The sequence below is a fragment of the Neovison vison genome, chromosome 3 (assembly GCF_020171115.1).
Source record: "Neovison vison isolate M4711 chromosome 3, ASM_NN_V1, whole genome shotgun sequence".
Lineage (NCBI taxonomy): Eukaryota > Metazoa > Chordata > Mammalia > Carnivora > Mustelidae > Neogale > Neogale vison.
This window is the reverse complement of record NC_058093.1, coordinates 204,209,846-204,354,024: the sequence shown is the minus strand read 5'-3', so window position 1 is coordinate 204,354,024 and position 144,179 is coordinate 204,209,846.

The window sequence follows — 144,179 nt, the reverse complement described above, 5'->3', positions numbered from 1 at the left end:
CAGCACTCTTCCCTTCCCCGAGAAAGGTTCCAAACTATTGGGAGCCGCCAGGATGCTTAGAGAGGAAAAATCTCCCATGGACCCATGAGACGATACCTGCATTCCGAGGCCATCCGGGACACACAATCCAGATACAAGAGACTGTGCTACCGCCTTCGAGTCCCCTGATTTACAGTTCCAGACGAGCTGCCCTACAGACCTACTCATTGGGCCTGTGATCACCTCGCCATTAATCCTAACCCAAGTTTGTGTTTGCCAACTTCTCTCCCAAAACCATGGCTCACATGCTGTCCAGGATGGGGTCTCTGGAGCCACACCACAGGAAATTTCCTGCCAGCCCCAAGGAAACTGTGTCTGTCGCAGTTGCCCAAACCCTACAGATTAGGAGAAACCTGCAAGTCCCCTGAGCCCAATCCAATATTGGAGGCCGCTCAGGATGCAAATGCGCAGTCTGAAACACCCTGATCATCTCCATCCAGGCAGACACCCATGTCCATGTCCATGGTCCTGAGTCAGATGATTTAACCTGACATGCCCCTAGGACCTCACTGGAAGCCTAGGTTAGCTTTTCAGGCATTTCGCCTCAGAGGCCTATTCTGTAATACCAATATGATACAACATATGGTACCTGATCCCTACAATGTAATATCTCCTGTCCCCAGACGGAATCCGTGCTCTTTGACTTGTGTCAACCCTCATAGTATATGAATTCTGCACAGCCCCTTAGCCACCAGCACATTCTAAGATCTCCTTGGTAACAAACCAGCATTGTGACCCATCTTCATGAGATTCCATGTTACATCAAGTCCTTGGTATTTTGCCCCAGAGCTACCAGAATGAACCTACCATGTTCCTAAGCTGCAATGGTCCATGGAGGTGTGCTTTCCTGGCATCCATGTGGGAGTGCTCTTCTAACAAGTCTTTCCACATGTGGACCCTGGAGCAAACAAACCAGACTGTCACTGACTGGTAGAAGGGAACCTTCTGTTTGGAGCATCTCAGAAGCACCAGTGTGAGAAATCCTCCATGGCCTCTTGACACAACCCCTCCATCTGTCAATCATCATAGACACAAACTCCAGCATGAGAAAACATCTGACATCTGCCTTTATTTAGGTTCTGGATTTTCGTTTCCACCACTGCACACTGGAACTGCGTTTCGCTTGACACTGAATTTAACCATAGCTTGGGTTTAGAATTCCATCCTCAGCCTCATGCTCCTCAAGCCCTCTTGAGAGGGAATTCGGGAGCCATAAAGCAACATTCTGCATTCCCCATAGAAAGAAATAGGGCCTGGTGAATCTGCCCAGAAACTCCACATGGGGATCAATCTACTTGGTGCTCGAGGGAAGCTGTCCAGGGCAATAGTTCTGTGTCTGACAGAGCCTGAGCCAGGTCCTAGTTTCAGCAACCCAGAGATCTAAGCCCATATCCAGCATGTGAGATCGGCCAGGGCCCAAGTCCGTCACCTCTACCCATCCATGGTATTCAGGCATCTCTCCCCAGACCTTTGCTAGAATCTCTGCCAATGGGGGAACCTGAAGCACAATAGAGAACTCCTCCTTCCCCGTGGCAGGAATCCTGGCTGTTGATATGGGTGTCCAAACCTCAAAGTGGGAGCCAGCTGCAGGGCCAAGGAGACAACACCCACTCATGAGGGCTACCCTGAGCACAAGCTGCCATTGTGATCCTCAGCTTGAGCATGCCTTCAAACAAACACTCTCTGTTGCTTCTACAAGATCCCACATTGCAGGCCCTGGTACGCCCCGAGGACCAAATCCTAACACTTGGTGGGATTTTCCATGTGCCCATACCCAGAGCCATCACTGGAATCCCTCTTTTGGGGCACCCCTAAGATGGAAAACAGAACTCTTCACTTCCCTGAGAAAGCCACCAAACTTTTGGGAGCCCCCAGGATCCTTGAGAAGGAAAATCTCCCAAGGTCCCATGTGTCCACACCTGCATTCTGAGGCCATCGTGGATATACAATCCAGATACAAGAGACTGTTACTGCTTCCGAGTCACCTGATTTACAGTTCCTGACGTACTTCCCTCCAGGTCTATGCATTGGGACTGCGAACACCTCACCACTAACCCTATGCCGAGTTTGTGTTTGGCCATCTCTCTACCAAAACCATGCCTCACATGCCCTCCAGGATGGGGCCCCTAGAATACACCACAAGACTGTGCCTGCCATCCCCAAGGAAACTGTGCCTGTCACAGTTGCCCAAACCCTCCTGATTAGGAGAAATCTGCAAGGCTCCTGAGCCCACCCCAATAATGGAGGCCGCTCTGGATGCAAATGCGCAGTCTGAAACACCCTGATCACCTCCATCTAGGCAGACACCTAAGTCAATGGTCCTGCATCAGATAATTGAACCTATCGTGACCCTAGGACCTCATTGGAAGAGGGATTAGCTTTTCAGGCATCTGTCCTCAGAGGCCTGTGCTGGAATACCAACTTATGATACAACATATGGTCCCTGAGCACCACAACAGAAAATCTCTTGTCCGCAGAAGGAAGCTGTGCTCTTGGACCTGTGTCCAACTCTCAAGGTATATGAATTCTGCACAGACCCTTAGCCACCAGAACATTCTAAGATCTCCCTTGTAAAACACCTGCATTGTGACCCATCTTCATGAGGCTTCATATCAACTCAAGACCCTGGTACTTTGCCCCAGAGCCACCAGAACGAACATGCCATGTTTCTCAGCTGCAATGGTCAATGGAGATGTGCTTTCCAGGACTCCATATGGGAGTGCTCTGCTACACAAATCTTCCACATGAGAAACGGAGCAAAAAAAAACAGACTCCCCCTGTCTGGTAGAAAGAAACTTTGATGTTTGGAGCATCTCACAAGCCCCAGGGTGGGAAATCCTCCATGGCCTCTTGACGCCACCCCTCCGTTTGTCAGTCATCATAGACACAAATTCCAGCCTAAGCAAACATCTGGCATCCACCCATACTCAGGTGCTGATATTGGAATCAGCTGCTGCACACTGGAACTGCCTTTCACGTGGCACTGAATTTAACCCTAGCTTTGGTTTACAATTTCATCCTCATCCAACTGTTCTGCCATATCTCTTGATAGGGAATTCTGGAGGCAGAAGGCAACAAACATTCTTCCTTCTGCATAGAAAGAAGTACCTGGTTAGTCTGCCCAGAAACTGCGTATGAGGATCAATATACTCAGCCCAGGAGGGAACCCCTATTTATAGTTTTCCCTGGCCACTAGTTTTGTTTCTGACATAGCCTGAGTCCCGACTTCGTGTCAGCCACCCAGAGGATGGGGCCCATATTGACCAGGTAAGACCGGACATGGACCAGGGCCATCATTACTACCCATCCTTGGTATTCAGACATCTGTCCCCTAGACCTTAGCTGGAATCCCTAACAATGGGGGAACCTGAAGCACAATACAGAACCCTCCTTCCCCATGGCAGGAATCCTGGATTTCAGATGGGTGTCCAATCCTCAGAATGGGAACCGGCTGCATGGCCAAGTAGACAATGCCCACTCCTGATGGCCTCCTGGACAGAAGCAGGCATTGTGACCCACAGCTTGAGTATGCTTTCAAACAAATGCTCTCAGTTGCACCTCCAGAATTATGCATTGCAGTCCTGGTATGGCCCTAGGCCCAAATCCTAACCCTTGGTGGGATTTTCCAAGCGCTTCAACCCAGAACCCATCTATGGAATCCCTGTTTTGGGGCACGCCTAAGCTGGAAAACAGTACTCATGCCTTCCCCGAGAAATCCACCAAACTATTGGGAACGGCCAGTATCCTTGAGAGTTAAAATCTCCCATAGACCCATGAGACCACACCTGCATTAAAGGCAATCTTGGAAATTAAATCAAGATACAATAGCCTGTGCTACTGGCTTCAAGTCACCTGATTTACAGTTCCAGGCTTGCTACACTCCAGGTCTATGGATTGGGACTACGATCACCTCACCACTAACCCTAACCTGAGTTTGTGTTTGCAGATTTCTCTCTCAAAACCATGGCACACATGCCCTCCAGGATTGGGTCTCTGGAGTCACACCACAGGACTGTGCCTGCAATCCCCAAGGGAACTTCCCGTCACAGTTGTCCAAACCTTCCAGATAAGGAGAAACCTGTAAGGACCTGTAAGGACCTGTAAGGACCCTGAGCCCACCCTAGTATTAGATACCACACTGGACACAAATGCGGAGTCTGAAGCACCCTGATCACCTGAATCCAGTCAGACACCAGAGTCAATGGTCTTGAGTCTGAAGATTGAACCTGACATTCCCCTAGGACTTCATTTGAACCCTAGATAGGTTTTCAGGTATCTGTCCTCAGAGGCCTGCTCTGGAATACCAACCTATGATACAACATATGGTCGTTGAGCCTCACAACAGAACATCCTCTGTCACCAGACGGAATCTGGGCTCTTGGACCTGTGTCAAATCCTCAGGCACTATAAATCCTGCACTGCCTCTTAACCACCAGCACTTTCTAAGATCTCCCTGGTAACAGACCAACATTTTGACCCATCTTCATGAGGTTCCATGTCAAATTCAGTCCTTGGTTCTTCACCTCAGTGCCACCAGAATGAACCTGCCATGTTCCTCTGCTGCAATGGTCAATGGAGGTGTGCTTTCCAGGCATCAGTGCGGGAGAGCTATGCTATCCAAACTTTCCACATGGAGAACCCTAGAGCAAACAGACCAGACCGCCCATATCCGGTAGAAGGAAACCTTGTTGTTTGGAGCATCTCACAAGCCCCAGCCTGGGAAATCCTCCATGGCCTCTTGATGCCACCCCTCCATTTGTTGGTCATCATAGACACAAATTCCAGCATGAGCAAATATCTGACACCCGCCCTTACTCAAGTGCTGGATATTCGATTCAACCGCTGCACACTGGAAGTGCCTTTAACTTGACATTTAATTTAACCATAGCTTGGGTTTATAATTCCATCCTCAGCTTCCTGGTCCACAAGCCCTATTGATAGAAAATTCTGGAGCCACAACGCAGCATTCTGCCTTCCCAAGAAGGCAGAAAGGGCCTGGTGAGTCTGTCCAGAAACTCCACATGATGATCAATCTGCTCAGTGCTCAAGGGAACCCCGATTTATAGGCTGCCCTGGGCACTAGTTCTGTGTCTGACAGAGCCTGAGCAAAGACCTTGTATCTTTGTGAGATTGGTGCCCATATCAAGCATGTGAGACCGGCCATGGCCCAGGTCCGTCACTTTTACCCGTCCTTGGTATTCAGGCATCTGTCCCTAGACGTTTGCTGTAATACCTTCCAATGGGGGAACCTGAAACACAATAGAGAACTCTTTCCACATGGCAGGAATCCTGGCTATTGGCATGGGTGTCCAACCTCAAAGTGGGTGCTGGCAGCATGTCCAAGGAGATTACGCCCACACCTGAGGGACGCCCTGGGCACAAGCAGGCAATGTGAACCTCAGCCTGAGCATGCTTTCAAACAAGCCCTCTCAGTTGACCCAAAAGTATCCCGCATTGCAGGCCAGGTATTCCCCTTGGCCCAAATCCTAACACTTAGTGGGATTATCCAGGGTCCCAGACCCAGACCCAGCCTCTGGAATTTCCTATTTTAAAAAGGGAATCTCCAGATGGAAAACAGCACTCTTCCCTTCCACAATAAAGCAACCAAACTATTGGGAGCCACCAAGTTACTTAGAGAGGAAAAACCTTCATGGACCCATTAGACCACACTTGCATTCTGTGGCCATCCTGGACACATGCAGATACAAAAGCCTGTGCTACACACCTAAGGACTATGCCTGCCTTCCTCAAGGAAACTGTGCCCATCACTGTTGCCCAAAATCTCTAGATTAGGAGAAACCTGCAAGGCCCCTGAGCCCACCTCAATATTGGAGGCCACTCTGGACTCAAATTCGCAGTCTGAAAAACCCTTATCACCTCCATCCAGGCAGACACCCAAGTCAATGATCCTGAGTCAGAAGATTGAACCTGACATGCCCCGAGGACTTCAGGGAATGCTAGATTAGGTTTTCAGGTATCTGTGCTCAGAGACCTATTCTGGAATACCAACTTAGGATACAACATGTGGTCCCTGAGCCACAGAACAGAACATCTCCTGGACCCAGAAGGAAGCCGTGCTTATGGACCTGTGTCAAACCCTCAGGGTAGATGAGTCCTACATGGCCCCTTAGCAACCAGCACATTCTATGATCTCCCTGGTAACAAACCAACATTGTGACCCATCTTCATGAGACTCCATGTCAACTCAAGGCCTTCTTACTTCGCCCCAGAGCCACCAGAACGAACCTGCCATGTTACTCAGCTGCAATGGTCAATGGAGTGTGCTTTCTAGACATCCATGCAGGAGTGATCTGCTAGACAAACTTTCCACATGGAGACACCTGAGCAAACAAACCAGACTCCTCCTGTCCGGTAGAAAGAAACTTTGATGTTTGGAGCATCTCAGAAGCCCCAGGGTGGGAAATCCTCCATGGCCTCTTCACGCCACCCCTCCATTTGTCGGTCATCATAGACACAAATTCCAGCCTGAACAAACATCTGACATCCGCCCATACTCAGGTGCTGATATTGGAATCGGCCACTGCACACTGAAACTGCCTTTCAATTGGCATTGAATGTAACCCTAGCTTCGGATTACAAATCCATCCTCACCTTGCTGGTCTGCAAGCCCTCTTGATAGGGAATTCTGGAGCCACAACGCAGCATTCTACCTTCCCCATAGAAAGAAGAAGGACCTGTTGAGTCTGCCCAGAAACTGCACATGAGGATCGATCCACTCGGCCCATGAAGGAATCCTGATTTATAGTTTGCCCTGGCCACTAATGCTGTGGCTGACAAAGCCTGAGCCCTGAACTCGTGTCAGCCACCCACGGGTGAAGCCCATATCCAGAATGTGAGACCAGCGATGGTCCATGTCCATCTACTCTACCCAACCATAGTATTCAGGTATCTGACCCCTAGACCTTCGCAGGAATCCCTACCAATGGGGGAACCTGAAGCACAATAGAGAACTCCACCTTCCCCTTGACAGGAATCCTGGCTTTGGATTGGGTGTCCAACCCTCAGAATGGGATCCGGCTGCATGGACAATGAAACCACACCCACTCCTGAGGGCTGTCTGGGCATAAACAGGCATTGTGGCCCTCAACTTGAGCATGCTTTCAAACAAAAGCTTTCAGTTGCACCTCCAGGACATGCATTGCAGGTCTTGTACGCCCCTAGGCCCAAATCCTAACCCTTGGTGGGATTTTCCATGCGTCCAGACCCAAGCCTGTATCTGGAATCCCTGTCCTTGGGCACCCCTAAGATGGAAAACAACACTTTCCCTTTCCCTGAGAAAGCCATCAAACTACTGGGAACCGACAGGATCCTTGAGAGGAAAAATCTACCATGGACCCATGAGACCACATCCAAGGCCATCCTGGAAATTCAATCCAGATACATTAGCCAGTGCTACCGCCTTCAAGTCACCTGATTTACAGTTCCTGACTTGCTGTCCTCCGGGTCTATGCATTGGGCCTGCGATCACCCAGCCACTAACCCTAACCCGAATTTGTGTTTGCAGACTTCTCTCCCAAAACCATGGCTCACATGCCCTCCAGTATGGGGTCTCTGGAGCCAAACCAAAGGACTGTGCCTGCCATCCACAAGGAAACTGTGCCCGTCACATTTGCCAAAACCCTCCAGATAAGGAGAAAACTGCAAGGACCTTGAGCCCACCATAATATTGGATGCCACTCTGGACGCAAAAGCGCAGTCTGAAATACCCTGATTACCTCCATTCAGGCAGACAGTATAGTCCATGGTCCTGAGTAAGAAGATTGAACCTGACATGCCCCTAGGACTTCATTGGAACCCTAGATTTGGTTTTCAGGCATCTCTCATCAGAGGCCTCTTCTGGAATACCAACTTATGATACAACATATGGTCCCTGTGCCACAAAACAGAACATCTCCTGTCCGCAGACGGAATCCGGGCTCTTGGACCTGTGTCACATCCTAAGGGCAGATGAATCTTGCATGGCCGCTTAGCCACCAGCACATTCTTAGATCTCCCTGGTAACAAACCAGCACTGTGACCTGTCTTCATGAGATTCTGTGTCCAATCCAGCCCTTGGTACTTCACCTCAGAGCCACCAGAATGAACCTGCCATTTTCCTCAGCAGCAATGGTCAATGGAGGTGTGCTTTCCAGGCATCCATGTGGGAGAGCTATGATACCCGTTCTTTCCACATGTGGGACCCTGGAGCAAACAAACCAGACCTCCCCTTTCCAGGAAAAGGAAACCTTGCTGTTTGGAGCATCTCACAAGCCCCAGCCTGGGAAATTCTCCATGGCCTCTTGATGCCGCCACTCCATTTGTGGGTCATCATAGACACAAACTCCAGCATGAGGAAATATCTGACATCCACCCTCACTCAGGTGCTGAATATTTGATTAAACTGCTACACACTGGAAGTGCCTTTTGCTTGATACAGAATGTAACCATAGCTTGGGTTTACAATTCCATCCTCAGCCTCCTGGTCCACAAGCTCTCTCTCTTTTTTTTTTTAAGATTTTATTTATTTATTTGTCAGAGACAGAGGGAGAGAAAGCGAGCGAGCACAGGCAGACAAAGGCAGGCAGAGGCAGAGGGAGAAGCAGGCTCCCTGCCCAGCAAGGAGCCCGATGTTGGACTCGATCCCAGGACCCTGGGATCATGACATGAGCCAAAGGCAGCTGCTTAACCAACTGAGCCACCCAGGCGTCGCTGCAAGCTCTCTTGATAGGGAATTCTGGAGCCACAACGCAGCATTCTGCCTTCCCCATAGAAACAAGAAGGGCCTTGTGAGTCTGCCCAGAAACCGTACATGAGGATCAATCTGCTTGGCATTCGAGGGAACCCCAATTTATATGCTTCCGTGGGCACTAATGCTGTGTCTGCCAGATCCTGAGCCAAGACCTAGTGTCAGCCACCCAGAGATTGGTGCCCATATCCATGATTTGAGACTGGCCATGGCCCATGTCCATCAGCTCTACCCATCCTTGGTATTCAGGCATCTGTCCCCAGACCTTTGCTGGAATCCCTGCTAATGGGGGAACCTGAAGAATTATAGAGAACTCCTCTTTCCCCATGGCAGGATTCTGACTGTTGGGATGGGTGTCCAACCCTCAAAGTGGGAGCCAGCTACATGGCCAAGGAGACCACGCCCACTCCTGGGGGTCACCCTGGGCACAAGCAGGCATTGTGACCCTCATCCTGAGCATGATTTCAAACAAGCCCTCTCATTTGCACCTCCAGGATCCTGCATGCAAGCCTGGTAATCCACTAGGCCCAAATCCTAACACTTGGTGGGATTTTCCAGAGGACCATACCCAGAGATCATCTCTGGAGTCCCTATTTTGGGGCACCCCTATCATGGAAAAGAGCACTCTTCCCTTCCCCGAGAAAGATACCAACTATTGGGAGCCACCAGGATCCTTAGAGTGGAAAAATCTCCCATGGACGCATGAGGCCACACCTGCATTCCGAGGCCATCCTGGACACACAATCCAGAGAGTAAAGCCTGTGCTACCAGCTTTGAGTCACCTGATTAACATTTCTGACGAGCTGCCCTCCCTGTCTATGCATTGGACCTGCGATCACATTGCCACTAACCCTAACCCGAGTTTGTGTTTGCAGACTTCCCTCCCAAAAGCATGGCTCACATGCCCTCCTGGCTGTGGTATCTGGAGCCACACCACGGGAGTGTACCTATCTTCCCCAAGGAAACTGTGCCTGTCACTATTGCACAAACCCTCTGGATTAGGAGAAACCTGCGAGGCCCCTGAGCCCACCCCAATATTGGAGGACGCTGTGGACACAAATGCACAGTCAGTAACACGCTGATCACCTGAATCCAGGCAGACACCTAAGTCAAAGGTCATGAGTCAGAACATTGAACCTGGCATGCCCCTATGACCTCATTGTAACCCTAGATTAGGTTTTCAGGCATCTGTCCTCAGAGACCTGTTCTGGAATACCAACTTATGATACAACATATGGTCCTTGAGCCCACAACAGAACATCTCCTTTCCCCATTTGGAAGCCGTGCTCTTGGACCTGTGTAAAACCCACAGGTTAGATGAACCCTAATTGTCCCATAGCCACCAGCAGATTCTAAGATCTCACTGGTAACAAGCCAGCATTGTGAGCCATCTTCATGAGATTCCATGTCAACTCAAGGCCTTGGTACTTTGCTGTAGAGCCTCCAGAACGAACCTGCCATGTTCCTCAGCTGCAATGTTCAATTGGAGATGTGCTTTGCAGGCATCCATGTGGGAGTGCTCTGCTACCCAAACTTTTCACATGGGGAACCCTCGAGCAAACAAACCTGACTGCCCTGTCAGGTAGAAGGAAACCTTGCTGTTTGGAGCAACTCTCAAGTCCAAGTGTGGGAAATCCTCCATGGCCTCTTGTCACCTCCCCTCCGTTTGTCGGTCATCATATACACAAACTCAGGCATGAGCAAACATCTGACGTCTGCCCTTACTCTGGTGCTGGATATTCGAATCAGCCACTGCACACTGGAAATGCCATTTGCTTGTCACTGAATTTATCCATAGCTTGGGTTTACAATTCCATCCTCACACTACTCTTCCGCATGCCCTCATGAAAGGGAATTCTGGAGCCACAACACAGCATTCTGCCTTCCCCATAGAAAGAAGAAGGGCCTGTCAGACACAGCACTAGGGGTCAGGGGTGTTATAATTCGGGGCTGCTTCGAGGGCCGAGTAGATTGATCCTCATGTGGAGTTTCCCATAACCCTAATTACAATTCCAGACGATCTGCGATCACCTTGCCACTCACCCTAATCCGAATTTGTGTCTGCAGACTTCTCTACCAAAACCATGGCACACATGCCCTCCAGGATAGGGTTTCTGAATCCACACCACAGGACTGTCCCTGCCATCCCCAAGGAAACTATTCCCATCACAGTAGCCCAAAAATTCTAGATTAGGAGAAACCTGCAAGGCCCCTGATCCTACCCAAATATTGGTGGCTGCTCTGAACACAAATGTAGTGTCTGAAACACCCTGATCACCTACATCCAGGCAGACAGCCAAATCAATGGTCCTGAGTCAGAATAGTGAACCTAACGTCATTGGAACCCTAGATTCGGTTTTCAGACATCTGTCCTCAGAGGCCTGTTCTGGAATGCAAACTTATGATACAACATGTGGTCCCTGGTTCACACAACAGAACATCACCTGTCCCCAGAAGAAATGGTGCCCTTCCATCTGTGCAAAGCCCAGGTTAGTAGAGTCCTGCACAGCACCTTTGCCACCATCACAACCCCAGGGTAGTAGAATTCCGCAAAGCACCTTAGCCACCAGCACATTCTAAGATCTCCCTGGTAAGAAACCAGCATTGTGGCCCATCTTCAAGAGATTCCATGTCAACACAAGGCCTTGGTACTTCGTCCCAGAGCCACCAGAACGAACCTGTCTTGTTCCTCAGCTGCAATGGTCAATGGAGGTGTGCTTTCCAGGCATCCATACCGGAGAGCTCTACTTCACAAACTGTCCACATGGGGGAACCTAGAGCAAACAAACCAGAATTCACCTGCCCAGTAGAAGGAAACCTTACTGTTTTGAACAGCTCACAGGCCTCAGCGTGTGACCTCCTCCATGGCCTTTTCACACCCCTCCAGTGGTCGGTCATCATACAAACAAACACAAGTGTGAGCAAATATCTGACATCCACCCTTATCCTGGTGTTGGATATCTTGAATAAACCGCTGCACATAGGAACTGCCTTCCGCTTGGCACTGAATTAAACCGTAGCTTGTGTTTACAACTCCATTCTCACCCGACTGGTCCTCAAGCCCTCTTGATAGGTTAATCGGGGGCCACAACACAGCATTCTGCCTTCCCCATCGAATGAGGAAGTGCCTGGTGAGTGTGCCCAGAAACCCCACATGAGGTTCAATCTGCTCGGCCCTCGAGTCAACCCTTATTTATATGTTGCCATGGCCACTAGTGCTGTGACTGACAGAGCCTGAGCCCCGACTGAGTTTCAGCCACCAGAGAGCAGGCCCCATATCTAGCATTTCGGATGCTCATGGCCCAAGTACGTCATCTCTACCCGTCCTTGTTATTCAGGCACCTCTGTCCAGACCTTGGCTGGAAACCCTGCCCATGGGGCAACCTGAAGCACAATAGAGAACTCCTCTTTCCCCATGGCAATAAACCTGGCTGTTGGAATGGGTGTTCAACCCCCAAAGGGGGAGCCAGTTACAAGACCAATGAGACCACGCCAATTCCTGAGGGCCGCCCTGGGCACAAACAGGCATTGTGACAATCACCCTAAGCATGATTTCAAACAATCCCTCTCAGTTGCACCACCAAATCCCGCATTGCAGTCGTGGTACCCCTCTAGACACAAATCCTAAAAATTGGTGGGATTTTCCAGGTACCTAGAACCAGAGCCCGTATCTGGAATCCCCGTTTTGGGGCACACCTAAGATGGAAAACAGCACACTTCCCTTCCTCGAAAAAGCCACCAAACTATGGGGAGCCATCAGGAGCCATAGAGAGGAAAAGTCTCCCATGGACCTATGAGAACACACCTGCATTTCGAGGGCATCTTGGAAACACAATCCAGAGAGAAAATCCTGTGCTACCGCCATCAGTCACCTTAATTGCAGTTCTAGAAGAGCTGCACTCCAGGTCTATGCATTGGGCCTGCAATCACCTCGCCATTCACCTTAATCCGAATTTGTGTTTGCAGACTTCTCTACCAAAACCATAGCACATATGCCCTCCAGGATGGGGTCTCTGGATGCACACCACAGAACTGTCCCTGCCATACCCAAGGAAACTGTGCCCGTCACAGTTGCCCAAACCTTCTAGATTAGGAGAAACCTGCAAGGCCCCTGAGCCTACCCCAATATTGGCGGCCGCTCTGAACGAAAATGCGCAGTCTGAAATATCCTGATCCTCTACATCCAGTCAGACAGGCAAATTAATGGTCCTGAGTCAGAATAGTGAAACTATCATGCTCCTAGGACGTCCTTGGAAACCTAGATTCAGTTTTCAGACATCTGTCTTCAGAGACCTATTCTGGAATGGGAACTTATGATACAACGTGTGGTCCCTGGGCCTCACTACAGAACATCTCCTGTCCCCAGAAGGAATCCTTGCCCTTACATCTGTGACAAATCCCACAGTAGTAGAATCCTGCACAGCATCTTAGCCACCAGCACATTCTAAGGTCTCCCTGGTAAGAAACCAGCATTGTGACCCATTTGCAAGAGATTCCATGTCAACTCAAGGACTTCGTACTTCTCTCCAGAGACAGCAGAATGAACCTGCCATGTCCCTCAGCTGCAATGGTCAATGGAGTGGAGCATTCCAGGCATCCAAGCAGTACAGCTCTGCTATCCAAACTTTCCGCATGGGGGGCCCTGGAGCAAATAATCCAGACTCCATATGTCCAGTAGAACGAAACCTTGCTGTTCGGAGCAGATTATAAGCCTCAACGTGAAAACCCCTCCATGGCCTCTTGACACCACCCCTCCATTTGTCAGTCATCATAGACACAAACTCCAGTGTGAGCAAATATCTGACATCTGCCCTTACTCAGGGGATGGATATCTCAAATCAGCTGCTGCACACTGGAACTGCCTTCCGCTTGGCACTGAATTGAACCATAGCTTGTGTTTACAGTTCCATCCTCACCTGACTGGTCCCCAAGCCCTCTTGATAGGGAATTCTGGATCCACAACGCAGCATTCTGCCTTCCCTATAGAAAGAATTGCCTGGTGAGCCTGGCCATAAACCTCAAATGAGATTGCCATGGCCCAAGTACATAATCTCTACCCATCCTTGGTTTTTAGGCACCTGTCCCCAGACCTTTCCTGGAATCCCTGCGAATGGGGCAACCTGAAGCTTAATAGAGAACTCCACCTTCCTCATGGCAGGACATTTGGCTCTTGGGATTGGTGTCCATCCTTCAAAGGGGAGCCAGTTACAAGACCAGCGAGACCACACCCACTCCTGAGGGCCGCCCTGGGTGCAAAGAGGCATTGTGTCCTACAGCCTGAGCAAGCTTTCAAACAATCCATCTCAGTTGCACAACCATGATCCCACATTGCAGGCCTCCTACGTTCCTAGGCCCAAATCCTAACCCTTGGTGGGATGTCCCAGACAGCCAGAACCAGAGCCGAACTCTGGATCCCTGTTTTGGGGCATCCCTCAGATGGAAAACTGCAATCTTCCCTTCCCCGAAATAGCTGCCAAACTATGGAGAGGTGCCAGGAACCATAGAGAGGAAAAATCTCCCATGGAACCATGAGACCACACCTGCATCCCGAGACCAACCTGGACACACAATCTAGAGAGAAAAGTCTGTGGTACTTCCTTACAGTCACCCTAATTAACGAGCTGCCCTCCAGGTCTACGCATTGGGCCTGTGATCACATCGCCAAAAATTCGAAAACCCGAATTTGTATTTCCAGACTTCTTTCCCAAAACCATGGCTCAGATGCCCACCAGAATGGGATCTCTGGAGTTACACCACAGAACTCTGGCTACCATCCCCAAGGACACTGTGCATATCAGAGTTGCCCAAACCTTGCAGATTAGGAGAAATCTGTAAGGTCCCTGAGCCCACCAGAATATTGCTGGCCACTCTGGACGTAAATGAGCAGTCTGAAACACCCTGATCACCTACATCCAGGGAGATAGCCAAATCAATGAACGTGAGTTAGAAGATTGAACCTGAAATGCCCCTAGGACCTCAATGGAACCCCATTAGGTTTTCAGGCATCTGACCTCAGGGGCCTGTTCTGGAATACCAATTTATGACACATAATGTGGTCCCTGAGCCACAAGACAGAATATTTCCTGTCCTCAGAAGGATACCGTGCTCTTCGACCTGTGCCAAACTTTCAGGGTAGGAGAATCCTGCAGGGCACATTAGCAACCAGCATGTTCTAAGATCTCCTTGGTAACAAACCAGCATTGTGGCCCATGTGCAAGAGGTCCGTGTCAACTCAAGGCTTTGGTACTTCGCCCCAGAGCCACCAGAATGAACCTGCCATGTTCCTCAGCTGCAATGGTCAACAGAGTTGTGCTTTCCAGGCATCCATGCTGGAGAGCTCTGCTTCAGTAACTTTCCACATGGGGAAACCTAGAGCAAACAAACCAGAATTCACCTGCCCAGTAGAAGGAAACCTTACTGTTTGGAACAGCTCACAGACCTCAGCGTGTGAACTCCTCCATGGCCTTTTGACACCCCTCCATTGGTTGGTCATCATACAAACAAACACAAGTGTGAGCAAATATCTGACATCCACCCTTATTCCAGTGCTGGTTGTCTCCAATAAAGCGCTGCACATTGTAACTGCCTTCTGCTTGTCACTGAATTGAACCATAGCCTGTGTTTACAATTCCATCCTCACGGGACTGGTCCCCAGGCCCTCTTGATAGGGGATCAGGAGTCACAATGCAGCATTCTGCCTTTCCTATAGAAAGAAGTGCCTGGTGAGTCTGGCCAGAAACCCCACATGAGGATCAATCTGCTTGGCCCTCAAGGGAACCCCAATTTATAGGCTGCCCTGGCCATTATTGCTGTGTCCGACACAGCCTGATCCCCGACCTAGTGTCAGTCACCAGTGAGCGGGCTCCACATCTAGCATTTGGGATTGCTATGGCCCAAGTACGTCATCTCTACCTATCCTTTGTATTCAAGCACTTCTCTACAGACCTTTGCTGGCATCCCTGCCTATGGGTGAACCTGAAGCACAATAGAGAACTCCTCCTTCCCCATGGAAGGATACCTGGTTGTTGGGATGGGTGTCCAACCCCCAAAGTGGGAGCCAGCTACATGGCCAATGAGACCACGGCCACTCCTGAGGGCCGCCCTGTGCACAAACAGACATTGTGACCCTCAGCCTGAGCATGCTTTCAAAAAAGCCCTCTCAGTTGCACCAACATGATTCTGCATTGCAGGCCTGGTATGCCCTTAAGTCCAAACCCTAAGCCTTGGTGGGATTTTCCAGGGACCCAAATCCAGATCTCGTCTCAGGAATCCCTGTTTTGGCACACGACTAAGATGGAAAAACAGCACTTTTCCCTCCCCCAAAAAGGCCACCAAACTATGGAGAGCCACCAGGATCCTAAGTGAGGTAACGTCTCCCATAGACCCAAGAGATCACACCTGCATTCAGAGTCCATCCTGGACACACAATCCAGACAGAAAAGCCTGTGTTATCGCCTTCCAGTCTCCCTAATTACAGTTTCTGATGAGCTGCACTCCAGGTCTATGCATTGGGCCTGCGATCACCTTTCCACTAACCCTAACCCACATTTGTGTTTGCAGACTTCTCTCCCAAAACCATCCTCATATGCCCTCCAGGATATGGTCTCTGGATCCACACCACAGGACTGTGCCTGCCATCCCCCAAAAAACTGTGCCCATCAATTCTGCCAAAACCTTCCAGTTTAGGAGAAACATGCAAGGCCCCTGGGCCCACCCCAATATTGTCAGCAGCACTGGAAGCAAATGCCAGTCTGAAACACCCTGATCACCTACATCCAAGCAGACAAGTTAATGTTCCTGGGTCAGAAGATTGAACCTGACATGACCCTAGGACCCCACTGGAACCCTAGATTAGGTTTTCAGGCATCTGTCCTCAGGGTCCTGTTCTGGAATACCAACTTAGGATACAACATGTGGTCCCTGAGCCACACAACAGAAAATATCCTGTCCCCGGAGGGACAAGGAAACCGTGCCCTTCGACCTGTGCCAAACCCTCAGGGTTGGAGAATCCTGCACAGCATCTTAGACAACAGCACAAACGCTAGTTTGTGCGTTGTTCCAAACCATGAGGTTTCCATCTGCAGGACAGTCGAGTCCTGTTGAATGCCTCCAGGATGTCCCATACAGAAGGACAGGAGAGCAGGGTTTGAAGGATGGACGCCTGAACAGCATACCTCGCATTCCCATTTGCTCTTTGCGACATGTTTGAACTACTGGCTCTGGGGCGAGGTAATCAGGGGGCTGAGTTGAAATGGACTCTCCTGAGTATGGGAGGTAATGTGGGTTTGTGTCCATGGAGACCTTGGAATGTGCTGGTGGCTCAGGGGCCTTGAAGAATTCGCCTAACCGAAGGGTTTGATACGGCTCCAATAAAAAAACCTCCCCATGTGGAGATGAGAGAGGTTCTGTTTGGTGCCTCAGAAAAGCCCCAGATGCTGGTCTCCAAACCAGTTCTCTGAGGAGAGACACCTGGAAACCAAAGCTAGGGTTCAGATTAGGGCCTAGGTGCCTGTCTGTTTCAATCTTCTGTCTCTGGGGACACTGTCTGAGTGTCTATGTGGAGATATTTACTCAGCTGGTGTCAGAGTGCCCCTCTTAGTCCAAGGCAGCCTACACTGTTGGCATGGCCTCGGGGATTTGGAGGTTTCTCCTAATCTGTACGGTTGTGGTCAATGGATTGGGCACAGTTTTCTTGGAGAGGAGAGGCACAGTCCTTCAGTATGTCTCCATAGACCCTAGCCTGAATGGTGTGTGGGTCCGGGCTGTGGGCAAAGAAGTCTGAAAACACAAACTCGGCTTAGGTGTGGGGCTGAGGGTATGGCAAGTCAGATCCACTGACCTTGAGGTGAGCTCTTCGGCTTTTGAAAGAAGGGTGAATGGGAGGCAGTCGGGCAAGCTTTTTTCTCTGGATATTGTGTCCCCCATAGCTGTGGAATATAGGGGTGGCCTCAGGGGCTATGGAAGAGTCTCCTTCTTTGAGGAGTTGGGCCAGCTCCAAAGATTTCAGGGTCATTTTGTGGGAAGGGTGGAGTCCTGTTGTCTGGCTCAGGTGTTCCTCTAGGAGAGGGACTCCAGATCACAGTCCTGGGTATGAGCGATGGGAAAACTCGAACTCAGGTGAGGATTGGGAGCATAGGTGCTTGCAAGCCCCATATGCGGGCTCTTGGTCCAGGCCCTGAGAGGCCTTACTTCGACATGGGGCTCATGCTGAGGGTCACAATGCGAGTTTGTGCCCATAGCGGCACTCAAGTTTGGGCTTGGCCTCAGGGACCATGAAGGTTTCTCCTACCCTGAAGGTGTGACTCCATGCCAACAGCAAGCTTTACAGCCATGGGGAAGGAAGAGTTCTGATTTGTGTTTCAGTTACCCACGTGTGCCGGGATTTGACATAATGTCGAGGTTCAAATGCTTGAAAACCCAGGTTGGGAAGAGATGACGGTATAAGGCCACGGCATGTCCGATGTGCTGAGTGTGCGGCCAGCTCTCTCCTTGTCTGTAGGGACGTCTGGCCTCAGGCTGTGTCAGACAGAGCATTAGTGCCAAGGGGAGCCTATCCAATTGTGGTGTAGTCGAGGCCTGAGCAGGTTGATCCTCATTTGGAGTTTCTGGAGAGCCCCATAGGGCAACGTTTTTCTTCTGGTGGGAAGGCAGAGGGCTGCATTGTGGTTCTGGAATTCCCAGTCTGGGAAGTCTGTTTGCCAGGAGTGTGAGGAAGGAAGTCTGAAAACACAAGCTATTATTAGGTTTGGGGGCTGAGGGCACAGCAAGCCCATTCTGCAGAGGCTGAATCGAGATCTCCCCAATCTGAGGTCAGGGTGAGTATGAGACATTGCCTCAGGCTGGAGTTTGTGACCATGAAGGCCCCATGCTGAAGGGTGTGGAGGCTTTATGAGGCCAGGGAGGTTTCCCTATGCTGAGAGTTGTGGCTGCTCCAAACCTCAAGGTTTCCTTCTGTATGACAGTCGAGTCCTATTGGATGGTTCCAGGACGCCCCATATGCAAAGACTCGAGAGCAGGGGTCTAAGCATGGATGCCTGGAAACACCACCTCACATTCCCACTGGCTGCTCGGGGCAAGGCAGGCTCAATCTGCAGGCTCTTGGGCAAACTACCCAGAGGGCTGAGTTGAAATGGACTCTCCTGAGGATGAGTCATAATGTGGATTGGTGGCCTGGAGAACTTGGAATGTAGCGGTGGCTCAGGGACTCTGCTGGATTCTCCAACCCGAAGGGTTTGACACAGCTCCAACAAGGAAGCTTCCCATGTGGAGTTGAGAAGTGTTCTCTTTGGGGCCTCAGGAAAGCCCCATATGGTGGTCGTCGAACCCAGGCCTCTGAAGAGTGACACCTGGAAACCAAAGCAAGAGTTCAGATTAGGGCCTAGGGGCCTGTCCATTTCAATCTCCTGTCTGCATGTCTGTGTGGAAGTAGTTGCTCAGATTGTGTCATGATGCCACTGTTTGTCCAGGGTGGCTTACAGTAGTGAGATGTCCAAGGGGGCCTTAAGGTTTCTCCTATTCTGTAGGGTTGTGGGCAATGGAATGGGCACAGTCTCCTAGGAGAGAGCAGGACAGTCCTGTGGTGTGGCTCCAGAGGCCCCAGCCTGGAGGCTCTGTGGGACAGGGCTGGGGGACAGACGTCCAAAAACACAAACTCGGATGAAGTCTGGGGCTGAGGTTATGGCAGGAGTGATCTACTGTCTGTGAGGGGAGCTCTTTGTGATTAGAAAGTAGGGCGAGTGAGAGGCGGTCATTCAGGTTTATGTCTCTGGATGTTGTATTCACAATGGTCATTTAATGTAGGGGTGGGCTCATGGGTCGTGGAAGAGTCTCCCTCTCTGGTGATTTGCCCAGCTCCCAAGAGTTTGGGGTCATTCTGTGGGAATTGAGGAGTCCTGTTTTCTACCACAGGTGTCCCCCCAATAGAGCGATTCTAGAGCAGAACACTGGGCACAGACAACTGGAATACCCGTCCTCTGGTTAGGCCTGGGGGCCTATGGGCATGGCAAGCTCCATATTTGGGCTCTTGGTCCAGCCACTGAGAGGAATTACTTGAATAGTGTACTCATGTTGTGGGTCACAATGCATGTATGGGCCCAAGGTGGCACTCAATAATGGGCAGGGCCTCACTGAGCATGCAAGATTCTCCTACACTGAACCTTGGACCTGCCAACCTAAGGTTTCTTGCCATGGGGAAGGAGAAGTTCTGATTTCTGCATCATGTTCACCTCTGGAAAGTGATTGGAGATAAGGTCTAGGTTCTGAAGCCTGAAAACCAAGGTTGGGAAGAGATGACGACCTAAGGCCATGGCAGTTCCGATGTGCTCAGTTTAGGGCCAGCTTTCTAGGTGTCGTTCAGGAGGTCTGCACTCAGGCTGTGCCAGACAGGGCATTTGTGCTCAGATAGGCTGCATATTTGGGGTACAGTCGAGTAGCATGCAGAAGATAATCATTTGGGATTTCTCGGTAGCCCCATAGGGCAAAGTTTTTCTTCTGGAGGGCAGGCAGAGTGCTGCATTCTGGCTCAGAAATTGCCAAATTGGAGGGCTTTTGGGGCAGGAGTGTGAGGACAGAAGTCTGAGAACACAAGTTTGGCTTTGGTTTTGGGGCGAGGACACAGCAGGTACACTCTGCAGAGCTGAATCGAGATTTCGTGCATCTGAAGTCAGGGCAAGGTTCAGACGTTGGCTCAGGTTGGAGTTTCTGTCCATGATGGCCCCCTCATGAAGGGGAGGTCATCACGAGGCCATGGGTATTTTCCCAAGATGGGAGTAGTGAGATGCTCCAAACCACAAGGATTTTCTGCTGGTCAATTGAAACCTGATGGATGACTTCAGGATATCCCATATGGAACGACTCCAGAGCAGGGTTCTAAGGATGGGTGCCTGGGCAGCCTGCCTCATATTCCAATTGTCTCCTAGTGACAGGACATGTTTCACTTGCTGTCTCTGGCGTAGCAACCAATGGGGCTGTGTTGAAATGGATTCTCCTGATGATGGGTCATAATGTGCTTTTGTATCCATGGACAACTTGGAATGGGGCAGTGGCACCGGGGCCCTGAAGGATTCTCCTAACCGGAGGTTTTGACACAGCTCCAACGAGCAAGTTTCCCATTGGAGACAAGATTTTTTTCATTGGTGTTTCAGTAGCCCCCCCCACCATATGCTGGTATTGGAATCCAGAACTCTGAGGAGAGATGCCTGGAAACCAAAGCAAAGGAACTGATTATGGCCTAGGATCCTGTCCAGTTTAATTTTCTTCTCTTGGGTCATCTGTCTACGGGTCTGAGTGGAGGTAGTTCCTCAGCTGGTGTCAGATCACCCTTGTTTGTCCAGGGCGGTTTACACTATTGGGAAGGCCTCTGTGACTTTGGAGGTTTCTCCTAATTTGCAAGTTTGTGGCCAATGAAATGGGCAGAATTCCTTTGAGGAGGGAAGGCACAGTCCTGAGGTGTGGTTCCAGGTGTCCAAGTGTGGATGATGTGTGGGTCAGAGCTGTGGGTACAGAAGTCTGAAAACAGAAACTGAGCTTAGGTTTCAGGATAGGTACAGGAGGCCTGATCTACAAACCTTGAGGAGAACACTTCAAGATATGAACAAAGGGTGAGTGTGAGGTGCTTGGTCAGGATTTTGTCTCTGAATTTTGTGTCACCGATGGCCGTGGAATGTCGGGGTGGCCTCATAGACCATGGACGAGTCTCCCTCTCTGGGGATTTGGCCCGATCCCAAGATTTTGGGGTCATTCTGTGGGATGGGATGAGTCCGTTCTAATTTTTTACCTCAGGTGTGCCACTAAAAGATGGATTACAGAGCAGATCCCTGATTAGGGGCGACTGGACAACGCGAACACTGGTTAAGATTGAGGGCCCTGGGGCATGGCAAGCCCCATATGCGGGATTTTGGTCCAGCCACTGAGAGGTCTTACTTGAGGACATGGCTCACACTGAGGGTCACAATGCATGTTTGTGTCCAACGCAGCTCTCAAGCATGGGCGGGGATTCATGGGCCACGCTGGTTTCTCCTACACTGAACTTTAGACAACATGCCAACCACAAGGTTTCTTGCCATGGGGAAGGAGGAATTCTTATTTCTGCAAAATCCCACCACGTGTTAGGATTTGGTCTTAGGGGCATACCAGGTCTGCATGCAGGATCCTGGAGGTGCAACTGAGAGCGTTTGTTTGAAGGCATGCTCAAGCTGAGGATCACAATGGCTGCTTGTTCCCAGGGCAACCCTCATGAGTGTGCGTTGTCTCCTTGGTCATGAAGCTGGCTCCCACTTTGAGGTTTGGACACCCATATCAACAATCATGATTCCTGCCTTGGGGAAGGAGGAGTTCTCTATTGTGCTTCAGGTCCTCCCATTGACAGGGATTCTAGCAAAGGTCTGGGGACAGATGCCTGAATACCAAGGATGGGTAGAGGTGACGGACTTGGGCCTTGGCCAATCTCACATGCTTGATATGGGTTCAGAACTCTGGGTGGCTGAAACTAGGTCTTGGCTCAGGCTCTGTCAGACACAGTACCAGTGCCCAAGACAGCCTATAAATCAAGGTTCTCTCTAGCACCAAGTAGATTGATCCTCATGTGGAGTTTCTGGGCAGATTCACCAGGTCCTATTTCTTTCTATGGGGAATGCAGAATGTTGTTTTGTGGCTCCCGAATTCCCTTTCAAGAGGGCTTGTGGACCAGGAGGCTGAGGATGGAATTCTAAATCCAAGCTATGGTTAAATTCAGTGTCAAGTGAAACGCAGTTCCAGTGTGCATCAGTGGAAACGAAAATCCAGAACCTAAATAAGGGAAGATGGCACATGTTTACTCATTCTGGAGTTTGTGTCTATGATGACCGACAAATGGAGGGGTTGTGTCAAGAGGCCATGGAGGATTTCTCACACTGGTGCTTCTGAGATGCTCCAAACAGAAGGTTCCCTTCTACCGGTCAGTGGCAGTCTGGTTTGTTTGCTCCAGGGTCCATATGTGGAAAGACTGGTTAGCAGAGCACTCCCACATCGATGCCTGGAAAGCACACCTCCACAGACCATTGCAGCTTAGGAACATGGCAGATTCATTCTGGTGTCTCTTGGACGAATTACCAAGGACTTGATGTTAACATGGAATCTCATGAAGATGGGTCACAATGCTGGTTTGTTACCAAGGAGATCAAAGAATGTGCTGGTGGCTAAGGGGCTGTGCAGAATTCATATATGCTGAGGGTTGACACAAGTTGAAGAGCACGGATTCCATCTGGGGACAGGAGTTATACTATTGTGGGGGCTCAGGGACCATATGTTGTATCATATTGGTTTTACAGAATAGGCCTCTGAGGCGAAATGCCTGAAAAGCTAACCTAGGCTTCCAATGAGGTCCTAGGGGCATGTCAAGTTCAATCATCTGACTCAGGACCATTGACATGGGTGTATGCCTGGATGGAGGTGACCACAGTGTTTCAGACTGTGTATTTGCGTCCAGAGTGGCCGCCAATATTGGACTGGGCTTAGGGGACTTGAAGGTTTCTCCTAATCTCTAGGGTTTGGGCTACTGTGACTGACACAGTTTCCTTGGGGATGGCAGGAACTTTCCTGTGGTGTGACTCCAGAGACCCCATCCTGGACAGCATGTGAGCCATTGTTTTGGAGAGAAGTCTGCAAACACAAACTTGGGTTAGGGTTAATGGCGAGGTGATCACAGGCCCAATGAGTAGGTCTGTAGGGCAGCTCACCTGGAACTGTAAATCAGGTGACTCGAAGGTGGTAGCACAGGCTTTTGTATCTGGATTATGTGTCTAGGATGGCCTAGGAATGTATGTGTGGTCTCATGGGTCCATGGGAGATTATTCCTCTCTAAGCATCCTGGCGGCTCCCAATAGTTTGGAAACTGTCTCGGGGAAGGGAAGAGTGCTGTTTTCCATCTTAGGGGTGTCCAAAACAGGGATCCCAGAGACGGGCTCTGGGTCTGGGGGCCTGGGAAATCCCACCAACGGTTAGGATTTGGGCCTAGGGTTGTACCAGGTCTGCAATGCTGGATACGGGTGCTGCAACCGAGAGGGTTTGTTTGAAAGCATGCTCAGGATGAGAGTCACAATGACGGTTTGTGCCTGGGGCAGCCCTCAGGAGTGGGCGTGGCCTCATTGACCATGCAGCTTGCTCCCACTCTGGGGGTTGGACACCCATCCCAACACCCAGGTTTCCTCGCATGGGAAAGGAGGAGTTCTCTCCTATGCTTCAGGTTCCCCCATTTTCAGGGATTCCAGCAAGTGTCTGGGGACAAATGCCTTAATACCAAAGATTGGTAGAGATGAAAGACTTGTGCCATGGCCGGTCTCACATGCTGGATATGGGGCCCGTTTTCTGGGTGGTTGAAACTAAGTCTGGTCTCAGGCTCTGTCAGACACAGCAATAGTGGTCAGGGCAGTCTATACATCGGGGTTCCCTCGAGGCCCGAGCAGATTGATCCTAATATGGGATGCTAGGCAGACTCAGCAGGCACTTCTTCTTTATATGGGGAAGGCAGAATGCTGCATTATGGCTCCAGAATTCCCTATCAAGAGGCCTGGGGAGCCAGTAGGGTGAGGATGGAATTGTAAACACAAGCTATGGTTCAATTCAGTGCTAAACATATAGCTCTTCCAATGTGCAGTGTTGGATTCAAGATATCCTGCATCTGATTAAGGGCAGATGTCAGATGTTTGCTCACACTGGAGTTTGTGTCTTCGATGACCAACAAATGGAGCAGTTGCATAAAGAAGCCTTGGAGAATTTCCCATGCTGACGCTTGTCAGATGCTCCAAACAACTAGGTTTCCTTCTACCGGACAGGGGCAATCTGGTATGTTTGCTCCAGTGTTCCCTATGTGGAAAGGTTGGGTATCAAAGCTCTCCCTCATGGATGCCTGGAAAGCACACCTCCATTGATGATTGCAGCTGAGGAACATGGCAGGTTCATTCTGGTGTTTCTGGGAGAAGTACCAAGGCCTTGAGTTGACATGGAATCTATTACAGATGAGCTACAATGATGGTTTGTTACCAGGGAGATCATAGAGTGTGCTGGTGACTAAGGGGCCATACAGGATTCTCCAATTCTGAGGGTTTGACACAGCTCGAATGCACGGTTTCATTCTGAGGAAAGGACAAGTTTTGTTGTGTGGCTCAGGGACAAATAGTTGTATTATAAGGTGGTATTCCAGAACAGGCCTCTGAGAACAAATGCTGAAAACTTATTCTAGAGATCCAATGAGTCCTAGGGCCAATTCTTGTACAATCTTCTGCCTCAGGCCCATTGACTTGGGTGTTTGCCTGCATTTAGGTGATCAAGGTCTGTTAGACTGCCCTTTTGCTTCCAGAACGGCCTCCATATTGGAGTTGGCTCAGGGTCCTTACAGATTTCTCCTAATATGGAGGGTTTGGGCAACTGTGACTGTCAAAGATTCCTTGGGTATGGCAGGCCCAGTCCTGTGATGTTGCTACAGAGAACCCATCCTGGAGGGCATGTGAGCCATGGTTTTGGGAGAGTAGTCTGCAAACACAAACTCAGGTTAGGGTTAGTGGCGAGGTGATAGCAGACCCAATGCATAGACCTGGAGGGTAGCTTGTCAGGAACTGTAATTAGTGTGACTGGAATGAGGTATCACAGGATTTTATATCTGGATTGTGTGACCAGGATGCCTTCGGAATGCAGTTATGGTCTCTTGGGTCCATGGGAGATTTTTCCTCTCTATGGATCCCAGCTTCTCCCAATACTTTGGTGGCTTTTTCGGGGAAGGAAAGAGTGCTGTTTTCCATCTTAGTGGTGCAACAAAACAGGGATTCCAGAGATGGGATCTGGGTCTGGGCCCCTGGAAAATTCTACCAAGGGTTAGGATTTGGGCCTAGGGGCATCCCAGGCTTGCAGTTCGGGAAACTGCTGGTGTAACTGAGAGGGCTTGTTTGAAAGCTTACTGTGGATGAGGGTCACAATGCCTGTTTGTTCCCAGGGCAGCCCTTAGGAATGGGCATGGTCTCATTGGTCATGTAGCTGGCTCTCAATTTGAGGGTTGGATACCCATCCCAACAGCCAGGTTTCCTGCCATGGAGAAGGAGGAGTTCTCTATTTTGCTTCAAGTTCCCCCATTGGCAGAAATTCCAGTAAAGGTCTGGAGACAGGTACCTGAATACCAAGGATGGGTGGAGTTGATGGACTTGGGCCATGGCTGGTCTCACATGCTATATATGGGGCCCTCTCTCCAGGTGGCTAACAAGAGGTCAGGGCTCAGGCTTTGTCTGACACAGCACTAGTGGCCATGGCACCCTATATATTGGGATTTCCTCGAGGGCCAAGCAGACTGATCCTCATATGGGGCTTCGGAGCTGACTCACGAGGCACTACCTCTTTCTTTGGGGAATGCAGAATGCTGCACTTTGGCTCCAGAATTCTCTATCAGGAGGGCTTGGGGACCAGTCTGGTAAAGATGGAATTGTAAACACAAGCTCCGCTTCCATTAAATGCCAAGAGGAAAGCAGTTCCAATGTGCAGTGGCTTATTCAAAATATCCAGCACCTGAGTAACGGCTAATGTCAGATGTTTGCTCACACTGGAGTTTGTGTCTATGATGACCGACAAATGGAGGGGTGGTATCAAGAGGCCATCGAGGACTTCCCACGCTGAGGATTGTGAGAAGCTCCAAACAGCAGAGTTTCCTTCTTCTGGACAGATGGATTCTGGTTTGATTGCTCCAGGGTCCCCCGAGTGGAAAGTTTGCTTAGCAAAACTCTCCTGCATGGATGCCTGGAAAGCACACCTCCATTGTCCATTCTTGCTAAAGAACATTGCAGGATCGTTCTGGTGGCTCGTGGGTGAAGTACCAAGACCTTGAGTTGACATGGAATCTCTGGCAGTTGGGCCACAATGCTGGTTCATTACATGGGAGATATTAGAATGTGCTGGTGGCTAAGGGTCCGTGCAGTATTCTCATACCCTGAGGGTTTGGCACAGACCTAAGATCACGGTTGTATGGCCCATGGACCACATGTTGTATCCTAAATTGGTATTCCAGAACAGGCCCGTGAGGACAGATGCCTGAAAACCTAATCTACTGTTCCAATGAGGTCCTAGGGGCATGTCAGGTTCAATCTTCTGACTCAGGACCATTGGCTTGGCCTCCTGCCTGGAGGTAGGTGATCAGGGTGTTTCAGAATGTTTACTTGCGTTCAGAGCAGCTGCCAATATTGGGGTAGGCTCATGAGCCTTGCAGGTTTCTCCTAATCTGGAGGGCTTGGGCAACTTTGAAGGGTACAGTTTCCTTGACGATGGCAGGCACAGTCATGTGGTGTGGCTGCAGAGACCCCAAGAGGGAGGTCATTTGAGCCATCATTTTGGGAGAGAAGTCTGCAAACACAAATTCAGGATAGGGTTAGTGGCGATGTGATAGCAGGCCCAATGCGTAGACCTGAAGGGCAGCTCATCAGGAACTGTAATTAGCGTGACTGGAAGGCTGTATCATAGGCTTTTCTATCTAGATTATGTGTCAGGGTGGACTCGGAATGCAGGTCTGGTCTCATGGGTCCATGGGAGATTTTTTCCTCTCTAAGTATACTGGTGGCTTTCCATAGTTTGGTGGCTTTTCTGGGGAAGGGAAGAGCGCTGTTTTACATCATAGGTGCCCCAAAAGAGGGATTGCAGAGACGGTCTCTGGGTCTGGGCATCTAGAAAATCTCACCAAGTGTTAGGATTTGAGCCTAGGGGCGTACCAGGCCTGCAATGAGGGACCCAGGTGGTGCAACTGAGAGGGCTTCTTTGAAAGCATGCTCAGGCTGAGGGTCACAGTGCCTGTTTGTGGCCAGTGCGGCCCTTGGGAGTGGGGTTGGTCTCATTGGCCATGCAGCTGGCTCCCACTTAGAGGGATGGACACCCATCCCAACAGCCAGGTTTTTTGCCAAGGGGTAGGAGGAGTTCTCTATTGTGCTTCAGGTTCTTCCTTTGGCAGAAATTCAAGCAAAGTTCTGGGGAGAGGTACCTGAATACAAAGGATGGGTAGAGATGACAGACTTGGGCCATGGCCGGTCTCACATGCTGGATATGGGGCCCACTATCTGGGTGGCTGACACTAGGTGGGGCTCAGACTCTGTCAGACATAACACTAGTTCCCTGGGCAACCAATAAATCGGGGTGCCCACGAGGGCCGAGCAGATTGATCCTCATGTGGGGTTTCTGGACAGATTCCAGCAAAGGTCTGGGGACAGATGACTGAATACTAATGATGGGTAGAGATGACAGACGTGGGTCATCTCTGGTCTCACGTGCTGGATATGGGCCTGGCTCTCTGGGTGGCTGACAAGTGGTCAGGGCTCAGGCTCTGTCAGACATAGCAGTTGTGGCCACTGTACCAATAAATTGGGGTTCCCTTGAAGGCCGAGCAGACAGATCCTCATGTGGGATTTTCTGGCAGTCTCACCAAGCACATCTTGTTTCTTGTCTTGTATGAAGACAGAAAGTTGCGTTGTCTCTCTAGAATTCCTCAACAAGAGGGCATGAAGACAAGTACGGTGAGGATGGAATTTTAAACCCAAGCCACGGTTATATTCAGGGCCAGGCAGAAGACAGTTCCAATGTGCAGAGTCTTATTCAAGATATCCAGGGCGTGAGTAAGGGCGGATGTCAGATGTTCGCTCACAGTGGAGTTTGTGTCTATGATGACCAACAAATGGAGGTGTGGCGTCAAGAGGCCCTGTAGGATTTCCCACGCTGAGGCTTGTGAGATGCTCCAAACAGAAAGGTTTCCTTCCACTAGACAGATGGAGTCTGATTTGTTAGCTACAGGGTCCCCCATGTGGAAAGTTTTGGTAGTAGATCTCTCCCGCATGGATGCCTGGAAAGCACACCTCCATTGAGCATTGCAGCTGAGGAACATGACAGGTTCATTCTGTTGGCACTGGGGCGAAGTACCAAGGCCTTGAGTTGACATTGAATGTCTTGCAGAAAGGCCACAATGATGGTTTGTTACCAGGGAGATATTCAAATGTGCTGGTGGGTAAGGTGCCATTCAGGATTCTCCTACCCTGAGGGATTGGCACAGTTCGAAGAACATGGTTTCCTTCTGGGGACAGGAGATGGTCTCTTGTGTGACCCAGGGCCCAAAGATTGTATCAGAACTTGGTATTCCAGAACAGGCCCCTGAGGATAGATTCTTGAAAACCTAATTAAGGGTTCCAATGTGGTCCTAGGGGCCTGTCAGGTTTAATCTTCTAACTCAGGACCATTGACTTGGCTGTATGCCTGGATGTAGTGATCAAGATTTTTCAGACTGTGCATTTCCGTCCAGAATGACCGCTGATAGAGGGGTGGGATCAGGGCCTTGCTGCTTTCTCCTAATCTGGAAGGTTTGGGCAACTGTGACAAGCACAGTGTCTTTGGGGATGGCAGGCACAGTCCTATGGTGTGGCTCCAGAGAACCCATCCTGGAGGGCATGAGAGCCACAGTTTTGGGATTGAAGTCTGCATACACAAATTCGGGTTAGGGTTAGTGGAGTGCTGGTCGGAGGCCCAATGCATAGACCTAGAGGGAAACACTTCAGGAAAAGTAAATAGGCTGACTGGAAGGCGGTAGCACAGGGTTTTCTCTCTGGATAGTGTGTCCAGTATGGGTTGGGAATGCAGGTGTGGTCTCATTGGTCCATAGAAGACTTTTCCTCTCTGGATCCTGATGGCTCTCCATAGATTGGTGTATTTTTCGGAGAAGGGAAGAGTGCTCTTTTCCATCTTAGGGGTGCCGCAAAACAGGGATTCCCGAGACAGGCTCTGGGTCTGGGCTCCTGCAAAATCCCACCATATGTTAGGATTGCCAGGAGGAAATGCAGGATCCCGGTAGTGCAACTGAGAGGGCTTGTTTGAAAGCATGCTCAGGCAGAGGGTCACAATCCCTATTTGTGCCCAGGCCGGCCCTCAGTAATGTGCATGGTCTTATTGTCCATGCAGCTTTCTCACACTTTGAGGATTGGACACCCATCCTAACAGTCAGGCTTCCTGCCATTGGAAAGAAGAGTTATCTATTGTTCTTCAGGTACCCTCATTGGCAGTGTTTGCAGCAAAGGTCTAGGGACAAGTGCCTGAATACCAAGGATGTGTGGAGATGAGGGACTTGGGCCATGGCCTTTCTCACATGCTGGTAATGGGACCCACTCTCTGTGTGGCTGATACTATTTCGGGGCTCATGCTCTTTCAGACACAGCACTAGTGGCCAGGACACCCTTTAAATTGGCGTTCCCTCGAGGGCCAAGCAGATGATCCTCATGTGGGGTTTCTGGGTAGATTCACCAGGCACTTTTTTCTATAGAGAAGTCAGAATGTTATGTTGTGGTTCAAGAATTCCCTATCAAGAGGGCTAGGGGACCAGAAGGGTGAGGATGGATTTGTAAACACAAGCTACGGTTCAATTCAGTGCCATGCAGAATCCACTTCCAATGTGCAGTGGCTATTCGAGATTTCCAGCAGCTGAGTTAGGGCGGATGTCAGATGTTTGCTCACACTGGAGTTTGTGTCTATGATGACCGTCAAAAGGAGGGGTGGCCTCAATATTCCATGGAGGATTTCCCACGCCGAGGCCTGTGATATGCTCCAAACTGCAAGGTCCTTCTCCTTGACAGGTGGAGTCTGGTTTATTTGCTTCAGGGTCCCCCATGTGGAAAGTATGGGGAGCAGAGCTCTCCCACATGGATGCCTGGAAAGCACACCTCCATCGACCTTTGAAGCTGAGGAACATGACAGGTTTGTTCTGGTGGTGCTGGGGTGAAGTTCCAAGGCCTTGAGTTGACATGGAATCTTTTGCAGATTGGTCACAATGCTGGATTGTTACCAGGGAGAGCATATAATGTGCTTGTGGCTAAGGTGCTGTGCAGGAATCTCCTACCCTGAGGGTTTGCAAAGGTCGAAGATCATGGTTTACTTCTGGGGACAGGATATGTTCTGGGGTGTGGCTCAGAGAAAACCCATTGTATAATTAGTTGTTATTCCAGAAGAGTCCTCTGAGGACAGATGCCTGAACACCTAATCTAGGGTTCCAATGAGGTCCTAGGGGTATGTCAGTTTCAATTGTCTGACTCAGGACCATTCAATCTTCTGACTCAGGACTGGTGAATACCAAGGATGGGTAGAGGTGATGGATTAGGGCCATGGCCGGTCCCACATGCTAGATATGGGTCCTGCTCTCTGGGTGGTCGGGGATCAGACACAGCACTAGTGGCCAGGAAGCCTATAAACTGGGGTTCCCTCGAGGTCTGAGCAGATTGATTCTCATATGGGGTTTCTGGGCAAACTCACAAGGCACTTCTTCTTTCATGGGGAAGGCAGAATGCTGCATTGTGGCTCTAGAATTCCCTATCAAGAGGCCTTTGGTACTAATAGGGTGAGGATGGAATTGTAAACACAAGCTATGGTTCAATTCAGTGCCAAGATGAAGGCAGTTCCAATGTGCAGCATCTTATTCAAGATATCCAGCACCTGAGTAAGGGCAGCTGTCAGATATTTGCTCACACTGGAGTTTGTGTCTATGATGAGTGAGAAATGGAGGAGTGGCGTCAAGAGGTCATGAAGGATTTCCCATGCCGAGGCTTGTGAGATGCTCCAAACAGCAAGGTCCTTCTCGTGGACGTGTGGAGTCTGGTTTGTTTGCTCCAGTGTCCCCCATGTGGAAAGTATGGGTAGGAGCGCTCTCCCATATGGATGCCTGGAAATCACACCTCCATTGTCCTTTACAGTTGAGGAACATGACAGGTATGTTCTGATGGTTCTGGGGCGGTGGACCAAGGACTTGGGTTGACTTGTAATCTCTTACAGATGGGTCACAATGCTGGTTTGTTACCAGGGAGTTTTTAGATTGTGCTAGTGGCTAAGGTGCCTTGCAGGATTCTCCTACCCTTAGGGTTTGGTACAGGTCAAAGAGCACGGTGTCCTTCTGAGGAAAGGAGATGTTCTGTTGTGTGGCCCAGGGACAACATATTTTATCCTAAATTGGTATTCCAGAAAATACCACAGAGGACAGATGCCTTAAATCTTAATCTAGTGTTCTAGTGCATTCCTAGGGGCATGTCAGTTTCAATCTTCTGACTCAGGACTATTGACATGGGTGTCTGTCTGGATGTAGGTGATCAGGTTGTTTCAGACTGTGCATTTGCTTCCAGAGCGGCTGCCAATATTGGGGTGGGCTCAAGGGAGTTGCAGGTTTCTCATAATCTGGAAGGTTTGGGCAATTGTAATGCGCAAAGTGTCCTTGTGGATGTCAGCAGTCTTACTGTGTGGCTCCAGAGACCCCATCCTGGAGGGCATATGAACCATGGTTTTTGGAGAGAAATCTGCAAACACAAATTTGGGTTAAGGTTAGTGGCATGGAAGTCACAGGCCCAATGCATAGACCTAGAGGGGACCTCATCAGGAACTGTAATTAGAGTGACGGGAAGGTGGTAGCACAGGCTTTTCTATCTGGATTGTGTGTCCACGATGGCCTCGTTATGCAGGTGTAATTTCATGGGTCCATGGGACACTTTTCCTCTCTCAGGATCCTGGTGGCTCCCCATAGTTTTGTGGCTTTTTCAGGGAAGTGGAGAATGCTGTTTTGCATCTTAGGGATGCCCCAAAACAGAGATTCCAGAGACGGGCTCTGGGTCTGGGCCCCTGGAAAATCCCACTCTATGTTAGGATGTGGGCATTTGGGCGTACCAGTACTGAAATGTGGGATCATGGTGGTGCAACTGAGAGGGATTGTTTGAAAGCATGCTCAGGCTGAGGGTCACCATGCCTGTTTGTGCCCAGGGCGGTCCTCAGGAGTGGGCATGGTCTCATTGGCCATGCAGCTGGCGCCTACTTTGAGGGTTCGACACCCATCCCAACAGCCCAGTTTTTTTGCCATGGAGAAGGAGGCGTTCTCTATTGGGATTCAGGTACCCCCATTGTCAGGGATTCCAGCAAAGTCCTGGGGAATGATGTCTGAATACCAAGGATGGGTAGAGATGAGGAAGTAGGGCCATGGCCCATCCCACATGCTAGATATGGGTCCAGCTCTGTAGGTGGCTTACACTAGGTCTGGGCTCATTCTCTGACAGACACAGCACTAGTGGCTAGGGCAGCCTATAAGTCAGGGTTCCCCCGAGAGCTGAGCAGATTGATCTTCATGTGGGGTTCCTGGCCAGACTCACCAGGCACTTCATCTTTCTATAGAGAAGGCAGAATGCTGTGTTGTGGCTCTAGAATTATCAAGGGGCCTTGCGGACCAGTAGAGTGAGGATGGACTTGTAAACACAAGCTACAGTTGAATTTAGTGCCAAGCGGAAGGCAGTTCCTATGTGCAGCGGCTTATTCGAGATATCCAGCACTTGAGTAAGGGCGGATGTCCGAAATAAGCTCACACTGAAGCTTGTGTCTATGATGACTGACAAATGGAGGGGTGGCATCAGGAGGCCATGGAGGATTTCCTACGCTGAGGATCCTTAGAGAGAAATGTCTCCCATGAACCCATGAGACCACACCTGCATTTGGAGTCCATCCTGGACACACAATCCAGATAGAAAAGCCTGTGCTACCGCCTTCCCATCACGCTAATTACAGTTCCTGATGAGCTGCCCTCCAGGTCTATGCATTGGGCCTGTGACCTTCATGCCACTAACCCTATCCTGAATTTGTGTTTTCGGATTTCTCTCCAAAAACCATGGCTCACATATCCTTCAGGATATGGGTCTCTGGATCCACACCACAGACTGTGTCGGCCATCTCCAAGGAAGCTGTACCCATCACAGTTGCCCAAACCTTCCATATTAGGAGAAACCTGCAAGTCCCCTGGTCCCATCCCAATACTTTCGGCCACTCTGGATGCAAATACACAGTCTGAAACACCATGATCACCTATATCCAGTCAGACAGACAAGCCAATGATCCAGAGTCAGATGATTGAACCTGACATTCCTCTATGACCTCATTGGAACCCGGGATTAGGTTTTCAGGCATCTGTCCTCAGGAGCCTGTTCTGGAATACCAATTTATGATACAGCAGGTTGTCCCTGAGACACACAACAGAACATCTCCTGTCCCCAGAAGAAAACCGTGCTCTTCAACCTGTGCAAACCCTCAGGTTAGCAGATTCTAGCATGGCCCCTTAGCCACCAGCACATTTTAAGATCTCTCTGGTAACAAACCAGCATTATGGCCAATCTGCAAGAGATTCCAAGTCAACTCAAGGCATGATCATTCGCCCCACAGACACCAGAACGAACCTGCCATGTTCCTAAGATGCAATGCTTAATGGAGGGGTGCTTTCCAGAGATACTTGTGGGAGAGCTCGGCTACCCATACTTTCCACATGGGGGACCCTGGAGCAAACACACCAGACTCCACCTGTACAGTAGAAGGAAACCATGCAGTTTGGAATATCTCACAAACCTCAGCGTGGGAAATCCTCCATGGCCTCTTGACAACATCACTCCATTTGTTGGTCATCAAGCCACAAACTCGAGTGTGAGCCAATATCTGACATCCGCCCTTACTCTGGTGCTGGCTATCTCGAATAAGCCTCTGCACATTGGAACCGCCTTATGCCTCACACTGAATTGGACCATTGCCTCTGTTTACAATTCCATCCTCATCCTACTGGTCCCCAAGGCCTCTTGATAGGGAATTCTAGAGCCACAACGCCGCATGCTGCCTTCCCCATAGAAAGAAGATGTGCCTGGTGAGTCTGCCCAGAAACCCCATATGAGGATCAATCTGCTCAGCCCTTGAGGGAAACCTGATTTATATGCTGCCCTGGACGCTAGTGCTATGTCTGACAGAGCCTGATCCCCGATCCAGTGTCAGCCACCAAGGGAGAGGGCCCATATCTAGCATGTGGGACCGGCTATGGCCTTACACCATCATCTCTAGCAATGCTTGGTATTCAGGCACCTGTCACCAGACTTTTGCTGGAATACCTGCAAATGGGGGAACCTGAAGACCAATGGAGAACTCCTCCTTCCCCAAGGCAGGAAAACCTGACTATTCAGGTGGGTGTCCAAGGTGTCCAACCCTCAAAGTGGAAGCCAGCTGCATGGCCAAGTAAACCACGTCCACTCCTGAGGGCTGCCCTTGAAACAAAGAGGCTTTGTGCCCCACACCTTGAGTATGTTTTCAAACAAGCCATCTCAGTTCCCCAGCAGGATCCTGCATTGCAGACCTGGTATGCCCCTAGGCGCAAATCCCAACCCTTGGTGGGATTTTCCAACCACCCAAACCCAGAGCCTTTCTCTGGCATCCCTGTATTGGGGCACCTCTAAGATGGTAAAGAGCAGTCTTCCCTCACCCGAAAAAGTAACCAAACAATGGAGAGTCACCTGGATCCTTAGAAAGGAAACGTCTCACATGGACCCAAGAGAACACACCAGCATTCTGAAGCCATCCTAGACACATAATCCAGATAGGAAAGCCTGTGTTACGGCCCTCCAGTCACCCTAATTACAGTTCCTGACAAGCTACCCTCCAGGTCTACGCATTAGGCCTGCGATCACCATGCCACTAACCCTAATCCAATTTGGTGTTTACGGAATTCTCTCCCAAAACAATGGCTCATATGCCTTCCAGGGTAGGGTCTCTGGATCCATACCACAGGACTGTGCCTGCCTTCACCAAGGAAATTGTGCCTGTCACAGTTTTCCAAACCTTCCAGATTAGGAGAAACCTGCAATGCCCCTGAGTCCACCACAATATTGGAGGCTGCTCTGGACTCAAATGTGCATTCTGAAACACCCTGTTCACCTACATCCAGACAGACAGCCATGTCAATGGTCCTGAGTCAGAAGATTGAACATGACATGGCCCTAGGACCACATTGGAACCCTAGACTAGGTTTTCAGGCATCTGTCCTCAGAGGCCTGTTCGGGAACACCAACTTACCATAGATCATGTGGTCCCTCAGCCACACAAGAGAACATCTCCTGTGCCCAGAAGGAAACCGTGATCTTCGACCTTTGCCAAACCCTCAGGATAGGAGAATCCTGCATGGCACCTTAGACACCACCACATTCTAAGATCTACCTGGTAACAAACCAGCATTGTGACCCATCTGCAAGAGATTCCATGTCAACTCATGGCCTTGGTACTTTGCCCCATAGCCAGCAGAATGTAACTGCCATGTTCCTCAGCTGCAATGCTCAATGGAGGTGTGCTTTCCAGGCATCCATGCAGGAGTGTTCTGCTACCTAAACTTTCCACATGGGGGACCTGGAGCAAACAAACCAGACTCCACCTGTCCAGTAGAAGGAAACCATGCAGATTGGAGCATCACACACGCCTCAGCATGGGAAATCCTCTAAGGTCTCTTGATGCCACTCCTCCATTTGTCGGTCTTCAAAGTCACCAACTCCAGTGTGAACAAATACCTGACATCTCCCCTTTACTCAGATGCTGGATATCTCGAATAAGCCGCTGCACATGGGAACTGCCTTCCGCTTGGCACTGAATTGAATCGTAACTTGGGTTTACAATTCCATCCTAATCCTACTGGTCTCAAAGCCCCCTTGATAGGGAATTCTGGAGCCACAATGCCACATTCTTCCTTCTCCATAGAAAGAACAAGTGCCTGGTGAGTCTGCCCAGAAACACCACATGAGAATCAATCTGCTTTGCCCATTAGGGAGCCCCGATCTATAGGCTGCCCTGGACACTAGTGCTGTGTCTGACAGAGCCTGACTCCTGACCTAGTGTCAGCAATCCAGAGAGTGGGCCCCATTCCATCATGTGAGACCCGCCATGGGACAAGTCGATCATCTCTACCCATCCTTGGTATTCAGACACCTTTCCCCAAAACGTTGGATGGAATCCCTGCCAATGGGGGAACCTGAAGCACATAGAGAAATCCTCCTTCCCCATGGCAAGAAACCTGGGTATTGTCCAAACCTTAAACCTGTCCAAATCTGAGGTGACCAAACCTCAAACCTGTCTAAACCTGAGATGTCCAAACCTCAAAGTGGGTGCACAGCCATTGAGACCAAGCCCACTCCTGACGGCCGCCTTGGGCACAAACAGGCATTGTGATCCTCACCCTGAGTGTGCTTTCAACCAAACCCTCTCAGTGGCACCACCAGGATCCCGCATTGCAGAAGTGGTATGCACCTAGGCCCAAATCCTAACTCTTGGTGAACTTTTCCAGGCCAAGACACAAGGAGCCCATCTCAGGAATCCATTTTCGGGCACCACTAAGATGCAAAACAACACTCTTCCCTTCCCCGAAAAAGCCACCAAATTATGGGGAGCCACCTGTATCCTTAGAGAGGAAAAATCTCCCATGAATCCATGAGACCACAACTGCATTCTGAGGCCATCCTGAACAAACAATCCAGATAGAAAAGCCTGGGCAACCGCCTTCCAGTCACCCTAAACACAGTTCCTGATGAGCTGCCCTCCAGGTCTCCGCATTGGGCCTCTGATCACCTCACCACTAACCCCAACCGAATTTGTGTTTGCAGACTTCTCTCCCAAAACCATGGCTCACATGCATTCCAGAATGGGGTCTCTGGACCAACACCACAGGACTGTGCCTGCCATCCTCAAGGAAACTGTACCCATCAGAGTTGCTTAAACCTTCCAGATGAGGAGAAACCTGCAAGGCCCCAGAGCCCACCCTAAGATTGGCATCCACTTTGTACACAAATTCTCAGTCTGAAATACCCTGATCATCTACATGAGGCAGACAGCCAAGTCAATGGTCCTGAGTCAGAAGATTGAACCTGACATACCCCTAAGACCTCACTGGAATCCTAGATTAGGTTTTCAGGCGTCTGTCCTGAGGGACTTGTTCTGGAATACCAACTTATGACACAACATGTGGTCCCTGAGCCACACAACAGAACATCTCCTGTCCCAAGAAGGAAACCATTCTCTTTGACCTGTGCCAAACCATCAGTGTAGGAGACTCCTGCACTGCACCTTAGCCACCAGCACATTCTAAGATCTCGCTAGTAGCAATCCAGCATTGTGACCCATCTTCATGAGACTCCATGTCAACTCAAGGCACTTGGGACTTCGTCCCAGAACCACCAGAACGAACCTGGCATGCTTCTCAGCTGCAATAGTAAATGGAGGTGTGCTTCACAGGTATCTGTCTGGGAGAGCTCTGCTCCCCAAACTTTCCACATGGGGAACCCTGGAGCAAAAAATCCAGGCTCCACCTGACCAGTAGAAGAAATCCTTGCTGTTTGGAGCATCTCACAAACCTTAGTGTGGGAAATCCTCCATGGCCTCTTGACGACATCCTCCATTTGTAGGTCATCATAGACACAAACTCCAGTGTAGGCAAACATCTGACATCCGTCCTTACACAAATGATGGATATATCTAATCAGCCGCTGCACATTGGAACTGAATTCCGCTTGGCACTGAATTGAACCGTAGCTTGTGTTTACAATTCCAACCTCACCCTGGTAGTCCCCAAGCCCTCTTGTTGAGGAATTCTGGAGCCACAAGGCAGCATTCTGCCTTACACATAGAAAATTGAAGTCCCTGGTATGTCTGCCCAGAAACCCCACATGAGGATCAATCTGCTCGTCCCTCGAGGCAACCCCGATTTATAGGCTTCCCTGGCCACTAGTGCTGTGACTGACAGAGCCTGAGTCCCAACCTAGTGTCAGCAACCCAGAGAGTGGGACCCATATCCATCATATGAGACCCACCTGGGACAAGTCTGTCAACTCTATCCATCCTTGGTATTCGGGCAACTTTTCCCAGACTTTTGGTGGAATCCCTGCCAATGGGGGAACCTGAAACACATAGAAAACTCCTCCTACCCCATGGCAGGAGACCTGGGTATTGGGATGGATGTCAACCCTCAACGTGGGAGACAGCTACATGGCCAATTAGACCATGCCCACACTTGAGGGACGCCCTGGGCACAGTCAATGTGACCCTTAGTCTGAGCAGGTTTTCAAACAAGCCCTCTCATTTGCACCACCAGGATCCCGCATTGCAGGTCTTATATGCCCCAGGCCCAAATACTAACCCTTGGTGGGATTTTCCAGGCAAGCACACCCAGAGCCCTCCTCTGGAATCCCTGTTTTGTGGCATCCTTAATTGGAAAACAGCACTCTTCCTTTCCCGAAACAGCCACCAAACTATGGGGAGCTGCCAGGATCCTTAGAGAGGAAATGTCTCCCATGAATCCATGAGACCTGACCAGCAATCCGAGGCCATCCTGGACCACAATCAAGATAGAAAAGCCTGTGCTACATTCTTCCAGGCCCCCTAATTACAGTTCCTGATTACCTGCCTTCCTGGTCTATTCATTGGTTGGGCCTGTGATGACCTCACCACACACCCTAACCCGAATTTGTCTTTGCAGACATCTATCCCAAAACCATGGGTCACGTGCCCTCCAGGATAGGATCTATCGATCCACAACACAGGACTATGCCTGCCATCCCCAAGGAAACTGTCCCCTTCACGGTTGCCCAAACTTTCCAGATTAGGAGATAGCTGCAAGACTCCTGAGCCCACCCCTATATTGGCGGCCTCTCTCTACAAAAATGTGTAGTCTTAAACTCCCAGATCACCTACATCCAGGAAGACAGCCAAGTCAATCTTCCTGAGTCAGAAGATTGAACCTGACATGCCCCTAGGACCACGATGGAATGCTAGATTAGGTTTTCAGGCATCTGTCCTCAGGGGCCTGTTCTGGAATACCAACTTATGATACAACATGTGGTCCCTAAGCCACACAACAGACCATCTTCTGTCCTCAGAATGAAATGGTGCCCTTCGATCTGAGCCAAACCCTCAGGGTAGGAGAATCCTGCATGGCACCTTAAACACCAGCACATTCTAAGATCTCCCTGGTAACAAATCAGCATTGTGGCCCATCTGCAAGAGATTCCATGTCAACTCAAGGCCTTGGTCCTTCGCCCCAGAGCCACTAAAATGAACCTGCCATGTTCCTCAGTTGCAGTGGTCAATGGAGGTGTGCTTTCCAGGCATCCATGCTGGACAGCTCTGCTACCCAGATTTTCCACATGGGGGACCCTGGAGTAGACAAGCCATACTCCACTTGTCCAGTAGATTGAAACCTTGCTATTTGGAGCATCTCAAAAGCCTTAGCGTGGGAAATCCTCTATCACCTCTTGAGGCCACCCCTCCATTGGTGCGTCATCATAGACACAAACTCCAGTGTGTGCAAACATCTCACATCCGCCCTTACTCAGGTGCTGGATATCTAGAATAAGCCGATGCACATTGGAACTCCCACTTGGCACTGATTTGAACCGAAGCTTGTGTTTAGAATTCCATCCTCACCCTACTGGTCCCCAAGCATCTTGATAGGAAAATCTGGAGCCACAATGCAGCATTCTGCCTACCCCATAGAAAGAAGAAGTGCCTGGTGAGTCTGTCCAGAAACCCCACATGATGATCAATCTGATCGGCTCTGGAGGGAACCCCGATTTATTGGCTGCCCTGGCCATTAGTGCTGTCTCTGACAAAGCCTGAGCCCTGACCTACTGTCACCCACCCAGAGACCCGGCTCCTTAACCAGCATGAGATCGGCCATGGCGCAAATTGGTCATCTCTACCCATCCTTGGTATGCAGGCACCTATCCCCAGACCTTTGCTGGAATCCCTGCCAATGGTGGAACCTGAAGCACAATAGAGAACTCTTCCTTCCCCATGGCAGGAACCCTGGCTGTTGGGATGGATGTACAACTCTCAAAGTGGGAGTCAGTTGCATGGCTAATGAGACCACACCCACTCCTGGTGTCCACCCTGAGCACAAACAGGTATTGTGACCCCCAGCCTGAGCATGCTTTCAAACAAGCCCTCATAATTGCACCACCAGGATCCCGCATTGCAGGCTTGGTATACCTATAGGCCCAAATCCTAACCCTTGGTGGGATTTTCTAGGTGCCTCGACCCAGAACCCGTCTCTGGAATCCCTGTTGTAGTGCAACCCTAAGATTGAAAACAGCTCTCTTCCCTTCCCCAAAACAGCCACCAAATTATGGGGAACCACCGGGATCCTTAGAAAAAAAATATTCCCATAACTGTATTCTGATGCCATCCAGGACACACAATCCAGAGAGAAAAGCCTGTGCTACTGCCTTCCAGTCACGCTAATTACAGTTCCTGACGAGCTGCTCTCTAGGTCTACACCTTGGGCCGGCACTCACCACACTACTAAACGTAACCCAAATTTGTGTTTGCAGACTTCTCTCCCAAAACCATGGCTCATATGCCATCAATGATGGGGTTTCTGGATCCCACAGGACTGTGCCTGTCATCCCCAAGGTATCTGTGCCCGTCACAGTTGCCCAAATCCTCCAGATTAGGAGAAACCTGCAAGACCCCTGAGCCCATCCCAACATTGGCATCCGCTCTGTACGAAAATAGTCTGAAACTCCCTGATCATCTACATCCAGGAATACAGCCAATTCAATGGTCCTAAGACAGAAGATTGAACCAGACATGCCCTTGGACCTCTTTGGAAGCCTTCATTAGGTTTTCAGGCATCTGTCCTCAGGGTTCTGTTCTGCAGTACCAACTTATGATACAACATGTCGTCCCTGAGCCACACAACAGAACATCTCCTGTCCCCAGAAGAAAACCATGCACTTTGTCCTGTGTCAAGCCCTCAGAGTAGGAGAATCCTGCACGGAACCTTACCCACCAGCACATTCTAAGATCTCCCTTGTAACAATGCAGCATTGTGGCCCATCTGCTAGAGACTTCATGTCAACTCAAGGCCTTGGTCCTTCGCCCCAGAGCCACCAGAACGAACCTGCCATGTTCCTCAGCTGCAGTGGTCAATGGAGGTGTGCTTTCTAGGCATACATGCTGAAGAGTTCAGCTATGCAGACTTTCCATATGGGGGTGCCTCGAGCAAAAAACAAAAACAAAAACAAAAACAAAAAAACCAAACAAACAAAAACAAAACAAAAAACAGACTCCATATGTCCAGTAGAAGTACACCTTACAGTATGGAGCATCTCACATGCCTCAGTGGGGGAGATCCTCCATGGCCTATTGTCGCCACCCCTCCATTTGTGGGTCATCAAAATAGAAACTCTAGTGTGAGCAAACATCTGAAAACTGCATTACTCAGGTGCTAGATATCTTGGAAAAGATGCTTCATAATAGAACTGAATTCCACTTGGTACTTGAATGGAACCCTCACCTACTGCTCCCCAAGGCCTCTTGATATTGAATTCTGGAGCCACAGCACATCATTCTGCCTCACCCATAGAAAGAAGAAGTGCCTGCTAAGTCTGTCCAGAATCCCCACATGAGGATCAATCTGCTCAGCCCTGGAGGGAACCCCGATTTATAGCATGCTCTTGTCTCTAGTGTTGTGACTGACAGAGCTTTAGCCCCGAACCAGTGTCGGCCACCCAGAGAGCGGGCCCCTAATCCAGCATGTGAGATCGGCCATGACCCACGTCCATCCTCTATACCCATCCTTGGTATTCTGGCACCTTTCCTTGGACTTTTCTGGAATCCTTCCAATGGGGGAACCTGAAGAACAATTGAGAAATACTCCTTCCCCATGGAAGGAAACCTGACTGTTGGGATGGGTGCCCAACCTTCAGAGTGGGAGCCAGGTGCATGGCCAAAGTGACAACGCCCACTCCTTCAGTCCGCCCTGGGTACGAACAGGAATTGTGACCTTCAGCCTGAGCATTCTTTCAAACAAACCCTCTCAGTAGCACCACCGTGATCCCACATTGCAGGCCTGGTACTCCCCTAGGCCGAAATCCTAACTCTTGGTCGGATTTTCCAGGTGCCTAGACCCAAAGCCCGTCTCTGGAATCCCTGTTTTGGGGCACCCCTAAGATGGAAAACAGCAAGCCACCAAACTATGGGGAGTCGCCAGGATCCTTAGAGAAGAAAAATCTCCCATTGACGCAGGAGACCACACGTGAATTCCGAGGCGATCCTGCACACACAATCCAGATAAAAAAAAGCCGGTGCTACCGCCTTCCAGTCACCTTTACATTTCCAGTCGAGCTGCCATCCAGGTCCATGCACTGGCCCTGAAATCACCTCGGCAATAACCCTAACCCAAATTTGTGCTTCCAGACTTCTCTCCCAAAAACATGCATCACATGTCCTCCAGGATGGGGTCTCTGGGTCCAAACCACAGGACTGTGCCTCCCATCCCCAAGGAAACTGTGCCCGTCACATTTGCCCAAACCTTCCAGATTTGGAGAAACCTGCAAGGCCCCTGAGCCCACCCCAATATAGGGGGCTGTTCTGGATGCAAATGTGCATCTGAAAAACCGTGATAGCCTACATGTAGGCAGACAGCCAAGTCAATGGTGCTGAGTCAGAAGATTGAAACTGTCATGCCCGTAGGACTTCATTGGAACCCTAGATTAGGTTTTCAGTCATCTGTCCTCTGGGGCCTGTTCTGGAATACCAACTTATGATACAAGAGGTGGTCCCTGGTCCATATAAAAGAATATATTTCATCCCCTGAAGGAAACCGTGCTCTTTGGCCTGTGCCAAACCCTCAGTGTAGGAGAATCCTGCATGGCCCCTTAGCCACCAGCACATTGTAAGATCTCCTTGGTAACAAACCAGCATTGTAGCCCATCTGCAAGAGATTCCATGTCAACTCCAAACCTTGGTCCTTCGCCCCAGAGCCACCAGAATGAAACTGCATGTTCCTCAGCAATAGAGAATGGAGGTGTGCTTTGCAGGCATCCATGCCAAAGAGCTCTGCTACCCAAACTTTCCACATGGGGTACTGTGGTGCAAACAAACCAGACTCCATCTGTCCAGTAGAAGGAAACCTTGCTGTTTGGAGCATCTCACAAGTCTCATTGGGGGAAATACTCCATGGGATTTTGATGCCACCACTCCATTTGTTGGTCATCATAGACACAAACTCTAGTATGTGCAAACATCTGACACCCGCCCTTACTCAGGTGCTGGATATCTCGAAAAAGACGCTTCACATTGGAACTGCATTCCGCTGGCACTGAATTGTACAGTAGCTTATGTTTACAATTCCATCCTCACCCTACTGCTCCCCAAGACCTCTTGATATTGAATTCTGGAGCAGCAATGCAGCATTCTGCCTCCTCCATAGAAAGAAGTAGTGCCTGCTGAGTCTGTCCAGAATCCCCACATGAGGATCAATCTGCTCGGCTCTCGAGGGTACCCCAATATATGGACTGCCCTGACCACTAGTGTTGTGTCTGACAGAGTCTGAGCCCCGACCTAGTGTCAGTCACCCAGAGTTCAGTCCCCATATCTAGCATGTGGGACTGGCCATGGCCCAAGTCCATCATCTCTACCCATCCTGGTATTCTGGCAACTTTCCCCAGACTTTGCTGGAATCCTTCCAATGGGGGAACCTGAAGCATAATTGAGTACTACTCCTTCCCCATGGAAGGAAACCTGCCTGTTGGGATAGGTGTCCAGCCCTCAAAGTGAGAGCCAGGTGCATGGCCAATATGAACACACCAACTCCTGAGGGCTGTCGGGAGAACAAACAGGCATTGTGACCCTCACCTGAGTATGTCTTCAAACAAATACTCTCAGTTCCACCACAGGGTTCCCACATTGCAGGCCTGGTACACCCCTAGTCCCAAATCCTAACCCTTTTTGGGATTTTCCAGGTGCTCAGACCCAGAGCTCGTCTCTGGAATCCCTGTTTTGGGGCACCTCTAAGGTGGAAAAGAGCACTCTTATCTTCCCTGAAAAAAGCCACCAAACTCTGGGGATCCGCCAGAATCCCCATGAGAACTCATCTGCATTCCGAGGCCATTCTGGACACATAATCCAAATAGAAAAGTCTGTGCTACCATCTTCCATTCACACTAATTACAGTTCCTGTCGAGATGGCTCCCAGGTCTATGCATTGGGCCTGTGATCGCCTCTCGAATAACCTGATCCAGAATTTGTGTTTGCAGACTTTCTTCCCAAAACCATGGCTCACATGCCCTCCAGGACAGGGTCACTCGAGGTGTACCAAAGGACTGTGGCTGCTATCCCCAAGGAAACCGTGCCCATCACATTTTCCCAAACCTTACAGATTAAGAGAAACCTGCAAGGTCCCTGAGCCCACCCCAATATTGGTGGCCGCTCTGGACGCAAATGCGCAGTCTGAAACAACCTGATCCCCTTCATCCAGGCAGACAGCCACGTCAATGGTCCTGAGTCAGAAGACTGAAACTGGCATGCCCTTGGACCTTATTGGAATAATTGATTAGGTTGTCAAGAATCTGTCCTCAGGGACCTATTCTGAAATGCAAACTTATGATACAACATGTGGTCCCTGAGACACACAGGAGAACATCTCCTGTCCCCAGAAGGAAAACGTGCTCTTTGACCTATGTCAAACACTCAGGATAAGAGAATCCTACACGACACCTTAGCCTCTACCATATTGGTAACAAACCAGCATTGTGACCCATCTGAAGGAGATTCCATGTTAACTCATCACCCTTGGTACTTCGCTTCAGAGCCAACAGAATGAACCTGCCATGTTCCTCAGCTGCAATGGTCAATGGAGGTGTGCCCTCCAGACATACATGTCGGAGATTTCTGCTACCCAGAATTTCAATGTGGGGGACTCTGGAGCAAACAAACCAGATTCCACCTGTCCAGTAGAAGGAAACCTTGCTCTTTGGAGCATGTCACAAGTCTCAGCATGGAAAATCCTCCATAGCGATTGATACCACCCCTTCATTTGTCAGTCATCATAGACACAAACTCCAGTGTGAGCAAACATCTGACACCTACCCTTACTCAGGTGCTGGATATCTCGAATAAGCCCCTGCACATTGGAACTGCCTTCTGCTTGGCACTGAATTGAACCATAAATTGTGTTGACAATTCCATCCTCAACCTACTAGTACCCAAGCCCTCTTGATGATGAATCTGGAGCCACAATGCAGCATTTTGCCTGCCCCATAGAAAGAAGAAGTGCCTGGTAAGTCTGCCCAGATCCCCCACATTAGGATCCACCTGCATGGCCCTCAACAACGCCTTAATATCATAGGCCACCATGGGCACTAAAGCTCTGTCTGACATAGCCTGATACACAACCTCCAGACAGCCAACCTAGACATTGGGCCCCATATCCTGCAGGTGGGACCTGACGTGGCCCGAAACTGTCATCTCTGCTCAACCTGGTTATTCAGGAATCTTTCCCCAGAACTTAGCTCAAATCCCTGCTTATGGGGGAACCTGAAGCACAAGAGTACTCCTCCTTCCCAATGGTAGGAAATCTGGCCTGTGAAATGGGAGTCCAACCCTCAGAGTGGGAACAAGCTGCATGGGGCTTGAGACCACGGTCACTCATGGGAGACTCCCTGGGCACAGAAAGGCATTGTGAACCTCAGCATGAGCCTGCTTTCAAAAAATACACCTTGTTAGCTCCACCAGGAGTCTGCAGAGTGGGCCTACCAGGTTGCTATGGCCAAATCTTCTCGCTCGTTGGTGTTTTCCAGGCACCCAGACCCAGAAACTCTCTCCAGAATCTCTCTTTTCAGGTTCCCCTGAGACTGATAACAGCAGTCTTCTCTTCCCCCAGAGACACCAAACTCTTGGGGGCTGGGCAGAATACCCAGAGACGAAGAATCTCCCATGGCCCCATAAAGCCACCGCTATATTTTGCGACCATGCTGGACACAGAATCCAGACAAAATAGCCTTCACTACTGCCTCCATGACACCTTAATTTCTGTACAATATGAGCTGCCCTCAGGGCCTGCATATCGGGCCTTTGATCATGTCGGGCCTCACCCTAACCCTAGTTCACGTTTGCAGATTTCTGTCCCCAAAGCCCTGGCCTACATGCCCTCCAGGATGGGGCCTCTGGTGCAACACCAGATGATTGTGCCAACCCTACCGAGGGAGTCTCTACACTTCACTGTTGCCCAAACCCTGAAGATTAAGAGCAAAGTAAAAGCCCCTGAGCCCCTGAGCCCATGTCAATTTCAAAGTACGCTCTGGACCATAATGCGTATTCTGACACACAATGAGCACCTGCCTCCAGGAAGACATCCAAGTCAAAGGCCCTGAACCTGACATGCCCCTAGGACTGCATTGATACCCTATATTAGATTCTCAGGTGCCAGTCCCCAGAGGCCTGTTCTCCAATACCAAATTATATTCCAACATGTGGTCCCTGAGCCACTCAACAGAACCCCTCCTGTCCCCAGAAGGATACCTTGCTCTTGGTAGCTTTGTCCAAGACTCGGTGTAGGATAGTCCTGTATGGCCCCTGAGCACCCCAACATTCTAACATGCCTGGATAAAAACCAGCTTTGTGATCCAACATCATGAAACTCCATGTCAATTCAAGCCAGAAGGAACTTTTCCCCAGAGCCAACAGATCGAACCTGCCATGTTCCTCAGCTGCAATGGTCAATAGAGGTGTGCTTTCCAGGCATCCATGTGGGAGATCTCTGCTACCCAAACTTTCCATATGGGGTATGGTGGAGCAAAAAAACCAGACTCTCCCTGTCGAGTAGAAGGAATCCTTGCTGTTTGGAGCATCTCACAAGCCCCAGCGTGGGAAATCCTCCATGGCCTCGTGACTCCACCCCTCCATTTGGTGGTCATCATAAATAAAAACTCCAGTATGAGCAAACATCTGACATCTGCCCTTACTCAGGTGCTGGATATCTCGAATCAGCCACTACACACTGGAATTGTCTTCTGCTTGGCACTGAATTTAACTGTAGCTTGTGTTGACAATTACATCCTCACCCTCCTGGTCCCCAAGCCCTCTTGATAGGAAATTCTGGAGCCGCAACTCAAAATTCTGCATGCCCCACAGAAAGAAGAATTGTATAGTGAGACTGCCCAGAAATCCCACATGGGGATCCACCTGCATGGCCCTCGATGACACCCTAATATCATAGGTTGCCAAATGCACTCAGGCTTTGTCTGACAGAGCTGAGCCACAAACTATAGTCTGGCACGTGGTCAGTGGCCCCCTTAACCTGCCGGTTGGACCTGCCTTGTCCCGAAGCTGTCACATCTGCTCAACCTGGATATTCAGGCATCTCTCCGCAGACCGTAGCTCAAATCCCTGAGTATGGGGGAACCTGATGCACAAGAGTACTCCTCATTCCAGATGGCAGGAAACCTGGCTGTTGAGAGGGTGTACGACCCTCAGAGCAGGATCCAACTGCATGGCCCATGAGACCACAGCCACTCTTGGTAGCCGCCCTGGGCACAAACAGGCACTGTGATCCTCAGCATTAGCCTGCTTTCAAACAAATGCCCTCAGTAGCTATACCATGAGCCTGCCGAGCATTCCTGCAAGGTCCCAAGAGCCAAATGCTCACCCTTGTTCATGTTTAATGGCACACAGACCCCAAAACTGTCTCTGGATTCCCACATTTGAGTATTCCCTGAGACGGAAAACAGCAATCTTCCCTTCCACCAGAGACACCAAACTCTTAGGAGCTGGGCGGAATCCCCATATATTATATGTGTTGCCGAAGCGAGCACTGGGCGGAATCCCCATAGACAAAGAATCTCCCATGGACTCATGAAGCCACCGGTAAAATTTGCAACCGTCCTGGAAATACAATCCCGACAGAAAAGCCAGCATTACTGCTTCCAAGACAGCGTAATTTCAGTACACTATGCATTGCCCCCAGAAGCTGCATATCGGGCCTGTGATCAACTCAGCCCTCACCCTAACCCGAGTTCATGTTTGCAGATTTATGTCCCCAGTGACCTGGCAACATGCCCTCCAGTATGGGAACTCTGGAGCCACACCAGACGACTATGCCTAATCTCCTGAAGGAAACTCTGCCCTTCAATGTTGCCCAAATCCTGAAGATTAGGAGCAATGTACAAAACCTCTGAACCCACCACAATTATGATGAAAACTCTGGACCAAAATGTGCATTCTGGCACACCATAAGCACCTGCCTCCAGGCAGACATCCATGTCAAAGGCCCTGAGTCAGAAGATTGAACCAGACATGCCCCTAGGACTTCACTGATACCATAGATTAGATTTTCAGGATCCTGTCTCCAGAGGCCTTGTCTCCATTAACAACTTAAATTCCAACAGGTGGTCCGTGAGCCACACAACATAATCCCTCTTGTCTCGAGTAGGATAGCTTGCTCTTGGTAGCTATGTCTGAGACTCAGTGTAGGAGAATCCTGCATGGCCCATGACCACCCCAACATTCTAACGTCTCCCTGGATACAAACCATCATTATGATCCAACAGCATGAAACTCCAGGTTAACTAAGGCCACTGGGAACTTTGCCCCAGAGTCACCAGAACGAACATTCCATGTTCCTGAGCTACAATGGTCAATGGAGGTGTGCTTTCCAGGCATCCATTTTGGAGAGCTCTGCTACCCAAACTTTCCATATGGGGTGCAGTGGGGTACATCCACCCTTACTCAGATGCTGGTATCTCGAATCAGCTGATGCACACTGGCTGCCTTCCGCTTGACACTGAATTTAACCATAGCTTGTGATTACAATTTCATCCTCACACTCCTGGTCACAAAGCACTCTTGAGAGGGAATTCTGGACCCAAAACAAAGCATTCTACCTACCCCCAAAACAGAAGATGTGCCTGGTGAGTCTTCCCAGATGCCCTACATGAGGATCCACCAGCATGGCCCTCAACAGCACCCTAATATCATAGGCCTCCATGGGCACTCAGGCTCTGACACAGCCTGAGCCATGACCTCCAGACAGTCACCCAGACAGTGGGCCCCATAGCCCGCAGGTGGGACCTACCGTGGCCCAAAGCCATCAACTCTACTCAACATGGGTATTCAGACATCTCTTCTCAGACCGAAGATCAAATTCCTGCCTAAGGGGGAACCTGAAGCACAAGAGTACTCCACCTTCCCGAAAGCAGAAAACCTGGCTGTTGAGATGGGTGTCCAACCCTCAGAGTTGGAACAAGCTGCATTGCCCATTAGACCACGGCCACTCATGGGAGCCATCCTGGGCCCTAACAGGCATTGTGGCCCTCAGTGTGAGCTTACTTTCAAAAAAAGCCCTCGGTAGCTGGACCAGGAGCCCACCGAGTGGGCCTGACATGTCCCAAGGGCCAAATTCTCACACTTTTTCGTGATTTCCTGGAGCCAAGACCAAGAACCTGTTTTTGGGTTCCCTCTTTTGGGGTCCGCTGAGGTGGAAAACCGCAGTCTTCCCTTCCCCCAGAGACACCAAACTCTTGGGAGCTGGGCAGTATCCACAGAGACAAAGAATCGCCCATGGATCCATGAAGACTCCCCTGTTTTGTGGCCGTCCTGGACACACATTCAGAAAAAAATGCCTGTGCTACCACTTCCACGACATCTTAAATTCAGTACACTATGAGCTGTAATCACAGCCTGCAGATCGGGCCTCTGATCACCTCGGCCCTCACCCTAACCGAGGTTCGTGCTTGCATATTTCTGTCCCCAAAGCACTGGCCCAAATGCCCTCCAGGATGGGGCCTCTGGTGCCACAACGACGAGTGAGCCTACCCTGCCAAAGGATACTCCGCCCTTCACTGTTGCCCAAACTGTGAAGATTAGGAGCAAAGTACAAAGGCCTTGAGCCGACCTCAATTTCAAAGAATGCTCTGGACCCATATGCACGCTCTGACACACAATGAGCACCTGCTTCCAGGCAGACATCCAAGTCAAAGGCCCTGAGTCAGAAGATTGAACCTGACATGCCTGTAGGACATCATTGATACCCTAGTTTATGTTTTCAGGCGCCTGTCCCCAGAGGCCAATACTCCAATACCGACTTATATTCCAACATGTGGTCTCTGAGCCACACAATAGAACCAAACCTGTCCTCAGAAGGATACCTTGCTCTTGGTAGCTGTGTCCAAGACACAGCATAGGAGAATCCTGCATGGACCCCTGATTGCACCAACATTCTAACGTCTCCATGGATACCAACCATCATTGTGATCCAACAGTATGAAACTCCATGCCAATTCAGGCCACTTGGAACTTCGCTCCAGAGCCACCATCTTGAACCTGCCATTTTCCTCAGCTACAATGATCAATGGAATTGTGCCTTCCAGGCATCAATGCGGGAGAGTTCTGCTACCCTAATTTTCCATATGGGGGTCCCTGGAGCAAACAAACCAGACTCTGCCTATCCAGTAGAAGAAAACCTTGCTGTTTGGAGCATCTCACAAACCCCAGTGTGGGAAATTCTCTATGGCCTCATGACACCACCCCTCCATTTGGCGGTCATCAGGGACACAAACTCCAGTGTGAGCAAACATCTGACACCTGCCCTTACTCAGATACAGGATATCTCGAATAAGCCACTGCACACTGGAACTGCCTTCGGCTTGCACTGAATTTAACCGTAGCTTGTGTTTACAATTCCATCCTCAACCTCCTGGTCACCAAAACCTCTTGATATGGATTTCTGGAGCCATGACGCAGAATTTTCCTGTCCAACAGAAAGAAGAAGTGCCTGGTGAGTCTGCCCAGATACGCTACATGAGGATCCACCAGCATGGCCCTCGACGGCACCCTAATAACATAGGACACCATAGGCACTCATTCTCTGTCTGACACAGCCTGAGCCACGACTTTAAGTCACCCCTGCAGACAGTGGGCCCCATATCTAGCAGTGGGCCCCACATCTAGCTGTGGCCCGAAGCTATAACATCTACTCAACTTGGATATTCAGGCATCTTTCCCCAGACTGTAGCTCAAATCCCTGCCTATGGGAGAACCTGAAGCACAGGAGTATTCCTCCTTCCCTATGGCAGGAAACCTGGCTGTTGAGATGAGTGTCCAACCTTCAGAGTGGGAACCAGCTGCATGACTCATGAGATTACAGTTACTCATGGGAGCCTCCCTGGGCACAAACAGGCATTGTGACCCTCAGCGTGAGCCTGCTTTCAAACAAACCCCCTTGGTAGCTGGACCGGCAGCCTGCAGAACGGGATTGCCATGTCCCTAGGGCCATATCCTCACCTGCGTTCGTGTTTTCTAGTGGTCCACACCCAGAACCTATCTCTGAAATCCCTCTTTTGGGGGTCTCTTGAGACAGAAAATATCAGTCTTCCCTTCCCCCAGAGACAAAAACTCTTGGGATCTGGGCAAAATCCCCAGAGACGTAGAATCTCCCATGGCACCATGAAGACTACTGTACATTTTGCGACCGTCCTAGACACACAATCCAGAAAGTAAAGCCTGCCCTACCGCCTGCATGACACCTTAATTTCAGTACTCTATGAGCTGCCCACAGGACCTGCAGATCGGGCCTGTAAACACCATGGGCCTTACCCTAACCCTAGTTTACTTTTGCAGATTTCAGTACCTAAAGCGCTGGTCCACATGCCCTCCAGGTTGCGGCCTCTAGTGCCACACTGGTCAACTGTCCCTACATTCCCAAAGGAAATTCTGCCCCTCATGGTTGCCCAAAACCTGAAGATTAGGAGCAAAGTACAAAGCCCCTGAGCCCAGCTCAATTTTGAAGAACGCCCTGGCCTTAATGCACATCTGACACACAATGAGCACCTGCATCCAGGCAGACATCCAAGTCAAAGGCCCTGAGTCAGAAGATTGAAACTGACATGGATTTAGAACTTCATCAATACCCTAGTTGAGATTTTCAGGCGCCTGTCCCCAGAGGCCTTTTCTCCAAAACCAACTTATATTCCAACATATGGTCCCTGTGCCACACTACAGGACCCCTCCTGTCCCCAGAAGCATTCCTTGATCTTTGTAGCTGTGCCCAGGACTCAGTGTAGGAGTAACCTGCATGGCCCCCTGACCACCACAACATTCTAACGTCTCCCTGGATACCAACCAGCATTGTGATCCAACAGCATGAAACTCCATTTCAATTCAGGCCACTTGGTACTTCGCCTCAGAGGCACCAGTTCAACCCTGTCATGTTCCTCAGCCACAATGGTCAATGGAGGTGTGCTTTCCAGGCATCCATGAGGGAGAGCTCTGCTACCCAAAGCTTCCATATGAGGGATTCTGGAGCAAACAAAGCAGACTCCCCCTGTCCAAAAGAAGGAAATCTTGCTGTTTGGAGCATCTCACAAGCCCCAGGTTGGGAAATCCTCCATAGCCTCTTGAGGCCACCCCCTCCAATTGGCAGTCATCATAGACAAAGACTCCAGTGTGAGCAAACATATGACATCCACCTTTACTCAGGTGCTGGATATCTCAAATCAGCCGCTGCACACTGGAACTGCCTTCTGCTTGTCACTGAATAGAAACGTAGCTTGTGTTTGCAAGTCCTTCCTCACCTTCCTTGTCCCCAAACCCTCTTGATAGGGAATTCTTGAGCCAAAACACAGCATTCTACCTGCCCCACAGAAGACGTACCTGGTCAGTCTTCACAGAAAACTCACATGAGGATCCACCTGCATGGCCCTCAATGCCACCCTAATATCATGGGCTGCCATGGGCACTGAGGCTCTGTCTGACACAGCCTGGGCCACAACCTCCAGATAGCCAATTAGACAATGGACCCCATATCCTGCAGGAGGGACCTGCGGTGGAACGAAGCCATCACAGCTACTCAACCTGAATATTCAGGCATCTCTCCTCAGACTGTAGCTCAAATCCCTGCCTATGGGGGAACCTGAAGCCCAGGTATATTCCTCCTTTCCGATGGCAGGAAACCTCGCTGATGAGATGGGTGTCCAACCCTCAGAGTGGAGACAGCTGCATGGGCCATGAGACCACGGTAACTCATGAGAGCTGGCCTGGGCACAAACAAGCATTGTGACCTTCAGCATGAGCTTGCTTTCAAACAAACCCTCAGTATCTGGGTTTGTAGCTCTGCTCAGTAGCAGAGCAGGCCTCCCAGGTTGCTAGGGCCAAATCCTCACAGTCTTTCATTATTTCCAAACTCCCACCCAGAACCTGTCTCTGGTACCCCTTTTTTGGGGGTCCCCCGATACCGAACACAGCAGTCTTCCCTTCCCATAGAGAAACCAAACTCTTGTGATCCAAGCAGAATACCCTGAGACGAAGAATCTCCCATGGCCCCATGATCCACCTCTACATTTTGCGACCATCCTGGACACACAATCCAGACAGACAAGCCTACGCTACTGCTTCCATGACACCTTAATTTCAATACAATATGAGCTGCACTCAGGGCCTATAGATTGGGCCTGTGATTACCTTGGCCTTCACTGTAACCTTAGTTCACATTTGCAGATTTTTGTCCCCAAATCCCAGACCCACATGCCCTCAGGAAGGGGCCTCTGGAGCCACACCGGAAAACTGTGCCTATTCTCCCAAAGGAAACTCTGCCAAACCCTCCACATTAGGAGAAACCTGCAAGGCCTCTGAGCTCAGCCCAATTTCATAGGCCGCTCTGGAAAAAATGCACAGTCTGACATAGCCTCAGCACCTACCTCCAGGAAGACACGCAGGTCAAGGGCGCTGAGTTCGAAGATTGAATCTGTCATTCCCCTAGGACGTCATCAGAATCCTAGCTTAGGTTTTCAGGCCTCTGTCCCTAGAGGCCTGTTCTGGAAAACCAATATATGGTCCAACCTGTGGTCCGTGAGCCATACAAGAAAACCCCTCCTGTCCGGAGAAGGAAACTTTTCTCCTGGGACCTGGGTCTAACCCTTAGGATAGGAGAATCCAGCATGGCCCCATGGGGGCCACATTCTAAGGTCTCCCTGTACACGAAGCAGCATTGGGACCATTTAGACTGAGAACTTACATCAACTTAGATCACTTGGAACTTCGAACCAGAGACAGCAGATCAAGCCTGCCCTGTTCCTCGGCTGTAATGGTAACGTGAGATGGGCTTCCCAGGCCTTCATTCAGAGACCTGTGCTACCGAATCTTCCATATGGGGGAACCTGGAGCCCTCTAAGTGGACTTCCCCTTTCCCGAAGTAGGACACCTTGCTGTTTGAAGCAGCTCACAAGCTCCAGCTTGGGAAAACCTCCAAGGCTTCTTGAGAAAACCCCACCATTCGTTGGCCATCATGGATACAAACTCCAGCGTGAGGCGACATCTGACACTCGACCATTGTCAGGTGATGGAGATCTCGAAACAACCGATGTACATTGGAATGGCCATGTGCTCGGCACTGAGCTTAACCATAACTTGTGTTTTCAGACATCTGTCCTCACAGTCCTCACCTGCAAGCCCTCTGTATTAAGAATTCTGGAGCCACAACGCAGCCTACTGCCTGCCCACCAGAAAGAAGAAGTGCCCTAAGGGTCTGTGCAGAAACCCCACATGAGGATCCAGTTGCACAGATCTCAATGGCACCCCAATATCATAGACCGCCCTCTGCCCGAATGCTCTGTCTGACACAGCTCGAGCCCCAACCTCCGGTCAGCCACCCAGACAGCGGGCCCCATATCCAGCAGGTGGGTCCTGCCTTGGCCCGAGGCTGACATCTTGAAGCAACCTGGGTAATCAGGTACCTGTCCCAGAACCTAGCTAAAATTTCTGCACATGGGGGACCCTGATGCAGAAATGAGTACTACTCCTTCCCCACGGCAGGAAAACTGAACATTGAGATGACAGTCCAAGCCTCAGAGTGGGAGCCAGGTTCATGGCCCATGAGACAACGCCCACTCATGATGGGCAGCTGGGCACAAACAAGCATTGTGACCCTCACCCTGAGACCCTTTCCAACAAGTCCCCTCGCAAGCTGGACCAGGAACCCACAGAGTGGACCTGTCATGCTCCTAGGCCCAAATCCTAAGCCTTGGTGGGCTTATCCAGGTTCCTGGATCAGAACCAGTCTCTAAAATGCCTGTTTGGATGGGAGCCCTGAGATGGAAAACCGCACTCGCCCCTTCCCCCAGAAGGACACCAAATTCTTGAATGCCATGCAGAATCCCCAGAGAAGTAGAATCTCCCATGGACCCATGAGGCCACCCCTCCATTACATGGCCATCTTAGACACACAATGCAGACAGAAAAGCCTGTGCTCCTGCCTCCCAGACGTCCGAATTTCAAATCCTGAGCAGCTGCCCTCAGGGTCTGCAGATCAGGTCTGCCAACACCTCCCCCCTACCTCTTACCTGAATTTGTGTCTGAAGACTTTGGTCCCAAAGTCCTGACCCACATGCACTCCAGGATGTGACATCCAGAACCACATAACATCACTGGGCCTGATCTTCCAAGGAAACTTTGCCTGTCTCAGTTTTCCAAGCCCTCCAGATTAGCAGAAACCTGCAAGGCCCCTAAGCCCATCCCAATTCCATAGGCCACTCTGGAAAAATGCACAGTCTGACAGCCTCAGAACATACCTCGAGGAAGACACACAGGTCAATGGGAAGGGATGAATGCCCTAACACCATGGCGGGTCCAAGGTGCTAGGTGTGCGGCCAGCTGTCTCAGTGTCTGTTGGAAGGTCTGGGTTCAGGCTATGTAAGACAGAACATTAGTGCTTAGGGTAGCCTATGCAATTGGGGTGTTGCCGAGGGCTGAGCAGGTTAATCCTCCTTTTGGGTTTCTGGGCAACACCATAGACAATGTATTTCTTCTGGTGGGCAGGCAGGGTGCTTCATTTTGGCCCCGGAATTCCCAATTCCCAATCAGGAGGGCTGGTGGGCCAGGAGTGTGAGGATGGAAGTCTGAAAACACAAACTAGGGTGAGGTTTGGGGACAAGGGCACGGCAGGCTCACTCTGCAGAGGCTGAATTGAGATCTCCTGCATATGAAGTCAGGGTGAGGATCAAATGTTGGCTGAAGCTAGTTTGTGTCAATGATGGCCCCTTCATGAAGCGGGGGCCTGATGAGGTTAAGTAGGTTTTCCCATGCTGAGTTTGTGAGTTGCTCCAAACCACAAGGTTTCCTTCTGCAGAACAGTCGAGTCCTCTTCAATGGCTCCAGGACGTCCCATATGGAAGGACTGGAGAGCAGGGTTCGAAGGATGGATGCCTGTACAGCATACCTCACATTCCCATAGGCTATTTGCGACAAGTTTGGACTGCTGACTCTGGGGCTGCCCATGGCACTGAGTTGAAATGGACTCTCCTGAGGATGGGTCATAATGGGGCTTTGTATCCGTGGAGACCTTGGAATGTGCTTGTGGCTCAGGGGCCCTGCAGAATTTTCCTACCTCAAGGGTTTGATAAAGCTCCAATAAGAAAGCTCCCCATGTGGAGACGAGAGAGTTTCTTTTTGGTGACTCAGAAAAGCCCCAGATGCTGGTCTTCAAAACAAATCCTCTGAGGAGAGACACCTGGAAACCAAAGCTAGGTTTCAGTTAGGGCCTAGGGGCCTGTCTGTTTCAATCTTCTGTCTCTAGGGACATTGTCTGAGTGTCTAAGTGGAGATAGCTGCTCAGCTGGTGTCAGGGTGCCCATCTTAGTCCAGGGCAGCCTACACTATCGGGATGGCCTCGGAGGCCTTGGAGATTTATCCTAATCTGTAGGATTGTGGCCAATGGGTTAGGCACACTTTCCTTGGAAAGGACAGGCACAGTCCTTCAGGGTGGCTCCATAGACCCTAGCCTGGAAGGTGTGTGGGTTTGTGCTGGGAGCACAGAAATCTGAAAACACAAACTTGGGTTAGGTGTGGCACCGAGGGTATGGCAGGCCGGATCTACAGACCGTGAGGGGAGCTCCTTGGCTTATGAAAGAAGGGTGAGTAGAGGTGGTCCCTCTGGATTTTGTCTCTGGATGTTGTGTCCAGGATAGCCGTGAATTTTATGGTGGCCTCGGGGGCTATGGACGAGTCTCTTTCTCTGGGGATCTGTCCCGGCTCCCAAGAGTTTGGGGTCATTTTGTGGGAAGGGTGGCATCCTGTTGTTTGGCTCAGGTGTCTCTCCAAGAGAGGGATTCCAGAGCAGAGCCCAAGGTACGAGCGACTGGAAAATTCGAACTCTGGTGAGGATTGGGAGCATAGTAGCTTGGCAAGCCCCATATGCCAGCTCTTGGTCCAGGCCCTGAGAGGCCTTACATCGACATGTGGCTCACGCTGAAGGTCAAATTGCGAGTTTGTGCCCAAGGCTGCACTCAAGTTTGGGCGTGGCCTCAGGGGCTATGAATGTTTCTCTTTCCCTGAAGGTATGACCCCATGCCAACAGCAAGCTTTCCAGCCATGGGGAAGGAGGAGTTCTGATTTGTGCTTTAGGTACCCACCTGTGCGGGGATTTGATATAATGTCTAGGTTTAGATGTCTGAAATCCCAAGTTGGGAAGAGATGACAGCCTAAGGCCTGCGGTCCTGTCTGGTTCAATCTGTTTCTCTGGGTACATCTGTCTACGGTCTAAGTGGAGGTAGTTGCTCAGCTTGTGTCACTCACTGAGGGTCAAAAATCGTGTTTGTGTTCAAAGCAGCCCTTAACATGGCCGGGGCCCCATGGGCCACGCTGGTTTCTCCTACACTGAACGTTTTACAGCATGCGAACCAAAGCTATCTAGGCATGGGGAAGAAGGAATTCTGATTTCTGCATCACTTTCACCACTAGGCAGTGATTGGAGATAAGGTTTAGGTTGTAAAGCCCGAAAACCGAGGTTGGGAAGATGATGATTTAAATCCCTGGTGGATCCGTAGTGCTCATAGTGTGGCCAGCTGTCTGGATGTCAGTCGGGACGTCCAGGCTCAGGCTGTGTTAGACAGGGCAGTAGTGCCCAAGGTAGACTGTATTATTGGGGAACAGTCGAGTGGCGTGCAGGTTGACTCTCATTTTGGATTTCTGTGTAGCCCAATAGGGTAACGTTTTTCTTCTGCAGGGCAGGCACAATGCTGAATTATGGCTCCAGAATTCCCAAACTGGAGGGCTTATGGGCCAGGAGTGTGAGGACGGAAGTCTGAGAACACAGGCTAGGCTTAGGTTTTGGGACGAGGACACGGCAGGCACCCATTGAAGAGCTGAGTCCAGATCTCATGTATCTGAAGTCAGGGCGAGGATCAGACATTGGCCCAGGCTGGAGTTTCTGTCCATGACGGCCCATTCATGAAGGTGGGGGGGGGGGCATCACGAGACCATGGAGGTTTTCCCATGATGGGATTGTGTGATGCTACAAACCACAAGGATTCATTCTGCGGGACAGTCTAGACCTGTTGGATGGATCCAGGATGGAGAACAGGGTTCTAAGGATGGATGCCTGGGCAGCCCCCCTTGCATTCCAATTGTCTCCCAGCAACAAGGTAGGTTCAATCTGCTGGCTCTGGGGGAGCTACCGAGGGGGTTGAGCTGAAATGGGCTCACCTGAAAATGGGTCATAATGTGGGTTTATGTCCATTGAGACCTTGGAATGGGGCAGTGGCTCTGGGGACCTGAAGGTTTCTCCTAACTGGAGATTTTCACAAAGCTCAAAATAGCAAATTGCCCATATGGAGACAAGATATGTTCTGATTGGTACCTCTGGAAACCCCATATGCTAGTATTGGAAACCAGGCCTCTGAGGAGAGATGCCTGGAAACAAATGCAATGGATTCAATTAGGGTCTAGGTGAATGTCCATTTCAATCTTCTTCCCTGGGGATATCTGTGTACGGGTCTGAGTTGAGGCAGTTGCTCAGCTTGGGACAGATTGCCCCTGTTTTTCCTGGGAGTCCTACACTATTGGGATGGTGTCGGGTTCTTTGGAGTTTTCTCCTAATATCTAGGGTTGTCGCCAATGGAATGGGCAGGATTCCCTTGGAGATGCAGGCACAGTCCGGAGATGTGGCTCCAGGGACCCCAGCCTGGAGGGTGTGTGGGCCAACACTGTCATACAGAAGCCTGAAACACGAACACGCCTTATGTTTGTGGACATAGGTATAGCAGGCCTGATCTACACACCATTCGGAGAATTATTCGGGCTATGAACAAAGGGCGAGTGTGAGGCGCTTGCTCAGGCTTATGTATCTGGATATTGTGTCAACAGTGGAATGTCTGGGTGGCCTCATGGGCCATAGAAGAGTCTTTCTCTCAGGGGATTTGGCCCTATCCCAAGTGGTTGGGGTTATTCTGTGGATGGAAGGAGTCCTTTCTGTGTTTATTTTCCTAAGGTCTCCCACCAAAGAGGGATTCCAGAGCAGAGCCCTGAGTAGGGGTGACTAGATATCTCAACCTCTGGTTAAGATTGGGAGACTTGGGGCATGGCAAGCCCCATAGGCGGGCTCTTGGTCCAGCCTCTGAGAGGCATTACTTGAGGACAGGGCTCACGCAGAGGGTCCCAACGTGTGTTTGTGCCCATTGCGGCCCTCAAGCATGGCCAGGGCCTCATGGCCCAGCGAGTTTCTCCTATACTGAACGTTGGACAACATTCCAACCAGAAGGTTCTGGCGAGGGAGAAGGAAAAGTTCTGATTTCTGCATCACGTTCACCCGTGGGAAGTGACTGGAGATAAGGTCTAGGTTTCTGAAGCCTGAAAACCGAGGTTGGAAAAACATGACCACCAAATGCCATGGCGGTTCAGATATTCTCAGTGTACGGCCAGCTGTCTGGATGTCGGTCAGGAAGTTAGGCCTCAGGCTGTGTCAGAAAGGGCATTAGTGCCCAGGCTAGGCTGTATAATTGGGGTACAGTCGAGTGGCGTGCAGGTTGATCCTCTTTTGGGGTTTCTGGGTAGCCCCATAGTTCAACGTTTCTCTTCTGGAGGGCAGGCAGAATGCTGCATTGTGTCTCCAGAATTCCCAAACTGGAGGGCATGTGACCCAAGAGTGTGAGGACGGAAGTCTGAGAACACAAGCTAGGCTTAGGTTTCTGGGCGAGGGCATGGAAGGCACATGCATCTGAAGTCAGGGCAAGGATCAGATGTTGGCTCAGGTTGGAATTTCTGTTCACGATGTCTCCTACATGAAGGTCAGGGCTCACTAGGCCATGGCGGTTTGCCCACGGTGCAAGTGTGTGATGCTGCAAACCCCAAGGATTCCTCTGTGGGAGAGCCGAGACCTTTTGGATGGATCAAGGATGCCCAATAAGGAAATTTTCCAGAGCAGGGTTCTAACGATGGATGCCTGGGCAGCGAACTCGCATTCCAATTGTCTCATAGCGACAAGGCAGGTTCGGTCTGCTGGCACTGGGTGAGCAACTGAGGGGCCTGTGTTGAAATGGACTCTCCTGAAGATGGGTCATACTTGGGTTTGTGTCCATGGAGACCTTGGAATGGGGCGGTGGCTCCAGGGTCCTGAAGGATTCTCCCAACCAGAGGTTTTGACACAGCTCCAAAGTGCTAGTTTCCCATGTGGAGATGAGATTTGTTCTGATTGGTGCCTCAGAAACCCCCATACGCTGCTATTAACAACCAGGCATCTGAGGAGTGATGCCTGGAATCCAAAATACTGATATGATTCGTGCCTAAGGGCCTGTCTACTTCTATCTATTCTGGGCACATCTGTCTATGGTTCTGAGTGGAGGTTGTTGCTCAGCTTGTGACAGACTGACCCTGTTTGTCCCTGGTGGCCTACACTACTGGGATGGTCTCGGGGACTTTGGAGGTTTCTTCTAATCTGTTGGGTTGTGGCCAATAGAATAGGCAGAATTCCCTTAGATAGCACAGGCACAGTCCTGAGATGTGGCCCCAGCTGTCCGAGTGAAAGTCGGGAGGTCCGGGCTCAGACTGTGTCAGACAGGGCATTAGTGCTCAGGGTAGACTGTATAATTGGGGTAAAGTTGAGTGGCATGCAGGTTGATCCTCATTTGGCATTTCTGGGTAACCCCATTAGGGCAACATTTTTCTTCCAGAGGGCAGGTAGAGTGCTGCATTGTGGCTCCGGAATTCCCAAACTGGAGGGTGTGTGTTCTAGGAGAGTGAGTACAGAAGTCTGAGAACACAAGATATGCTTATGTTTCAGGGCGAGGGCATGGCAGGCACACTGTGAAGATCTGAATCGATATCTCGTGCATCTGAAGTCAAAGTGAGGCTTAGCCGTTAGCTCAGTTTGGAATTTCTATCCATGATCCACCTTCATGAAGATTGGGGACATCATGTAGCCTTGGAAATTTCCCCATGATGGGAGTTGTGAGATGGTCCATGTGCAAGGACTCCTTCTGCAGGACAGTCAAGACCTGTTGGATGGCTCCAGGACGTCCCATAAGGAATGACGCCAGAGCAGGGTTCTAAGGATGGATGCCTGAAGATCCCGCCTCTCACTTAAATTGTCTCCTAGCAACAAGGCCGATTTGATCTGCTGGCTCTGCGGGAGCAACTGAGGGGGTTTAGTTGAAATGGACTCTCCTAAGGATGGGTCATAATGTGGGATTGTGTCCATGGAGACATTGGAATGGGGTGGTGGCTCCCGTGACCTGAAGTCACCTCCGGTGACCAAAACCTCCTAACTGGAGGTTTTGACACAGTTCCATAGAGCAAGATTCCCATGTGGAGACAAGATTTGTTCTGACTGGTACCTCCGGAAAACCCCATATGCTGGTATTGAAACCCAGGCCTCTCAGGAGAGATGTCTGGAAACAAAAGCAATGGATCCGTTTGAGGCCTAGGTGCTTGTCTGGTTCAATCTTCTTCTCTGGGCATATCTGTCTATGGGTCTGAATGGAGGTAGTGGCTCAGCTTGTGTAAAATACCCTTGTTTGTCGTGGACATCCTACACTATTGGGATGTCCTCGGGATCATTAGAGGTTTCTCCTAATCTGTCGGGTTGTGTCCAAAGGAATGAACAGAATTACTTTGGAAAGGGCAGGCATAGTCCTGAGGTGTGGCTCCAGGGGCCCCTGCCTTGAGGGTGTGTGGTCCAGGACAATGGAGACAGAAGTCTGAAAACACAAACTTGGCTTAGGTTTGGGTACATAGGTATGACAGGCCCGATCTATAGACTCTGAGGAGAATTTTTTTGGCTATGAACAAAGGGCAAGTGTGAGGCGCTTTTTCAGGCTTTTATCTCCAGATTTTGTGTCAATGGTGACCGTGGAATGTCGGGCTGGCCTCATCGGCCATGGACAAGTTTTTCTCTCTGTTGATTTGGCCTGATTCCAAGTGGGTGGGGTCATTCTTTGGATGGTAGGAGTCCTTTCTCTCTCTCTTTTTTTTTTTTTTTTACCTCTTTTGTCCCACCAAAGAGGGATTCCAGAAAAGAGCTCTGAATAGGGTTGACTAGATGTCTCAAGATCTGGATAAGATTGGGGGTCTAGGGCCATGGCAAACCCTATATGCGGGCTTTTGTTCCAGCCCCTGAGAGGCTTTACTTGAGGATAGGACTCATGCAGAGGGTCCCAATGTGTGTTTGTATCCATCGCTCAGTGTGCGGCCAGCTGTCTTTGGTCACGAGGTCGGGGCTAAGGCTTTGTCAGACAGGGCATTACTGCCCAGGCTGGACTGTTTATTTGGGGTACAGTCTAAAGAAGTGCAGGTTGATCCTCATTTGGGGTTTCAGGTTATTCCCATAGGCCAACGTTTTTCTTCTGGAGGGCAGGCAGAGTGTTGCATTGTGTCTCCAGAATTCCCAGACTGGAGGACTAGTGAGCCAGGAGTGTGAGGACAGAAGTCTGAGAACACAAGCTCGGCTTAGGTTTTGGGGGAAGGGCACAGCAGGCACACTCTGCAGAACTGAATTGAGATCTCATGCATCTAAAGTCAGGGCAAGGATCGGACATTGCCTCAGGTTGGAGGTTCTGTTTATGATGTCCCCTACATTAAGCTTGGTGTATCATGAGGACATGGAGGTTTTCCCAAGGTGGGAGTCTGTGATGCTGCAAACCACAAGGATTCCTTCTGTAGGACAGTCAAGACCTGTTGGATGGATCCAAGATATCTCATAAAAAAGGTAGAACCCGGAGCAGGGTTCTAACGATGGATGCCTGGGAAGCCCAAAACTTATTCCAATTTTCTCCCTGCAACAAGACAGGTTTGATCTGTTCGCTCTGGGTTAGCAACATAGGGGTGAGTTGAAATGGACTCTCCTGAGGATGGGTCATAATGTGGTTTTGTGTCCATGGATACCTTGAAAGGGGGCGGTGGCTCTAGGGACCTGAAGGTTTCTCCTACCTGGAACTTTTGACACAGCTCCAAAGAGCAAGTTTCCCATGTGGAGACGAGATTTGTTCTGATTGGTACCTCCAGAAAAACACATATGCTGGTATTGGAAACAAAGCCTCTGAGGAGAGATGCCTGGAAACAAAAGCAATGGATCCAGTTAGAGCCTAGGTGCCTGTCCAGGTCAATCTTCTTCTCTGGGGACATCTGTCTACGGGTCTGAGTGGAGGTCATTGCTCAGCTTGTGACAGGTCGCCCCTGTTTGTTCTGGGCAGACTACACTATTGGGATGGCCGCGGGGACTTTGGAGGTTTCTCCTTTTGTAGAGTTGTAGCCAACGAAATTGGCAGAATACCCTTGGAGAGGGCAGGCACAGTCCTGAGGTTTGGCTCCAGGGGCCTCAGCCTGGAGGGTGTGTGGGCCAGGACTGTGGGGACCGAAGCCAGAAAGCACAAACTTGGCCTAGGTTTGGGGACGTATGTATGATAGACCCGATCTATAGACCGTGAGGAGAATTTTTCAGGCTATGAACAAAGGGCGAGTGTGAGGCACTTTTTCAGGCTTTTGTCTCGGGATTTTGTGTCAACGGTGGCAGTAGAATGTCGGGCTGGCCTCATCGTCCATGGACGAGTATTACTCTCTGGGGAATAGGCCCGATTCTAAGTGTTTGGGGTCATTCTTTGGATGGTAGGAGTCCTTTCTCTCTCTCTCTCTTTTTTTTTCCCTCATGTTTCTCACTAAAGAGGTATTCCAGAGAAGAGCTCTGAATAGGGGTGAATAGACTACTAGAACTATGGTTAAGATTGGGGGACTAGGGCCATGGCAAGCCCCATATGCGGGCTTTTGGTCTAGCCCCTGAGAGGCTTTACTTGAGGACAGGGCTCACGCTGAGGGTTTCAATATGTGTTTGTTTCCATCGCAGCCCTCAAGCATGGCCGGGGGCTCATGGACCACGCTGGTTTCTCTTACACTGAAAGTTGGACAACAGGCCAACCACAGGATTTCCTGCCATGGGGAAGGAGAAGTTCTGATTTCTGCATTACGTACAGCGCTTGGCAGTGTGTGGAGATAAGGTCTAGGTTCTGAAGCCTGATGACTGAGGTTAGGAAGAGATGATGACCTAAGGCTATGGCATGTCCAATGTGCTCAATGTGTGGCCAGCTGTCTGGGTGTCGGTCACGAGGTCCGGGTTCAGGCTATGTCAGACAGTGCATTACTGCCCAGGCTGGACTGTATAATTGGGTTACAGTCGAGTTGTGTGCAGGTTGATCCTCATTTGGGGTTTCTGGGTAGCCCCATAGGGCAACGTTTTTCTTCTGAAGGGCAAGCAGAGTGCTGCATCATGTCTCTAGAATTCCCAAACTGGAGGGCTTGGCAGCCAGGAGTTTGAGGACGGAAGTCTGAAAACACAAGCTAGGCTTAGGTTTTGGGGAGAGGGCATGGAAGGCACACTCTGCAGTGCTGAATCAAGATCTCGTGCATCTGAAGTCAGGGCGAGGATTAGACATTGACTCAGGTTGGAGTTTCTGTCCATGATGTCCCCTACATGAAGGTGGTGGCATCACGAAGCTATGGAGGTTTTCCCACAGTGCGAGTGTGTGATGCTGCAAACCACAAGGATTCCTTCTGCAGGACAGTCGAGACTTGTCAGATGGATCAAGGTCGTCCCATAAGGAACTTCTCCAGAGCGGGGTTCTAATGATGGATGCCTGGGCAGCCCAACTCACATTCCAATTGTCTCCTAGCAACAAAACAGGTTCGATCTGCTGGCTCTGGCGGAGCAACCAAAGGGGCTGAGTTGAAATAGGCTCTCCTAAGGATGGGTCATAATGTGGCTTTGTGTCCAAGGAGACCTTGGAATGGGGCAGTGTCTCCGGTGCCCTGAAGGATTCTCCTAACTGGAGGTTTTGAGACAGGTCCAAAGAGCAAGTTTCCCATGTGAAGACGAGATCTGTTCTGATTGTTGCCTCAGGAAACCCCATAAGCTAGTATTGGAAACCAGACATCTGAGGAGAGATGCCTGGAATCCAAAGCAATGTATCCTATTAGGGCCTTGGGACCAGTCCACTTCAATCTTTTTCTCTGAGAACGTCAGTCTACGGTTTTGTGTGGTAGTCATTCCTCAGCAAGTGTCAAATCGCCCCTGTTTGTCCTGGGTGGGCTCCACTATTGGTATGGTCTCGGGGACGTTGGAGGTTTCTTCTAATCTGTAGGGTTGTGGTCAATGGAATGGGACGAATTCCCTTGGAGAAGGTAGGACAGTCCTTTGGTGTGGCCCCAGCTGAATGGGTGTCGGTCAAGAGGTCCCGTCTCAGGCTGTGTCAGACAGGGCATTAGTTCACAGGGTAGACTGTATAATTGGAGTAGAGTCGAGTGGCATATAGGTTGACCTCATTTGGCTTTTCTTGGTAGCCCCAGGGGCAACTTTTTTTTTTTTCTGGAGGGCAGACATAGTGCTGCATTGTGGCTCTGGAATTCCCAAACTGGAGGGCTTGTGGACCAGGAGAGTGAGGACGGAATTCTGAGAACACAAGCTAAGTTTAGGTTTCGGAACGAGGGCACGGCAGGCACACTCTGCAGAGCTAAATCAGGATCTCGTGCATCTGAAGTCAGGGCGAGCATCAGACGTTGGCTCAGGTTGGCATTTCTGTCCATGATCCCACTTCATGAATTGGGGCAGGTATCATAAGGCCATGGAGGTTTTCCCACGATGGTTGTTGTGAGATGCTCCAATCTGCAAGTATTCATTGTCCAGAACATTCGAAACCTGTCAGATGGCTCCAGGACTTACCATACGGAGACACCACAGAAATGTTCTAAAGGTGGAGGCCTGGAGAGCCCGCCACGCATTCCAATTGTCTCCTAGTGACAAGACAGGTTCAATGTGCTGGCTCTGGGTGAGCAACCCAAGGGGCTGTGTTGAAATGAACTCTCCTGAGGATGGGTCATAATGTGGGTCTGTGTCCATGGAGACCTTGGAATGTGGCAGTATCTCCAGGGACTTGAAGGTTTCTCCCAACTAGAGGTTTTGACACGTCTCCAAAGAAAAGTTGCCCAGGTTGACACGAGATTTGTTCTGATTGGTACCTCAGAAAACCCCCATATGATGGTGTTGGAAGCCAGGCCTCTGAGGAGAGATGCCTGGAAACAAAAACAATAGATCCAATGAGGGTGTACATACCTGTACGATTCTATCTTCTTCTCTGGGACTATCTGTCTATGGGTCTGAGTGGAGGTCTTTGCTCAGCTTGTGACAGATCACCCCTGTTTGTCCTGGGCGACCTACACTATTGGGATGGCCTCAGAGACTTTGGAGGTTTCACCTAATCTGTACAGTAGTGGCCAATGAAATGGGCAGAATTCCTATGGAGAGGGCAGGAACAGTCCTGAGTTTTGGCTCCAGGGGACCCATCCTGGAGGGTGTGTGGGCCAGAGTTGTTGGGAAAGAAGTCTAAAAACACAAACTAGGCTTAGGTTTGGGGACATAGGTATGGCAGGCCCAATCTACAGACTGTGAGAATTTTGGGGGCTATGAACAAATATGAGTGTGAAGTGCTTGCTCGGCTATTGTCTCTGGATTTTGTCTCAACAGTGGCCGTGGAATGTCGGGGTGTCCTCATGGGCCATGGGCGAGTCTTTTTCTCTGGAGATTTGGCCAGATCCCAAGTGTTTGGGGTCATTCTGTGGATGTGAAGAGTCCTTTCTGCCTTTTGTTTGTTGGGTTTTTTTTGTTTGTTTATTTTTCCTGTTTTGTTTTTTTACCTCAGGTGTCCCACCAAAGAGGGATAACAGAGCAGAGACCTGAGTAGGCATGACTAGACATCTCAAGCTCTCGCTAAGATTGGGGGACTAGGAGCATGGCAAGCCCCATATGCGGGCTCTTTTTCCAGTTACTGAGATGCTTTACGTGAGGACAGGGCTCACTCTGAGGGTCCCAAAGTTGGGAAGAGATGACGACCTAAGGCCATGGCATGTCCGATGTGTTCAGTGTGTGGTCAGCTGTCTGGGTGTCGGTCACGAGGTCTGGGCTCAGGCTGAGTAAGACAGGGCATTACTGCTCATGCTAGATTGTATGATTGGGGTACTGTCGAGTGGCGTGCAGGTTGACCCTCATTTGGGGTTTCTGGGTAGCTTCATAGGGCAATGTTTTTCTTCTAGAAGGCAGGCAGACTGCTGCATTGTGTGTCCAGAATTCCCAAACTGGAGGGCTTGTGATCCAGGAGTTTGAGAACGGAAGTCTGAGAACACAAGCTAGGCTTAAGTTTTGTGGCAAGGGCAAGGAGAGATGCCTGGATACCAAAGCAATGGATCCAATTAGGGCCTCTCCGCTTCAAACTTCTTCTCTGGGAACATCTGTCCATGGTTCTGAATGGAGGTCATTTCTCAGCTTGCGTCTAATCGCCACTGTTTCTCCCGGGAGGCCTACACTATTGGGATGGTCTCGGGGTATTTGGAGGTTTCTCATAATATGTAGGGATGTGGCCAATGGAATGGGCAAAATTCCCTTGGAGAGGGCCGGCACAGTCCTGAGGTGTGGCCCCACGTGTCCTGGTGTCGGTTGGGAGGTCTGGGCTCAGGCTGTGTCAGACAGCACATGCGTGTGCAGGGTACACTGTACAATTGGGGTACAGTCGAGTGGGGTGCAGGTTGATACTCATCTGAGGTTTCTTGGTAACCCATAGGGCAAAGTTTTTTCTTCTGGAGGTCAGATAGATTGCTGCATTGTGGTTCCAGAATTTCCAAACTGGAGGGCTTGTGTCCCAGGAGTGTGAGGAAGGAAGTCTTTGAACACAAGCTAGGCCTAGGTTTCGGAGTGAGGGAACAGCAGGCATACTGCTGAGGTGAATCGAGATCTCGTGGATATGAAGTCAGGGCGAGGATCAGACTTTGGCTTAGGGTGGAGTTTCTGTCCATTTCCCCCCTTCACGAAGGGGCAGGTGCATCATGAGACCATGGTGGTTTTCCCAAGATAGGAGTAGTGAGATGCTCCAATCCCCAAGGATTCCTTCTGCCGGAGAGTTGAGACCTGTAGGATGGCTCCAGGATGTCCATTATGTAACAACACCAGAGCAGTGTTCTAAGGATGGAACCCTGAGCAGCCCGCTTCCCATTCCAATATCTACTTGTGATAAGGCAGGTTTGATCATTGGCTCTGGGGAGCAACCAAGGTGCCTGAGTTGAAATGTGCTCTCTTGAGGATGGGTCATAATGTGTGTTTGTGTCCATGGAGACCTTGGAATGGGGCAGTGGCTCCGTGTACCAAAGGTTTCTTCTAACAGGAAGTTTTGACACAGCTCCAAAAAAGCAAGTTTCCCATGTGGAGACACTATTTGTACTGATTGATTTCCCCAGGAACCCACATATATTGGTATTGGAAACCAGGCCTATGAGGAGAGATGCCTGGAATCAAAAGCAATGGATCCGATTAGGGCCTAGATGCCTGTCCCGTTCAATCTTTTTCTCTGGGGATATCTATCTACAGGTCTGAGTGGGGGTAGTAGCGCAGCTTGTGAGAGATCACCCCTGTTTGTGCTGGGTGGCTGACACTATGGGGATGGCCTCGGGGATGTTGGAAGTTTCTCCTAATCTGTCGTGTTGTGTCCAAAGAAATGAGCAGAATTTCCTTGGAGAAGGCAGGTGTCTGCTGAGGTGTCTCTCCAGGGGACCTTCCCTAGAGGATGTGTGGGCCAGGACTGTGTGGACAGAAGTCTGAAAACACAAACCTGGTTTAGGTTTGAGGACATATGTATGGCAGGCTCGATCTACAGACTGTGAGAAGAATTTTTCGGGCTATGATCAATGAGCGAGTGTGAGGCTTTTTATAAGGCATTTGTCTCCAGATTTTGCATCAACGGTGGCCATGGAATGTCGGGCTGGCCTCATCAGCCATAGACAAGTTTTCTTTCTGGGAATTTGGCCTGATTCCAAGTGTTTGCAATCACTCTTTGGATGGTTGGAATCCTTTCTCTATTTTTTTTTAACCTCATGTGTCCCACCAAACAGGGATTGCAGAAAAGAGCTCTGAGTAGGGGGGACCAGGCTTAACCAGACTTGAGCTCTGGTTAAGTTTGGGGGACTAGGGGCATGGCAAGCCCCATATGCAGGCTCTTGGTGCAGCCCCTGAGAGGCTTTACTTGAGAAGAGTACTAATGCTGAGGGTCCCAAAGTGTTTTTTGTGCCCATCGCGGCCCTCAAGCATGGTCGGGGCCTCATGGCCACGCTGGCATCCCCTACACTGAACGTTGGACAACATGCCAACCACAAGGTTTCTGGTCATGGGGAAGGAGGAATTCTGATTTCTGCATCACGTACACCGCTTGGCAGTGGGTGGAGATAAGGTCTAGATTCTGAAGCCTAAAAACCGAGGTTCAGAAGAAATGATGACCTAAGGCCATGGCCTGTTCAATGTGCTTATAGTGCGGCCAGCTGTCTGGGTGTTGGTCACGAGGTCCGGGCTCAGTCTGTGTCAGTCTGCCCAGGCTAGACTGTATAACTGGGGTACAGTCAAGTGGCATTGATCCTCATTTGGGGTTTCTAGGTAGCCCCATAGGGCAACGTTTTTCTTCTGGAGGGCAGGTAGAGTGCTGCATCGTGTCTCCAGAATTCCCAAACTGGAGGGATTGTGATCCTGGAGTGTGAGGACGGAAGTCTGAAAACACAAGCTAGGCTTAGGTTTTGGGATGAGGGCACAGCAGGCACACTCTGCAGTGTTGAATCAAAATCTCATGCATCTGAAGTCAGGGCGAGGATCAGACATTGCCTCAGGTTGGAGTTTCTGTCCATGATGTCCCCTACATGAAGGTGGGGGCATCACGAGACCATGGAGGTTTGCCCACTGTGCGAGAGTGTGGTGCTGCAAACCACAGGGATTCCTTCTACAGGACCATCGAGACCTGTTGAATGGATCAAGGACACCCCATAAGGAACTTCTCCAGAGCAGGGTTCTAAGGATGGATGCCTGGGCAGCCCAACTCTCATTCCAATTGTCTCCTAACGACAAGATCAGTTCGATCTGATGGCTCTGGGGAGCAAGCGAGGGGGCTGAGTTGAAATGGACTCTCCTGAGGAGTGGTCATAATATGATTTTGTGTCCTTGGAGACCTTGGAACGGGCCAGTGGCTCCCTGGAACTGAAGGTTTCTCCAAACTAGAGGTATTGACACCACTCCAAAGAGCAAGTTTCCCATGTGGAGACGAGATTTGTTCTGATGTTGCCTCACGAAACCCATAAGCTGGTATTGGAAACCAGGCCTCTGAGGAGAGTTGCCTGGTTTCGGAGCGAGGGCATGGCCGGCACACTGCTGAGCTGAATTGAGATCTCGTGGACATGAAGTCAGGGTGAGGATCAGACTTTGGCTCAGGTTGGAGTTTCTGTCCATTTCTGTCCAGTTAGTTTACTTCTAACTGGAGGTTTTGAGACAGTTCCATAGAGCAAGATTCCCATGTGGAGACGAGATTTGTTCTGATTGGTAACTCTGGATACCCCCATATGCTCGTATTGGAATCCAGGCCTCTGAGAAGAGATGCCTGGAAACAAAAGCAATGGATCCAATTAGGGCCTAGGTGCTTGTCAGTTTCAATCTTCTCTGGGCATATCTGTCTACAGGTCTGAGTGGAGGTAGTGGCTCAGCTTGTGTCAGAATTGCCCTTGTTTGTCCTGGATGTCCTACACTATTGGGATGGCCTCGGGCACTTTGGAGGTTTCTCCTAATCTGTAGGGTTGTGTCGAAAGTAATGAGTAGAATTCCCTTGGAGAGCACAGGCACAGTCCTGAGGTGTGTCTCCAGGGACCTCAGCCTTGAGGGTTTGTGTGCCAGGACAATGGAGCAGAAGTCTGAAAACACAAACTCGGCTTAGGGGACATAGGTATGGCAGGCACGATTTTCAGAGTGTGAGGAGAATTTTTTGAGCTCTGAACAAAGGGCGAGTGCAAGGCACTTTTTCATGCTTTTGTCTCCGGATTTTGTGTCAATGGTGGCTGTGGAATGTCGGGGTGGCCTCATCGTCCAGGGACGAGTTTTTCTCTCTGTGGATTTGGCCCAATTCCAAGTGTTTGGGGTCATTCTTTGGATGGTAGGAGTCCTATCCATTTTTTTTTACCTCATGTGTCCCACCAAAGAGGAAATCCAGAAAAGAGCTCTGAGTAGGGGTGACCAGACTTCTCAAGCTCTAGTTAAGATAGGGGGACTAGGTACATGTCAAGCACCATATGCGGGCTCTTGGTCCAGCCCGTGAGAGGTTTTACTTGAGGACAGGGCTTACGTTGAGGGTCCAATGTGTGTTTGTGTCCATCGTGCCCCTCAAGCATGGCCTGGGCCTCATGGGCCACGTTGGTTTCTCCTAAACTGAATGTTGGAGAAAATGCCAACCACAAGGTTTCTGGTCATGGGGAAGGAGGAGTTCTGATTTCTGCATCATGTACACTGCTTGGCAATGAGTGCAGATAAGCTTGGGTTCTGAAGCCTGAAAACCGAGGGTGGGAAGAGATCACGACCTAGGGCCATGATGTGTCTGATGTGCTCATTGTGTGGCCAGCTATCTGGGTGTCGGTCACGAGGTCCGGGCTTAGTCTGTGTAAGACTGGGCATTACTTCCCAGGCTAGACTGTATAATTGGGGTACAGTCTAGTGGCATGCAGGTTGATACTCATTTGGGGTCTGGGTAGCCCCATATGGCAACGTTTTTCTTCTGGAGGGCAGGCAGAGTGCTGCATTGTGTTTCCAGAATTCCCAAACTGGAGGGCTTGTGGGCGTTGAATGTGAGGATGAAAGTCTGAGAACACAAGCTAGGCTTAGGTTTTAGGGTAAAGGCACGGCAGGCACACTCTGCAGAGTTGAATTGAGATCTCATGCATCTGAAGTCAGGGCGAGGATCAGACATTGCCTCAGGTTGGACTTTCTGTCCATGATGTCCCCCATGAAGGTGGTAGCATCACGAAGCCATGGAGGTTTTCCTACAGTGTGAGTGCGTGATGCTGCAAACCACAAGGATTCCTTCTGCGGGACAGTTGAGGCCTGTTGAAAGGATCAAGGATGCCCCATAAGGAACTTCTCCAGAGCGGGGTTCCAACGATGGATGCCTCAGCAGCCCAACTCACATTCCAATTGTCTCCTAGCTTCAAGGCAGGTTCGATCTGCTGGCTCTGGGGGAGCAACCGAGGGGGCTGAGTTGAAATGTGCTGTCTTGAGGAGGGGTCATGATGTGGCTTTGTGTCCATGGAGACCTTGGAAGGGGGCGGTGGCTGAGGGACCTGAAGGTTGATCGTAACTAGAGGTTTTGAGACAGCTCCAAAGAGCAAGTTTCCCATGTGGAGACGAGATTTGTTCTGACTGGTACCTCCGGACACCCCCATATGCTATTGGAAACCAGGCATCTGAGGAGAGATACCTGGAAACAAAAGCAATGTATCCGATTAGGGCCTAGGTGCCTGTCCAGTTAAATCTTCTTCTCTGGGGATATCTGTCTATGGGTCTGAGTAGAGGTCATTGCTTAGCTTGTGACAAATCTCCCCTGTTTTTCCTGGGCGGTCTACACTATTGGGATGGTCTTAGGGACTTTTTAGTTTTCGGATAATCTGTAGAGTTTGGGCCAAAGTAATGGGCAGAATTCCCCTGGAGAGGACAGGCACAGTCCTCAAGTGTGGCTCCAGGGGCCCTAGCCTGGAGGGTGTGTGGGTCAGGACTGTGCGGACAGAAGTCTGAAAAGACAAACTCGGCTTAGGTGAGGACGTATGTATGACAGACCCCATCTGCATACAATGAGGAGAATTTTTCGGGCTATGAACAAAGGGTGAGGGTGAGGCGGTTGCTCAGGCTTTTGTCTCTGGATTTTGTGTCAACAGTGGCTGTGGAAAGTTGAGGCGGCATCATAGGCCATGTACAAGTCTTTCTGTCTATAGATTTGGCCTAATCCCAAGTGTTTGGAACATTCTGTGTATGGGAGGAGTCTTTCTGTATTTTTTTTTACCTCAGTTGTCCCACCAAAGAGGGATTCCAGAGCAGTCCCTGAGTAGCGGTGACTAGACATATCAACCTCTGGTTAAGATTGGGGGCCTAGAGGCTTTGCAAGCCCCATATACGAGCTCTTGGTCCAGTCACTGAGAGACACTACTTGAGGATAGGGCTCACGCTGAAAGTCACAATGTGTGTTTGAGCCCATTGTGATCATCAAGCATGACCGGGGCCTCATGGCCCATGCTGGTTTCTCCTACACTGAATGTTGGACAACATGCCAACTGCAAAATTTCTGGCCATGGGGAAGGAAAAGTTCTGATTTCTTCATTACGTTCACCCCTGAGCATTCAGTGGAGGTAAGGTCTAGGATCTGAAGCCTGAAAACCGAGGTTGGGAAAAGATGATGACCTAAGGCCATGGCATGTCCGATGTGTTCAGTGTGCGGCCAGCTTTCTGGGTGTCGATCAGGAAGTCCGGCCTCAGGCTGTGTCAAACTGGGCATTAGTACCCAGGCTAGACTATATAATTGGGGTACAGTTGAGTGGAGTGCAGGTTGATCCTCATTTGGCATTCCTGCATAGCCCTATAGGGCAACGTTTTTCTTCTGGAGGGAAGGCAGAGTGCTACATTGTGGCTCCAGAATTCCCAACTTTAGGTCTTGTGGGCCAGGAGTTTGAGGACGGAATTCTGAGAACACAAGTTAGGCTTAGGTTTCAGAGCGAGGGCACAGCAGGCTCACTCTGCAGAGCTGAATTTAGATATCGTCTATCTGAAGTCAGGGTGAGGATCAGACGTTGGCTTAGGTTGGAGTTTCTGTCCATGATGTCCTCTACATGAAGGTGAGGGGGCATCACGAGCCCATGCAGGTTTTCACACGGTGGGATTGTCTGACGCTCGAAACCCCGAGGTTTCCTTCTTGGGACAGTTGAGACCTGTTGCGTGGATCCAGGACATCCCATAAGGAATTTCTCTAGAGCAGGGTTCTAACGATGGAAGCCTGGGCAGCCCAACTCGTCTTCCAATTGTCTCCGAGTGACAAGGCAGGTTAGATCTGCTGGCACTGGGGGAACAACCGAGGGGGCTGAGTTGAAATGGACTCTCCTGAGGATCGGTCATAATGTGTCTTTGTGTCCATGGAGACTTTGGAATGGTTCAGTGGCTCCGGTTCCCTGAAGGATTCTCTTAACCTGACGTTTTGAGATAGCTCTAAAAAGCAAGTTTCCCATGTGGAAAGGAGATTTGTTCTGATTCCTGCCTCAGGAACACCCATAAACTGGTACTGGAAACCAGGCATCTGAGGATAGATGCCTGGAATTCAAACCAATGGATCGGATTAGGGCCTAGGGTCCTGTCTACTTCAATATTCTCCTCTGAGAACATCTGTCTTCGGTTCTGAGTGGAGGTCATTGCTTAGTTTGTGTCAGATCGCCCCTGTTTGTCCCAGGAGGCCAACACTATTTGGGTGGTCTCGGGAACTTTAAAGGTTTCTCCTAATCTGTAGGGTTGTGGCAAATGAAATGGGAAGAATTCCCTTGGAGAGGGCAGGCATAGTCCTGAGGTGTGGCCCCAGCTTTCTGGCTGTTGGTCGGGAGGTCCGGGCTCAGGCTGTGTCAGACAGAGCATTAGTGCCCAGGGTAGACTGTATAATCAGAGTACAGTTGAGTGGCTTGCAGGTTGATCCTCATTTGGAGTTTCTGGGTAGCCCCATAGGACAACATTTCTCTTCTGGAGGGCAGGCAGAGTGCTGTATTGTGGCTCTGGAATTCCCAAACTGGAGTGCTTGTGGGCCAGAAGTGTGAGGAAGGAAGTCTGAGAACACAAGCTAGGCTTAGGTTTCTGGGCGAGGGCATGGATGGTACACTCTGCGGAGCTTAATCGAGATTTCATGCATCTGAAGTCAGGGTGAGGATCAGGCTTTGGCTCAGGGTAAAATTTCTGTTCAGGATGGCCTCTTCATGAAGGTGGAGGGCATCATGGGGCCATGTAGGTATTCCCACGATGGGAGTTGTGAGATGCTCCAATCAGCAAGTATTTCTTCTGTGGGACAGTCGAGACCTTTCAGATGGCCAGGATGTCCCATACGGAAAGACACCAGAGCAGGGTTTTAAGGATAGATGCTTGGAGACAATTCCTATTGTCTTCTTGTGACAAGGCAGGTTCGATATGCTGGCTCTGGGGGAGCAACCGAGGAGGCTATGTTGAAATGGACTCTTTTGAGGATGTGTCATAATGTGGGTTTGTGTCCATGGAGACCTTGGAATGGAGCGGTGGCACCGGGGACCTGAAGGTTTCTCTTAATTTGAGGTTTTGACACAGCTCCAAAGAACAATTTTCCCATGTGGAGACGATTTGTTCTGATTGGTACCTCTGGAAGAACCTATATGCTGGTATTGGAAACCAGGCCTCTGAGGAGAGATGCCTGGAAACCAAAGCAATGGATCCAATTAGGACCTAGGTGCCTGTCTGGTTTAATCTTCTTCACTAGGGATATCTGTCTACAGGTCTGAATGGATGTAGTTCCTCAGTTTCTGACAGATCGCCCCTGTTTGTCGTGGGCGACCTACACTATTGGAATGGCTTCAGGGACATTTTAGGTTTCTCCTAATCTGTAAAGTTGTGGCTAATGGAATGGGCAGAATTCCACTGGAGAGGGCAGGCACAGTCCTGAGGTGTGGTTCCAGGGGCACCAGCCTGGGGGGTGTGTTGGACAAGATGGTGGGGACAGAAGTGTGAAAACACAACCTCGGCTTAGGATTGGGGACTATGTGTATGACAGTCCTGATCTACAGCCCTAGAGGAGAATTTTTCAGGCTATGAACAAAGGGTGAGTGTGAGGCACTTGCTCAGGCTTTTGTCTCAGGATTTTGTGTCAAGGGTGGCCGTGGAATGTCAGGCTGGCCACATGGGCCATGGGGGAGTCTTTCTCTCTGGGGATTGGGCCTGATCCCAAGTGTTTGGGGTCAGTCTGCGGATGTGAGGAGTCCTTTCTGTGTTTTATTTTTACCTCAGGTGTTCCACCAAAGAGGGATTCCAGAGCAGAGCCCTCAGTAGGGGTGACCAGACATTTTGAGCTCTGGTTAAGATGGGGGGACTAGGGGCATGCCAAGCCCCATATCCGAGCTCTTGGTCCAGTCACTGAGAGGCTTTAATTGAGGTTAGGGCTGACACTGAGGGTCAAAATGTGTGTTTGTTTCCATGGAGGCCCTCAAGCATGGGCGTGTTCTCATGGACCACGCTGTTTTCTCCTACACTGAATGTTGGACAAAATGCCAACCACAAGGATTCTGGCCATGGGGAATGAGGAGTTCTGATTTCTGCATCACGTTCAGTGCTGGGCAGTGATTGGAGAGTAGGTCTAGGTTCTGATGCCTGGGAACCAAGTTTGGGAATAGATGATGACTTAAGGCCATGGCGGGTCCGATCTGCACAGTGTGCGGCCAGCTGTCTGGGTGTAGGTGGTGAATTCCAGGCTCAGGCTGCGTCAGACAGGGCATCTGTACCCAGACTAGACTGTATAATTGGGGTATAGTCGAGTGACGTGAAGGTTGATCCTCATTTGGGGTTTCTGGGTCGCCCCATAGGACAACATTTTTCTTCTAGAGGGCAGGCAGAGTGCTGCATTGTGGCTCTGGATGCCAAACTGGAGGGCTTGTGGGCCAGGAGTGTGAGGACGGAAGTCTGAGAACACAACCTAGGCTTAGGTTTGAGGCGAGGGCACAGCAGGCACACTCTGAAGAGCTGAATCGAGATCTCGTGCATCTGAAGTTAGGGCAGGATCAGACGTTGGCTCAGGTTGGAGCTTCCGTCCATGATGGCCCCTTAATGAAAGTGGGGGGGTTGCTTCACGAGGCAATGAACTTTTTCCCATGGTGGGATTGTGTGATGCTCCAAACCGCAAGGATTCATTCTGTAGGACAGTCAAAACCCTTTGGATGGATCCAGGACGTACCATAAGGAACTTCTCAAGAGCAGGGTTCTATTGATGGATGCCTGGGCACCCCAACTCGCATTCCAATTGTCTCCTTGCAACAAGGCAGGTTTGGTCTGCTGGATCTGGAGGAGCAACCGAGGGGCTGAGTTGAAATGGACTCTCCTGAGAATCGGTCATAATGTGGGTTTGTATTCATGGAGACCTTGGAATGGGGCAGTGGCACCAGCACCCTGAAGGATTCTCCTAAGTGTGTATTGACACAGCTCCAAAGAGCAAGTTTCCCATGTAGAGACAAGATTTGTTCTGATGTTGCCTCACGAAACCCCATAAGCTGGTATTGGAAACCAGGCCTCTGAGGAGAGATGCCTAGTTTTGGAGCGAGGAGACGGCTGGCACACTATGCTGAGCTGAATCGAGATCTCGTGGACATGAAGTCAGGGTGAGGATCAGACTTTGGCTCAGGTTGGAGTTTCTGTCCATTTCTGTCCAGTTAGTTTACTTCTAACTGGAGGTTTTGAGACAGTTCCATAGAGCAAGATTCCCATGTGGAGACGAGATTTGTTCTGATTGGTAACTCTGGATACCCCCATATGCTCATATTGGAATCCAGGCCTCTGAGAAAAGATGCCTGGAAACAATGGATCCAATTAGGGCCTAGGTGCTTGTCAGTTTCAATCTTCTTCTCTGGGCATATCTGTCTACAGGTCTGAGTGGAGGTAGTGGCTCAGCTTGTGTCAGAATTGCCCTTGTTTGTCCTGGATGTCCTACACTATTGGGATGGCCTCGGGCACTTTGGAGGTTTCTCCTAATCTGTAGGGTTGTGTCGAAAGTAATGAGCAGAATTCCCTTGGAGAGCACAGGCACAGTCCTGAGGTGTGTCTCCAGGGACCTCAGCCTTGAGGGTTTGTGTGCCAGGACAATGGAGCAGAAGTCTGAAAACACAAACTCGGCTTAGGGGACATAGGTATGGCAGGCACGATCTTCATAGTGTGAGGAGAATTTTTCGGGCTATGAACAAAGGGCGAGTGCAAGGCACTTTTTCATGCTTTTGTCTCCGGAATTTCTGTCAATGGTGGCCATTGGATGTCGGGCTGGCCTCATCGGCCGGGACGAGTTTTTCTCTCTGTGGATTTGGCCTGATCTAAGTGTTTAGGGTCATTCTTTGGATGGTAGGAGTCCTATCTATTTTTTTTTTTTTACCTCATGTGTCCCACCAAAGAGGAAATCCAGAGAAGAGCTCTGAGTAGGGGTGACCAGATTTCTCGAGCTCTGATTAAGATAGGGGGACTAGGGGCATGGCAAGCACCATGTGCGGGCTCTTGTTCCAGCCCATGAGAAGCTTTACTTGAGGACAGGGCTCACACTGAGGGTCCCAAATTGTGTTTGTGCCCATCACGCCCCTCAAGTATGGCCGAGCCTTCATGGGCCACGTTGGTTTCTCCTAAACTGAATGTTGGAGAAAATGCCAACCACAAGGTTTCTGGTCATGGGGAAGGAGGAGTTCTGATTTCTGCATCACGTACACCGCTTCGTAGTGAGTGCAGATAAGGTCTAGGTTCTGAAGCCTGAAAACCGAGGGTGGGAAGAGATGACGACCTAAGACCATGGTGTGTCTGGTGTGCTCATTGTGCGTCCAGGTATCTGGGTGTCAATCACGAGGTCCGGGCTTAGTCTGTGTCAGACTGGGCATTACTTCCCAGGCTAGACTGTATAATTGGGGTACAGTCGAGTGGTGTGGAGGTTGATCCTCATTTGATGTTTCTGGGTAGCCCCATATGGCAACGTTTTTCTTCTGGAGGGCAGGCAGAGTGCTGCATTGTGTTTCCAGAATTCCCAAACTGGAGGGCTTGTGGGCCATGAATGTGATGATGAATGTCTTAGAACACAAACTAGGCTTAGGTTTTGGGGCAAGGGCCCGGCAGGCACACTCTGCAGAGCTGAATCGAGATCTCATGCATCTGAAGTCAGGGCAAGGATCAGACATTGCCTCAGGTTGGCCTTTCTGTCCATGATGCCCCCTACATGGAGGTGGTGGCATCACGAAGCCATGGAGTTTTCCCACGGTGCGAGTGTGTGATGCTGCAAACCACCAGGATTCCTTTTGCGAGACAGTTGAGGCTTGTTGAAAGGATCAAGGATGCCCATAAGGAACTTCTCCAGAGCGGGGATCCAATGATGGATGCCTCAGCAACCCAACTCACATTCCATTTGTCTCCTAGCTTCAAGGCAGGTTCGATCTGCTGGCTCTGGGGAGCAACCAAGGGAGCTGAGTTGAAATGGGATCTCCTGAGGAGGGGTCATGATGTGGCTTTGTGTCCATGGATACATTGGAAGGGGGCGGTGGCTGAGGGACCTGAAGGTTAATCGTAACTAGAGGTTTTGAGACAGCTCCAAAGAGCAAGTTTCCCATGTGGAGATGATATTTGTTCTGATTGGTACCTCCGGAAACCCCCATATGCTGCTATTGGAAACCAGGCATCTGAGGATAGATGCCTCGAAACAAAAGCAATGGATCCAATTGGGGCCTAGGTGCCTGTCCAGTTAAATCTTCTTCTCTGGGGAATCTGTCTACGGGTCTGAGTGGAGTTCATTTCTCAGCTTGTGACAGATCTCCCCTGTTTTTCCTGGGCGTCCTACACTATTGGGATGGCCTCAGGGACTTTTTAGTTTCTCCTATTCTGTAGGGTTTTGGCCATTGGAATGGGCAGATTTCCCCTGGAGAGGGCAGGCACAGGCCTGAAGTGTGGCTCCAGGGGCCCCAGCCTGGAGGGTGTGTGGGTCAGGACTGTGGGGACAGAAGTCTGAAAATACAAATTCGGCTTAGGTGGGGACGTATGTATAACAGGCACGATCTGCAGACCCTGATGAGAAATTTTTGGGCTATGAACGAAAAGCGAGTGTGAGGCGTTTGCTCAGGATTTTGTCTCTGGATTTTGTGTCAACGGTGGCCGTGGAATGTTGAGGTGGTTTCATGGGCCATGGAAAATTCTTTCTCTCTGTGGATTTGGCCCGATCCCATGTTTTTGGGTCATTCTGTGCATGGGAGGAGCTTTTCTGTATTTATTTACCTCAGGTGTCCCACCAAACAGGGATTCCAGAGCATAGCCCTGAGTAGGGGTGACTAGACATCTCGACCTCTGGTTAAAATTGGGGGTCTAGGCGCATGGCAAGCCTCATATGCGAGCTGTTGGTCCAGTCACTGAGAGGTTTTACTTGATGACAGGGCTCACGCTGAGGGTCCCAATGTGTGTCTGTGCCCATGGCACCCCTCAATCATGGCCGGGCCTCATTTGCCATGCTGGTTTCTCCTACACTGAACGTTGGACAACATGCCAACCACAAGGTTTCTGGCCATGGGAAAGTAGGAGTTCAGATTTCTGCATCACGTTCACCCCTGGGCAGAGATGGGAGGGTCCAGTTTCTGAAGCCTAAAAGCCGAGGTTGGAAAGAGATGACAAGCTAAGGCTATGGCGTGTCTGATGTGCTCAATGTGCGGCCAGCTGTCTGGGTGTTGGTTGGGAGGTCCGGGCTCAGGCTGTGTCAGACAGGGCTTTAGTGTACAGGCTAGATTCTATAATTGGGGTACAGTCAAGTGGCGTGCAGGTTGATCTTCATTTGGTGTTTCTGGTTAGCCATATAGGGCAACATTTTTCTTCTGGAGGGCAGGCATAGTGCTTCATTGTGAATTGGAATGCCAAACTGGAGGGCTTGTGGGCCAGAAGTGTGAGGACGGAAGTCTGAGAACACAACCTAGGCTTTAGGTTTCGAGGCGAGGGCATGACAGGCACACTCTGAAGAGCTGAATCAAGATCTCGTGCATCTGAAGTCAGGGAAGGATTAGACGTTGACTCAGGTTGGAGTTTCTGTCCATGATGGCCCCTTAATGAAATTTGGGGGGCATCATGAGGCAATGGAGGTTTTCCCACAGTGGGAATTTCTGATGCTCCAAACAGCAGGGATTCCTTCTGTGAGACAGTCGAGTCCTATTGGATAGATCCAGGACGTCCCATAAGGAAATTCTCAAGAGCAGGGTTCTAAGGATGGATGCCTGTGCATCCCAACCTGCATTCCAATTGTCTCCTAGCAGCAAGGCACATTTGATCTGCTGGTTCTGGAGAAACAATTGAGGGGGGTGAGTTGAAATGGACTCTCCTGTGGATCGGTCATAATGTGGGTTTGTGTCCATGGAGACATTGGAATTGGGCAGTGGTGCCAGCACCCTGAATGATTCTCCTAATCGGAGGTATTGACACAGCTCCAAAGAACAAGCTTCCCATGTGGAGACGAGATTTGTTCTGATTGGTGCCTCAGAAACCCATATAAGCTGGTATTGGAAACCAGGCCTCTGAAGAGAGATGCCTGGAAACCAAAGCAATGGATCTTATTAGGGTCTAGGGACCTGTCCGCTTAAATCTTCTTCTCTGGGAACTTCTGTCTATGGTTCTGAGTGGAGGTCGTTGCTCAGCTTGTGTCAGATCACCCCTGTTTCTCCCGGGAGTCCTACACTATTGGGATGGTCTCGGGGTATTTGGAGGTTTCTTGTAATCTGTAGGGTTGTGGCAAATGGAATGGGCAGAATTCCCTTGGAGAGGGCAAGCACACTCCTGAGGTGTGGCCCCAGCTGTCCGGGGGTTGGTCGGGAGGTCTGGACTCAGGCTGTGTCTGACAGCGCGTTAGTGCCCAGGTTAGATTGTACAATTGGGGAACAATCGAGTGACATGCAGGTTGATCCTCATTTGGGGTTTCTGGATAGCCCCATAGGGCAACGTTTCTCTTCTGGAGGGCAGGCAGAGTGCTGCATTGTGTCTCCAGAATTCCCAGCCTGGAGGGCTTGTGGCCCAGGCATGTGACGATGGAAGTCTGAGAATACAAGCTAGGCGTAAGTTTTGGAGTGAGGGCACGGCAGGCACACTCTGCTGAGGTGAATCGAGATCTTGTGGATATGAAGTCAAGGCGAGGATCAGACTTTGGGTCAGGTTGGAGTTTCTGTCCATTTCCCCCTTTCACGAAGGGGAGGTGCATCATGAGGCCATGGTGGTTTTCCCAAAATGGGAGTAGTGAGATGCTCCAATCCCCAAGGATTCCTTCTGCCGGACAGTCGAGACCTGTCAGATGGCTCCAGGATGTCCATTACAGAATAACGCCAGAGCAGGGTTCTAAAGATGGAATCCTGGGCAGCCCGCTTCCCATTCTAATTATTTACTTGTGATAAGGCAGGTTCAATCACTAGCTCTGGAGGAGCAACCGAGGGGGCTGAGTTGAAACTGACTCTCTTGAGGAGGGTTCATAATGTGTGTTTGTGTCCATGGAGACGTTGGAAGGGGGCAGTGGTTCCGTGTACCTGAAGGCTTCTCCTAACTGGAGGTTTTGACACGGCTCCAAAGAGCAAGTTTCCCATGTGGAGATGAGATTTGCTTTGATTGAATCCTCCGGGACCCACATATGCTGGTATTGGAAACCAGGCCTCTAAGGAGAGATGCCTGGAATCAAAAGCAATGGATCCAAATAGGGCCTAGTTGCCTGTCCGGTTCAATCTTCTTCTCTGGGGCTATCTGTCTACGGGTCTGAGTGGAGGTAGTTGCTCAGTTTTTGACAGATCTTCCCTGTTTGTCCTGGGCACCTGACAGTGTTGGGATGGCCTTGGGGACTTTGGAGGTTTCTCCTAATCTGTCAGGTTGTGTCCAAAGGAATAAGCAGAATTCCCTTGGAGGGGACAGGCACAGTCCTGACTGTGGGAACAGAAGTCTGAAAACACAAACTCGGCTTAGGGTTGGTGATGAAGGTATGGACGGCCTGAAATACAGACCAAGAGGAGAACTCTTCTTAATATGAAGAAAGGGCAAGTTTGAGGCGCTTGCTAAGGCTTTTGTCTCTGGGTTTAGTGTCCAAAAAAGCCGGGGAATGTCGAGGTGGCCTCATAGGCCATGGACGGTTCTCCCTCAACGTGGATGTGGCCCAATCCCAAGAGATTGGGGACATTCTGTGGTTTGGGAGGAATGCTTTTTTTTTTTTTTTTTTTTTTTTTACCTAAGGTGTCCCACCAAAAGAGGGATTACAGAGCAGAGCCTTGGGGAGAGATGACTGGAAAACTCGACCTCTGGTTAAGACTGGGGGCCTTGGGACATGGCAAGCCCCAAATGGGCTCTTGTTCCAGTCACTGAGTGGCCTTACTTGAGGACAGGGCTAACTCTTAGGGTCACAATGCGTGTTTGTGCCCAACGCGGCCCTCTAGCATGGGCGGGTCCTCATGGTCCACGCTGTTTTCTCCTACACAACATTGGACAACATGCCAACCACAAAGTTTCTTGCCATGGGGAAGGAGGAGTTCTGATTTCTGCATCACATTCACCACTGGGCAGTAATTTAGGTTCGGAAGCCTGAAAACCGAGGTTGGGAAGAGATGACGACCTAAGGACATGGGAAGTGCCATGAACTCAGTGTGCGGCCAGATATCTGGGTGTCGGTCGGGAGGTCTGGGTTCAGGCTGTGTCAGACAGGGCATTAGTGTCCAGGGTAGGCTGAATAACTGGGGTCGAGTTGAGTGGCCTGCAGGTTGATCCTCATTTGAGATTTCTGGGTAGCCTCAGGGTAACGTTTTTCTTCTGGAGGGCAGGCAGAGTGCTGCATTGTGTCTCCAGAATTCCCAAAGTGGAGGGCATTTTGGTCAGGAGTGTGAGGACGAAAATCTGAGAGTACAAGCTAGTCTTAGATTTCAGGGCAAAGGCAGGACAGGCACACTCTGTAGAGCTAAATTGAAATCTCGTGCATCTGAAGTCAGGGGGAGGATCAGACGTTGGCTTACATTGGAGTTTCTGTCCATGATGGCCCCATCATGGAGTGGGGACATCAGGAGGTCATTGAGGTTTTCCCATGATAGGTATTGTGAGATGCTCCAAACCACAAAGATTCCTTCTGTGGTACAATTGAGAACTGTTGAATGGCTCCAGGACGTCCCATAGGAAACGACTCCGGGGGGGGGGGGACAAGATGGCGGGGTACTAGGAAGAGGCGTCTTTTCAGCTGGTACCCCAAAGTGAGCTGATTACCTACCAAAGAACTCTGATCACCCATGAAATCAGCCTGAGATCAGAATTATACACGTCTGGATCTCTACAGGGGCAGAAGACGCCAGTGAGCAGGTAAAGCGGAATGGGAACAGCGGACTGATATCGGAAGATAAACAAAAGGGGGAGGGAGCCACCAGAGGCAACCGGTGCAAAAGTAATACCCCGATACGAGCGAGAGTGCCCTGCGTCTGGGGACCAGCAGTAACTCGGAGACTGGTTGAAAGCACTCCAAAAGAGCAAAGGATCGCGGGGGCAAACTGTGGGAATCGGGGCGGCTAGGGACAGGGGCTTGAGTCCCCGGTCCCAGACGGCCTCCCCGGCGCGGAGGCAGAGAGAGTGCGGCGGGGAAACCGGCTCCTGGTCCCTAAGCCGCCAGCGTGCCCCAGAGCGCGGGGTTCCGGCTCCTGTGAGGGGATGGGAGCCGGTCTGCAGAACGCGCGCTAGCCCTACCACAAAGCTTGAGATGCGCGTGCACGTCGCTCCAGCTCTCCTGGGTTTCTAAGGCCCTGGGGCGCTTCTTGACCCGCGCCATTGTTTCAAAGTCTAAGCCTCGCGCCCGCGAAACTCTTCCCCGGACAGAGGCGCGCAAAAGCCCAGCCTGTGGCTTACGGACCAGCGCCCCGTTCTCAGTGCCCCAGACGCGCGCCCGACCCACAGCCGCCTCTGAAAAGAGGTGCGCGCAAGCCGGGCACTCCCAGCCCCGGCCAGCGGCAAAATCTCAGTGTGCGATCGCTGCTTGGAACCTCTCTGGCGGTCAGGAGCTCCCAGACAGCCGCCACTGCCTTGGCTTTGGGGACGAGCAAAAGATCCTGCGCCCCCAGGGTCTTTAACTTGGAACCTGCACTGCCAGCATCCAAGGGGGAATTTATTCAGCTTCTGCACCCAGACTGAGGCTTCTGAGACGGAGATCAGGAAGTGTTCCAGGGTGCACCTTGACTGCACCAGAGTTGATACATCCAGCTACATCTGTTCAGTCTTCTCCCACCAAAATGACTAGGAGGAGGAATGCCCAACAGAAGAAAAATACAGAGGATGGACCTTCCGCAACAGAGCTAACGGCTATCAACATAGACAATATGTCGGAAAGAGAATTCAGGCTAACAATTATCCAGGCAATAGCTAGGTTGGAGAAAGCCATGGATGACCAAACAGAATTGATTAGAGCCGAACTGAAAGCGACCAGACAGGATGTTCACAATGTTAGGGCGGAGCTTAAAGCTACCAGGGAGGAGGTCCACAATGCTCTCAATGAGTTCCAATCCAATCTAAACTCTCTCAAAGCTAGGGTAACTGAGACAGAAGATAGAATTAGTGATCTGGAAGACAAACAGATAGAGAGAAAGGATCAGGAGGAAGCCTGGAACAAACAGCTTAGATCCCACGAAAGCAGAATTAGGGAAATAAGTGATGCCATGAAGCGTTCCAACGTCAGAATTATTGGAATTCCTGAAGGGGAGGAGAAAGAAAGAAGTCTAGAAGATGTCGTGGAACAAGTCCTTCATGAAAACTTTCCGAATCTCGCGAATGAAACCAGCGTTCATGTACTAGAGGCTGAACGGTCTCCACCCAAGATTATACACTCCAAAAAAACATCACGACACCTGATAGTCAAATTGAGAAATTATAATTGTAGGTATAATCTCTTGAAAGCTGCCAGGGCAAAGAGGCTCCTTACTTACAGAGGGAAGCCCATCAGAATAACGTCAGACCTGTCCACAGAGACCTGGCAAGCCAGAAGAGGCTGGCAAGATATATTCAGGGCACTAAATGAGAAGAACATGCAGCCAAGAATACTTTATCCAGCAAGACTGACATTCAAAATGGATGGAGAGATAAAGAGTTTCCAAGACCGGCAAGACTTAAAAGACTATGCAACCACCAAGCCGATACTGCAGGAAATATTAAGGGGGGTTCTATAAAAGAGGAAAAATCCCAAGAATAGCATTGACCAGAAATATAGAGACAGTCTACAGAAAGAAAGACTTCAAAGGTAACTCGATGTCAATAAAAACGTATCTATCAATAATCACTCTCAATGTGAATGGCCTCAATGCACCCATAAAACGGCACAGGGTTGCAGATTGGATAAAACGACAGGACCCATCCATATGCTGTCTACAAGAGACCCATTTTGAACCTAAAAATACACGCAGACTGAAAGTGAAGGGGTGGAGAAGCATCTTTCATGCCAATGGGACTCAAAAGAAGGCTGGGGTAGCGATTCTCATATCAGATAAATTAGACTTCAAACTAAAGACTGTAGTCAGAGATACAGAAGGACACTACATAATCCTTAAAGGGACTATCCACCAAGATGATCTAACAATTGTAAATATCTATGCTCCCAATATGGGAGCAGCCAATTACTTAAGAAAACTGTTAATCAAGATAAAGAGTCATATTGATATGAATACACTAATCGTAGGTGATCTTAACACGCCTCTTTCAGAATTAGACAGGTCATCGAAGCAGAAAATCAATAAAGAAACAAGAGCATTGAACGACACATTGGACCAGATGGACCTCATAGATATATACAGAACATTCCACCCTAAAACAGCAGAATACTCATTCTTCTCAAGTGCACACGGAACCTTCTCCAGAATAGACCACATACTGGGTCACAAATCAGGACTCAGCCGATACCAAAAGACTGAGATTATTCCCTGCATATTCTCAGATCACAATGCTTTGAAACTGGAGCTCAATCACAAGGAAAAGTTCCGAAGGAACTCAAACACCTGGAAGCTAAAGACCACCTTGCTTAAGAATGCTTGGATCAACCAGGAGATCAAAGAAGAACTGAAACAATTCATGGAAACCAATGAGAATGAAGACACTTCGGTCCAAAACCTATGGGATACAGCAAAGGCGGTCCTAAGGGGAAAATATATAGCCATCCAAGCCTTGCTCAAAAAAAATTGAAAACTCCAGAACACACCAGCTGTCTCTACACCTTAAAGAACTGGAGGATCAACAACAAATCAAACCAACTCCACACATAAGAAGGGAAATCATCAAGATTAGAGCTGAGATCAATGAGGGAGAAACCAGAGATACAGTAGAACGTATCAATGAAACTAGAAGCTGGTTTTTTGAAAGAATCAATAAGATCGATAAGCCACTGGCTACACTAATCCAAAAGAAAAGAGAGAAATCCCAAATTCATAAAATTATGAATGAAAGGGGAGAGATCACAACTAACACCAAGGAAGTAGAAACAATCATCAGAAGTTACTACGAACAGTTATATGCCAATAAGCTTAGCAACCTTGATGAAATGGATGCATTCCTGGAAAAATATAAACTACCAAAATTGAACCAGGAAGAAATCGACAACCTGAATAGACCGATATCTAATAACGAGATTGAAGCAGTGATCAAAAACCTCCCAAAAAACAAGAGCCCAGGACCTGACGGATTCCCTGGGGAATTCTACCAAACCTTCCAAGAAGAAATAACACCTATTCTCCTGAAGCTGTTTCAAAAAATTGAAGCAGAAGGAAAACTTCCAGACTCTTTCTATGAAGCCAGCATTACCCTGATCCCCAAACCAGGCAAGGACCCTACCAAAACGGAGAATTTCAGACCAATATCACTGATGAATATGGATGCTAAGATTCTCAACAAGATCCTAGCCAACAGGATCCAACAGCACATTAAAAAGATTATCCACCATGATCAGGTGAGATTCATCCCTGGGCTACAAGGATGGTTCAACATTCGTAAATCAATCAATGTGATACAACAAATTAATAGGAGAAGAGAGAAGAACCACATGGTCCTCTCAATTGATGCAGAAAAAGCATTTGACAAAATCCAACATCCGTTCCTGATTAAAACGCTTCAAAGTATAGGGATAGAGGGAACATTCCTGAACCTCATCAAATCTATCTATGAAAGACCCACAGCAAATATCATCCTCAATGGGAAAAAGCTTGCAGCCTTCCCGTTGAGATCAGGAACAAGACAAGGATGCCCACTTTCACCACTCTTGTTCAACATAGTATTAGAAGTCCTAGCAACAGCAATCAGACAACAGAGAGAAATAAAAGGTATCCAAATTGGTAATGAAGAAGTCAAACTCTCTCTCTTCGCAGATGACATGATTCTTTATATGGAAAACCCAAAAGACTCCACCCCCAAACTACTAGAACTCATACAGCAATTCAGCAGCGTGGCAGGATACAAAGTCAATGTGCAGAAATCAGTGGCTTTCTTATACACTAACAAGGAAAATACAGAAAGGGAAATTAGAGAATCGATTCCATTTACTATAGCACCAAGAACCATAACATACCTGGGAATAAACCTAACCAAAGAGGTAAAGAATCTGTACTTGAGGAACTACAGAACACTCACGAAAGAAATTGAAGAAGACACAAAAAGATGGAAGACCATTCCATGCTCTTGGATCGGAAGAATAAACATCGTTAAAATGTCTATACTGCCTAGAGCAATCTATACTTTTAATGCCATTCCGATCAAAATTCCACCGGCATTCTTCAAAGAGCTGGAGCAAATAATCCAAAAATTTGTATGGAATCAGAAGAGACCCCGAATCGCTAAGGAAACGTTGAAAAACAAAAATAAAGCTGGCGGCATCACCTTACCTGATTTCAAGCTTTATTACAAAGCTGTGATCACCAAGACAGCATGGTACTGGCATAAAAACAGACACATAGACCAGTGGAACAGAGTAGAGAGCCCTGATATGGACCCTCAACTCTATGGTCAATTAATCTTCGACAAAACAGGAAAAAATATACAGTGGAAAAAAGACAGTCTCTTCAATAAATGGTGCTGGGAAAACTGGACAGCTATATGTAGAAGAATGAAACTCGACCATTCTCTTACACCGTACACAAAGATCAACTCAAAATGGATAAAAGACCTCAACGTGAGACAGGAATCTATCAGAATCTTAGAGGAGAACATAGGCAGTAATCTCTTCGATATCAGCCACAGCAACTTCTTTCAAGATACGTCTCCAAAGGCAAAGGAAACAAAAGCGAAAATAGACTTCTGGGACTTCATCAAAATCAAAAGCTTCTGCACAGCAAAGGAAACAGTCAAAAAAACAAAGAGGCAACCCACGGAATGGGAGAAGATATTTGCAAATGACAGTACAGACAAAAGGTTGATATCCAGGATCTATAATGAACTCCTCAAACTCAACCCACACGAAACAGACAAACACATCAAAAAATGGGCAGAAGATATGAACAGACACTTCTCCAATCAAGAAATACAAATGGCTATCAGACACATGAAAAAATGCTCATCATCATTAGCCCTCAGGGAGATTCAAATTAAAACCACATTGAGATATCACCTTACACCAGTTAGAATGGCCAAAATTAACAAAACAGGAAACAACATGTGTTGGAGAGGATGTGGAGAAAGGGGAACCCTCTTACACTGTTGGTGGGAATGCAAGTTGGTGCAGCCTCTTTGGAGAACAGTGTGGAGATTCCTCAAGAAATTAAAAATAGAGGTTCCCTATGACCCTGCAATTGCACTCCTGGGTATTTACCCCAAAGATACAGATGTCGTGAAAAGAAGGGCCATCTGTACCCCAATGTTTATAGCAGCAATGGCCACAGTCGCCAAACTATGGAAAGAACCAAGATGCCCTTCAACGGATGAATGGATAAGGAAGATGTGGTCCATATACACTATGGAGTATTATGCCTCCATCAGAAAGGACGAATATCCAACTTTTGTAGCAACATGGACGGGACTGGAAGAGATTATGCTGAGTGAAATCAGTCAAGCAGAGAGAGTCAATTATCATATGGTTTCACTCATTTGTGGAGCATAACCAATAGCATGGAGGACAAGGGGCGTTAGAGAGTAGTAGGGAATTTGGGTAAATTGGAAGGGGAGGTGAACCATGAGAGACTATGGACTCTGAAAAACAGTCTGAGGGGTTTGAAGTGGCAGGGGGGTGGGAGGTTGGGGTACCAGGTGGTGGGTATTATAGAGGGCACAGCTTGCATGGAGCACTGGGTGTGGTGAAAAAATAATGAATACTGTTTTTCTGAAAATAAATAAATTGGGAAAAAAAAAACAAAACAAAAAAAAAAACAAAACAAACAAAAAAAAAAAAACGACTCCAGAGCAGTGTTCTAAGGATGGATAACTGGGCAGAATGTCTCACATTCCAATTGTCTCCTAGCAAAAAGATATTTTTGATCTGCTGGGTCTCGGGGAGCAACCGAGGGGGCTGAGTCAAAATGGACTCTCCTTTGGATGGGTCATAATGTGGGTTTGTGTCCATGGAGACCTTGGAATTGGGCAGTGGCACCGGGGCCCTGAAGGATTCTCCTAACTGGAGGTTTTGACACAGCTCCAAAGAGCATGTTTAACTTGTGGAGATGACATTTGTTCTGATCGGTGCCTCAGGAAACCCCAAATGCTGGTATTGGGAACCAGGCCTCTGGGAAGAGATGACTGGAAACCAAAGCAATGGATCTGATTAAGGCCTAGGGGCATGTCGGTTTCAATGTTTTTCTCTGGGGATATCTGCCTACGGATCTGAGTGGAGGTGGTTATTCAGCTGGAGGCAGATCACTCCTGTTTTTCTCAGGCAACCTACACCATTGGGATAACTTTGGGGATTTAGTTTAATTTGTACAGTTGTGGCCAATGGAATGGGCAGAATTCCATTGGAGAGGGAAGGCACAGTCCTGAGTTGTGGCTCCAGAGACCCCAGCCTGGAGGGTGTGTGGTCCAGGATAGTGGTGACAGAAGAAGCCTGAAAACACAAACTCAGATTAGGTTTTGGATGGAGATATGGCAGGCCCGATCTACAGACCTTGAGGAGAACTATTCAGAATATGAACAAAGAGCAACTGTGAGGCGCTTGCTGAGGCTTTTGTCTGGATTTTGTATCAACGATAGCCGTTGAATGTTGAGGTGGCTTCATTGGCTATGGACGTGTATCCCTCTCTGGCAATTTGGCCGATTCCGAAGAGTTAGGGGTCATTCTTTAGGATGGGAGGAGAGTCCTTTCTATTTTTTTGTTTGTTTGTTTGTTTGTTTTTGTTGTTGTTGTTTTGTTTTGTTTTTCTTTTTTTTTTTTTAACCTCAAGTGTCCCAACAAAAGACGGATTCCAGAGGAGAGCCCTGGGGAGGGGCGACTGGAAAACCCGACCTCTGGTTTAGAATGGGGGCCTAAGGACATGGCAAGTCCCATATGCTGGCTCCTGGTCCAGCCACTGTGAGGCCTTACTTGAGTACAGAGCTCCCACTCAGTGTCACAATGCGAGTTTGTGCCCAAGCTGGCCCTCAAGCATGGGTGGGGCCTCATGAGCCACACTGGTTTCTCCTACTCTGAACGTTCAACAACCTTGCAACCACATGGTTTCTTGCCATGCAGAAGGAGGAGTTCTGATCCCTGCATCTTGTTCAACCCTGGGCAGTGATTGGAGATAAGGTATAGGTTCTAAATCCTGAAAACCATGGTTGGGAAGAGATGGTGACCTAAGGCCATAGTCGGGTCTGATGTGCTCAGTGTGTGGCCAGCTGTCTTCGGGTCATTCGGGAGGTCCGGACTCATGTTGTGTCAGACAGGGCATTAGTGCCCGGCATAGACTGTATAATTGGGGTACAGTCGAGTGGCATGTAGGTTGATCCTCATTTGGGGTTTCTGGGAAGCCCCATAGGGCAACGTTTTTCTTCTGTGGGGCAGGCAGAGTGCTGCATTGTGGCTCTGGCATTCCCAAATTGGAAGGCTTGTGGACCAGGAATGTGAGGACAGAAGTCTGAGAACACAAGTTAGGCTTAGGTTTTGGGGCGAAGGCATGGCAGGCACACTCTGCAGAACTTAATCGAGATCTCGTGCATCTGAACTCAGGGTGTGGATCAGTGTTTGGCTCATATTGGAGTTCGTGTCCATGATGGCCTTTTCATGAAAGGGGAGGTTCTCAAGAGGCCATGTCGGTATTCCCACGATGGGAATTGTGAGATGCTCCAAACTGCAAGGATTCCTTCTGTAGGACCCTCGAGAACTGTTGAATGGCTTTTGGAGGTCCCATACAGAATGACTCCAGATCACGATTCTAAGGATGGATGCGTGGTGTGCCCGCCACACATTCCAGTTATTTCTTAGCGACAAAGCAGGTTCAATCTGCTGGCTCCGGGGGAGCATCAGAGGGGGCTGAGTTGAAATGGACTCCTGAGGATGGCTCATATTGTGCGTTTGTGTCCATGGAAACCTTGGAATGGAGCGGTGGATGTGGAGCCCTGAAGGATTCTCCCAACCGGAAGTTTTGGCAGAGCTCCAACGATTACGTTTCCAATGTGGAGTCGATATTTGTTCTGAGGAGTGCCTCAGGAATCCCCCATATGCTGGTATTGGAAACCAGGCCTCTGAGGAGAGATGTCTGGAAACCAAAGCAATGGATCTTATTAGGGCCTACAGGCCTATCCGGTTGAATCCGATTCTCTGGGGCCATCAGTCTACAGGTCATATTGAAGGTAGTTGCTCAGTGTGCTTCACATGGCCCCTCTTTGTCAGATCGCCCTTGTTTGTCCCGGGCTGCCTACCCTATTGGGATGGCCTCAGGGTCTTTGGAGGTTTCTCCTAATCTGTATGGTTGTGGCCAATGGAATGGGCAGAATTCCCTTGGAAAAAGCAGGCACAGTCCTGAGGTGTACTGTCAGGGGTCCCAGCCTGGAGGGTGTGTTGGCCAGGACTGTGGGGACCGAAGTCTGAAAAACAATTTTGGCTTAGGTTTGGGGGCGTAGGTATGGCAGGCACGGTCTATAGACCTTGAGAAGAGCTCTTGGGGATATGAAAAAAGGGCGAGTGTGAGGCGCTTGCTCAGGCTTTTGTCACTGGATTTTGTGTCAGTTATGGCCGAGGAATGCCGGGCTGTCACCAATTGGAATAAGTTAGGAGAAAGCTCCAATGTCCCCAAGGCTATCCTAAAAGTGTAGGCTGCCTGGGACAAACGGGCTATCTGCCACCAGTTGAGCTACTACCTCCACTCAGACCCAGAGACAGATGTCCCCAGAGAAGAAGATTGAACTGGACAGGCCCCTAAGACCTCATCAGATCCATTGGTTTGATTTCTAGCCATCTCTCCTCCGAGGCCTGGTTTCCCATAGCAGCATATCAGGCTTTCCTGAGGCACCCATCAGAACAAATCTTGCCTCCATATGTGAAACTTGCACGTGGGAACTGTGTCAAAACCTCTGGTTAGTAGAAAACTTCAGGACCCTGGTGCCACCGCCCCATTCCAAGGTCCCCATGGACACAAACCCACATTGTGACCCGTGCGCAAGAGAGTCCATTTCAACTCAGCACCCTCGGTTGCTCCCCCAGAGAGCGCAGATCAAATCTGTCTTATCGCAGGAGAAAATTGGAATGCAAGGTGAGCAGCCCAGGCATCCATCCTTAGAACCCTGTTCTGGAGTCGTCCCTAGGGGATGTGCTGGCCACCCAACAGGTCTTAATTGTCCCGAAGAAGGAATCCTTGCAGTTTGGAGATTCCCACAACTCCTATCATGGGAAAACCTCCATAGCATTGTGATGCCTCCTTCCCTTCATGAAAGGGCCATCATGGACAGAAACTCCAACCTGAGCCATCATCTGATCCTTCCCTGACTTCAGATGCACAAGATCTCAATTCAGCTCTACAGAGTGTGCCTGCCGTGCCCTCACCCCAATACCTATGCCTAGGTTGTGTTCTCAGACTTCCGTCCTCACACTCTTGGCCCACAAGCCCTCAGGTTGGCAATTCTGGAGCCACAGTGCATCATTCTGCCTGCACTCCAGAAGACAAATGTTGCCTTATGGGGCTACCCAGAAACCCCAAATGAGGATCAACCTGGATGCAACTCGACTGTATCCCAATTATACAGTCTACCCTGGGCACTAATGCCCTGTCTGACACAGCCTGATCCTGCACCTCCCGACCAACACCCAGATAGCTGGCCGCACACTAAGCACATCAGTCCCACCATGGTTTTAGGTCGTCATCTCTTCCCAACCTCGTTTTTCAGGTTTCAAAACCTAGATCTTAACTCCAATCACTGCCCAGCGGTGATACAGAAATCAGAACACCTCCTTCTCCATGGCAAGAATCCTTGTGGTTGGCATGTTTTCCAACGTTCAGAGTAGGAGAAACCAGCATGGCCCATGAGGCCCCGCCCATGCTTGAGAACTGCATTGGGTACAAACAAGCATTGTGAACCTCAGCTTGAGTCCTGTCCTCAAGTAAGGCCTGTCAGTGGCTGTACTAAGAGCCCGCATATGGGGCTTGCCATGCCCCTAGGCTCCCATTCTTTTTTTTAAAGATTTTATTCATTTATTTGACAGACAGAAATCACAAGTAGGCAGAGAGGCAGGCAGAGAGAGAGAAGGAAGCAGGCTCCCCGCTGAGCAGAGAGCCCGATGCGGGGCTTGATCCCAGTACCCTGGGATCATGACCCGAGCTGAAGGCAGAGGCTTTAACACACTGAGCCACCCAGGCGCCCCCCTAGGCTCCCATTCTTAATCAGAGGTCGGTTTGTCCATTCGCCCCTTCCCAGGGCTATGCTCTGTTATCCCTCTTTTGGTGGGACACATGAGGTAAAAAAAAAAAAAAAAAAAAAAAAAAAAAAAAAAAACAGAACGGACTCCTCCCATCCCACAGAATCACCCCAAAGTCCTGGGATTGGAACAAATCTCCAGAGAGGGAGACTCGTCCATGGCCCTTGAGGCCACCTCGACATTCCACGGCCATTGGTGACACAAAATCCAGAGACAAAAACCTGAGCAAGCACCTCACACTCACCTTTTGTTCATATCCCAAAGAGTTCTCCTCACAGTCTTTAGATTTGGCCTGCCATACCTACGTCCCCAAACCTACGCCAAGTTTGTGTTTTCAGACTTCTGTCTCCACAGCCCTGGCCCACACACCTTCCTGGCTGGGGTCCCTGGAGTGACACCTCAGGACTGTGCATGCCTTCTTCAAGGGTATTCTGCACATTCCATTGGCTGCAACTGTACAAAGTAGGAGAAACCTCCAAAGTGTCTGAGGCTTTCCTAATAGAGTCGGCACCCCAGGACAAAGAGGGATGATCTTACACCAGCTTAGGAACTACCTCCACTCAGACCCGTAGACAGATGACCCCTGTGAAGAAGATTGAACAGGACAGGCCCCTAGGCCCTAATTGGATCAATTGCTTTGGTTTCCAGGCATCTCCACAGAGGACTGGTTTCCAATACCAGCATATGGGGGATTTCTGAAGCACCGATCAGAACACATGTCGTCTCCACATGGGAAACTTGCTTGTTGGGACTGTGTCAAATTCTCAGGTTAGGAGAATCCTTCAGGGTCCCAGTGCCACCGCCCCATTCCAAGGTCTCCATGGACACAAACCCATATTATGGACCATCCGCAGGAGAGTCAATTTCAACACATCCCCCTCGGTTGCTCCCCCAGAGCCAGCAGACTGAACTTCTCTTGTCCCAAGGAGACTATTAGAATATGAAGAAGGCTGCCCAGGCATCAAATTTTAGAATATTGTTCTGGAGCTGTTCCGTATGGGACGTCTTCAAGTCATCCAACATGTCTCCATTGTCCTGCAGAAGGAGTTCTAGCGCTTTGGAGCATCTCAAAACTCCAATCAAGGGAAAAACTCAATGGCCTCGTGTTGCCCCACCCCCCCTTCCTGAAGGGGCCATCATGGACAGAAACTCCAACCTTCCAACATCTGATCCTAGCCCTAACTTCAGATGCACGACATCTCGAGTCACCTCTATAGAGTGTGCATTCAGTGCCCCCTCCCCAAACCTATGCCTAGCTTGTGTTCTCAGACTTCAGTTCTCACACTCCGGGTGAACAAGCCTTCCAGTTTGACAATTCTGGAGACATTATGCAGCACTCTGCCTGCCCTCCAGAAGAAAAACATTGCCCTCTGGGGCTACCCAGAGACCCCAAATGAGGATCAACCTGCGCACCACTCGACTGTACCCCAATTACATAGTCCACACTGGGCACTAATGCCCTGCCAAACACAGCTTGACCCTGGACCTCCCGACAGACACCCAGACAGCTAGCCACACACTGAGCACATCAGACCCGCCATGGCCTTATGTTGTCATCTCTTCCCAACCTGTTTTCAGGCTTCAGAACCTATATCTTATCTTCAATCACTGCCCAGGGGTGAACATGATGCAGAAATCAGAACTCCTCCTTCCTCATGACAAGAAACCTTGTGTAATTGTTATGTTGTCCAATGTTCAGTGTAGGAGAAAATAGCATGGCCCTTGAGGCTTCTCCCGTGCTAGAAGGCAGCATTGGGAACAAACACGAATTGTGACTATCAGCGAGAGCTCTGTCCTCAAGTAAAGTATCTCAGTGGCTCACCAATAGCCTGCATATGGGGCTTGCCATGCCCCTAGGCCCCCAATCTTAACTAGAGGTCAGGTTGTCCATTCGCCCCACTCAGGGCTCTTCTCTGGAATTTCTCTTTTGGTGGGACACCTGTGGTAAAAAAATAAACAAATAAATAAATAAAATAAAATAAACAAACACCAGAATGGACTCCTCCCATCCAAAAGAATGACCCCAAACTCTTGGGATTGGGCTAAATCGCCAGAGAGTGAGACACGTCCATGTCCCATGAGGCCACCCCGACATTCCACGGCTATCATTGACACAAAATCCAGAGACAAAAGCCTGAGCAAGCGCCTCACAAATTCCCTTTGTTCATATCCCAAAGAGTTCTCTGGACGGTCTGTAGATCGGGCCAGCCATACCTATGTCCTTCTGTCCCCACAGCCCTGGCCCACACACTCTCCAGGCTGGGAACCCTGGAGCCACACCACAAGACTATGCCTGCCCTCTCCAGTGGAATTGTGCCCATTCCATTAGCCACAACCATATAAATTAGGAGAAACCTCCAAAGTTCCTGAGGCCATCCCAGTAGTCTAGGCTGCCCAGGACAAACAAGGGCGATCTGACACCAGTTGAGCACCTACTTCCACTCAGACCCATAGACAGATGTCCCCAGAGAAGAACATTGAACCGGACAGGCCCCTAGGCCCTAATCAGATCCATTGCTTTGGTTTCCAGGCTTATCTCCCCAGAGGCCTGGTTTCCAATATCAGCATATGGGGTTTTCCAGAGGGCCCCATCAGAACACATCTCATCTCCACATGGGAAACGGCTCATCGGAGCCGTGTCAAAACCTGCGGTTAGGGGAATCATTCAGGGCCCCGGTGCCACTGCACAATTTCAAGGTCTCCATGGACATAAACCCACATTGTAGCCCATTGCAGGATGCTCGGTTACTCCCCCACAGCCAGCCGATCGAACCTGTCTTGTGGCAAGAAGACAATTGGAATGCGATGCAGGCTGCCCAGATATCCATCCTTAGAACCCTCCTCTGGAGTTCTTCCATATGAGAGGTCCTGGAGCCATTCAACAGGTCTCAATTGTCACGAACAAGGAATCCTTGCGGCTTGGAGCATCTCAAAAACCCCATCGTGGGAGAACCTCCTTTGCCCCATGATGCCCTTTACCCTTCATGAAAGGGCCATCATGGATAGAAACTCCAATCTGGGCCACGTCTGATCCTCGCCCTGATTCAGATGCACGAGATCTCGACTCAGCTCAGCACAGTGTGATTGCCGTGCCCCCGCCCTGAAACATAAGCCTAGCTTCTGTTCTCAGACTTCCATCCTCACACTCTTGGTCCACAAGCCCTCCAGTATGGCAATACCAGAGCCACAATGCAGCACTCCGCCTGCCATCCAGAAGAAAAACGTTGCCCTATGGGGCAAACCAGAAACTCCAAATGAGGATCAACCTGCACGCAACACAACTAGTTCCTAATTATACAGTCTACCCTGGGCACTAGTGTCCTGCTGACTGACACACCCTAAGCCAGGACCACCCCACCCACACCCAGTCAGCTGGCCACACACTGAGAACATCGGACCTGCCATGGCCTTAGGTTGTCATCTCATCCCAACTTCAGTTTTCAGGCTTCAGAACCTAGACCTAATCACCATTCACTGCCCAGGGTTGAACATGATGCAGAAATCAGAACTCCTTCCCCATGGCAAGAAACCTTGTGGTTGGCATGTTGTCCAACGTTCAGTGTAGTTGAAACCAGTGTGGCCCACGAGGTCCCGCCCATGCTTGAGGGCCGCGTTGCTCACAAACACGCATTGTGACCCTCAGCGTGAGCCCAGTCCTCAAGTAACGCCTCTCAGTGGCTGGATCAAGAGACAGCATATTGGGCTTGCATGTGGCTAGGCCCCAATTTTTAACCAGATTTCGGGTTGTCCATTCACCCCTCCCCAGAGCTCTGCTTTGAAATCCCTCTTTTTGTGGGACACCTGAGGTAAAAAAAAAAAAAAAACTGAAAGAACTCCTCCCTTCCCACAGATTGACCCAAAACAATTGGGATCGGGCTAAATCCATAGAGGGGAAGACTCATCCATGGCCCATGAGGCCTCCCCGACATTCCACGGCCATCGCTGACACAAAATCCAGAGACAAAAGCCTGAGCAAGTGCCGCACACTCGCTTTCTTCATATCCCGAAGAGTTCTCCTCATGGTCTGTAGATTGGGCCTGCCATACCTTCGTTCCCAAACCTAAGCTGAGTTTGTGTTTTCAGACTTCTGTCCCCATAGTCCTGGCCCACACATCCTCCAGGCTGGGGCCCCTGGAGCCACACATCAGGACTGTGACTGCCCACTCCACGGGAATTCTGTCCATTCCATTGTCCACAATCATACAAATTAGGAGAAGCCTCCAAACCCCCCTAGGCCATCCCAGTAGTTTAGGCTGCCCAGGACAAACAAGGGCGGTCTGATACCTGCTGAGCGTCTACTTCCACTCATACCAAAGATGATGTCCCCAAGGAAGAAGATTGAACCAGACACACCCCTAGGCCCTAATCGGATCCATTGTTTTGGTTTCCAGGTATCTCTACTCAGAGGCCTGGTTTCCAATATCAGCATATGGGGGTTTCCTGAAGATTGGTTGCTTGAGTGCCGCCAGGGCAAAAACACGCATTGGGACTCTCAGTGTGAGGTCTGTCCTCAAGTAAGGCCTTTTAGAGGCTGGACCAAGGGATGGCATATTGGACTTGCCATCCCCCTAGGCCACAATCTTTAACTAGAGGTTGGGTTGTCCAGTCTCCCCTCACCAGGGCTCTGCTCTGGAATCCCTATTTTGGTGGGACACCTGAGGTAACAAAACAGAAATGACTCATCCCATCCTACCCATTGACACAAAACTCTTGGGAACGTGCCAAATACATAGAGAGGGACTCATCCATGGACTTTGAGGCCTCCCCGACATTCGATGGCCATTGCTGACACAAAATCCAGAGACAAAATCCTGAGCCAGCGCCACACACTCGCCATTTGTTCATATCCCAAAAAGTTCTCCTCATGGTCTCTAGATTGGCTTGCCATAACTATATCCACAAACCTAAGCCGAGTTTGTGTTTTCAGACTTCTGTCCTCACAGCCCTGACCCACAAACTCTCCATGCTTTGGCCCTTGGATCCACACCTCAAAACTGTTCCTTCCCTTTCCAAAAGAATTCTGCCCATTCCGGAGAGAGGAGTCAAGATGGCGGAGAAGTAGCAGGCTGAGACTACTTCAGCTAGCAGGAGATTAGCTAGAGAGCTTATCTAAATATTGCAAACACCTGCAAATCCATTGGCAGATCGAAGAGAAGAACAGAAATTCTAGAAACAAAAAAACAACCACTTTCTGAAAGGTAGGACTGGAGGAGAAGTGAATCCAAAGCGACAGGAAGATAGACCCCGGGGGGAGGGGTGGGCTCCCGGCAAGCGGCGGAGCAACGGAGCACAAAATCAGGACTTTTAAAAGTCTGTTTCGCTGAGGGACATCGCTCCAGAGGCTAAACCGGGGCAAAGCCCACGCGGGGTCGGCGTGGCCTCAGGTCTCGCAGGGTCACAGAAGGATCGGGAGTGTCTGAGTGTTGCAGAGCTTGCGGATATTGGAACGGGAAAGCCGGCTACAGAGACAGAGCCGACAGTCAGCTCACAGATCGGTGTTGCCTTGAACCGGTCACAGGCTTGATGAGCTCGGAGCAGAGCCGGAAGTTAGGCAGACGGGAGTTACTAGGAGCTGTTCACTGAGGGCGCACTGGGGAGCGGGACTCCTGGCTCTCGGCTCCTCCGGGCCGGAGACCAGGAGGCCGCCATTTGTATTCCCGTCCTCCAGAACTCTACGGAAAGCACTCAGGGAACAAAAGCTCCTGAAAGCAAAGCCCAGCGGATCACTCAACCTGGCCCCTGGTAAGGGCGGTGCAATTCCGCCTGGAGCAAAGACACTTGAGAATCACTACAACAGGCCCCTCCCCCAGGAGATCAACAAGAAATCCAGTCAAGACCAAGTTCACCTACCAAGGAGTGCAGTTTCAATACCAAGGAAAGCAGCAGAATTCCTGAGGAGGAGAAAACAAACCACAGAACTCATGGCTTTCTCCCTGTGATTTTTTAGTCTTGCAGTTAATTTAATTTTTTTCTTTTTCATTTTTTTCTCTTCTTCTGCTAAATTTTTTTAACTTTTACCCTTTTCTTTTTTAACGTTTTTTAACTAGTTTATCTAATATATATATATAATATATATATATATATTTTCCTTTTTTATACTTTTCTTTATTCATTTCCTTTTTTTTAATTCTTTTTTTCTTTTTTATTTTTGAACCTATTTTTATCCCCAAATCAGAATAGATCCCAATCTCTCCAATCTCTTTTTTCAATTCTTTTATAAATTCTTGATTGAATTTTTAATTCAATCTCATTTTTTAATTTTTTTCTTTTTTTCTTTCTTTCTTTTTGAACCTCTTTTTATCCCCAAATCAGAAGAGTTCCCAATCAGAAGAGATTGGGCGATCCCAATCAAAAGAGATCCCAATCAGAGGAGATCTCTCACCCAATTGTGAGGGGGGAGAAATCCCCCCTCACGATTTGGGATCACTTCTGATTTGGTTAAAGCATATTTTCCTGGGATTGTTGCCACCCTTTAGTATTTTACTTGCTCCTTCATATACTCTTAGCTGGACAAAATGACAAGGTGGAAAAATTCACAACAAAAAAAAGAACAAGAGGCAGTACCAAAGGATAGGGACCTAATCAATGCATATATTGGTAATATGTCAGATCTAGAGTTCTAAATGACAATTCTCAAGGTTCTAGAAGGGATTGAAAAAAGCATAGAAGATATTAGAGAAACAGTCTCCAGAGATATAAAAGCCCTTTCTGGAGAAATAAAAGAACTATAATCTAACCAAGTTGAAATCAAAAAAGCTATTAATGAGGTTCAATCAAAAATGGAGGCTCTCACTGCTAGGATAAATGAGGCAAAAGAAAGAATTAGCGATATAGAAGACAAATGACAGAGAATAAAGAAGCTGAGTAAAAGTGGGACAAACAGCTACGGGACCATGAGGGGAGAATTCGAGAGATAAGTGACACCATAAGACAAAACAACATTAGAAAAATTGGGATTCCAGAAGAAGAAGAAAGAGAGAGGGGAGCAGAAGGTATACTGGAGAGAATTATTGGGGAGAATTTCCCCAATATGGCAAAGGGAACGAGCATCAAAATTCAAGAGGTTCAGAGAACGCCCCTCAAAATCAATAAGAATAGGCTCACACCCCGTCACCTAATAGTAAAATTTACAAGCCTTAGTGACAACGAGCAAATCCTGAAAGCAGCCCGGGAAAAGAAGTCTGTAATATACAATGGTAAAAGTATTAGATTGGCAGCTGACTTATCCACAGAGACCTGGCAGGCCAGAAAGAGCTGGCATGATATTTTCAGAGCACTAAACGAGAAAAACATGCAGCCAAGAATACTATATCCAGCTAGGTTATCATTGAAAATAGAAGGAGAGAGTAAAATCTTCCAGGACAAACAAAAACTGAAAGAATTTGCAAACACCAAACCAGCTCTACAGGAAATACTGAAAGGGGTCCTCTAAGCAAAGAGAGAGCCTACAAGTGGTAGATCAGAAAGGAACAGAGACAATATACAGTAACAGTCACCTTACAGGCAATACAATGGCACTAAAATCATATCTCTCAATAGTTACCCTGAATGTTAATGGGCTAAATGCCCCAATCAAAAGACACAGGGTATCAGAATGGATAACAAAACAAAACCCATCTATATGTTGCCTCCAAGAAACTCATTTTAAGCCCGAAGACACCTCCAGATTTAAAGTGAGGAGGTGGAAAAGATTTTACCATGCTAATGGACATCAGAAAAAAGCAGGAGTGGCAATCCTTATATCAGATCAATTAGATTTTAAGCCAAAGACTATAATAAGAAGTGAGGAAGGACACTATATCATACTCAAAGGGTCTGTCCAACAAGAGATCCAACAATTTTAAATATCTATGCCCCCAAGGTGGGAGCAGCCAACTATATAAACCAAGTAATAACAAAATCAAAGAAACACATCAATAATAATACAATAATAGTAGGGGACTTTAACACTCCCCTCACTGAAATGGACAGATCATCCAAGTAAAAGATCAACAGGGAAATAAAGGCCTTAAATGATACACTGGATTAGATGGACATCACAGATATATTTAGAACATTTCATCCCAAAGCAACAGAATACACATTCTTCTCTAGTGCACATGGAACCTTCTCCAGAATAGATCACACCCTCGGTTCCAAATCAGGACTCAACCGGTATCAAAAGATTGGGATCATTCCCTGCATATTTTCAGACCACAATGCTCTGAAGCTAGAACTCAACCACAAGAGGAAGTTTAGAAAGAACCCAAATACATGGAGACTAAACAGCATCCTTCTAAAGATTGAATGTGTCAACCAGGAAATTAAAGAATAATTGAAAAAAAATCATGGAAACAAATTATAATGAAAATACAACGGTTCAAAATCTGTGGGACACAAAAAAGGCAGTCCTGAGAGGAAAATATATAGCGGTACAAGCTTTTCTCAAGAAACAAGAAAGGTCTCAGGTACACAACCTAACCCTACACCTAAAGGATCTGGAGAAAGAACAAGAAAGAAACCCTAAGCCCAGCCGGAGAAGAGAAATCATAAAGATCAGAGCAGAAATCAATGAAATAGAAACCAAAAAAACAATAGAACAAATCAACCAAATTAGGAGCTGGTTCTTTGAAAGAATTAATAAAATTGATAAACCCCTGGCCAGACTTATCAAAAAGAAAAGAGAAAGGACCCAAATAAATAAAATCATGAATGAAAGAGGAGAGATCACAACTAACACCAAAGAAATAAAATTATTATAAGAACATACTATGAGCAACTCTACGCCAACAAATTTGACAATCTGGAAGAAATGGATGCATTCCTAGAAACATATAAACTACCAAAATTGAACCAGGAAGAAATAGAAAGCCTGAACAGACCCATAACCAGTAAGGAGATTGAAACAGTCATTAAAAATCTCCAAACAAACAAAAGCCCAGGGCTAGACAGCTTCCCAGGGGAATTCTACCAAACATTTAAAGAAGAACTAATTCCTATTCTCCTGAAACTGTTCCAAAAAATAGAAATGGAAGGAAAACTTCCAAACTCATTTTATGAGGCCAGCATCACCTTGATCCCAAAACCAGACAAGGATCCCATCAAAAAAGAGAGCTATAGACCAATATCCTTGATGAACACAGATGCGAAAATTCTCACCAAAATACTAGCCAATAGGACTCAACAGTACATTAAAAGGATTATACACCACGACCAAGTGGGATTTATCCCAGGGCTGCAAGGTTGGTTCAACATCCGCAAATCAGTCAATGTGATACAACACATCAATAAAAGAAAGAACAAGAACCATATGATACTCTCAATAGATGCTGAAAAAGCATTTGACAAAGTACAGCATCCCTTCCTGATCAAAACTCTTCAAAGTGTAGGGATAGAGGGCACATAACTCAATATCATCAAAGCCATCTATGAAAAACCCACCGCAAATATCATTCTCAATGGAGAAAAACTGAAAGCTTTTCCACTAAGGTCAGGAACACGGCAGGGATGTCCATTGTCACCACTGCTATTCAACATAGTACTAGAAGTCCTAGCCTCAGCAATCAGACAACAAAAGGAAATTAAAGGCATCCAAATCGGCAAAGAAGAAGTCAAATTATCACTCTTCACAGATGATATGATACTCTATGTGGAAAACCCAAAAGACTCCACTCCAAAACTGCTAGAACTTATACAGGAATTCAGTAAAGTGTCAGGATATAAGATCAATGCACAGAAATCAGTTGCATTTCTCTACACCAACAACAAGACAGAAGAAAGAGAAATTAAGGACTCAACCCCATTTACAATTGCACCCCAAACCATAAGATACCTAGGAATAAACCTAACCAAAGAGGCTAAGAATCTATACTCAGAAAACTATAAAGTACTCATGAAAGAAATTGAGGAAGACACAAAGAAATGGAAAAATGTTCCATGCTCCTGGATAGGAAGAATAAATATTGTGAACATGTCTATGCTACCTAAAGCAATCTACACATTTAATGCAATTCCTATCAAAGTACCATCCATCTTTTTCAAAGAAATGGAACAAATAATTTTAAAATTTATATGGAACCAGAAAAGACCTCGAATAGCCAAAGGGATATTGAAAAACAAAGCCAAAGTTGGTGGCATCACAATTCCGGACTTCAAGCTCTATTACAAAGCTGTCATCATCAAGACAGCATGGTACTGGCACAAAAACAGACACATAGATCAATGGAACAGAATAGAGAGCCCATAATTAGACCCTCAACTCTATGGTCAACTAATCTTTGACAAAGCAGGAAAGAATGTCCAATGGAAAAAAGACAGCCTCTTTAATAAATGGTGTTGGGAAAATTGGACAGCCACGTGCAGAAAAATGAAATTGGACCATTTCCTTACACCACACACAAAAATAGATTCAAAATGGATTAAGGACCTCAATGTGAGAAAGGAATCCATCAAAATCCTTGAGGAGAACACAGGCAGCAACCTCTTCGACCTCAGCCGCAGCAACATCTTCCTAGGAACATCGCCAAAGGCAAGGGAAGCAAGGGCAAAAATGAACTTTTGGGATTTCATCAAGATCAAAAGCTTTTGCACAGCAAAGGAAACAGTTAACAAAATCAAAAGACAACTGACAGAATGGGAGAAGATATTTGCAAACGACATATCAGATAAAGGACAAGTGTCCAAAATCTATAACGAACTTAACAAACTCAACACCCAAAGAACAAATAATCCAATCAAGAAATGGGCAGAGGACATGAACAGACATTTCTGCAACGAAGACATCCAGATGGCCAACAGACACATGAAAAAGTGCTCCATATCACTCGGCATCAAGGAAATACTAATCAAAACCACAATGAGATATCACCTCACACCAGTCAGAATGGCTAAAATCAACAAGTCAGGAAATGACAGATGCTGGCGAGGATGCGGAGAAAGGGGAACCCTCCTACACTGTTGGTGGGAATGCAAGCTGGTGCATCCACTCTGCAAAACAGCATGGAGGTTCCTCAAAATGTTGAAAATAGAACTGCCCTATGACCCAGCAATTGCACTACTGGGTATTTACCCCAAAGATACAAACGTAGTGATCCAAAGAGGCACGTGCACTCGAATGTTTATAGCAGCAATGTCCACAATAGCCAAACTATGGAAAGAACCTAGATGTCCATCAACAGATGAATGGATAAAGAAGATGTGGTATATATACACAATGGAGTACTATGCATCCATCAAAAGAAACGAAATCTTGCCCTTTGCGACAACATGGATGGAACTAGAGCGTATCATGCTTAGCGAAATAAGTCAAGCGGAGAAAGACAACTATCATATGATCTCCCTGATATGAGGAAGTGGTGATGCAACATGAGGGCTTAAGTGGGTAGGAGAAGAATCCATGAAACAAGATGGGATAGGGAGGGAGACAAACCATAAGTGACTCTTAATCTCATGAAACAAACTGTGGGTTGCTGGGGGGAGGGGCGTTGGGAGAAGGGGGGTAGGGTTATGGACATTGGGGAGGGTATGTGCTTTTGGGTAAATTGGAAGGGGAGATGAACCATGAGAGACTATGGACTCTGAAAAACAATCTGAGAGGTTTGAAGTGGTGGGCGGGTGGGAGGTTGGGGTACCAGGTGGTGGGTATTATAGAGGGCACGGCTTGCATGGAGCAATGGGTGTGGTGAAAAAATAATGAATACTGTTTCTCTGAAAATAAATAAATTGGAAAAAAAAAGAAAATTGGTGAGAAAAAAAAAAAAGAAATCTTCCCATTCCATTGGCCACAACCTTGAAAATTAAGAGAAACCTACAAAGTCACTGTGGCGAACCGAATACTGTAGGCCGCCCAGGACAAACAGGGGTGATCTGACAACAGCTGAGCAACTATCTCCACTCAGACCCGCAGACAGATATTCACATAGAAAATGAATCTGATAGGCCCCTAGGGACATACCACTACTCTAAGCCTTTCTGGACAAACAGGGACATTCTGATACAAGCTGAGAAACTACATCCATGCAGACACGCAGACAGATGTCCGCAGAGACAGAAGATTGATTCGGACAGCCCTTAGGCTTAATCTGAACTCCTTCTTTGGTTTCCAGGTGTCACTCCTCAGAGGCCTGGGTTTGAAGAACAGCATATGGGGCTTTCCTGAGGCACCAAACAACCTCTCTCATCTCCACATGGGGAATTTTCTTTTTTTTTTTTTTTAAGAAATGTTATACTATTTATTTGCCCATGCTACTAAACAAAGAGATGCAAGCCAAAATAATAATGGATACTCTTTTCACCTATCCAATTAGCAAAGTTTCTTTCTAATGATAGTAGTCTATGCTGGTGAAAGGAGGTGGGTCATTGAACATCCTCACAGACTCTTTTTTTTTTTCTTTTTCCAATTTATTTATTTTCAGAAAAACAGTATTCATTATTTTTTCACCACACCCAGTGCTCCATGCAAGATGTGCCCTCTATAATACCCACCACCTGGTACCCCAACCTCCCACCCCCCCGCCACTTCAAACCCCTCAGATTGTTTTTCAGAGTCCATAGTCTCTCATGGTTCATCTCCCCTTCCAATTTACCCAAAAGCACATACCCTCCCCAATGTCCATAACCCTACCCCCCTTCTCCCAACGCCCCTCCCCCCAGCAACCCACAGTTTGTTTCGTGAGATTAAGAGTCACTTATGGTTTGTCTCCCTCCCTATCCCATCTTGTTTCATGGATTCTTCTCCTACCCACTTAAGCCCTCATGTTGCATCACCACTTCCTCATATCAGGGAGATCATATGATAGTTGTCTTTCTCCGCTTGACTTATTTCGCTAAGCATGATACGCTCTAGTTCCATCCATGTTGTCACAAATGGCAAGATTTCGTTTCTTTTGATGGCTGCATAGTATTCCATTGTGTATATATACCACATCTTCTTGACACATGGGGAATTTTCTTATTGGAGCTGTATCAAACCCTGCAGATTGGCGAATTCTGTAGGACCCCGAAACACCAGCACATTCTAAGGTCTCCATGGACACAAACCCACATTACGACCCATCTTCAGGAGAGTTCATTTCAACACAGCACCCTGGTTAGCATGCCTCAGAGCCAACAGATCAAACATGTCTTGTCGCAAATAGACAATGGGAATGCAAGGTATGCTGTACAGGCATCCATCCTTCGAAACCTGCTCTCCAGTCCTTCTGTATGGGACGTCCTTTTAGCCATCCAAAAGGACTCAACGCTCCTGCAGAAGGAAACCTTGTGGTTTGGACCAACTCACAAATCCAGTGTGGGAAAACCCACACTTGGCCTCTTGAAGCCCCCACTTCATCAAGGGGCCATCACGGACACAAACTCCAGCATCATCCAATGTCTGATCATCACCCTGAGTCGAGATGCAGGAGATTTCGATTCAGACTCTGCAGAATGGGCCTGCCGTGCCCTTGGCCCCAAACCTCACCTTAACTTGTGTTTTCAGACTTCTGTCTTCACACTCCTGGCCCACAAGCCCTCCCGATTGGGAATTCTGGGGCCACAACGAAGCACTCTACGTGTCCCCAGAAGAAAATATTGTCTATACCATAGCCCAGAAACCCCAAATGAGGATCAAACTGCTTGGCCCTCAGCAACAGCCCAATTGCATAGGCTACTCTAAGCACTAATGCTCTGTCTTACAGAGAGTGAGCCCAGACCTTCCAACAGACACCGAGACAGCTGGTTGCACACCCAGCACATTGGACCGGCCATGGCCTTAGGTCATCATCCCTTCCCAATCTGGGTTTTCAGGCATCGGAACCTAGACCTAATCTCCAATCCCTGCACAGGGGGGAACCTGACGCACAAGTCAGAACTCCTCCTTCCCCATGACAAGAAACCTTGCTGTTGGCAGTGAGTCAAACCTTCAGTGTAGGAGAAACTTGCATGGCCCATGAGGCCACGCCCATGCTTCAGGGTGCCTTGGACACAAACACGCATTGTGACCCTCAGCATGAGTCCCTTCATCAAGTAACGCCTCTCAACGGCTGGACCAAGAGCCTGTATATGGGGCTTGCCATGCCCGTAGGCACCCAGGCCTAACCATATGGCGTATATTCCAGTTGTCAGTACTCACTGCTCTGCTCTAGAATACCTCTACTGGGGGGACACCTGTGGCAGAAAAGAGTTCTCTTCTCTTCCCACAGAATGACCACAAACACTTGGGAACTTGGTCAATCCCCAGAGAGGGAGACACTTCCTCGGCCCATAAGGCAACCCCTACATTAAACGGCCATTGTGGACACAACACCAAGAGACAAAAGCCTGAGCGACTGCCTTCCACTCTCCCTTCTTTCATATCCAGAGGAGCTCCCCTCACAGACTGGAGATCAGACCTGCCATAACCTTGGCCCCAAACCTGAGCCAAGTTTGTGTCTTCGGAGATCTGTCTCTACAGTCCTGGCACACACAGCCTCCAGGAGGGGTGCTCTGGAACCATATCACAGGACTGTGCCTGCTCTCTCCTAGGACACTGTGCCCATTCCATTGGCCACAATCATACAGAATAGGAGAAACCACAAGGGCCCCAAGGACGTCCAACTACTGTTGCTGCCCCTGGACAAATAGGGGCATTATGACACAAGATGACCAACTACCTCCACGCAGGCATACAGACAGGTGTCCACAGAGACAGAAGATTGAACCGCACAGGCCCCAAGGCCCTAATCTGAACTCTTGCTTTGGTTTCCAGGTGTCACTCCTCAGAGGCCTGGGTTCCAAGACCTGCATATGGGGTTTTCCTGAGGCATCAAACAGAACACCTCTCGTCTCCACATGGGAAGCTTCCTTGTTGGAGCTGTGTCAAACCCTTCAGGTTGGAGAATCCTGCAAAGACCCTGAGCCACCACCACATTCCAAGGTCTCCATTGCCATCAACACACATTATGACCCATCCTCAGGAGAAGCCATTTCAACTCAGCCCTTTGGGTAGCTTGTCCAAGAGCCCGCAGATTTAGCCTGCCTTGTCCCGACAAAACAGTGGGAATATGAGGTGGCATTTCCAGGCATGCATGCTTAGACCCCTGCTCTCGAGTCTTTCCATACGGGGCATACTGGAACCATCAAATAGGACTCAACAGTCCTGCAGAAGGAAACCTTGAGATTTAGAGTAGCTCACAACTCCCATCCTAGGGAAACCTCCCTGGCCTCATGAAGCCCCAACCCCCAACAGGAACGGGGCCTCATGGACACAAACTCTAACCTCAGGCAACATCTCATACTCGCCCTGACCTCATATGCAGGAGATCTCGATTCAGCCTCTGTAGATTGGGCCTGCCATGCCCTCGGCCCCAAACCTAACGCTAGCTTATGTTTTCAGACTTCCTTTCTCACACTCCTGGCAAACAATCCCTCCAGACTGGGAATTCTGGAACCACAATGCAGCCCTCTGCCTGCACACCAGAAGAAAAACATTGCCCTACGGGACTCTCCAGAAACCCCAAATGAGGATCAACCTACTTGGGCCTCGACCGCACCCCAACTGGATAGGCTCCCCTGGCACTAATGCTCTGTCTGACACAGCCTGAGGCCAGATGTCCCGACAGACAAGGAGACATCTGGCCGCACACCCAGCACATCGGACACGCCATGGCCTTAGGCTGTCATTTATTCTCAACCTGGCTTTTCAGACATCTGAACGTAGACATTATATCAAATCCCCACACAGTTGGGTACCTGAAGCATAAATCATAACTCCTTCTTCCCCATGGCTGTAAAGCTTTCTATTGGCATGGAGTCACACCTTCAGGGTAGGAGAAACCTTCATGGCCCCTGATGCCACACCCAAACTTGAGTGCCGCCTTGGGCACAAACTCACATAGTGACCCTCAGTGTGAGCGCCATGTCCAAGTAAGACCTCTCAGTGCCTGGAACAAGAGCCCACATATGGGGCTCGCCAAACCACCGAGCTCCCAATTTTCACCAGTGTCCAAGTTTTCCAGTCGCCAGTTAATGGGGCTCTGCTCTGGAATCCCTCTCTTGGAGAGATACCTGAGCCAGACAACAGTACTCCACCCTTCCCACAAAATGACCCCAAACTCTTTGGAACTGGGCCAAATCCCCAGAGAGGGATACTCGTCCATAGACGCAGAGGCCACCCCTACAATCCACGGCTATCCTGGACGCAACATCCAGAGACAAAAGCCTGAAGGAAGGCCTCCCATTCACCCTTCTTTCATAAGCGAAGGAGCTCCCCTCTCGGTCTGCAGATATGGCCTGCCATACCCTCGGTGCCACACCTAAGCTGAGGTTGTGTTTTCAGACTTCTGTGCCCACAGCCTGGACCCACACACCCTCCATGCTAGGGCCTATGGAGCCACACCAAAAACTGAGCCTGTCCTCTCCAAGGCAACTGTGCCCAATCCACTGACCACAACCCTACCGGTTAGGAAAAACCTCCAAGGCCCCTGAGACCATCCCAATAGTGTAGGCTTCCCTGGACTAGGAGGGGCACTCTGACACCAGCTGAGCAACTATCTCCAGTTAGACACTCAGACAGTGTCCCCAGAGACAGAAGATTGAAACGGACAGGCCCCTAGGCCCTAATCTGAACCCTTGCTGTGGTTTCCAGATATCGCTCCTCAGAGGACTGGTTTTGAAGACCAGCATATGGGGCTTCTCTGAGGCACCAAACCGAAACTCTCTTGTCTCCACATGGGGAGCTTTCTTATGGAAGCTGTATCAAACCCTTCAGGTAGGCGAATTCTGCAGGGCCCCTGAACCACCAGCACATTCCTAGGTCTCCATGGACACAAACCCACATTATGACGCATCCTCAGGAGAGTCCATTTCAACTCAGCCCCCTGGGTAGCTTGCCCCTGAGCCAGCAGATCAAACATGTCTTGTCGCTAATGGCCAATGGGAATGTGAGGCATGCTATACAAGGATCCATCCTTCGAACCCTGCTCTCCAGTCCTTCCATATGGGACGTCCTGGTGCCATCCAACAGGACTCAACTGTCACGCAAAAGGAAACCTTGTGGTTTGGAGCAACCTCCAAACTCAGCATGGGAAAACTTCCTTGGCCCATGAGGCCCCTGCTTCATGAAGGTGCCCTCATGGACACAAACTCCAGCCTCAGCCAACGTCTGATCCTCACCCTGACTTCAAATGCAGGAAATTTCGATTCAGCCTCTGCAGAGTGGGCCTGCCATGCCCTTGGCCCCAAACCTCACCCTACCTTTTGTTTTCAGCATTCTGTCCTCACACTTCTGGCCCACAAGCTTTCCCGATTGGGAGTTCTGGGGCCACAAAGAAGCACTCTGCCTTCCCCCCAGAAAACAAACAAACAAACAAACAAAAAACATTGTCTATGGCATTCCCCAGAAACCCAAAATAAAATCAACCCGCTCGGCCCTCAGCAACACCTCAATTGCATAGGCTACCCTAAGCACTAATGCTCTGTCTTACATAGCCTGAGCCCAGACCTTCTGATAGACACCGAGACAGCTGGCCACACACCCAGCACATCGGACCTGCTATGGTCTTAGGCCATTCATCCCTTCTTATTGACCTGTGTGTCTTCCTGAAGGTATGTTCTGAGGCTATGTCAGACTGTGCATTTTTTCCAAAGCGGCCTAGGAAATTGGGGTGGTCTTAGGAACCTTGGAGGTTTCTCCTAATCTGGTGGGTTTGGGAAACTGAGACGGGCTAAGATTCCTCAGGAGAGCAGGCCCAGTGATGTGGTGTGGTCCTGGAGGCCCCATCCTGGAGAGCATATGGGTCAGGACTTTGGGTCCAAAGTCTTGAGACACAAACTCGGGTAAGAGTTAGGGGCGAGGTGATTGCAGACCCGATCTGCAGATCCTGAGGGCATCTCCTCAGGATTTGAAATTCGGACGGTTGGGAGGCAGGAGCACAGGCTTTTCTGTCTGACTTTTTTGTCTAAGATGGCCACGAAATGGAGAGGTGGCCTCTTGGGTCCATGTGATATTCTACTTCTCTGGGAATTCTGCCCGGCAACAACGAGTTTGGTGTCTTTCTGGGGGATGGGGGGAGCGCGGTTTTCGTGTCAGGGGTCCCATCCAAACAGGTATTCCAGGGATGGGTTCTGTGTCCAGGAGCCTGGATCACCCCAACAAGGCTTAGGATTTGGGCCTAGGGGCATGACAGGCTCGCTCTATGTTCACCTGGTATAGCTCCCGAGGGGGCTTGTTGGAAATGGGTCTCAAACTGAGGGTCACAATGCTTGGTTGTGCCCAGATGCTAATGCTGAGTGGGCGTGGTCTCAAGGGCCATGCACTTGGCTCCTACTCTGAGGGTTGGACAGCCATCTCAACATTCAGTTTTTTTGCCATGGGGAAGGAGGTGTACTTGTTTTGTGCTTCAGGGTCTGCCATGGGCAGGAATTTGAGCTAAGTTCTGGGACAGGTACCTGAATACCCAGTTGCTTCGAGATGAAGTCCTCAGGCCAAGGCAAGGCCCACCTACCGGATATGGGGCCCGCTGTCTGGGTGGCTGACAGGAGGTCGGGCTCAAGGTGTGTGAGACAGAGAATTCGTACAGAGGGCGGCCTATGATATTGGGGTGCCATTGAGAGCTGTGCAACTGGATCCTCATGTGGGGTTTCTGCGCAGAACCTTAGGGCACTTCTTTCTGGTGAGCAGGCAGATTGCTGCATTATGGCTCCAGAATACCCAAGATGGAGGACTTGCAGGCGAGGAGTGTGAGGACAGAAGTCTGAAAACACAAACTACGGTTAAGCTCAGTGCCGAGCACATGTCCGTTCCAATGGACAGCAGTTGTTTCGAGATCTTCAGCATCTGGGCGCGGGTCAGATGTCTGCTCACGCTGGACATCCCTGATGGCCAACAAATGGTGGCGTGGCCTCAAGAATTCTTGGAGGTATTTACAAGCTGGATCTTGTGAGCTGTTCCAAAAATCAAGGTGTCCTATTGCGGGATAGGAGAAGTCCACTTACAGGTCTCCAGGGTCCCCCATATGGAAGATTCGATAGCAGAGCTCTCTGAATGGAGGCCTGGGAAGCCAATCTCACGTAACCATTGCAGCTGAGGAACAGGGCAGGCTTGATCCAATGACACTGATTCCAAGTTCTAAGTGATCTGCGTTGACGGAAGTTCTCAGTCTAATGGGTCCCAATGCTGCTTGGTGTCCTGGGAGACCTTAGAATGTGGTGGCAGCTCTCGGGCCATGCAGGATTCTCTATCCTGAGGATTAGACACAGTACGCAGGAGCCAGGTTTTCTTCTCGGGACTGAAGGTGTTCTTTTCTATGGCTCACGGACCACAGGTAGGACTATATGTTGAATTTCCAGAATAGGCCTCTGGGGAGAAAGGCTTCAAAACCTAAGCTAGGATTCTGATGAGGTTTTAGGGGCAAGGCAGGTTCAATCTTTGGACTCAGTGCCATTGACCTGAGGGTCATCCTGGAGGTAGGTGATGAGGCTGTGTCAGGCTGTGCATTTTTTCCAGAGCGGCCTATAAAATTGGGGTGGACTCAGGAGCCTTGCAGTTTTCTCCTAATCTGGACGTTTTTGGAAACTGAGATAGACAGAGTTTCCTCAGGAGACATGCCCAGTGATGTTGTGTGGTTCTCGAGGCCCCATCCTGGAAGGCATGTTGGTCAGGACTTTGGGACCAAAGACTTCAGACACAAACTCGGGTAAGAGTTAGGAGCGAGGTGATGGCAGTCCTGCAGACCCTGAGGAAAGCTCCTCGGGATTTGAAATTCAGGTGGCTGAGAGGGAGGAGCACAGGCTTTTCTGTCTGGATTGTTTGTCTAGGATGGCCACAAAATGGAAGGGTGACCTCATGGGTCCATGGGATATTCTTCCACTCTGGGGATTCTGCTTGGAACCCAAGAGTTTGATGTGTTTCTGAGGAAAAGGAAAACGCTGTTTTCCATCTCAGGGGTCCTGATCAAACAGGGATTCCAGAGATGGGTTCTGGGTCCAGGCACCTGGAAAACCCAACCAAGGCTTCAGCTTTGGGCTTATGGGCATGACAGGCCCTCTCTGTTGGATCCTGGTCCAGCTCCCAAGGGGACCCTTTGGAAAGGGGTCTCATTCTGAGGGTCACAGCTGCCTAGCTTCCCATCCTGTGTGGGCGTGGTCTCATGGGCCATGCACTTGGCTCTCACTCTGAGGGTTGGACAGCCATGTCAACATTCAGTTTTCTGGCCATGGGGAAGGAGGATTACTCTTTTGTGCTTCAGGGTCCCCTATGGGCAGGAATTTGAGTTGGGTCTGGGACAGATACCTGAATACTCAGGTTGGATCGATATGATGACCTCGGGCCAAGGCTGGACGCACCTGAAGGATATGGGGCCCACTATCTGGGTGGCTGACAGGAGGTCGGGGATTGGGCTGTGTCAGACAGAGCATTTGTGCAGAGTTCGGCCTATTATATTGGGGTGCCATTGAGGGCCGTGCAGGAGGATCCTCATGTCAGTTTCTGCAAAGACCCATAGGGCACTTCTTCTTTCTGGTGGGCAGGCAGAAGGCTGAATTGTGGCTCCAGAATTCCCAATATGGAGGGCTTGCAGGCGAGGAGTGTGAGGACAGATGTCTGAAAACACAAGCCATGGATAAGCTTAGTGCCCAGCACATGGCCATTCCAATGAGCAGTGGTTGTTTCGAGATCCCAGAGCACTTAACCACATGTCCTCCAGGATGGGTCCTGAGTATGGGCACCTGAGTATGGGCGAGGGTCAGATGTCTGCTCACACTGGAGTTTGTATCCATGATGGTCAACGAACTGTGGCATGGCCTCAAGAATTCTTGGAGGTTTTCCCAAGCAGGACCTTGTGAGCTGCTCCAAGAGCAAAGTGTCCTACTGCGGGACAGGGTAAGTCCGCTTAGAGGGCTCCAGGATCCCCCACATGGAAAGATTCAATAACAGAGCTCTCTGAATGGAGGCATGGGAAGCCTTCCTTGCATTACCATTGCAGCCGATGAACAGGGCAGGCTTGATCCGCTGGTTCTGGTTCCAATTTCCAAGTGATCTAAGTTGAATGATGTTCTCAGTCTAACGAGTCACAATGCTGCTTGTTGCCCAGGGAGACCTTAAAATGTGGTGGTGGGTCTATGGCAATGCAGGATTCTCCTACCTGAGGGTTAGACCCAGTTTCCAAAAGCCAGGTTTCCTTCTCGGGACAGGAGGGGTTCTCTTGTATGGCTCAAAGACAATGTGTTAGATCATATGTTGTATTTCCAGAACAGGCCTCTGGGCAGAGAGGCATGAATACCTAGGCTAGGGTTCTGATGAGGTTGTAGGGGCATGTTATGTTCAACCTTCGGACTCAGGGCCTTTGACCTGCGTGTCTTCCTGGAGGTAGGTGCTGAGGCTGTGTCAGACTGTGCATTTTTTCCAGAGCGGCCTATGAAATTGGGGTGGGCTCAGGGGCCTTGCAGGTTTCTCCTAATGTGAAGGGTTTGGGCAACTAGACGGGCAGAGTTTCCTCCAGAGAGCAGGCCCAGTGATGTAGTGTGGTTCTGGTGGACCCATCCTGGAGGACATGTGGTTAAGCGCTCTGGGACTAAAAAGTCTTCTGACACATAATTGGGTTAAGAGTTAAGGGCGAGTTGATGGCAGGCCCGATCTGCAGACCCTGGGGGCAGGTGCACGGGATTTGAAATTCGTGCGGCTAGGAGGCAGCAGCAAAGGCTTTTCTGTCTGGATTGTGTCTAGGATGGCCTTGGAATAGTGGGGTGTCCTCATGTGTCCATGTGATATTCTACCTCTTTGGGGTTTTTGACCGGCACCCAAGAGTCTCATGTCTTACTGGGGGAAGGAGAGAGCATGGTTTACTGTGTCAGGTTTCTTGTCAAAACCGGGATTCCAGAGATGGTTCTGGGTCCTGGTACCTGGATAACCCCACAAAGGCTTAGGATTTGGGCCTAGGGATGACAGGCCCGCTTTGTGGGGCCCTGGTCAAGCTCCCACAGGGACTTGTTGGAAATGGGTCTCAGGGTGAGGGTCACAATGCCTGTTTGTGGCCAGCTGCCCATCCTGAGTGGGCGTTGTCTCTTGTTCCATGCACCTGGATCCCAATCTGAGGGTTGGACCACCATCTCAACATTTGGTTTTCCTGCCATGGGGAAGGAGAAGTACTCTTTTGTGCTTCAGGTTCCCCCATGCACAGGAGTTTGAGCTATGTTCGGGGCAGGTACATGAATACCAAGGTTGGTTCAAGATGAAGGACTCAGGTCAAGGCAGGTCACAACTGTAAAATATGGGGCCTGCTATCTGGGTGGCTACGAGGAGATCGGGGCTCAGGCTGTGTCAGACAGAGCATTAGTGCACAGGGTGTCCTATGATATTGGGGTGCAATAGAGGCCGTGCAGGTGGATCCTCATGTGGGGTTTCACACAGACCCATAGGGTACTTCTTTTTCTGGTGGGCAAACAGAAGGCTGCATTGTGACTCCAAAATTCCCAATATGGAGGGCTTGAAGGCGAGGAGTGCGAGAACAGAAGGCTGAAAACACAAGTTATGGTTAAGCTCAGTGCCGAGCACATGGCCGTTCCAATGTGCAGCGTTTGTTTAGAGATCTCCAGCACCTAAGTATGGGAAAGGGTCAGATGTCTGCTCACAATGGAGTTTGTATCTTTGATGGCCAACAAACAAAATACCCAGCACCTGAGTAAGGGTAAATATCTGATGTTTGCTCACACTGGGGTTTGTGTCAATGATGACCGAGAAATGGAGGAGTGGCATCAAGAGGCCATGGAGGATTCCCCACACTGATGCATGTGAGATGCTCCAAACAGCAAGGTTGCTTTTTCTCCTGGACAGGTGGAGTCTGGTTTGTTTGATCCAGGGTCCCCCATGTGAAAAGTAGGGGTAGCAGAGCTCTTCCGCATGGATGCCTGGAAAGCACAACTCCATTGACCAATGCAGCTGAGGAACATGGCAGGTTCATTAAGATGGCTCTGGGACGAAGTACCAAGGCCTTGAGTTGACATGGAATCTCTTGCAAATGGGTCACAATGCTGGTTTGTTACCAGGTAGATCTTAGAATGTGTTGGTGGTTAAGGTGTCATGCAGGATTCTCCTACCCTGAGGGTTTAACACAGGTCGAAGAGCACAGTTTTCTTCTGGGGACAGGAGATGTAGTGTTGTGTGGCTGAGGGACCACATGTTGTATCATAAATTCACATTCAAGAAAAGGCCTCAGAAGATAGATGCCTGACAACCTCATCTAGGGTTCCAATGAGGTCCCAGAGACATGAGAGTTTCAATCTTCAGACTCAGAACAGTTGACTTATGTGTCTGCCTGGATGTAAGTGATCAGGGTGTTTCAGACTGCGCACTTGTGTCCAGAGTAGTCTCCAATATTGGGGTGGCCTCAGGGGCCTTGCATGTTTCAACCTACTCTGGAGGGTTTGAATAACTGTGACAGGCACAATTTCCATGGGGATAGCAGGCACAGTCCTGTGGTGTGGCTCCAGAGACCCCATCCTGGAGGTCATGTGAGCCATGGTTTTGGGAGAGAAGTCTGCAAACACAAACCCGGGTTATGGTTTGTGGCGAGGTTATCGCACGGCAATGCGTAGACCTGGAGGACTACTCATCAGGAACAGTAATTCGAGTGACTTGAAGGCAGAAGCACAGGCTTTTATATCTGGATTGTGTGTCCAGGATGGCCTCGGAATGCAGCTGTGGTCTCATGGGTCCATGAAAGATTTTTCCTCTTTAAGGATACTGGCGGCTACCAATAGTTTGATGGCTTTTCGGGATGGGAAGAGTGCTATTTTTTATCTTAAGGGTGCCCCAAAACAGGGATTATAGAGACGGGCTCTGGGTCTGGGAGCCTGGAAAATCCCACCAAGAAATAGGGTTTGTGCCTATGGGCATACCAGGCCTGCAATGCGGGATCCTGGTGGTGCAACTGAGAGGGCTTGTTTGAAAGTGTGCTCAGGCTGAGCGTCACAATGCCTGTTTGTGTCCAGGGCGGCCCTCAGGAGTGGGGGGTGGTCCCATTGCCCATGTGCTGACTCCCACCCTGAGGGATGGACATCCATTCTAATGGCCAGGTTTCCAGCCATGGGGAAGGTGGAATTCTCTATTGTGCCTCAGGTTCCCCCATTGGCAGGGACTCCAGCAAAGGTCTTGGGACAGATGTCTGAATACCAAGGATGTGTAGAGATGACAGATTTGGGCCATGGCCATTCTCGCATGCTGGATACTGACCCCACTCTCTGGGTGGCTGACACGAAGTCTGGGCTCAGGCTCTGTCAGACACAGCACTAGTGGCCAGAGAAGCCTATAAATCGGGGTTCTCTCTGGGGCAGAGCAGATTGATCTTCATGTAGGGTTTCTGCACAGACTCATGAAGCACTTCTTTCTATGGGGCAGGCGGAATGCTGCATTGTGCCTCCACAATTCCCTATCAAGAGGGCTGGGGACAAGCAGGGTGAGAATGCAATGGTAAACCCCAGCTATGCTTAAATTAAGTGCCAAGTGGAAGTCAGTACCAATGTGTAGCAGCTTATACGAGATATCCAGCACCTGAGTAAGGGCAGATATCAGATGTTTACTCACAGTGGGGTTTGTGTCTATGATGACCGACAAATGGAGGGGTGGCTTCAAGAGGCCATGGAAGATTACCCACGCTTAAGTTTGTGAGATGCTCCAAACAACAAGTTTCCTTCTAACGTACTGGAGGAGTCTGGTTTATTTCCTTCAGGGTACCCCATGTGGAAAGTTTGGGTAGCAGAGGCCTACCACATGGATGACTGGAAAGCACATGTCCAATGACTATTGCAGCTGAGGAACATGACAGGTTCGTTTTGGAGGTTCTCGGGCCAAATACCAAGGCCTTCAGTTGACTTGGAATCTCTTGCAGAGGTGTCCCAATACTGGTTTGCTACAAGGGAGGTCTTAGAATGTGCGGGTGGCTAAGGGGTCATGAGGGATTCTCCTACCCTGAAGGTTTGGCACTGGTCGATATGCACAGTTTCCTTCTTGGGAAAGGAGATGTTCTGTTTTGTGGCTCAGGGTACATATGTTGTATCCTAACTTGGTATTCAAGAACAGGCCTCTGAGGACAGATGCTTGAATCCTAATCTAGGGTTCCAATGATGTCCTAGGTGAACGTCAGGTTCAATTTTCTGACTAAGGGCGATTGACATGGGTGTCTGTCTAGATGTAGTTGATCAGGGTGTTTCAGACTGTGCATTTGCATCCAGAGCCACTTCCAATATTGGGGTGGGTTCAGGGGTATTGCAGGTTTCTCCTAATCTGGAGGCTTTGGGCAACTGTGATGGGCACAGTTTCCTTGGGGATGTCAGGCCCAGTCCTGTGGGAAGACTCCAGAGACCCCATCCTGGAGTGCATGAGAGCCATATTTTGGGAGGGAAGTGTGCAAACACAAATTTGGGTTTGGGATAGTGGCGAGGAGATCGCAGGTCCAATGCATAGACCTAGAGGGCAGCACGTCAGGAACTGTAATTAGGGTGACTGGAAGCTGGTAGCACAGGCTTTTCTCTCTGGGTTGTGTATCCAGGATGGACTCGGAATGTAGATGTGGTCTTATGGTTCAATGGGAGACTTTTCCTCTCTAAGGATCCTGGTGACTCTCCATAGATTGGTGGCCTTTTTGGAGAAGAAAAGAGTACTCTTTTCCATCTTAGGGGTGCCCCAAAACAGGGAAGAGTGCTGTTTTCCAACTTAGGGATACCCCAAAACAGGCATTCCAGAGACGGGCTCTGGGTCTGGGTGCCTAGAAAATCCCACCAAGTGTTAGGATTTGGGCCTAGGGGTATTCCAGGCCTGCAATGCAGGATCCTAGTGGTGTAACTGAGTGGGCTTGTTTGAAAGCATGCTCAGGCTGAGCATCACCATGCCTTTTTGTGCCCAGGGTGCCCACAGGAGAGGGGGTGGTCTCATTGGCCATACAGCTGGCTCCCACTTTGAGAGTTGGACACCCATCGCTACAGCCAGACTTCCTGCGATGGAGAGAGGAGTTCTCTATTGTGCTTCAGGTACCCCCATTGGCAGGGTTTCCAGCTAAGTTCTGGGGAAAGGTGCCTGAATACTAAGGATGAGTAGAGATGACAGACTTGGGCCATGGCTGGTCTCACATGCAGGTAATGGGTTTTGTTCTCTTTTTGGCTGACACTATGTCGGGGCTCACGCTCTGTCAGACACAGCACTAGTGGCCAGGGCAGTCTATAAATCAGGGTTCCCTTGAGGGCCTAACATATTTATTCTCATGTGGGGTTTCTGCGCAGACTCACCAAGCACCTTTTATTTCTATAGGTAAGTCATAATGCTGCATTGTGGCTCCAGAATTCCCTATCATGAGGGCTTGGGGACTAGTAGGTTGATGATGGATTTGTAAACACAAGCTATGGTTCAATTCAGTCCCAAGTAGAAAGCAGTTCCAATGTGCAGCGGCTTATTCGAGATATCCAGTTGCCGAGTAAGGACAGATGTCAGATCTTTGCTCACACTGAATTTGTGTTTATCATGACCAACAAATGGAGGGTGGCACCAAGAGGCCATGGAGGATTTCCCACGCCAAAGCTTGTGAGATGCTCCAAACAGCAAGGTTTCCTTCTACAGGACAGTTGGAGTCTGGTTTGTTTGCTTCAGCATCCCCCATGTGGAAAGTATGGGTAGCAGAGCCCTCCCACTTGGATGCCTGGAAAGCACAACTCCATTGACATTTGCAGCTTAGGAACATGACAGGTTCATTCTGTTGTCTCTGGGACGAAGTACCCAGGCCTTGAGCAATAGAAATCTCTTGCAGTTTGGTCACAATGCTGGTTTGTTATGAGGGTGATCTTAGAATGTGCTGGTGGCTAATGTGCCGTGCAGGATTCTTGTACTTGGAGGGTTTGGCACAGGTGAAAGAGCACGGTATCCTTCCTGGGACAGGAGATGTTCTATTGTGTGGCCCAGGGATAATGTGGTGTTTCCTAACTTGGTATTCCTGAGCACAGATGCCTAATATCCTAATCTAGGAATCCAGTACAGTCCTAGGGGCATGTCAGATTCAAACTTCTGACTCAGGACCATTAACTTGGCTGTCTGCCTGGAGGTAGGTGATCAGGTTGTTTCAGACTGTACATTTGCATCCAGAGTTTGTACCAATATTGGGGTTGGCTCAGGGGCCTTGCAGGATTCTCCTAATCTGGAAGGTTTGGGCAACTGTGACAGGCACAGTTTCTTTGGTGATAGCAGCACAGTCCTGTAGTGTGGCTCCAGAGACACCATCCTGTTGGGCATGTGATCTATGGTTTTGGGGGAGAAATCTACAGACACAATTTCAGGTTAGGGTTAGTGGCGTGGTGGTCACAGGCCTAATACATATACCTGGACTGCAGCTCATCAGGAACTGTAATTGAAGTGACGGGAATGCGGTAGCACAGACTTTCCTATCAGGATTGTGTGTCCAGGATGGCCTTGGAATGCAGGTGTGTTCTCATGGGTCCATGGGACACTTTTCCTCTCTAAGGATCCTGGCTGCTCCCCATAGTTTGATGGCATTTTTGGGGAAGGGAAGAATCCAGATTTCTATCTTAGGAGTGCCCCAAAACAGGGATTCCAGAGATAGGCTCTGTGTCTGGGCGCCTGGAAAAGCCCACCAAGTGTTAGGATTTGGGCCTAGGGGCGTATTGGAACTGCAATGTAGGATTTTGGTGGAGTAACTGAGAGGGCATGTTTGAAAGCATGAAGAAGGGCCTGGTGAGTCTGCCCAGAAACTCCCCATGAAGAACAATCTACTCGGCTTTCGAGGGAACCCGGATTTATACTTTGCCCTGGCTACCAGTGCCGTGTCTGACAGTGCCTGAGTCTTAGCTTTGTGTCAGCGACCCAGAGTGCAGGGTCCATATCCAGCATGTGAGACCAGCCACGGCCCAGGACCATCATCTCTACCCATCCTAGGTATTCATGTAACTGCCCTAGACCTTTGCTGAAATCTCTACCAATGGGGGAACCTGAAGCACAATAGAGAACTCCTCGTTCCATATGGCAGGAATACTGACTGTTGGGATAGGTGTCAAACCCTCAGAATGGGAACCAGTTGCATGGCCGAGGAGACCACGCCCACTCCTGAGGGCCGCACTGAACACAAGCAGGCATTGTGACCCTCAGTCTGAGCATGCTTTCAAACAAATGCTCTCAGTTGCAACTCCAGGTTCCCGCATTGCATGACTGGTTCGCACCTAGGCCCAAATCCTAACTATTGGTGGGATTTTCCATGCGCCCATTCCCAGAGTCCGTCACTGGAATTCCTGTTTTGGGGCACCCCAAAGATGGAAAACAGCAATCTTCGCTTCCCTTGGAAAGCAATCAAACTATCGGGAGCCGCTGGGATCCTTCAGAGAAAAAATCTCCCATGGACCCATGAGATAACACTTGCATTCCGAGGCCATCATGGATACAAAATCCAGATACAATAGCCTGTGCTACAGCTTTCAAGTCACCTGATTTACAGTTCATGACGTGCTGCCCTCTAGGTCTAAGCATTGGGTCTGCGATCACGTCACCACTAACACTAACCTGAGTATTTGTTTGCAGACTTCTCTCCCAAAACCATGGTTCACATGCCCTTCAGGTTGGGGTCTCTGGAGTCACACCACAGTACTGTTCCCGCCATCCCCATGGAAACTGTACCCGTCACAGTTGCCCAAACCATCCAGATTAGGAGAAACCTACAAGGCCCCTGAGCCCACCCCAATATTGGAGGCCGCTCTGGATGCAAATGTGTAGTCTGAAACATCCTGATCACCTCCATCCAGGCAGACACCCAAGTCAATGGTCCTTAGTCAGATGATTGTACCTGACATGCACCTAGATTAGCTTTTCAGGCTTCTGTCCACAGAGGCCTCTTCTGGAATACCAACTTATGATACAACATATGGACCCTAAGCCCCATAACAGAACATCTCCTGTCCCCAGATGAAAGCCGCACCTAGGACCTTTGTCAAACCCTCAAGGTATATGAATCCTGCACAGCCCCTTAGCCACCAGAACATTCTAAGATCTCCCTTGTAACAAACCAGCATTGTGACACATCTTCATGAGACTCCATGTCAACCCATGGCCTTGGTACTTCGACCCAGAGCCACAAGAACGAACCTGCCATGTTCCTCAGATGCAATGGTCAATGCAGGTGTGCTTTCCAAGCATCCATGCCGAATAGTTCTGCTATCCAGACTTTCCACATGGGGAAACCTCGAGCAAACAAACCAGACTCCACCTGTCCCGTAGAAGGACACCTTACTGTTTGGAGCATCTCACAAGCCTCATGGGGGGAAATCCTCCATGTCCTCGATGTGACCCCTCCATTTGTCTGTCATTATAGACACAAACTCCAGCATGAGCAAACATCTGACATCTGCCCTTACTCAGGTGCTGTATATCTCGAATAATGCTCTGCACATTGGAACTGCCTTCCACTTGAGCCTGAATTGAACCATAGCTTGTTTTTAAAATGCCATCCTCACCCTACTGGTCCACAAGCCCTCTTGATAGGGAATTCTGGAGCCACAAGCAACATTGTGCCTTACAAATAGAAAGAATAAGGGCCTGGGGGGTCTGTCCCAGAATCTCCACATGAGGATGGATCTGCTCAGCCCTCGAGGGAACCCCGATTTATACACTGCCTTGGTCACTAATGCTGTGTGGCAGAGCCTGAGCCCTGACCTCGTGTCAGCCACCCAGGGGGCGGGGCCCATATCCAGCATGTGAGCCTGGCCATGGACCAGGGCCATCATCTATACCAATCCTTGGTATTCAGGCATATGTCCCCAGACCTTTGGTGGAATCCCTACTAATGGGGGAACCTAAAGCACAATAGAGAACTCCTCCTTCCCCATGGCAGGATTCCTGGAAGTTGGGATGGGTGTCCAACCCTCAGAGTGGGAGCCAAGTGCATGTCTAAAGAGACCACGCCAACTCCGGAGGGCTACCCTGGGCACAAGAAGACATTGTGACTCTCCACCTGAGCATGCTTTCAAATAAACGCTCTCAGTTGCACCTCCAGGACCCCCATTGCAGGCCTGATAGGCCCCTAGGCCCAAATCTTAAACCTTGGTGGGATTTTCCAGGTGCCCAGACCAAGAACCCATCTCCGGAATCCCTGTTTTGGGGCACCCTTATGATGGAAAACAGCACTCCTCCCTTCCTCGGTTAAGACAACAAACTATTGGGAGCCACCAGGATCATTAGAGAAGAATAATCTCCCATGGATCCATGAGACCACATTGCATTCCGAGGCCATCCTGGACACATTATACAGACACAAAAGCCTGTGCTTCTGCCCTTGAATCATCCGATTTACAGTTCCAGACGAAATGCCATCTAGGTCTACACAATGGGCCTACAATCACCTTGCCATTAACCCTAACCCAAATTTGTGTTTGAAGACTTCTCTCTCAAAACCATGGCTCACATGCCCTCCATGATGAGCACTCTGGAGCCACACCACAGGAGAGTGCCTCCCATTCCCAAGAAAAATTGTCCATCACAGTTGCCCAATAATCACCAGATTAGAAGAAACCTGCAAGGCCCCTGAGCTCAGTCCAATATTGGAGGCGGCTCTGGAATGCAGTCTGAAACACCTTGATCACCTCCTTCCAGGGAGACAGCGAGTCAATGGTCTTGAGTCAGAAGATTGAACCTGACATGCCCCTTGGACCTCACTGGAACCTTTGATTAGGTTTTCAGGCATCTGGCCTGAGAGGCCTGTTCTGGAATACCAATATGATACAACAAATGGTCCCTGAGCCACACAATAGAACATCTCTTGACCCCAGATGGAATATGTGCTCTTGGACCTGTGTCAAACCCTCAAGGTATATGAATCCTGCACGGCCCCTTATCCACCAGCGCTTCTAAGATCTCCCTGGTAACACCCAGCTTTGATACCCATTTACATGAGATTCCATGTCAAAATAAGTCCTTGGTACTTCTCAGATCCACCAGAATGAACCAGCCATGTTCCTAAGCTGCAATGGTCAGTGGAGGTGTGGTTTCCAGGCATCCATACAGGAGTTCTCTGCTACATAAACTTTCCACATGGGGGACCCTGGATACAACAAACCAGAATGCCCCTCTCTGGTAGAAGGAAACCTTGCTGTTTGGAGCATCTCACAAGCCCCAGCGTGGGAAATCCTCCATGGCCTCTTGATGCCACCCCTCCATTTGTTGGTGATCATAAACACAAACTGAAGCATGAGCTAATATCTGACATCCTCCCTTACTCAGGTGCTGGATTTTAGATTCAATCGCTGCACACTGGAACTGCCTTTCACTTGACTGACTTTAACCATAGCCTGGGTTTACAATTCCATCCTCAACCTTCTGGTCAGCAAGCCCTCTTGAGAGGGAATTCTGGAGCCACAACACAACATTCTGCCTTCCCCATCGAAAGAAGGACCTGGTGATTCTGCCCAGAAACACCACATGAGGATCAATCTGCTTGGTGCTTGAGGGAACCTTGATTTTTAGACTTCCCTGGGCACTAGTGCTGTGTCTGACAGAGCCTGAGCCAAGACCTAGTGTCAGCCACCCAGATATTGGAGCCCATATCCAGCATGTGAGACCGGCTATGGCCCAAGTCCATCATCTCTTCCTATCCTCGGTATTCAGACATCTGTCCCCAGACTTTGCTGGAATCCCTGCCGATGCAGGAACCTGAAGTGCAATAGAGGACTCCTCCTTCCCCATGACAGGATCCTGGATGTTGGGGTGGGTGTTCAAGTCTCAGCGTGGGAGCCAGATGCATGGCCAAGGAGACCACGCCCACTCATGAGGGCTACCCTGGGCACAAGTAGGTATTGTGACCCTCAGCCTGAACATGCTTTCAAACAAACGCTCTTAGTTGCACGACCAGGATCCCACATTGCAGGCCTGGTACACACCTAGGCCCAAATCCTAAACCTTGGTGCGATTTTCCAGGGGCCCAGACATAGAGCCCGTCTCTGGAATCACTATTTTGGGGCATCCTTAGATGGAAAACAGCACTCTTCCCTTCCCTGAGAAAGCCACCAAACTATTGGGAGCCACCAGGATCCTTGAGAGGAAAAATCTACCATGGACCCATGAGACCACAACCGCATTCCGAGGCCATCCTCAACATAGAATCCAGATACAAATTGTGTGCTTCCACCTTCGAGTCATCCGATTTACAGTTCCTGACGAGCTGCCTTCCAGGTCTATGCATTGAGCCTGCAATCACCTCTCCAATAACCCTATCCCAAGTTTGTGTTTGCAGACTTCCCTCCTAAAACCATGGCTCACATGACCTCCAGGTTCTGGTATCTGAAACCACATCACAGGACTGTGCCTGCGATCCTCAAGGGAACTGTGCCCATCACTTTTGCCCAATACCTCTAGATTAGGAGAAACCTGCAAGGCCCCTGAGCCCAGCCCAATAATGGAGGCCGCTCTGGACACAAATGCACAGTCTGAAACACCCTGATCACCTACATCCAGACAGACACCCAAGTCAATGGTCCTGAGTCAGAAGATTAAACCTGGCATGCTCCAAGGACTTCATTGGCACACTAGATTAGGTTTTCAGGTATCTGTCCTCAGAGGCCTGTTCTGGAATACCAACGTATGATACAACATTTGGTCCCTGAGCCACAGAACAGAACATCTCCTCCCCGAGAAGAAAGCTGTGCTCATGGACCTGTGTCAAACCCTCATGGTAGTTGAATCCTTCATGGCCCCTTAGCAACCAGCACATTCTATGATCTCCCTGGTAACAAACCAGCATTGTGACCCAACTTCATGAGACTCCATGTCAACTCAAGGCCTTGACATATCGTCCCAGAGCCACCAGAACACACCTGCCATGTTCCTCTCTGCAATGTTCAATGGAGGGTTGCTTTCCAGGCACCCATGCGGGGTGCTCTGCTACACAAACTTTCCACATGGAGAAACCAGAGAAAACAAACCAGACTCCCTCTGTCTGTTAGAAAGAAACTTTGCTATTTTGAGCATCTCACAAGCCCCAGCGTGGGAAATCCTCCATGGTCTCTTGATGCCACCCCTCCATTTCTGGGTCCTCATAGACACAAACACCAGCGTGAGCAAACATCTGACATCTGCTCTTACACAGGTGCTGGATATTCGAAACAGCAGCTGCACACAGGAACTGCCTTTCACTTCGCACTGAATTTAACTATAGCTTTGTATTACTAGTCCATCCTCACCCTACTGTTCCGCAATATCTATTGATAAGAAATTCTGGAGCCACAATGCAGTATTCTGCCTTCCACATAGAAAGAAGAAGGACGAGTACCCAACTTTTGTAGCAACAGGGACAGGACTGGAAGAGATTATGCTGAGTGAAATAAGTCAAGCAGAGAGAGTCAATTATCATATGGTTTCACTTATTTGTGGAGCATAACAAATATCATGGAAGACAAGGGGTATTAGAGAGGGGAAGGAAGCTGGGGTAAATTGGAAGGGGAGGTGAATCAGAGAGACTAGGGACTCTGAAAAACAATCTGAGGGGTTTGAAGTGGCGGGGGTGTGGGAGGTTGGGGTACCACCTGGTGGTGGTGGGTATTATAGAGGGCACGGATTGCATGGAGCACTGGGTGTGGTGAAAAATTAATGAATACTGTTTTTTCTGAAATAAATAAATTAAAAAGAAAAAAAAGAAAGAAGAAGGACCTGTTGAGTCTGTCCAGAAACTGCACATGAAGATCAACCTATTCAGCCGACGAGGCAACCCCAATTAATAGTTTTCCCTGGCCACTAGTGCTGTGTCAGACAGAGCCTGAGCCCCGACCTCGTGTCGGCCACCCAGAGGCTGGGGCCCATATACAGCATGAGAAATCGGCCATGGTTCTGGGCCGTCATCTCTACCCATCCTTGGTATCCAGGCATCTGTACCCCCACCTTTCCTGGAATCCCTACCAATGGGAAAACCTGAAGCACAATAGAGAACTCCTCCTTCCCCATGGCAGGAATCCTGACTGTTGGGATGGTTGTTCAAGCTCAGCGTGAGAGCCAGCTGCATGGCCAATGAGCCTATGCCCACTCCTGAGGACCGACCTGGGCACAAGCAGGCATGGTGTTCCTCAGCCTGAGCATGCTTTCAAATAAACGCTCTCAGTTGCTTCTCCAGTACCCTCATTGCAGGCCTGGTATGCCCCTAGGCCCAATCCTAACACTTGGTGGGATTTTCCAGGTGCCCAGACCAAGAGCCTGTCTTGGAATCCCTGTTTGGGGCACCTGTAAGATGGAAAACAACACTCGTCCCTTCCCTGAGAAAGGCACCAAACTATTGTGAGCTGCCAGGATCCTTAGAGAGGAATAATCTCCCACGGACCCATGAGAACAAACTTGCATTCCGAGTCCATCCTGGACACACAAGCCAGATACAAAAGCCTGTGCTACCACCTTCGAGTCACCCTATTTACAGTTCCTGACGAGCTGCCCTCCATGTCTATGCATTGAGCCTGTGATCATTTTGCCACTAACCCTAACCCCATTTTGTGTTTATAGACTTCTCTCCCAAACCCATGGCTCACATGCCCACCAATATATGGTCTGTGGAGCTACACCACAGGAAAGTGCCTGTCATCCCCAAGAAAACTGCCTGTCACAGCAGCTGCACACAGGAAGTGCCTTTCTCTTCGCACTTCCAAAACGTCCAGATTAGGTGAAACCTGCCAGACCCCTGAGCCCACCCCAATATTGGAGAGCACTCTGAACACAAACGTGCAGTCTGAAACACCCTGAGCACCTCCATCTAGGCAGACAGCCAAGTCAATGGTTCTGAGTCAGATGGTTGAAACTCACATGCCCCTAGGACTTCAGTGGAAACCTAGATTGGGTCTTCAGACATCTGTTCTCAGAGTCCTGTTTTGGAATACCAAGTTATGATCCAACATGTGGTCCCTGATACCCACAACAGAACATCTCCTGTCCCCAGAAGGAAACAGTGCTCTTGGACCTGTGTCCAACTTTCAGGTTAGATGAATTCTGCATGGCCTATAAGCCCCAGCACAATCTATGATATCCCTGGTAACAAACCAGCATTGTGACCCATCTTCATGGGTCTGACTCCATGTCAACTCAAGGTGTTGGTACTTTGCCCAAGAGCCACGAAACGAACCTACCTTGTTCCTCAGCTGCAATAGTCAATGGCTGTGTGCTTTCCTGGCATCCATGAGGTACTTCTCTGCTACCCAAAAATTCCACATGGGGCACCCTAGAGCAAACAAACAAGACTGCCCCTGTCAGGTAGAAGGAAAGCTTTCTGTTTGGAGCATCTCACAAGCCCCAGCCTGGGAAGTCCTCCATATTCTCTTGACGCCACCCCTCCATTTGTCTGTCATCATAGACACAAATTCCAGCATGAGCATACATCTGACGTCTGCCCTTACTCAGGTGCTGGATATTCGAATCAGTTGCTGCACAATGGAAATGCCTTTCACTTGACACTGTATTCATGTCTAGTTTTGGTTTACAATTCCATTCTCACTCTACTCGTCCGCAAGCCCTCTTTATAGGAAATTCTGGAGCCAAAACACAACATTCTGCCTTCCCCATAGAAAGAAGCAGGACCTTGTGAGTCTTCCCAGAAACTCCCCATGAAGATCAATCTACTTGGCCCTCGAGGGATCCCCGATTTATGCTTTGCTCTGGCCACTAGCACTGTGTCTGACAGAGCCTGAGCCCTGACCTCATGTCAGCCACCCAGAGTGTGGGGCCCTTATCCAGCGTGTGAGACCAGCCATGGCCCATGTCCATCATCTCTACCCATTCTTTGTATTCAGGCAACTATCCCAGACCTTTGCTGTAATCTCTTCCAGTGGGGAAACCTGAAGCACAATAGAGAGCTCCTCCTTCCCCATGACAGGAATCCTGGGTCTTGGGATGGGTGTTCAACCTCAAAGTGGGCGCTGGTGCATGGCCAAGGAGATTACGCCCACTCATGAGGGCTGCCGTGGGCACAAGCAGGCAATGTGAACTTCAGCCTGAGCATGCTTTCAAACAAGCCCTCTCAGTTGACCCAAAAGTATCCCGCATTGCAGGCCAGGTATGCCCCTTGGCCCAAATCCTAACACTTAGTGGGATTATCCAGGGGCCCAGACCCAGAGCCAGTCTCTGGAATTCCCTATTTTGGGGAACCTCCAAGATGGAAAACAGCACTCTTCCCTTCCCCGAGAAAGCCACCAAACTATTGGGAGCCACCAGGTAAGAGGAAAACCTCCATGGACCCATTTGACCACACCTGCATTCCGAGGCCATCCTGGAAACACAATCAAGAGAGTAAAACCTGTGCTACTGCCTTCCAGTCACCCTAATTAAAGTTCATGACGAGCTGCCCTCCAGGTCTATGCATTGGGCCTGCGGTCACATCGCCACAAAGTTGCTAAACCGTATTTGTGTTTCCAGACTCCTCTCCCAAAACCATGGCTCACATGCCCACCAGAATGGGATCTCTGGAGTCACACCACAGAACTCTGGCCGCCATCCCCAAGGATACTGTGCATATCAGAGTTGCCCAAAACTTCCAGATTAGGAGAAACCTGTGTGGCCCCTAAGCCCACCCCAATATTGCTGGCCACTCAGGGCGCAAATGCACAGTCTGAAACACCCTGATCACCTACATCCAGGGAGAGAGCCAAATCAATGATCGTGATTTAGAAGATTGAACCTGAAATGCCCCTAGGCCCTCAATGGAGCCCCATTAGGTTTTCAGACATCTGTCCTCAGGGGCCTGTTCTGGAATACCAATTTATGACACATCATGTTGTCCCTGAGCCACAGGACAGAACGTCTTCTGTCCCCAGAAGGATACAGTGCTCTTCGACCTGTGCCAAAGCCTCAGGATAGAACAATCCTGCAGGGCACCTTAGCAACCAGCACATTCTAATATCTCCTTGGTAACAAACCAGCATTGTGGCCCATCTGCAAGAGGTCCCTGTCAACGCAAGGCCTTGGTACTTCACCCCAAAGCCACCAGAACGAACCTGCCATGTTCCTCAGCTGCAATGGACAATGGATGTGTGCTTTCCAGGCATCCATGAGGAGATCTCCGCTTCACTAACTTTCCACATGGGGGAACCTAGAACAAACAAACCAGAATTCACCTTCCCAGAAGAAGGAAACCTTACTGTTTGGAGAGGATCACAGGCTTCAGCGTGTGAACTCATCCATGGCCTCTTGACACAACCGCTCCATTGGTCGGTCATCATAGACACAAACTCTAGTGTGATCAAACATCTGACATCCACCCTTACTCCGGTGCTGGATGTCTTGAATAAACCGCTGCACATTGGAACTGCCTTCCGCCGGTCACTGAATCGAATCGTAGCTTGTGATTACAATTCCATCCTCACGCGATTGGTCCCCAGGCCCTCTTGATAGGAGATTCTGGAGTCACAATGCAGCATTCTTCCTTCCCTATAGAAAGAAGTGCCTGGTGAAAGAAGTGGCCAGAAACCCCACATGAAAATCAATCTGCTTGGCCCTCGAGGGAACCCCAATTTATAGGCTGCCCTGGCCACTAGTGCTGTGTCTGACAGAGCCTGAGTCCCGACCTAGTGTCAGTCACCAGTGAGTGGGCCCCACATCTAGCATTTGGGATTGACATGGCCCAAGTACGTCATCTCTACCTATCCTTTGTATTCAGGCACCTGTCTCCAAACCTTTGCTGGAATCCCAGCCTATGGGGGAACCTGAAGCACAATAGAGAACTCCTCCTTCCCCTTGGCAGCAGACTGGTTGTTGGGATGGGTGTCCAACCCCCAAAGTGGGAGCCAGCTACATGGCCAATGAGACCATGGCCACACCTGAGCACCGCCCTGTGTTCAAACAGGCATTGTGACCCTCAGCCTGATCATGATTTCAAACAAGCCCTCTCAGTTGCACCGACATGATTCCGCATTGCAGGCCTGGTATGCCCTTAAGCCCATATCCTAAAACTTGGTGGGATTTTCCAGGGAACCAGATCCAGATCTCGTCTCAGGAATCCCTGTTTTGGGGCACCCCTAAGATGGAAAACATCACTCTTCCCTTCCCCAAAAAAGCCACCAAACTATGGAGAGCCTCCAGGATCCTAAGTGAGGTAACGTCTCTTATGGACCCAAGAGACCACACCTGCATTCAGAGTCCATCCTGGACACAAAGTCTAGAGGGAAAAGCCTGTTCTACTGCCTTCCAGTCACCCGAATTACAGTTCCTGACGAGCTGCACTGCAGGTCTACACATTGGGTCTGCGATCACCTTTCCACTAACCCTAATCCACATTTGTGTTTGCAGACTTCTCTCCCAAAACCATGGCTCATATGCCTTCCAGGATAGGGTCTCTGGTTCCACACCAAAGGACTGTGCCTGCCATCCCCAAGGAAACTGCGCCTGTCAAAGCTGCCCAAACCTTCCAGTTTAGAATAAACACGCAAGGCCCCTGAGCCCACCCCAATATTGTTGGCAGCACTGGACGCAAATGACAGTCTGAAATACCCTGATCACCTACATCCAAGCAGACAGCCTAGTTAATGTTCCTCGGTCAGAAGATTGAACCTGACATGCCCCTAGGACCTCATTGGAAACCTAGATTAGGTTTTCAGGAATCTGTCTTCAGGATCCTATTCTGGCATACCAACTTAGGATAAAGCATGTGGTCCCTGAGCCACACAACAGAACATCTCCTGTCCCCAGAAGGAAACCGTGCCTTTTAACCTGTGACAAACCCTCAGGGTTGGAGAATCCTTTCACAGCACCTTAGACACCAGCACATATGCTAGTTTGTGTGTTGCTCCAAACCACAAGGTTTCCATCAGCAGGACAGTCGAGTCTGTTGAATGGCTCCAGGACGTCCCATATGGAAGGACTGGAAAGCAGGGTTCGAAGGATGGATGCCTGTACAGCATACCTCACATTCCCATTGGCTCTTTGCGACAAGACATGTTTGAACTACTGGCTTTGTGGCGAGCTAACCAGGGGTCTGAGTTGAAATGGGCTCTCCTGAGGATGGGTCATAATGTGGGTTCGTGTCCATGGAGACCTTGGAATATGCTGGTGGCTGAGGAGACTTGAAGAATTCACCTAACTGAAGGGTTTGATTTAGCTCCAATAAAAAAGCTCCCCATGTGGAGATGAGAGAGGTTCTGTTTGGAGCCTCAGAAAAGCCCTAGATGCTGGACTTCAAACCAGTTCTCTGAGGAGAGACACCTGGAAAACAAAGCTAGGGTTCAGATTAGGGCCTAGGTTCCTGTCCATTTCAATCTTCTGTCTCTGGGGACACTGTCTGAGTGTCTAAGTGGAGATAGTTGCTCAGCTGGTGTCAGAGTGCTCCTCTTAGTCCAGGTCAGCCTACACTATTGGCATGGCCTCGGAGGCCTTAGAGGATTCTCCTAATCTGTAAGGTTGTGGCCAATGGATTGGGCACAGTTTTCTTGGAGAGGACAGGCACAGTCTTTCTGTCTGTTTCCATAGGCCCTAGCCTGGAGGGTGTATGGGTCCGGGCTGTGGGCACAGAAGTCTGAAAACACAAACTCGGCTTAGGTGTGGTGCCAGGTTATGGCAGAACGGATCCACAGACTGTGAGGGGAGCTCCTCGGCTTATAAAAGAAGGGCGATTGGGAGGCAGTCGCCCAAGCTTTTCTCTCTGGATGTTGTGTCCCCCATAGCCGTGGAATGTAAGGTTGGCCTCAGGGACTATGGAAGAGTCTTCCTCTCTGAGGAGTTGGGTCATCTCCCAAGATTTTGGGGTCATTTTGTGGGAAGAGTGGAGTCCTATAACCTGGCTCAGGTGTTCTTCCAAGAGACGGACTCCAGATCACAGTCCTGGGTACGAGCGAATGGAAAATTCAAACTCTGCTGAGGATTGTGAGCATAGGGGCTTGGCAAGCCCCAAATGCAGGCTCTTGGTCCAGGACCTGAGAGGCTTTACTTCAACATGGGGCTCACGCTGACGGTCACAATGCGAGTTTGTGCACAAGGAGGCACTCAAGTTTGGTCTTGGCCTCAGGGACCATGAAGGGTTCTCCTACCCTGAAGGTGTGACTCCATGCCAACAGCAAGCTTTACAGCCATGGGGAAGGAGGAGTTCTTATTTGTGCTTCATGTACCCACGTGTGCTGGGATTTGATATAATGTCTAGGTTCACATGTCTAAAAACCAAGGTTTGGAAGAGATGACGGCATAAGGCCATGGCCTGTCAGATGTGCTGGGTGTGAGGCCAGCTATCTCCTTGTCTGTCGGGACGTCTGGCCTCAGGCTGTGTCAGACAGAGCATTAGTGTCCAGGGCAGCCTATCCAATTGGGGTGCGGTCGAGGCCCGAGCAGTTTGATCCTCATTTGGGGTTTCTGGAGAGCCCCATAGGGCAACGTTTTTCTTCTGGTCGGCAGGCAGAGGCCTGCATTGTGGTTCCGGAATTCTCAGTCTGGAGGGATTGTTGGCAGGAGTGTGAGGAAGGAAGTCTGAAAACACAAGCTAGCATTAGGTTTGGGTCTGAGGGCACGGCCGGCCACTCTGCAGAGGCTGAATCGAGATCTCCTGCATCTGAGGTCAGGGCGAGTATCAGACTTTGCCTCAGGCTGGAGTTTGTGTCCATGATGGCCCCTTCCTATTGGATGGTTCTAGGACGCCCCATACGGAAAGACTCGAGAGAAGGGGTCTAAGCATGGATACCTGGAAATGCCACCTCACATTCCCACTGGCTGCTCGGGGCAAGGCAGGCTCAATCTGTGGGCTCTTGGGCGAGCTACCCAGAGGGCTGAGGTGAAATGGACTCTCCTGAGGATGAGTCATTATATGGGTTGGTGGCCATGGAGACCTTGGAATGTGGCAGTGGCTCAGGGACTCTGCAAGGTTCTCCAACCCAAAGGGTTTGACACAGCTCCAACCAGGAAGCTTCCCATGTGGAGACGAGAGGTGTTCTGTTTGGTGCCTCAGGAAAGCCCCATATGCTGGTCTTCGAACCCAGGCCTAGGGGAAGTGACACCTGGAAACCAAAGCAAGAGTTCAGATTAGGGCCTAGGGGCCTGTCTGGTTCAATCTTCTGTCTCTGCAGACATCTCTCTGCATGTCTGTTTGGAGGTAGTTGCTCAGCCTGTGTCAGGTTGCCCCTGTTTGTCCAGGGTGACTTAAGTAGTGGAATGTCCTCGGAGGCCTTGCGGTTTCTCCTATTCTGTGGGGTTGTGGCCAATGGAATGGGCACAGTCTCCTAGGAGAGAGCAGGATAGTCCTGTGGTGTGGCTCCAGATGCCCCAGCCTGGAGGGTGTGTGAGTAGGGCTGTGGGGACAGACGTCCAAAACACAAACTCGGCTGAGGTTTGGAGCTGAGGTTATGGCAGGAGTGATAAACAGTCTGTGAGGGGAGCTCTTCACGATTAGAAAATAGGGCGAGTGAGAGGCGGTCGTTCAGGTTTATGTCTCTGGATGTTGTATTCACGATGGTCGTTTAATGTAGGTTTGGCCTCATGGGCCTTGGAAGAGTCTCCCTCTCTGGTGATTTGCCTTGCTCCCAAGCAATTGGGGTCATTCTGTGGGAAGGGAGGAGTCCAGATTTCTACCTCATGTGTCCCCCCAATAGTGTGATTCTAGAGAAGAACACTTGGTATACCTGCCCTCTGGTTAGGTCTGGGGTCCTATGGGCATGGCAAGCCCCATATGTGGGCTCTTGGTCCAGCCACTGAGAGGGGTTACTTGAATAGTGGACTCACGCTGAGGGTCTCAATGCGTGTTTGTGCCCAAGGCGGCCCTCAATAATGGGAGGGGCCTCATTGAGCATGCAGGTTTCTCCTACACTGAACCTTGGACATTCCAACCTCAAGGTTTCTTGCCATGGGGAAGCAGGAGTTCTTATTTCTGAATCACGTTCACCTCTGGGCAGCTACTGGAGATCAGGTTTAGGTTCTGAAGCCTGAAAACCGAGGTTGGGAAGAGATGATGACCTAAGGCCATGGCGGGTCCGATGTGTTCAGTTTGGGGCCAGATTTCTAGGTGTCGTTCAGGAAGTCTGTGCTCAGGCTGTGCAAGACAGGGCATTCGTGCCCAGATAGGTTGTATAATAGGGTTACAGTCAAGCAGCATGCAGAAGATAATCACTTGGGGTTTCTTGGTAGCACCATAAGGCAAAGTTTTTCTTCTGGGAGGCAGGCAGAGTGCTGCATTCTGGCTCCAGAATTACCAAACTGGAGGGCTTGGGGGCCAGGAGTGTGAGGACCTAAGTCTGAGAACACAAGCTTGGCTTTGGTTTCAGGGCGAGGACACAGTAGGCACACTCTGCAGAGCTGAATCGAGATTTCGTGCATCTGAAGTCAGAGTGAGGTTCAGATATTGTCTCAGGTTGGAGTTTCTGTCCATGATGGACCCTTAATGAAGGGCGGTCATCAGAAGGCCATAGGGGTTTTCCCAAGGTGGGAGTAGTGAGATGCTCCAAACCACAAGGATTTTCTGCAGGTCAATTAAAACCTGTTGGATGGCTCCAGGACATCCCATATGGAACGACTCCAGAGCAGGGTTCTAAGGATTGATGCCTGGCCAGCCCACCTCGAATTCCAATTGTCTCCTAGCGACAGGACATGTTTGATCTGCTGGCTCTGGTGTAGCAACTGATTGGGCTGAGTTGAAATGGACTCTCCTGTTGATGGGTCCTCATGTGGGTTTGTGTCCATGGAGACCTTGTAATGGGGCGCTGGCACACGGGCCCTGAAGGATTCTACTAACCGGAGGTTTTGAGACATCTCCAAAGGACAAGTTTCCCATGTGGAGACGAGATTTGTTCTGATTGGTGTCTCAAGAAATCCCCATATGCTGATATTGGAAACCGGCCTCTGAGGAGATACCTGGAAACCAAAGCAATTGAACCGATTAGAGCCTAGGGGCCTGTCCAATTTCATCTTCTTCTTGGGGACATCCATCTAAGGTATGAGTGAAGGTAAAGGCTCTGCTGGTATCAGATGGCCCTTGTTTGTTCCGGGCGGCCTAAACTATTGCGATGGCCTCAGGGACTTTGGAGGTTTCTCCTAATTTTTACTATTGTGGATAATGGAATGGGCAGAATTCCCATGGACTGGGAAGGTACAGTCCTGATGTGTGGCTCCCATGGCCCCAGCCTGGAGGTTGTGTGTGCCAGGACTGTGGGGACAGAAGTCTGACAACACAAACTCGGCTTAAGTTTGGGGATGTCGGTATAGTAGGCCCGATCTACAGACCGTGAGAAGAACTCTTTGGGATATGAAGAAAGAGCGAGTGTGAGGCACTTGCTCAGGCTTTTGTCTCTGGATTTTGTGTCAAAGATGACCGTGGAATGTCAGGGAGGCCTCATGGGCCATGGACGAGTCTTCCTCTCTGTGGATTTGGACCGATCACATTTGTTTTCGTTCAATATGTGGGGTGGGAGGAGTCCTTTCAGTTTTGTTACCTCAGGAATCCCAAAAGCGGGATTCCAAAGCAGAGCCTTAGGGAGGTGCGAATGGACAACCCGAACTATGGTTAAAAATTGGGGCTTAGTGGCATGGCAAGCCCAATATGCCGTCTCTTGGTCCAGCCACTGAGAGGCCTTACTTGAGGACTGGGCTCACACTGAAGGTCACAATGCGTGTTTGTGTCCAACGCGTCCCTCAAGCATGGGTGGGGCCTCATGGGCCAAACTGGTTTCAACTACCCTGAATGTTGGACAACATGCCAACCGCAAGGTTTCTTGACCTGGGGGAAGGAGTTCTGATTTCTGCATCATGTTCAACCATGGGCAGTGATTGGACGTAAGGTTAGGTTCTGAACCCTGAAAACCGAGGTTGGGAAGAGATGATGACATAAAGCCATTGCAGGTCCGATGTGCACAGTGTGCGTACAGCTGGCTGGGTGTGAGCTGGGAGGTGAAGGCTCAGGCTGTGTCAGAAACGGCGTTAGTGCCCAGGGCAGCCTGTATAATTGGGGTACAGTCAAGTGACATGCAGGTTGATCCTCATTTGGGGTTTCTGGGTAGCCCCAGAGGGCAATGTTTTTTCTTCTGGAGGGCAGGCAGAGTGCTGCATTGTAGTTCTGGAAATGCCAAACTGGAGAGATTGTGGGCCAGGAGTGTGAGGTCAGAAGTCTGAGAACACAAGTTAGACTTACGTATCTGGTCGAGGGCACTGCAGGCAAACTCTGCAGAGCTGAATCGATATCTCATGCATCTGATGTCAGGGCGAGGATCAGATGATTGCTCAGGTTGGAGTTTCTGTCCCTGATGGCCCCTTCATGAAGGGTGGGGGATCACTAGACCAGGGAGGTTTTCCCACCATGGGAGTTGGGAGATGCTCCAAACCACAACGATTCTTTGTGGCAACATTGAGACCTGTTGGTTTGCTCCAGGACTTCCAATGCGGAACGATTCCGAGCAGGGTTCTAAGGATGGATGGATGGGCAGCCCCCCTCTCATTACAATTTGCTCCTAGCGACAAGACAAGTTAGATCTTCTGGATCTGGGGTAGCAACCAAAGGGGCTGAGTTGAAATGGACTCTCCTGCGAATGGGTTCTAATGTGGATTTGTGTCCATGGAGACCTTGGAATGAGGCGGTGGCACCAGGGCCCTTAAGGGTTCCCCTAATCAGAGGCTTTGACACAGATCCAACGTGCAAGTTTCCCATGTGGAGATGGGATTTGTTCTGATGGGAGCCTCAAGAAACAGCCATATGCTGGTATTGGAATCCAGGCCTCTGAGGAGAGATGCCTGGAAACCAAAGCAATAGATCCGATTAGGGCCTAGGGGCCTGTTCATTCCAATTTACCTCTGGGGACATCTGTCTATGGGTCTGAGTGCAGGTGGCAGCTCAGATAGCCTCAGATTGCCCCTGTTTGTGTTGGGCAGCCAACACTATTTGGATGGCCTCAGGGACGTTGGAGCTTTATCCTATTTGTAGGATTTTGGTCAATGGAATGGGAAGAATTCTTTTTTAGAGGGCAGGTACAGTCCTCAGATTTGGCTCCAAAGGCCTGAGCCTGTAGGGTGTGTGGGCCAGGGCTGTGGGGACAGTTATCTGAGAACACAAACTCGGCTTAGGTTTCGGGTCATAGGTATGGCAGGACTGATCTACAGACCATGAGGAGAACTCTTCAGGAAATGTACAAAGGAAGAGTGTGAGGGGCATGCTCAGGCTTTTGTTTCTGGATATTGTGTCACCGATTGCCATGGAATGTCCGGGTGGTCTCATGGGAAACAGGCGAGTCTTCTTCTCTGGGGATTTGGCCCGATCCCAAGAGTTTGGGGTCATTCTGTGGAATGGGAGGAGACTGTTTTGTTTTTTTACCTCAGGTGTCCCACCAAAAGAGGGATTCCAGAGCAGAGCCCTGGGACGGGCGACTGGACAACCAGAAATGTGGTTAAAAATTGGGGCCTAGGTGCATGGCAAGCCCAATATGCCTTCTAATGGTCCAACCACTGAGAGGCCTTCCTTGAGGACAGAACTCACGCTGAGGGTCTCAAGGTGTGTTTATGCCCTCGTGGCGCTCAAGCATGGGTGGGGACTCATGGTGCATGCTGGTTTCTTCTACACTGAATGTTGGACAACATGCCAACTCAGGTATTCTTGCTATGGGTAAGTAGTAGTTCTGATTTCTGCATATCATTCACCCCTGGGCAGTGATTGGAGATAAGGTGTAGGTTGTGAAGTTTGTAAACCGAGGTTGGGAAGAGATGATGACCTAAGGCCATGTTGGGTCCGATGTGCTCAGTGTGCTCAACAATGGGCATGGATTGTTGGGGAGGCCTCATGGTCCATGGACGAGGCTACCTCTCTGTGGATTTCACCCCTTCCCAAGAGTATGGGACAATCTGTGGGATGGGAAAGTCATTTCTCTTTTGTTACCTCAGGTGTCCCTCCAAAAGAGGGATTCCAGAGCAGAGCCTTGGTGAGGTGCAAATGGAAAACCCGACCTCCGGTTAAAGATTAGGGCCTATGGGGATGGCAAGTTCAATATGCCATCTCTTGGTCCAGCCACTGAAATGCCTTACTTGGGGACAGGTCTCACACTGAGTGACCCAATGCATGTTTGTGCCCTTGCAGCATTCAAGCATGGGTGGGTCCTCATGGGCCATGCTGGTTTCTCCTACACTGAATGGTGGACAACATGACAACCACAAGGTTTCTTGAAATGGGGAAGAATGATTTCTGATTTCTGCACCACGTTCACCCCTGCACCTTGATTGGAGTTAATGTCTAGGTTCTGAAACCTGAAGGCTAGTTTGGGAAGAGATGATGATCTAACGTCTTGGCGGGTCTGATGTGCTCAGTGTGTGACCATCTCTCTGTTTGTCGGCTGGGAGCATCAGGCTCAGGATGTGTCAGACAGGGCACTAGTGCCCAAGGTAGGCTGTATAAATGGGGTACAGTCGAGTGGTGTGCAGGTTAATAATCATTTGGGGATTCTGGGTAGCCCCATAGGGCAACAGTTTTCTTCTGGAGGGCAGGCAGAGTGCTGCACTGTGGCTCTGGAATTCCCAAACTGGAGGGCTTGTGGGCCAGGAGCGTGAGGATGGAAGTCTGAGAACACAAGAAAGGCTTAGGTTTCAGGGCGAGAGCACAGCAGGCACACTCTGCAGAACTGAATCGGGATCCCATGCATCTGAAGTCAGGGCGAGGATCAGATGTTGGCTCAGTTTGGTGTTTCTGTCCAAGATGGCCCCTTCATGAAGAGAGGGGAAATCATGAGGCCATGGAATTTTTCCCACGATGGTACCTGTGAGACGCTCCAAACCACAAGGATTCCTTCTGCAGGACAACTGAGACCTGCTGGAATGCTCCAGGACATCCCATACGGAAGGACTCCAGATCCCGGTTCTAAGGATGGATGCCTGGGCAGCCCGCCTTGCATTCCAATTGTCTCCTAGTGACAAGACAGGTTCGATCTGCTGGCTCACGGGGAGCAACAGATGGAGCTGAGTTAATAATGAACTCTCTTGCGGATGGGTCCTAATGTGGGTTTGGGTCCATGGAGACATTGGAATGGGGAGAATTTCCTTCTAGGGACAGGAGATGTTCTCTTGTGTGACTCAGGGAACAAATGTTGTATCATAAGTTGGTTTTAGAGAACAGCCATCTGAGGAAGATGCCTGAAAACCTATTCTTGAGTTCCAATGATGTCCTAGGGGCATGTTGGATTCAATTTTCTGACTCAGGATCATTGACTTTGGTGTCAGCCTGGGTGTAGGTGATCAGGCTGTTTCAGACTGTGCATTTGCATCCAGAGCCGCTTCTAACATTGCAGTGGGATCAGGGGCCTTGGAGGTTTCTCCTAATCTGCAGGGTTTGGGCAAATGTGATGGGCAAAGTTTCCTTGGTGATGGCAGGCACAGTCCTGTGGTGTGGCTCCAGAGACCCCATCCTGGAGGACATGTGAGGCATGATTTGGGGAGAGAATTCTGAAAACGAAAACTAGGTTTAGGCCTAGTGGCACGATGATCGCAGCCCAATGCGTTGACCTGGAGGGCATCTCGTCAGGAACTGTAACTAGTGTGACTCGATGATGGTAGCACAGCCTTTTCTATCAGCATTGTGTGTCCAGGATGACCTCGGAATGCAGGTGTGGTCTCAATGGTCCATGGGAGATTTTTCCTCTCTAAGGATCCTGGTGGCTCCCAATTGTTTGGTGGCTTTTTCGGGGAAGGGAAGAGTGCTGTTTTCCATCTTGGGGTGCCACACAAACAGGGATTCCAGAGACGGGCTCTGGGTTTGGGCACCAAGAAATTCCCACCAAGGGTTAGGATTTGGACCTAGCAGCGTAAAAGGCCTGCAATGTGGGATCCTGGTGGTGCAGTAGAGAGGGCTTGTTTGAAAGCATGCTCAGGATGAGGGTCACAATGCCTGTTTGTTCTTAGGGCGCCCCTCGGGTGGGCATGGTCTCATTGCCCATGCTGCTGGCTCCCTCTATGAGGGTTGGACAACCATCCCAACAGCTAGGTTTCCTGAAATGGGGAAGGAGCAGTTCTCTATTGGACTTCAGTTTCGCCCATTGGAAGGGATTCCAGCAAAGGTCTGGAGACAGATACCCAAATACCAAGGATGCAGAGAGAGGACGGATTAGGTCATGACCAGTCTCACATGCTGGATATGGGCCCTGCTTTCTGGGTCGCTGACACGAGGTTGGGTGTCAGGCTCTGTCAGACACAGCACTAGTGGCCAGGACAGCCTATAAATCGGGGATTCTCGAGGGCCGAGCAGATGATCCTCATGTGGGGTATTTGGACAGTCTCACCAGGCACTTTTTCTTTCTATGGGGAAGGCAGAATGCTGCAGTGGCTCTAGAACTCCCTATCAAGAGGGCTTGGGGACGAGTAGGGTGAGGATGGAATTGTAAACACCAGTTACAGTTAAATTCAGTGCCAAACAGAAGGCAGTTCCAATGTGCAGCAGCTTATTCGAGATATCCAGCACCTGAATAAGGGCAGATGTCAGATGTTTGCTCACGTTGGAGTTTGTGTCTATGATGGCCGGCAAGTGGAGGGGTGGCTTCAAGAGGCCATGGAGGATTACCCATGCTTAGGATTGTGAGATGCTCCAAATAACAAGGTTTCCTTCTATTGTACAGGTGGAGTCTGGTTTGTTTGCTCCGGGGTCCCCCATGTGGAATGTTTGGTTAGCAGAGCTCTCCCACATGGATGCCTGTAAAGCACACGTCCAACGAACATTGCAGCTGACGTACATGACAGGTTTGTTCTGGTAGCTCTGGGGTCAAGTGCCAAGGCCTTGAGTTGATATGGAATCTCTTACAGATGCGTCCCAATGCTGGTTTGCTACCATGGAGATCTTAGAATGTGCTGGTGGCTAAGATTCCATGCAGGATACTCCTACCCTGAGGGTTTGTCACAGGTCGAAGAGCACAGTTTCCTTCTTGGAACAGGACATCTACTGTTGTGTGGGTCAGGGTCCACATGTTGTATCCTTATCTGGTCTTCCGGAATAGGCCTCTGAGGACAGATGCCTGAAGCCTAATCTAGTGTTCCAAGTATGTCCTAGGGGCATGTCAGGTTCAATTTTCTGACTCAGGATCATTGACTTGGGTGTCTGCCTGGATGTAGGTGATCAGTGTGTTTCATACTTTGTGTTTGCATCCAGAGCGGCTTCTTATATTGGAGTGGGATCAGGGGCTTTTTAGGTTTCTCCTAATATGGAGGGTTTGGGAAAATGTAATGGGAAAAGTTTCCTTGGGGATGTCAGGCACAG